Source organism: Sinohyriopsis cumingii, chromosome 2 (genome assembly GCF_028554795.1).
Source record: "Sinohyriopsis cumingii isolate HCF-2022 chromosome 2, ASM2855479v2, whole genome shotgun sequence".
Lineage (NCBI taxonomy): Eukaryota > Metazoa > Mollusca > Bivalvia > Unionida > Unionidae > Sinohyriopsis > Sinohyriopsis cumingii.
In genome coordinates, this window is record NC_142962.1 from 2,645,954 (window position 1) to 2,769,724 (window position 123,771).

At 35.5% G+C, this 123,771-nt stretch overlaps 1 protein-coding gene and 14 pseudogenes across 1 annotated transcript; all 15 read left to right on the forward strand.

The window, feature by feature from the left end:
- The first annotated feature begins 1,480 nt into the window (after positions 1-1,480).
- LOC149804212 (MAP kinase-interacting serine/threonine-protein kinase 1 pseudogene) lies at positions 1,481-2,827 on the forward strand (annotated as a pseudogene).
- Positions 2,828-9,218: 6,391 nt separating this feature from the next.
- On the forward strand, positions 9,219-10,565 carry LOC149804213 (MAP kinase-interacting serine/threonine-protein kinase 1 pseudogene; annotated as a pseudogene).
- Positions 10,566-17,332: 6,767 nt separating this feature from the next.
- LOC149804214 (MAP kinase-interacting serine/threonine-protein kinase 1 pseudogene) lies at positions 17,333-18,301 on the forward strand (annotated as a pseudogene).
- A 6,389-nt stretch (positions 18,302-24,690) lies between these two features.
- On the forward strand, positions 24,691-26,037 carry LOC149804215 (MAP kinase-interacting serine/threonine-protein kinase 1 pseudogene; annotated as a pseudogene).
- A 6,391-nt stretch (positions 26,038-32,428) lies between these two features.
- LOC149804216 (MAP kinase-interacting serine/threonine-protein kinase 1 pseudogene) lies at positions 32,429-33,775 on the forward strand (annotated as a pseudogene).
- A 6,769-nt stretch (positions 33,776-40,544) lies between these two features.
- LOC149804217 (MAP kinase-interacting serine/threonine-protein kinase 1 pseudogene) lies at positions 40,545-41,513 on the forward strand (annotated as a pseudogene).
- Positions 41,514-47,903: 6,390 nt separating this feature from the next.
- On the forward strand, positions 47,904-49,250 carry LOC149804218 (MAP kinase-interacting serine/threonine-protein kinase 1 pseudogene; annotated as a pseudogene).
- A 6,720-nt stretch (positions 49,251-55,970) lies between these two features.
- LOC149804219 (MAP kinase-interacting serine/threonine-protein kinase 1 pseudogene) lies at positions 55,971-56,939 on the forward strand (annotated as a pseudogene).
- Positions 56,940-63,329: 6,390 nt separating this feature from the next.
- LOC149804220 (MAP kinase-interacting serine/threonine-protein kinase 1 pseudogene) lies at positions 63,330-64,676 on the forward strand (annotated as a pseudogene).
- Positions 64,677-71,755: 7,079 nt separating this feature from the next.
- On the forward strand, positions 71,756-72,358 carry LOC149804221 (MAP kinase-interacting serine/threonine-protein kinase 1 pseudogene; annotated as a pseudogene).
- Positions 72,359-79,120: 6,762 nt separating this feature from the next.
- On the forward strand, positions 79,121-80,089 carry LOC149804222 (MAP kinase-interacting serine/threonine-protein kinase 1 pseudogene; annotated as a pseudogene).
- Positions 80,090-86,859: 6,770 nt separating this feature from the next.
- LOC149804223 (MAP kinase-interacting serine/threonine-protein kinase 1 pseudogene) lies at positions 86,860-87,828 on the forward strand (annotated as a pseudogene).
- A 6,769-nt stretch (positions 87,829-94,597) lies between these two features.
- LOC149804224 (ribosomal protein S6 kinase alpha-5-like) lies at positions 94,598-103,259 on the forward strand. The gene is made up of 2 exons (XM_089951262.1): positions 94,598-95,546; positions 101,911-103,259. Exons 1-2 carry the CDS (start codon positions 94,598-94,600, stop codon positions 103,257-103,259), a joined length of 2,298 nt encoding a protein of 765 aa, XP_089807388.1.
- A 4,895-nt stretch (positions 103,260-108,154) lies between these two features.
- LOC149804225 (MAP kinase-interacting serine/threonine-protein kinase 1 pseudogene) lies at positions 108,155-110,950 on the forward strand (annotated as a pseudogene).
- A 5,136-nt stretch (positions 110,951-116,086) lies between these two features.
- Positions 116,087-118,882, forward strand: LOC149804226 (MAP kinase-interacting serine/threonine-protein kinase 1 pseudogene; annotated as a pseudogene).
- The last annotated feature ends 4,889 nt before the right edge of the window (positions 118,883-123,771 follow it).

The following is a 123,771-nucleotide window of genomic DNA, read 5'->3' on the forward strand; positions in this document are numbered from 1 at the left end:
TCACCTACATGACGTTTGGATCACTGGCGAGATGGCCTTTAAAAAACATAGTATACGTATGATTCCGCCTTGCCATTTGTATGGTCAATACACTGATTCTAAATCCACACAATACTGCGTTGTCCGCAAACAGCAACTGACCGTTATAGAATTACTGGTGCAATAAGGGATACATTTTTGGGCATCGACGCAAAATAACCTCTAAATTACAAATGAGATTAATGACAGCAATATATATAAATAAAGTTTTAGTTGATTATGTAACATCAATAATGAAAGCCAAACGATTAGATATGTTTTAAGGTGCACAAGAGTACTTCATTTATATAGTTTTTATCATACCATGAAACAAATTGATCATCTTTGGACCGCGTGCTTTGTCTGACGAAACAGGGTTAATGGGAGCGTTAAATAAAAAAGAAAGACCTCTAATTCATACGATCATCGAAATTATATCAAGCGCATGTGAAATTGTTTGTTCTCATATACTTGTATAAAAAGTTTTCATTTATCTTGAATAAGTTTTTGTTTATTATTAAAATAAAAATCGTATGGCTATAAGCTAGATACATAGTATTATTCAGTGAAAGACAACTCCTGGACACTGCTGGAGTCCCGACAATACTTAAGTATGAAAGCCTTGAATTTGCAATGGTTGCAAGGAAGAAAAAAAGGACGTTATAAATATATGGAAGCCCGTGCATATCAATTATCTTGAACCATTTTTCAAGTTGTTTGCAGAAATGCATTTTAGATACCACATCGGTTACCATTAACGATGCCATTTGAAAATAACTATAGTCTACTTTCAATAATATTTATTGAAGGAAAATAAACATCTTCATATATAACTTAAAGACTGCGATGTTTTCGGATTTTGTACAACCAAAAAGCTTGTTAAAAGTTGTTTTGAATTTGACAAAGAGAGAGAAAGAAAGAGATTTTAGAAGTATTTTTGAAATTGAATATTAGACAGAAACATTATTTCATTGCATAGACTAGCCAGGCGATCATCTATGTTGAATCAATGATAGATGGTACATGTTACTAACAGAAATATAAGATTTAAAAGAATTTCTTTATGAAAATATTTTCTCATAAAATAAGAAAACATCGATCAATTATGTTTTTGGCAAATGACTATTCGTGATAGCACTGTAAAGAAATAAATATCAACTAAAAGCTTGTTAAACAAATTTCTTGTTTTCGTTTGTTCTAGTAATTGTTTCCACTTTATAACTGTGATATGTACTCTTCCATTCCAAGGTGTGAATCAATCATCACAGCGAGGCCAGAGGAACTGCCGTGAGTGCCTAATTAAGTGCTTACTCAGTGTCAGTAGGGGATTTATTTGAATACTGTTGAATTTTAGTCGTATCGACAGGATGACACGAGCCAATCAGGAAGCTAATTGTCATCAACCGATCACATATATAAAAGGTGCTGACATTACGGTACTTTAAACGGACTGAATATAGAGATGGATAACGATTTTAAGGACATGGAAAGCCATAATTTACGGGATGCAGAGAAAAACGCAAGTTTAAATCGTAATACACCAAGACTCCTAAAGAAGACAAAAAGGGCAGCTGATATTCCTGTTACAAAATTTCATGATTTGTACAGACCAACAGGAGAAATCTTAGGAAATGGTACTATTGATTCAGTGCAGACATTTATAAATATTTCCAACAGCAAAGAATATGCTGTAAAGATCATTAAAAACAACACGATCCGATCCAGCAGCAAAGTCTTCAAAGAAATAGAAATATACAACTTATGTCAAGGTCAGGAGAACATCTTACAGCTTTATGAATACTTTGAAGAAGAAGGTCGATTTTATTTGGTCTTTGACAAGATGTTGGGAGGAACCTTGTTTGACAATATTGAGAGAAGGGGTCATCTGACTGAGACAGAAGCCAGTTTAATAGTGAAATGCATCACACGAGCCTTGGATTTCCTCCACAATAAAGGAATAGTCCACAGGGATCTAAAGCTAGAAAACATATTGTGTGAAAAGAAAGAAATATTCCCGATACGAATATGTGATTTTGACTTGGCAAGTGGTGTGCCTGTTGAAAGTCAGAAGGATATGTGTTCCACGCCAGATCTCCTGACGCCAGTCGGCACAGCAGATTATATGGCTCCTGAAGTTGTTAAAGTTTGGCTTGGTGAATCCTTATCCTATGACAAGAAATGTGATCTCTGGAGCCTGGGAATAATCATGTACATCATGCTGTGCGGTTACCATCCATTTTATGGCGACTGTGGAGGTGGTTGTGGGTGGAACAGTGATGTGATGTGTCGGGACTGCCAGGACATGCTTTTCAGCAGCATCAAAAATGATGTTTATGAGTTTCCAGAAAACGATTGGAGTGTAATCTCAGACAGTGCCAAAGACCTCATTCGTCACTTGCTGGTGCGAGATCCACGCAAGCGTTATTCTACCGAGCAGGTCTTGAACCACCCCTGGGTATCTTGCCCACCGGCTGCTACTTCTCTTGCTACACCAACAATGCTTTCTAGGAATAGCAGTACCAAGGATTTGGAGCCATTTGCTGAGACTGCTATTTCAATCAACCGCATGCTGCAGCAGCATCTAATTATTCACAAGCCGCCAAGTTATCCTTATAATGACGAAAATGAGGGAAATGAAAACGATGAAATCAATTTTGAAGAAATTGTAGTACCACCATTAAAATTGTCCCCATCTGCTTCCAGCTTGACAAAACATCAGTCAAGTTTGGTGCCCGGAACCAATGTTCGTTCAACAGAATTCGATAGTGGCTGTACACTGCCGGGCATCAGTCATTCACAGGACGAATAGTTATTTAGTGATATTTTCATCTGAATAACTTTTATTTTGAAAATAATTACAAACACGTGACTAACTTTGCTACATCAAGTTTACGATAAGGACTGATTATTCAAAATATGCTGCCTTTGATGAAAAGTTTAGGATTTGTTCTGATTTTCATCAATCCAGATTGTCTTGTTTCGAAGAGTACATTTTAAGAGTGGGTGGGTGGGATTATACAACCTAAAGAGTTTTCATCTCTTATAATGTAGATGAAACAAATTGTCCGGAGTATATATGTGCATATATCACTTTCGTTGAATTGTTGCTAAATTGTAATTGACTTTTATTCTGTAAAATGCTGATTGTTGTAATAAAATACGACTGAATTTTATATGATCGTTAATACCAATTCATGGTTCTGAATGTCTTTGAAAGGAGAGATTATTCAGTATTTGTGTTAATAATCAACGAGTGCTTTGATTTTATAATTGTGCTGTTATTCATGAATGAGGTTGGTGGAATGTAAAATGTTCTCTGATGCTTAAAATGACGTGTCAAAATAGTGATATTTTATATCTAAAGTGCCAGTATATCACCAGGTGTTAATATGTAAATCTTACTCAGTTTGATTTCTAATATTTCTTCATTAACTAAATTCATACTAGCATCTTGATTTTTTTTCTTCAGTGTATTTCGCAATTATATTTCATTCTCATTTATCGGACACTTGTAAGTTATAACAAATAGATATATTGGAGAATTGCATTTTTTTAATAAAAAGTCCCATTTCTATGAAATATTGTTTTCCTTTGTGAAATTAAATTTTGTATTAGATGTGATTTGTAATTTTCAATAATCTCTCTCTCTGTCTATCTATCTATCAGAAAAATTATATTAGAAGAAACGAAACAACTCAGCTATGTACACATGTACAAATTTCTACCCCAAATTTCAATTTTTAGTTTTAACATACCCAATAAATCGAAACTCATTTGATACTTGGGAAATATATGTAGCTACTAAATTTCTGACTCACGCTTAAACAGATTTGTTCCGTTTAATTGGTAGTGTTGTGGTTTGAGCTGTGAAATAAGGATTCGGAAAATGTCCCCAAGGCATACGTGCTTAAAACAACACTTGACACAAGCGGCGACATGGATTAAGTCTGACAATAGGATAATCTGAAATGTTTGCACGATTCAAATGAACTAACTGTTATGGCTAATTACATTGAATAAATAATTACATGTTTATTGGTGAGCCATTTACTAAATACCGTGCTTATGTGTTGATTATCTACTTGTGATTGATGCTATTCTTTTGTAGACATGATGAACAGAATATTGTTTACTTGTTCTTTTAAAAACTAAACTATCAGAGCTTTATTAAACAGACATGATATCGCTTTTGATGCTTTGAGGATGCAGACCGACAAAGAAGTTTTCTAAAACTCAGATTCACTCAAATGATTTTCGGCAGATAATTATCATTGCATACATATATTTAAGTATAGTTTGTCTTTCCACACAACAATGTTTGCATGCAGTGCTACGGGTGAGATATAGAAACCACCTGTAATTGGTAATTCTCACAAGCTCCGCTGCTTTAAGGACATTATACTTTTAATCAAGGGGTCTTGGGGAAAACTAACTGAAATTCACTTTTCTGGTCTTCCCTTAGAGATCCCAAACTGAGAGTTAAGGCTCAAAGTAGAACAAAAGTTTGGAGCAAAAGTTTTGAAGGAAAGGATGACCACCGTCTGGGGCTTTCCTTCAGTATTTACATGAGTTAGGCTGCTGTACATGTCGGAGGACGCCAGGAGGGTGCCTCTTTTTACATACATTATGGGATTTGGTATCAAATCATGGTATAGATGATGCCATCAGTTTCGTAACTGTAGCAGGTGTGGTACCACGGGCCTCCCACCAACGGATTGTCCATAACCGGTACAACAACAAGAAAACATGCCTCAAAACTCAGTAATGATTGATGAAATGGCCTATGATCGTCAGAGGGTTCCAGATCCTGGGGGAGAGATGGAACAGATCTCAGGAAACCCACCCCACTGAAATGCCGCAACATCGAACCAGGTCATACTGGGTATGCAGTGCGAAATTGAGGTTGGAAGCTCAAACGGTCCTAAAACTTCTCAATCCACGTCCACATAATGGACTAGTTATACAAATACGAGTGCACGTGAGAAGAAGGGGGCAAAGGGTAAAAAAGGAAAACAACAAAGCAAACGAAACACAAAAACCTACCACCCCATATTTATTTATGGAAGAACCAAGTTTCTAGCATAAAACAAATCCGCTCATCGAGTCTAAAATAATAGTGAACGAGAGTGAGGAGGTTGAGAGCCCTCAACACACAAATTTTCCACTGTCAATTTTACTATATGTTATTGCAATTGAAACATTATATAAGAATATTGAAAATAATAGCAATTAATTGGAAATTGGCGGGCAAATGACCCAGGAGCTCCCCCAAATTGAATCAAACAACAAGTGAAGGCTTTAGGAATATTTTATGGAAAGAATTTAGACGAACTTAATTACAACCAAATATTAAAGAAAGTTGAGGAACAGATAGAAATTTGGTCATAGGTTCTCTAAACCTAATGGAATTCTTACAAGCCTATAAGACCTACATTTATTGCCAAATTGATTATGTAACACAAAAATAGATTTGATAGAACCAATGATAAACATTCTTTTCTTTTCATGAAATCCTTATTTAATATGTACATGTTGAAATGTGCAAGTGACACAGATACTCCTATATGCACCCATATTAGACATATCCGCTCACCCGTACCCTCATATACACACACATACTTACACACACACACACACACTTACTGCTCATACATACGTTGTAAAACGCTTATACTAATTTTACATAATACGTAAGTTTCTAGCTAACGTATAGGCGAGGAATTTATAATAATAAATTATTTTACGTCTACTTATCAATTAACATAATAACTTTACATAGAATTTAAAACAAATGAAATTACTATTCAAGTTTTAAATTTAGAGATATAGTATTGATTGAAATACAAAGTGTATACAAAATTGTATAAGCGTGAAAGGTCATGTTAAAAGGATAGACAAGGTAAAGTACAGAAAAAGCTCGTGCGAAAAGAAGAGATAGTGTTAACACGTGCGGCTTGGGGTATTCTTGAATTAACGTGTTGACCGGTAAACGTGGGTTGAAACATGCAGGCAAAAAGACGGTGTACTAAAGAATCAGGAGATTAGAAAAGGATACATAATTGGATATATTTAAAGAAAAAGGTAAGTAGTGAGTATTATTCTAGACTTATGCCACTTACTATTTAACAAATTTAAAGAGAACATAATAACCCAGCTAGACACCATTTGTCAATAAAGTGAAGAAGGTTAAGTCTGGAAATGTCAGCTCTGATTCTACATTTTAGGCAAGAGAGAAAGAAGAATAGCAAGGTGTTACTGGTTACCACTTCTTTATGATAATATGCATGGATACATTTAATCCATATAGCATATTTGTATCCAGCGCATAATAAAAGCCACAAGTCCGCGATTTCAGGTTCCGGAAACAAGGCCCCATAGAAGAAACTTAGGATAAGACCAAATTTAAGGAATGTAAAAAGTACCGAAGGAGTTTCGAGAGTTTTTTTCAGCCATTTAATTATGAGCTGTTGTAAAGCGAGTATTAAATTGCATTCGAAAATTAAATGGTCAGTGATTTCAGTCCCACCGCAAAAAAAAGTGCATAACTTGAATTAGGGAATATTTTTAAAAAATATGTGTTTTACAGGTAAAATGTCGTGTATGATTTTAAAACACACATATCTAGTGATGGTGTATAGGAATTTATTTTGCAGGTGTTTTTTGTTGTTGAAATATTGGGGGAGTTTAAGTCATATAATTTGGTTATTTTGGGTTCAAGAAGGTGACTTTGTAGTTGTCGTTGATATAATATTTTTGTAGGGTCTTAACCAAAACTGAGACCAGGATTATTTTATGAATTGAGATTGAAATATAAATTATTCTGTTTATATGGATCCGTAGAATACGTTATATCCAACGGGATCTTCTTATATAAACCGCAAAATGAATTGGGACTGGGACTATGCTATTTGCATCACAAACACACAATATATATTTTAAGTAGAATAAGGCACAGTTGTTCGTTACGAAGAAAACTTAGGAGTATCCGCCATTGAATCAGGGTATGAATGTTCAATCCTGTAACAATATAATACAAGAAAAAGACACGAGTTCGCACCTATCGGTAGTTCCAACCATGCTAGTTTATCCTAATTGCGTCTGCTAATTTCCACCTTCAGCCAGTGGTAATCAAGAATAGTTCAATTTTCAAAACTGCTCGACACACTTCGTTCAGTATGAGACATCTTGGAGAAAATTCAATAATTGTTCGCCGATTTTGACGTTTGGACAACTAATGGCAGGCAGTGCCGTTTGCATTCGAATAGTCTTGGATTTCACCAGTGAACGAAAGGTAAGATCCGAACAACATCGAGTGCGCAGTTTTTCGGATCTTACCTTTCGGTCAATCGTGAAAAATGAACTCTTCTTGATTACGACTGGCTTACGTTGGAGATTAGCAGACGCTATTAGGATAAACTAACAGAGTCGGACCTACCGAGCGGTGGGGACTCGTGTCTTCCCTTGTGTTATATTGTTACAGGTTAGAAGCGTCATCCTTTGATTCATGGACGAATACTCCTAATTTTCACTGTAACGAACCCCTTTTAGAATAAGGCACTTTACAGATAATACCCAATATACCTGGGAGGCCGTATACATTTATTTGTACCGATACCTATGTAAGCACAATCGGAGACTAGTAATCGGAATCTATATTGGGATGGAATACGGAAGAGATGGGAAGCTATCTCGTCTGCTTTTAACAAAGCGTGATGTTTATTCACCTACATGACGTTTGGATCACTGGCGAGATGGCCTTTAAAAAACATAGTATACGTATGATTCCGCCTTGCCATTTGTATGGTCAATACACTGATTCTAAATCCACACAATACTGCGTTGTCCGCAAACAGCAACTGACCGTTATAGAATTACTGGTGCAATAAGGGATACATTTTTGGGCATCGACGCAAAATAACCTCTAAATTACAAATGAGATTAATGACAGCAATATATATAAATAAAGTTTTAGTTGATTATGTAACATCAATAATGAAAGCCAAACGATTAGATATGTTTTAAGGTGCACAAGAGTACTTCATTTATATAGTTTTTATCATACCATGAAACAAATTGATCATCTTTGGACCGCGTGCTTTGTCTGACGAAACAGGGTTAATGGGAGCGTTAAATAAAAAAGAAAGACCTCTAATTCATACGATCATCGAAATTATATCAAGCGCATGTGAAATTGTTTGTTCTCATATACTTGTATAAAAAGTTTTCATTTATCTTGAATAAGTTTTTGTTTATTATTAAAATAAAAATCGTATGGCTATAAGCTAGATACATAGTATTATTCAGTGAAAGACAACTCCTGGACACTGCTGGAGTCCCGACAATACTTAAGTATGAAAGCCTTGAATTTGCAATGGTTGCAAGGAAGAAAAAAAGGACGTTATAAATATATGGAAGCCCGTGCATATCAATTATCTTGAACCATTTTTCAAGTTGTTTGCAGAAATGCATTTTAGATACCACATCGGTTACCATTAACGATGCCATTTGAAAATAACTATAGTCTACTTTCAATAATATTTATTGAAGGAAAATAAACATCTTCATATATAACTTAAAGACTGCGATGTTTTCGGATTTTGTACAACCAAAAAGCTTGTTAAAAGTTGTTTTGAATTTGACAAAGAGAGAGAAAGAAAGAGATTTTAGAAGTATTTTTGAAATTGAATATTAGACAGAAACATTATTTCATTGCATAGACTAGCCAGGCGATCATCTATGTTGAATCAATGATAGATGGTACATGTTACTAACAGAAATATAAGATTTAAAAGAATTTCTTTATGAAAATATTTTCTCATAAAATAAGAAAACATCGATCAATTATGTTTTTGGCAAATGACTATTCGTGATAGCACTGTAAAGAAATAAATATCAACTAAAAGCTTGTTAAACAAATTTCTTGTTTTCGTTTGTTCTAGTAATTGTTTCCACTTTATAACTGTGATATGTACTCTTCCATTCCAAGGTGTGAATCAATCATCACAGCGAGGCCAGAGGAACTGCCGTGAGTGCCTAATTAAGTGCTTACTCAGTGTCAGTAGGGGATTTATTTGAATACTGTTGAATTTTAGTCGTATCGACAGGATGACACGAGCCAATCAGGAAGCTAATTGTCATCAACCGATCACATATATAAAAGGTGCTGACATTACGGTACTTTAAACGGACTGAATATAGAGATGGATAACGATTTTAAGGACATGGAAAGCCATAATTTACGGGATGCAGAGAAAAACGCAAGTTTAAATCGTAATACACCAAGACTCCTAAAGAAGACAAAAAGGGCAGCTGATATTCCTGTTACAAAATTTCATGATTTGTACAGACCAACAGGAGAAATCTTAGGAAATGGTACTATTGATTCAGTGCAGACATTTATAAATATTTCCAACAGCAAAGAATATGCTGTAAAGATCATTAAAAACAACACGATCCGATCCAGCAGCAAAGTCTTCAAAGAAATAGAAATATACAACTTATGTCAAGGTCAGGAGAACATCTTACAGCTTTATGAATACTTTGAAGAAGAAGGTCGATTTTATTTGGTCTTTGACAAGATGTTGGGAGGAACCTTGTTTGACAATATTGAGAGAAGGGGTCATCTGACTGAGACAGAAGCCAGTTTAATAGTGAAATGCATCACACGAGCCTTGGATTTCCTCCACAATAAAGGAATAGTCCACAGGGATCTAAAGCTAGAAAACATATTGTGTGAAAAGAAAGAAATATTCCCGATACGAATATGTGATTTTGACTTGGCAAGTGGTGTGCCTGTTGAAAGTCAGAAGGATATGTGTTCCACGCCAGATCTCCTGACGCCAGTCGGCACAGCAGATTATATGGCTCCTGAAGTTGTTAAAGTTTGGCTTGGTGAATCCTTATCCTATGACAAGAAATGTGATCTCTGGAGCCTGGGAATAATCATGTACATCATGCTGTGCGGTTACCATCCATTTTATGGCGACTGTGGAGGTGGTTGTGGGTGGAACAGTGATGTGATGTGTCGGGACTGCCAGGACATGCTTTTCAGCAGCATCAAAAATGATGTTTATGAGTTTCCAGAAAACGATTGGAGTGTAATCTCAGACAGTGCCAAAGACCTCATTCGTCACTTGCTGGTGCGAGATCCACGCAAGCGTTATTCTACCGAGCAGGTCTTGAACCACCCCTGGGTATCTTGCCCACCGGCTGCTACTTCTCTTGCTACACCAACAATGCTTTCTAGGAATAGCAGTACCAAGGATTTGGAGCCATTTGCTGAGACTGCTATTTCAATCAACCGCATGCTGCAGCAGCATCTAATTATTCACAAGCCGCCAAGTTATCCTTATAATGACGAAAATGAGGGAAATGAAAACGATGAAATCAATTTTGAAGAAATTGTAGTACCACCATTAAAATTGTCCCCATCTGCTTCCAGCTTGACAAAACATCAGTCAAGTTTGGTGCCCGGAACCAATGTTCGTTCAACAGAATTCGATAGTGGCTGTACACTGCCGGGCATCAGTCATTCACAGGACGAATAGTTATTTAGTGATATTTTCATCTGAATAACTTTTATTTTGAAAATAATTACAAACACGTGACTAACTTTGCTACATCAAGTTTACGATAAGGACTGATTATTCAAAATATGCTGCCTTTGATGAAAAGTTTAGGATTTGTTCTGATTTTCATCAATCCAGATTGTCTTGTTTCGAAGAGTACATTTTAAGAGTGGGTGGGTGGGATTATACAACCTAAAGAGTTTTCATCTCTTATAATGTAGATGAAACAAATTGTCCGGAGTATATATGTGCATATATCACTTTCGTTGAATTGTTGCTAAATTGTAATTGACTTTTATTCTGTAAAATGCTGATTGTTGTAATAAAATACGACTGAATTTTATATGATCGTTAATACCAATTCATGGTTCTGAATGTCTTTGAAAGGAGAGATTATTCAGTATTTGTGTTAATAATCAACGAGTGCTTTGATTTTATAATTGTGCTGTTATTCATGAATGAGGTTGGTGGAATGTAAAATGTTCTCTGATGCTTAAAATGACGTGTCAAAATAGTGATATTTTATATCTAAAGTGCCAGTATATCACCAGGTGTTAATATGTAAATCTTACTCAGTTTGATTTCTAATATTTCTTCATTAACTAAATTCATACTAGCATCTTGATTTTTTTCTTCAGTGTATTTCGCAATTATATTTCATTCTCATTTATCGGACACTTGTAAGTTATAACAAATAGATATATTGGAGAATTGCATTTTTTAATAAAAAGTCCCATTTCTATGAAATATTGTTTTCCTTTGTGAAATTAAATTTTGTATTAGATGTGATTTGTAATTTTCAATAATCTCTCTCTCTGTCTATCTATCTATCAGAAAAATTATATTAGAAGAAACGAAACAACTCAGCTATGTACACATGTACAAATTTCTACCCCAAATTTCAATTTTTAGTTTTAACATACCCAATAAATCGAAACTCATTTGATACTTGGGAAATATATGTAGCTACTAAATTTCTGACTCACGCTTAAACAGATTTGTTCCGTTTAATTGGTAGTGTTGTGGTTTGAGCTGTGAAATAAGGATTCGGAAAATGTCCCCAAGGCATACGTGCTTAAAACAACACTTGACACAAGCGGCGACATGGATTAAGTCTGACAATAGGATAATCTGAAATGTTTGCACGATTCAAAGGAACTAACTGTTATGGCTAATTACATTGAATAAATAATTACATGTTTATTGGTGAGCCATTTACTAAATACCGTGCTTATGTGTTGATTATCTACTTGTGATTGATGCTATTCTTTTGTAGACATGATGAACAGAATATTGTTTACTTGTTCTTTTAAAAACTAAACTATCAGAGCTTTATTAAACAGACATGATATCGCTTTTGATGCTTTGAGGATGCAGACCGACAAAGAAGTTTTCTAAAACTCAGATTCACTCAAATGATTTTCGGCAGATAATTATCATTGCATACATATATTTAAGTATAGTTTGTCTTTCCACACAACAATGTTTGCATGCAGTGCTACGGGTGAGATATAGAAACCACCTGTAATTGGTAATTCTCACAAGCTCCGCTGCTTTAAGGACATTATACTTTTAATCAAGGGGTCTTGGGGAAAACTAACTGAAATTCACTTTTCTGGTCTTCCCTTAGAGATCCCAAACTGAGAGTTAAGGCTCAAAGTAGAACAAAAGTTTGGAGCAAAAGTTTTGAAGGAAAGGATGACCACCGTCTGGGGCTTTCCTTCAGTATTTACATGAGTTAGGCTGCTGTACATGTCGGAGGACGCCAGGAGGGTGCCTCTTTTTACATACATTATGGGATTTGGTATCAAATCATGGTATAGATGATGCCATCAGTTTCGTAACTGTAGCAGGTGTGGTACCACGGGCCTCCCACCAACGGATTGTCCATAACCGGTACAACAACAAGAAAACATGCCTCAAAACTCAGTAATGATTGATGAAATGGCCTATGATCGTCAGAGGGTTCCAGATCCTGGGGGAGAGATGGAACAGATCTCAGGAAACCCACCCCACTGAAATGCCGCAACATCGAACCAGGTCATACTGGGTATGCAGTGCGAAATTGAGGTTGGAAGCTCAAACGGTCCTAAAACTTCTCAATCCACGTCCACATAATGGACTAGTTATACAAATACGAGTGCACGTGAGAAGAAGGGGGCAAAGGGTAAAAAAAGAAAACAACAAAGCAAACGAAACACAAAAACCTACCACCCCATATTTATTTATGGAAGAACCAAGTTTCTAGCATAAAACAAATCCGCTCATCGAGTCTAAAATAATAGTGAACGAGAGTGAGGAGGTTGAGAGCCCTCAACACACAAATTTTCCACTGTCAATTTTACTATATGTTATTGCAATTGAAACATTATATAAGAATATTGAAAATAATAGCAATTAATTGGAAATTGGCGGGCAAATGACCCAGGAGCTCCCCCAAATTGAATCAAACAACAAGTGAAGGCTTTAGGAATATTTTATGGAAAGAATTTAGACGAACTTAATTACAACCAAATATTAAAGAAAGTTGAGGAACAGATAGAAATTTGGTCATAGGTTCTCTAAACCTAATGGAATTCTTACAAGCCTATAAGACCTACATTTATTGCCAAATTGATTATGTAACACAAAAATAGATTTGATAGAACCAATGATAAACATTCTTTTCTTTTCATGAAATCCTTATTTAATATGTACATGTTGAAATGTGCAAGTGACACAGATACTCCTATATGCACCCATATTAGACATATCCGCTCACCCGTACCCTCATATACACACACATACTTACACACACACACACACACTTACTGCTCATACATACGTTGTAAAACGCTTATACTAATTTTACATAATACGTAAGTTTCTAGCTAACGTATAGGCGAGGAATTTATAATAATAAATTATTTTACGTCTACTTATCAATTAACATAATAACTTTACATAGAATTTAAAACAAATGAAATTACTATTCAAGTTTTAAATTTAGAGATATAGTATTGATTGAAATACAAAGTGTATACAAAATTGTATAAGCGTGAAAGGTCATGTTAAAAGGATAGACAAGGTAAAGTACAGAAAAAGCTCGTGCGAAAAGAAGAGATAGTGTTAACACGTGCGGCTTGGGGTATTCTTGAATTAACGTGTTGACCGGTAAACGTGGGTTGAAACATGCAGGCAAAAAGACGGTGTACTAAAGAATCAGGAGATTAGAAAAGGATACATAATTGGATATATTTAAAGAAAAAGGTAAGTAGTGAGTATTATTCTAGACTTATGCCACTTACTATTTAACAAATTTAAAGAGAACATAATAACCCAGCTAGACACCATTTGTCAATAAAGTGAAGAAGGTTAAGTCTGGAAATGTCAGCTCTGATTCTACATTTTAGGCAAGAGAGAAAGAAGAATAGCAAGGTGTTACTGGTTACCACTTCTTTATGATAATATGCATGGATACATTTAATCCATATAGCATATTTGTATCCAGCGCATAATAAAAGCCACAAGTCCGCGATTTCAGGTTCCGGAAACAAGGCCCCATAGAAGAAACTTAGGATAAGACCAAATTTAAGGAATGTAAAAAGTACCGAAGGAGTTTCGAGAGTTTTTTTCAGCCATTTAATTATGAGCTGTTGTAAAGCGAGTATTAAATTGCATTCGAAAATTAAATGGTCAGTGATTTCAGTCCCACCGCAAAAAAAAGTGCATAACTTGAATTAGGGAATATTTTTAAAAAATATGTGTTTTACAGGTAAAATGTCGTGTATGATTTTAAAACACACATATCTAGTGATGGTGTATAGGAATTTATTTTGCAGGTGTTTTTTGTTGTTGAAATATTGGGGGAGTTTAAGTCATATAATTTGGTTATTTTGGGTTCAAGAAGGTGACTTTGTAGTTGTCGTTGATATAATATTTTTGTAGGGTCTTAACCAAAACTGAGACCAGGATTATTTTATGAATTGAGATTGAAATATAAATTATTCTGTTTATATGGATCCGTAGAATACGTTATATCCAACGGGATCTTCTTATATAAACCGCAAAATGAATTGGGACTGGGACTATGCTATTTGCATAACAAACACACAATATATATTTTAAGTAGAATAAGGCACAGTTGTTCGTTACGAAGAAAACTTAGGAGTATCCGCCATTGAATCAGGGTATGAATGTTCAATCCTGTAACAATATAATACAAGAAAAAGACACGAGTTCGCACCTATCGGTAGTTCCAACCATGCTAGTTTATCCTAATTGCGTCTGCTAATTTCCACCTTCAGCCAGTGGTAATCAAGAATAGTTCAATTTTCAAAACTGCTCGACACACTTCGTTCAGTATGAGACATCTTGGAGAAAATTCAATAATTGTTCGCCGATTTTGACGTTTGGACAACTAATGGCAGGCAGTGCCGTTTGCATTCGAATAGTCTTGGATTTCACCAGTGAACGAAAGGTAAGATCCGAACAACATCGAGTGCGCAGTTTTTCGGATCTTACCTTTCGGTCAATCGTGAAAAATGAACTCTTCTTGATTACGACTGGCTTACGTTGGAGATTAGCAGACGCTATTAGGATAAACTAACAGAGTCGGACCTACCGAGCGGTGGGGACTCGTGTCTTCCCTTGTGTTATATTGTTACAGGTTAGAAGCGTCATCCTTTGATTCATGGACGAATACTCCTAATTTTCACTGTAACGAACCCCTTTTAGAATAAGGCACTTTACAGATAATACCCAATATACCTGGGAGGCCGTATACATTTATTTGTACCGATACCTATGTAAGCACAATCGGAGACTAGTAATCGGAATCTATATTGGGATGGAATACGGAAGAGATGGGAAGCTATCTCGTCTGCTTTTAACAAAGCGTGATGTTTATTCACCTACATGACGTTTGGATCACTGGCGAGATGGCCTTTAAAAAACATAGTATACGTATGATTCCGCCTTGCCATTTGTATGGTCAATACACTGATTCTAAATCCACACAATACTGCGTTGTCCGCAAACAGCAACTGACCGTTATAGAATTACTGGTGCAATAAGGGATACATTTTTGGGCATCGACGCAAAATAACCTCTAAATTACAAATGAGATTAATGACAGCAATATATATAAATAAAGTTTTAGTTGATTATGTAACATCAATAATGAAAGCCAAACGATTAGATATGTTTTAAGGTGCACAAGAGTACTTCATTTATATAGTTTTTATCATACCATGAAACAAATTGATCATCTTTGGACCGCGTGCTTTGTCTGACGAAACAGGGTTAATGGGAGCGTTAAATAAAAAAGAAAGACCTCTAATTCATACGATCATCGAAATTATATCAAGCGCATGTGAAATTGTTTGTTCTCATATACTTGTATAAAAAGTTTTCATTTATCTTGAATAAGTTTTTGTTTATTATTAAAATAAAAATCGTATGGCTATAAGCTAGATACATAGTATTATTCAGTGAAAGACAACTCCTGGACACTGCTGGAGTCCCGACAATACTTAAGTATGAAAGCCTTGAATTTGCAATGGTTGCAAGGAAGAAAAAAAGGACGTTATAAATATATGGAAGCCCGTGCATATCAATTATCTTGAACCATTTTTCAAGTTGTTTGCAGAAATGCATTTTAGATACCACATCGGTTACCATTAACGATGCCATTTGAAAATAACTATAGTCTACTTTCAATAATATTTATTGAAGGAAAATAAACATCTTCATATATAACTTAAAGACTGCGATGTTTTCGGATTTTGTACAACCAAAAAGCTTGTTAAAAGTTGTTTTGAATTTGACAAAGAGAGAGAAAGAAAGAGATTTTAGAAGTATTTTTGAAATTGAATATTAGACAGAAACATTATTTCATTGCATAGACTAGCCAGGCGATCATCTATGTTGAATCAATGATAGATGGTACATGTTACTAACAGAAATATAAGATTTAAAAGAATTTCTTTATGAAAATATTTTCTCATAAAATAAGAAAACATCGATCAATTATGTTTTTGGCAAATGACTATTCGTGATAGCACTGTAAAGAAATAAATATCAACTAAAAGCTTGTTAAACAAATTTCTTGTTTTCGTTTGTTCTAGTAATTGTTTCCACTTTATAACTGTGATATGTACTCTTCCATTCCAAGGTGTGAATCAATCATCACAGCGAGGCCAGAGGAACTTCCGTGAGTGCCTAATTAAGTGCTTACTCAGTGTCAGTAGGGGATTTATTTGAATACTGTTGAATTTTAGTCGTATCGACAGGATGACACGAGCCAATCAGGAAGCTAATTGTCATCAACCGATCACATATATAAAAGGTGCTGACATTACGGTACTTTAAACGGACTGAATATAGAGATGGATAACGATTTTAAGGACATGGAAAGCCATAATTTACGGGATGCAGAGAAAAACGCAAGTTTAAATCGTAATACACCAAGACTCCTAAAGAAGACAAAAAGGGCAGCTGATATTCCTGTTACAAAATTTCATGATTTGTACAGACCAACAGGAGAAATCTTAGGAAATGGTACTATTGATTCAGTGCAGACATTTATAAATATTTCCAACAGCAAAGAATATGCTGTAAAGATCATTAAAAACAACACGATCCGATCCAGCAGCAAAGTCTTCAAAGAAATAGAAATATACAACTTATGTCAAGGTCAGGAGAACATCTTACAGCTTTATGAATACTTTGAAGAAGAAGGTCGATTTTATTTGGTCTTTGACAAGATGTTGGGAGGAACCTTGTTTGACAATATTGAGAGAAGGGGTCATCTGACTGAGACAGAAGCCAGTTTAATAGTGAAATGCATCACACGAGCCTTGGATTTCCTCCACAATAAAGGAATAGTCCACAGGGATCTAAAGCTAGAAGACATATTGTGTGAAAAGAAAGAAATATTCCCGATACGAATATGTGATTTTGACTTGGCAAGTGGTGTGCCTGTTGAAAGTCAGAAGGATATGTGTTCCACGCCAGATCTCCTGACGCCAGTCGGCACAGCAGATTATATGGCTCCTGAAGTTGTTAAAGTTTGGCTTGGTGAATCCTTATCCTATGACAAGAAATGTGATCTCTGGAGCCTGGGAATAATCATGTACATCATGCTGTGCGGTTACCATCCATTTTATGGCGACTGTGGAGGTGGTTGTGGGTGGAACAGTGATGTGATGTGTCGGGACTGCCAGGACATGCTTTTCAGCAGCATCAAAAATGATGTTTATGAGTTTCCAGAAAACGATTGGAGTGTAATCTCAGACAGTGCCAAAGACCTCATTCGTCACTTGCTGGTGCGAGATCCACGCAAGCGTTATTCTACCGAGCAGGTCTTGAACCACCCCTGGGTATCTTGCCCACCGGCTGCTACTTCTCTTGCTACACCAACAATGCTTTCTAGGAATAGCAGTACCAAGGATTTGGAGCCATTTGCTGAGACTGCTATTTCAATCAACCGCATGCTGCAGCAGCATCTAATTATTCACAAGCCGCCAAGTTATCCTTATAATGACGAAAATGAGGGAAATGAAAACGATGAAATCAATTTTGAAGAAATTGTAGTACCACCATTAAAATTGTCCCCATCTGCTTCCAGCTTGACAAAACATCAGTCAAGTTTGGTGCCCGGAACCAATGTTCGTTCAACAGAATTCGATAGTGGCTGTACACTGCCGGGCATCAGTCATTCACAGGACGAATAGTTATTTAGTGATATTTTCATCTGAATAACTTTTATTTTGAAAATAATTACAAACACGTGACTAACTTTGCTACATCAAGTTTACGATAAGGACTGATTATTCAAAATATGCTGCCTTTGATGAAAAGTTTAGGATTTGTTCTGATTTTCATCAATCCAGATTGTCTTGTTTCGAAGAGTACATTTTAAGAGTGGGTGGGTGGGATTATACAACCTAAAGAGTTTTCATCTCTTATAATGTAGATGAAACAAATTGTCCGGAGTATATATGTGCATATATCACTTTCGTTGAATTGTTGCTAAATTGTAATTGACTTTTATTCTGTAAAATGCTGATTGTTGTAATAAAATACGACTGAATTTTATATGATCGTTAATACCAATTCATGGTTCTGAATGTCTTTGAAAGGAGAGATTATTCAGTATTTGTGTTAATAATCAACGAGTGCTTTGATTTTATAATTGTGCTGTTATTCATGAATGAGGTTGGTGGAATGTAAAATGTTCTCTGATGCTTAAAATGACGTGTCAAAATAGTGATATTTTATATCTAAAGTGCCAGTATATCACCAGGTGTTAATATGTAAATCTTACTCAGTTTGATTTCTAATATTTCTTCATTAACTAAATTCATACTAGCATCTTGATTTTTTTCTTCAGTGTATTTCGCAATTATATTTCATTCTCATTTATCGGACACTTGTAAGTTATAACAAATAGATATATTGGAGAATTGCATTTTTTAATAAAAAGTCCCATTTCTATGAAATATTGTTTTCCTTTGTGAAATTAAATTTTGTATTAGATGTGATTTGTAATTTTCAATAATCTCTCTCTCTGTCTATCTATCTATCAGAAAAATTATATTAGAAGAAACGAAACAACTCAGCTATGTACACATGTACAAATTTCTACCCCAAATTTCAATTTTTAGTTTTAACATACCCAATAAATCGAAACTCATTTGATACTTGGGAAATATATGTAGCTACTAAATTTCTGACTCACGCTTAAACAGATTTGTTCCGTTTAATTGGTAGTGTTGTGGTTTGAGCTGTGAAATAAGGATTCGGAAAATGTCCCCAAGGCATACGTGCTTAAAACAACACTTGACACAAGCGGCGACATGGATTAAGTCTGACAATAGGATAATCTGAAATGTTTGCACGATTCAAAGGAACTAACTGTTATGGCTAATTACATTGAATAAATAATTACATGTTTATTGGTGAGCCATTTACTAAATACCGTGCTTATGTGCTGATTATCTACTTGTGATTGATGCTATTCTTTTGTAGACATGATGAACAGAATATTGTTTACTTGTTCTTTTAAAAACTAAACTATCAGAGCTTTATTAAACAGACATGATATCGCTTTTGATGCTTTGAGGATGCAGACCGACAAAGAAGTTTTCTAAAAATCAGATTCACTCAAATGATTTTCGGCAGATAATTATCATTGCATACATATATTTAAGTATAGTTTGTCTTTCCACACAACAATGTTTGCATGCAGTGCTACGGGTGAGATATAGAAACCACCTGTAATTGGTAATTCTCACAAGCTCCGCTGCTTTAAGGACATTATACTTTTAATCAAGGGGTCTTGGGGAAAACTAACTGAAATTCACTTTTCTGGTCTTCCCTTAGAGATCCCAAACTGAGAGTTAAGGCTCAAAGTAGAACAAAAGTTTGGAGCAAAAGTTTTGAAGGAAAGGATGACCACCGTCTGGGGCTTTCCTTCAGTATTTACATGAGTTAGGCTGCTGTACATGTCGGAGGACGCCAGGAGGGTGCCTCTTTTTACATACATTATGGGATTTGGTATCAAATCATGGTATAGATGATGCCATCAGTTTCGTAACTGTAGCAGGTGTGGTACCACGGGCCTCCCACCAACGGATTGTCCATAACCGGTACAACAACAAGAAAACATGCCTCAAAACTCAGTAATGATTGATGAAATGGCCTATGATCGTCAGAGGGTTCCAGATCCTGGGGGAGAGATGGAACAGATCTCAGGAAACCCACCCCACTGAAATGCCGCAACATCGAACCAGGTCATACTGGGTATGCAGTGCGAAATTGAGGTTGGAAGCTCAAACGGTCCTAAAACTTCTCAATCCACGTCCACATAATGGACTAGTTATACAAATACGAGTGCACGTGAGAAGAAGGGGGCAAAGGGTAAAAAAGGAAAACAACAAAGCAAACGAAACACAAAAACCTACCACCCCATATTTATTTATGGAAGAACCAAGTTTCTAGCATAAAACAAATCCGCTCATCGAGTCTAAAATAATAGTGAACGAGAGTGAGGAGGTTGAGAGCCCTCAACACACAAATTTTCCACTGTCAATTTTACTATATGTTATTGCAATTGAAACATTATATAAGAATATTGAAAATAATAGCAATTAATTGGAAATTGGCGGGCAAATGACCCAGGAGCTCCCCCAAATTGAATCAAACAACAAGTGAAGGCTTTAGGAATATTTTATGGAAAGAATTTAGACGAACTTAATTACAACCAAATATTAAAGAAAGTTGAGGAACAGATAGAAATTTGGTCATAGGTTCTCTAAACCTAATGGAATTCTTACAAGCCTATAAGACCTACATTTATTGCCAAATTGATTATGTAACACAAAAATAGATTTGATAGAACCAATGATAAACATTCTTTTCTTTTCATGAAATCCTTATTTAATATGTACATGTTGAAATGTGCAAGTGACACAGATACTCCTATATGCACCCATATTAGACATATCCGCTCACCCGTACCCTCATATACACACACATACTTACACACACACACACACACTTACTGCTCATACATACGTTGTAAAACGCTTATACTAATTTTACATAATACGTAAGTTTCTAGCTAACGTATAGGCGAGGAATTTATAATAATAAATTATTTTACGTCTACTTATCAATTAACATAATAACTTTACATAGAATTTAAAACAAATGAAATTACTATTCAAGTTTTAAATTTAGAGATATAGTATTGATTGAAATACAAAGTGTATACAAAATTGTATAAGCGTGAAAGGTCATGTTAAAAGGATAGACAAGGTAAAGTACAGAAAAAGCTCGTGCGAAAAGAAGAGATAGTGTTAACACGTGCGGCTTGGGGTATTCTTGAATTAACGTGTTGACCGGTAAACGTGGGTTGAAACATGCAGGCAAAAAGACGGTGTACTAAAGAATCAGGAGATTAGAAAAGGATACATAATTGGATATATTTAAAGAAAAAGGTAAGTAGTGAGTATTATTCTAGACTTATGCCACTTACTATTTAACAAATTTAAAGAGAACATAATAACCCAGCTAGACACCATTTGTCAATAAAGTGAAGAAGGTTAAGTCTGGAAATGTCAGCTCTGATTCTACATTTTAGGCAAGAGAGAAAGAAGAATAGCAAGGTGTTACTGGTTACCACTTCTTTATGATAATATGCATGGATACATTTAATCCATATAGCATATTTGTATCCAGCGCATAATAAAAGCCACAAGTCCGCGATTTCAGGTTCCGGAAACAAGGCCCCATAGAAGAAACTTAGGATAAGACCAAATTTAAGGAATGTAAAAAGTACCGAAGGAGTTTCGAGAGTTTTTTTCAGCCATTTAATTATGAGCTGTTGTAAAGCGAGTATTAAATTGCATTCGAAAATTAAATGGTCAGTGATTTCAGTCCCATCGCAAAAAAAAGTGCATAACTTGAATTAGGGAATATTTTTAAAAAATATGTGTTTTACAGGTAAAATGTCGTGTATGATTTTAAAACACACATATCTAGTGATGGTGTATAGGAATTTATTTTGCAGGTGTTTTTTGTTGTTGAAATATTGGGGGAGTTTAAGTCATATAATTTGGTTATTTTGGGTTCAAGAAGGTGACTTTGTAGTTGTCGTTGATATAATATTTTTGTAGGGTCTTAACCAAAACTGAGACCAGGATTATTTTATGAATTGAGATTGAAATATAAATTATTCTGTTTATATGGATCCGTAGAATACGTTATATCCAACGGGATCTTCTTATATAAACCGCAAAATGAATTGGGACTGGGACTATGCTATTTGCATCACAAACACACAATATATATTTTAAGTAGAATAAGGCACAGTTGTTCGTTACGAAGAAAACTTAGGAGTATCCGCCATTGAATCAGGGTATGAATGTTCAATCCTGTAACAATATAATACAAGAAAAAGACACGAGTTCGCACCTATCGGTAGTTCCAACCATGCTAGTTTATCCTAATTGCGTCTGCTAATTTCCACCTTCAGCCAGTGGTAATCAAGAATAGTTCAATTTTCAAAACTGCTCGACACACTTCGTTCAGTATGAGACATCTTGGAGAAAATTCAATAATTGTTCGCCGATTTTGACGTTTGGACAACTAATGGCAGGCAGTGCCGTTTGCATTCGAATAGTCTTGGATTTCACCAGTGAACGAAAGGTAAGATCCGAACAACATCGAGTGCGCAGTTTTTCGGATCTTACCTTTCGGTCAATCGTGAAAAATGAACTCTTCTTGATTACGACTGGCTTACGTTGGAGATTAGCAGACGCTATTAGGATAAACTAACAGAGTCGGACCTACCGAGCGGTGGGGACTCGTGTCTTCCCTTGTGTTATATTGTTACAGGTTAGAAGCGTCATCCTTTGATTCATGGACGAATACTCCTAATTTTCACTGTAACGAACCCCTTTTAGAATAAGGCACTTTACAGATAATACCCAATATACCTGGGAGGCCGTATACATTTATTTGTACCGATACCTATGTAAGCACAATCGGAGACTAGTAATCGGAATCTATATTGGGATGGAATACGGAAGAGATGGGAAGCTATCTCGTCTGCTTTTAACAAAGCGTGATGTTTATTCACCTACATGACGTTTGGATCACTGGCGAGATGGCCTTTAAAAAACATAGTATACGTATGATTCCGCCTTGCCATTTGTATGGTCAATACACTGATTCTAAATCCACACAATACTGCGTTGTCCGCAAACAGCAACTGACCGTTATAGAATTACTGGTGCAATAAGGGATACATTTTTGGGCATCGACGCAAAATAACCTCTAAATTACAAATGAGATTAATGACAGCAATATATATAAATAAAGTTTTAGTTGATTATGTAACATCAATAATGAAAGCCAAACGATTAGATATGTTTTAAGGTGCACAAGAGTACTTCATTTATATAGTTTTTATCATACCATGAAACAAATTGATCATCTTTGGACCGCGTGCTTTGTCTGACGAAACAGGGTTAATGGGAGCGTTAAATAAAAAAGAAAGACCTCTAATTCATACGATCATCGAAATTATATCAAGCGCATGTGAAATTGTTTGTTCTCATATACTTGTATAAAAAGTTTTCATTTATCTTGAATAAGTTTTTGTTTATTATTAAAATAAAAATCGTATGGCTATAAGCTAGATACATAGTATTATTCAGTGAAAGACAACTCCTGGACACTGCTGGAGTCCCGACAATACTTAAGTATGAAAGCCTTGAATTTGCAATGGTTGCAAGGAAGAAAAAAAGGACGTTATAAATATATGGAAGCCCGTGCATATCAATTATCTTGAACCATTTTTCAAGTTGTTTGCAGAAATGCATTTTAGATACCACATCGGTTACCATTAACGATGCCATTTGAAAATAACTATAGTCTACTTTCAATAATATTTATTGAAGGAAAATAAACATCTTCATATATAACTTAAAGACTGCGATGTTTTCGGATTTTGTACAACCAAAAAGCTTGTTAAAAGTTGTTTTGAATTTGACAAAGAGAGAGAAAGAAAGAGATTTTAGAAGTATTTTTGAAATTGAATATTAGACAGAAACATTATTTCATTGCATAGACTAGCCAGGCGATCATCTATGTTGAATCAATGATAGATGGTACATGTTACTAACAGAAATATAAGATTTAAAAGAATTTCTTTATGAAAATATTTTCTCATAAAATAAGAAAACATCGATCAATTATGTTTTTGGCAAATGACTATTCGTGATAGCACTGTAAAGAAATAAATATCAACTAAAAGCTTGTTAAACAAATTTCTTGTTTTCGTTTGTTCTAGTAATTGTTTCCACTTTATAACTGTGATATGTACTCTTCCATTCCAAGGTGTGAATCAATCATCACAGCGAGGCCAGAGGAACTGCCGTGAGTGCCTAATTAAGTGCTTACTCAGTGTCAGTAGGGGATTTATTTGAATACTGTTGAATTTTAGTCGTATCGACAGGATGACACGAGCCAATCAGGAAGCTAATTGTCATCAACCGATCACATATATAAAAGGTGCTGACATTACGGTACTTTAAACGGACTGAATATAGAGATGGATAACGATTTTAAGGACATGGAAAGCCATAATTTACGGGATGCAGAGAAAAACGCAAGTTTAAATCGTAATACACCAAGACTCCTAAAGAAGACAAAAAGGGCAGCTGATATTCCTGTTACAAAATTTCATGATTTGTACAGACCAACAGGAGAAATCTTAGGAAATGGTACTATTGATTCAGTGCAGACATTTATAAATATTTCCAACAGCAAAGAATATGCTGTAAAGATCATTAAAAACAACACGATCCGATCCAGCAGCAAAGTCTTCAAAGAAATAGAAATATACAACTTATGTCAAGGTCAGGAGAACATCTTACAGCTTTATGAATACTTTGAAGAAGAAGGTCGATTTTATTTGGTCTTTGACAAGATGTTGGGAGGAACCTTGTTTGACAATATTGAGAGAAGGGGTCATCTGACTGAGACAGAAGCCAGTTTAATAGTGAAATGCATCACACGAGCCTTGGATTTCCTCCACAATAAAGGAATAGTCCACAGGGATCTAAAGCTAGAAAACATATTGTGTGAAAAGAAAGAAATATTCCCGATACGAATATGTGATTTTGACTTGGCAAGTGGTGTGCCTGTTGAAAGTCAGAAGGATATGTGTTCCACGCCAGATCTCCTGACGCCAGTCGGCACAGCAGATTATATGGCTCCTGAAGTTGTTAAAGTTTGGCTTGGTGAATCCTTATCCTATGACAAGAAATGTGATCTCTGGAGCCTGGGAATAATCATGTACATCATGCTGTGCGGTTACCATCCATTTTATGGCGACTGTGGAGGTGGTTGTGGGTGGAACAGTGATGTGATGTGTCGGGACTGCCAGGACATGCTTTTCAGCAGCATCAAAAATGATGTTTATGAGTTTCCAGAAAACGATTGGAGTGTAATCTCAGACAGTGCCAAAGACCTCATTCGTCACTTGCTGGTGCGAGATCCACGCAAGCGTTATTCTACCGAGCAGGTCTTGAACCACCCCTGGGTATCTTGCCCACCGGCTGCTACTTCTCTTGCTACACCAACAATGCTTTCTAGGAATAGCAGTACCAAGGATTTGGAGCCATTTGCTGAGACTGCTATTTCAATCAACCGCATGCTGCAGCAGCATCTAATTATTCACAAGCCGCCAAGTTATCCTTATAATGACGAAAATGAGGGAAATGAAAACGATGAAATCAATTTTGAAGAAATTGTAGTACCACCATTAAAATTGTCCCCATCTGCTTCCAGCTTGACAAAACATCAGTCAAGTTTGGTGCCCGGAACCAATGTTCGTTCAACAGAATTCGATAGTGGCTGTACACTGCCGGGCATCAGTCATTCACAGGACGAATAGTTATTTAGTGATATTTTCATCTGAATAACTTTTATTTTGAAAATAATTACAAACACGTGACTAACTTTGCTACATCAAGTTTACGATAAGGACTGATTATTCAAAATATGCTGCCTTTGATGAAAAGTTTAGGATTTGTTCTGATTTTCATCAATCCAGATTGTCTTGTTTCGAAGAGTACATTTTAAGAGTGGGTGGGTGGGATTATACAACCTAAAGAGTTTTCATCTCTTATAATGTAGATGAAACAAATTGTCCGGAGTATATATGTGCATATATCACTTTCGTTGAATTGTTGCTAAATTGTAATTGACTTTTATTCTGTAAAATGCTGATTGTTGTAATAAAATACGACTGAATTTTATATGATCGTTAATACCAATTCATGGTTCTGAATGTCTTTGAAAGGAGAGATTATTCAGTATTTGTGTTAATAATCAACGAGTGCTTTGATTTTATAATTGTGCTGTTATTCATGAATGAGGTTGGTGGAATGTAAAATGTTCTCTGATGCTTAAAATGACGTGTCAAAATAGTGATATTTTATATCTAAAGTGCCAGTATATCACCAGGTGTTAATATGTAAATCTTACTCAGTTTGATTTCTAATATTTCTTCATTAACTAAATTCATACTAGCATCTTGATTTTTTTTCTTCAGTGTATTTCGCAATTATATTTCATTCTCATTTATCGGACACTTGTAAGTTATAACAAATAGATATATTGGAGAATTGCATTTTTTTAATAAAAAGTCCCATTTCTATGAAATATTGTTTTCCTTTGTGAAATTAAATTTTGTATTAGATGTGATTTGTAATTTTCAATAATCTCTCTCTCTGTCTATCTATCTATCAGAAAAATTATATTAGAAGAAACGAAACAACTCAGCTATGTACACATGTACAAATTTCTACCCCAAATTTCAATTTTTAGTTTTAACATACCCAATAAATCGAAACTCATTTGATACTTGGGAAATATATGTAGCTACTAAATTTCTGACTCACGCTTAAACAGATTTGTTCCGTTTAATTGGTAGTGTTGTGGTTTGAGCTGTGAAATAAGGATTCGGAAAATGTCCCCAAGGCATACGTGCTTAAAACAACACTTGACACAAGCGGCGACATGGATTAAGTCTGACAATAGGATAATCTGAAATGTTTGCACGATTCAAATGAACTAACTGTTATGGCTAATTACATTGAATAAATAATTACATGTTTATTGGTGAGCCATTTACTAAATACCGTGCTTATGTGTTGATTATCTACTTGTGATTGATGCTATTCTTTTGTAGACATGATGAACAGAATATTGTTTACTTGTTCTTTTAAAAACTAAACTATCAGAGCTTTATTAAACAGACATGATATCGCTTTTGATGCTTTGAGGATGCAGACCGACAAAGAAGTTTTCTAAAACTCAGATTCACTCAAATGATTTTCGGCAGATAATTATCATTGCATACATATATTTAAGTATAGTTTGTCTTTCCACACAACAATGTTTGCATGCAGTGCTACGGGTGAGATATAGAAACCACCTGTAATTGGTAATTCTCACAAGCTCCGCTGCTTTAAGGACATTATACTTTTAATCAAGGGGTCTTGGGGAAAACTAACTGAAATTCACTTTTCTGGTCTTCCCTTAGAGATCCCAAACTGAGAGTTAAGGCTCAAAGTAGAACAAAAGTTTGGAGCAAAAGTTTTGAAGGAAAGGATGACCACCGTCTGGGGCTTTCCTTCAGTATTTACATGAGTTAGGCTGCTGTACATGTCGGAGGACGCCAGGAGGGTGCCTCTTTTTACATACATTATGGGATTTGGTATCAAATCATGGTATAGATGATGCCATCAGTTTCGTAACTGTAGCAGGTGTGGTACCACGGGCCTCCCACCAACGGATTGTCCATAACCGGTACAACAACAAGAAAACATGCCTCAAAACTCAGTAATGATTGATGAAATGGCCTATGATCGTCAGAGGGTTCCAGATCCTGGGGGAGAGATGGAACAGATCTCAGGAAACCCACCCCACTGAAATGCCGCAACATCGAACCAGGTCATACTGGGTATGCAGTGCGAAATTGAGGTTGGAAGCTCAAACGGTCCTAAAACTTCTCAATCCACGTCCACATAATGGACTAGTTATACAAATACGAGTGCACGTGAGAAGAAGGGGGCAAAGGGTAAAAAAGGAAAACAACAAAGCAAACGAAACACAAAAACCTACCACCCCATATTTATTTATGGAAGAACCAAGTTTCTAGCATAAAACAAATCCGCTCATCGAGTCTAAAATAATAGTGAACGAGAGTGAGGAGGTTGAGAGCCCTCAACACACAAATTTTCCACTGTCAATTTTACTATATGTTATTGCAATTGAAACATTATATAAGAATATTGAAAATAATAGCAATTAATTGGAAATTGGCGGGCAAATGACCCAGGAGCTCCCCCAAATTGAATCAAACAACAAGTGAAGGCTTTAGGAATATTTTATGGAAAGAATTTAGACGAACTTAATTACAACCAAATATTAAAGAAAGTTGAGGAACAGATAGAAATTTGGTCATAGGTTCTCTAAACCTAATGGAATTCTTACAAGCCTATAAGACCTACATTTATTGCCAAATTGATTATGTAACACAAAAATAGATTTGATAGAACCAATGATAAACATTCTTTTCTTTTCATGAAATCCTTATTTAATATGTACATGTTGAAATGTGCAAGTGACACAGATACTCCTATATGCACCCATATTAGACATATCCGCTCACCCGTACCCTCATATACACACACATACTTACACACACACACACACACTTACTGCTCATACATACGTTGTAAAACGCTTATACTAATTTTACATAATACGTAAGTTTCTAGCTAACGTATAGGCGAGGAATTTATAATAATAAATTATTTTACGTCTACTTATCAATTAACATAATAACTTTACATAGAATTTAAAACAAATGAAATTACTATTCAAGTTTTAAATTTAGAGATATAGTATTGATTGAAATACAAAGTGTATACAAAATTGTATAAGCGTGAAAGGTCATGTTAAAAGGATAGACAAGGTAAAGTACAGAAAAAGCTCGTGCGAAAAGAAGAGATAGTGTTAACACGTGCGGCTTGGGGTATTCTTGAATTAACGTGTTGACCGGTAAACGTGGGTTGAAACATGCAGGCAAAAAGACGGTGTACTAAAGAATCAGGAGATTAGAAAAGGATACATAATTGGATATATTTAAAGAAAAAGGTAAGTAGTGAGTATTATTCTAGACTTATGCCACTTACTATTTAACAAATTTAAAGAGAACATAATAACCCAGCTAGACACCATTTGTCAATAAAGTGAAGAAGGTTAAGTCTGGAAATGTCAGCTCTGATTCTACATTTTAGGCAAGAGAGAAAGAAGAATAGCAAGGTGTTACTGGTTACCACTTCTTTATGATAATATGCATGGATACATTTAATCCATATAGCATATTTGTATCCAGCGCATAATAAAAGCCACAAGTCCGCGATTTCAGGTTCCGGAAACAAGGCCCCATAGAAGAAACTTAGGATAAGACCAAATTTAAGGAATGTAAAAAGTACCGAAGGAGTTTCGAGAGTTTTTTTCAGCCATTTAATTATGAGCTGTTGTAAAGCGAGTATTAAATTGCATTCGAAAATTAAATGGTCAGTGATTTCAGTCCCACCGCAAAAAAAAGTGCATAACTTGAATTAGGGAATATTTTTAAAAAATATGTGTTTTACAGGTAAAATGTCGTGTATGATTTTAAAACACACATATCTAGTGATGGTGTATAGGAATTTATTTTGCAGGTGTTTTTTGTTGTTGAAATATTGGGGGAGTTTAAGTCATATAATTTGGTTATTTTGGGTTCAAGAAGGTGACTTTGTAGTTGTCGTTGATATAATATTTTTGTAGGGTCTTAACCAAAACTGAGACCAGGATTATTTTATGAATTGAGATTGAAATATAAATTATTCTGTTTATATGGATCCGTAGAATACGTTATATCCAACGGGATCTTCTTATATAAACCGCAAAATGAATTGGGACTGGGACTATGCTATTTGCATCACAAACACACAATATATATTTTAAGTAGAATAAGGCACAGTTGTTCGTTACGAAGAAAACTTAGGAGTATCCGCCATTGAATCAGGGTATGAATGTTCAATCCTGTAACAATATAATACAAGAAAAAGACACGAGTTCGCACCTATCGGTAGTTCCAACCATGCTAGTTTATCCTAATTGCGTCTGCTAATTTCCACCTTCAGCCAGTGGTAATCAAGAATAGTTCAATTTTCAAAACTGCTCGACACACTTCGTTCAGTATGAGACATCTTGGAGAAAATTCAATAATTGTTCGCCGATTTTGACGTTTGGACAACTAATGGCAGGCAGTGCCGTTTGCATTCGAATAGTCTTGGATTTCACCAGTGAACGAAAGGTAAGATCCGAACAACATCGAGTGCGCAGTTTTTCGGATCTTACCTTTCGGTCAATCGTGAAAAATGAACTCTTCTTGATTACGACTGGCTTACGTTGGAGATTAGCAGACGCTATTAGGATAAACTAACAGAGTCGGACCTACCGAGCGGTGGGGACTCGTGTCTTCCCTTGTGTTATATTGTTACAGGTTAGAAGCGTCATCCTTTGATTCATGGACGAATACTCCTAATTTTCACTGTAACGAACCCCTTTTAGAATAAGGCACTTTACAGATAATACCCAATATACCTGGGAGGCCGTATACATTTATTTGTACCGATACCTATGTAAGCACAATCGGAGACTAGTAATCGGAATCTATATTGGGATGGAATACGGAAGAGATGGGAAGCTATCTCGTCTGCTTTTAACAAAGCGTGATGTTTATTCACCTACATGACGTTTGGATCACTGGCGAGATGGCCTTTAAAAAACATAGTATACGTATGATTCCGCCTTGCCATTTGTATGGTCAATACACTGATTCTAAATCCACACAATACTGCGTTGTCCGCAAACAGCAACTGACCGTTATAGAATTACTGGTGCAATAAGGGATACATTTTTGGGCATCGACGCAAAATAACCTCTAAATTACAAATGAGATTAATGACAGCAATATATATAAATAAAGTTTTAGTTGATTATGTAACATCAATAATGAAAGCCAAACGATTAGATATGTTTTAAGGTGCACAAGAGTACTTCATTTATATAGTTTTTATCATACCATGAAACAAATTGATCATCTTTGGACCGCGTGCTTTGTCTGACGAAACAGGGTTAATGGGAGCGTTAAATAAAAAAGAAAGACCTCTAATTCATACGATCATCGAAATTATATCAAGCGCATGTGAAATTGTTTGTTCTCATATACTTGTATAAAAAGTTTTCATTTATCTTGAATAAGTTTTTGTTTATTATTAAAATAAAAATCGTATGGCTATAAGCTAGATACATAGTATTATTCAGTGAAAGACAACTCCTGGACACTGCTGGAGTCCCGACAATACTTAAGTATGAAAGCCTTGAATTTGCAATGGTTGCAAGGAAGAAAAAAAGGACGTTATAAATATATGGAAGCCCGTGCATATCAATTATCTTGAACCATTTTTCAAGTTGTTTGCAGAAATGCATTTTAGATACCACATCGGTTACCATTAACGATGCCATTTGAAAATAACTATAGTCTACTTTCAATAATATTTATTGAAGGAAAATAAACATCTTCATATATAACTTAAAGACTGCGATGTTTTCGGATTTTGTACAACCAAAAAGCTTGTTAAAAGTTGTTTTGAATTTGACAAAGAGAGAGAAAGAAAGAGATTTTAGAAGTATTTTTGAAATTGAATATTAGACAGAAACATTATTTCATTGCATAGACTAGCCAGGCGATCATCTATGTTGAATCAATGATAGATGGTACATGTTACTAACAGAAATATAAGATTTAAAAGAATTTCTTTATGAAAATATTTTCTCATAAAATAAGAAAACATCGATCAATTATGTTTTTGGCAAATGACTATTCGTGATAGCACTGTAAAGAAATAAATATCAACTAAAAGCTTGTTAAATAAATTTCTTGTTTTCGTTTGTTCTAGTAATTGTTTCCACTTTATAACTGTGATATGTACTCTTCCATTCCAAGGTGTGAATCAATCATCACAGCGAGGCCAGAGGAACTGCCGTGAGTGCCTAATTAAGTGCTTACTCAGTGTCAGTAGGGGATTTATTTGAATACTGTTGAATTTTAGTCGTATCGACAGGATGACACGAGCCAATCAGGAAGCTAATTGTCATCAACCGATCACATATATAAAAGGTGCTGACATTACGGTACTTTAAACGGACTGAATATAGAGATGGATAACGATTTTAAGGACATGGAAAGCCATAATTTACGGGATGCAGAGAAAAACGCAAGTTTAAATCGTAATACACCAAGACTCCTAAAGAAGACAAAAAGGGCAGCTGATATTCCTGTTACAAAATTTCATGATTTGTACAGACCAACAGGAGAAATCTTAGGAAATGGTACTATTGATTCAGTGCAGACATTTATAAATATTTCCAACAGCAAAGAATATGCTGTAAAGATCATTAAAAACAACACGATCCGATCCAGCAGCAAAGTCTTCAAAGAAATAGAAATATACAACTTATGTCAAGGTCAGGAGAACATCTTACAGCTTTATGAATACTTTGAAGAAGAAGGTCGATTTTATTTGGTCTTTGACAAGATGTTGGGAGGAACCTTGTTTGACAATATTGAGAGAAGGGGTCATCTGACTGAGACAGAAGCCAGTTTAATAGTGAAATGCATCACACGAGCCTTGGATTTCCTCCACAATAAAGGAATAGTCCACAGGGATCTAAAGCTAGAAAACATATTGTGTGAAAAGAAAGAAATATTCCCGATACGAATATGTGATTTTGACTTGGCAAGTGGTGTGCCTGTTGAAAGTCAGAAGGATATGTGTTCCACGCCAGATCTCCTGACGCCAGTCGGCACAGCAGATTATATGGCTCCTGAAGTTGTTAAAGTTTGGCTTGGTGAATCCTTATCCTATGACAAGAAATGTGATCTCTGGAGCCTGGGAATAATCATGTACATCATGCTGTGCGGTTACCATCCATTTTATGGCGACTGTGGAGGTGGTTGTGGGTGGAACAGTGATGTGATGTGTCGGGACTGCCAGGACATGCTTTTCAGCAGCATCAAAAATGATGTTTATGAGTTTCCAGAAAACGATTGGAGTGTAATCTCAGACAGTGCCAAAGACCTCATTCGTCACTTGCTGGTGCGAGATCCACGCAAGCGTTATTCTACCGAGCAGGTCTTGAACCACCCCTGGGTATCTTGCCCACCGGCTGCTACTTCTCTTGCTACACCAACAATGCTTTCTAGGAATAGCAGTACCAAGGATTTGGAGCCATTTGCTGAGACTGCTATTTCAATCAACCGCATGCTGCAGCAGCATCTAATTATTCACAAGCCGCCAAGTTATCCTTATAATGACGAAAATGAGGGAAATGAAAACGATGAAATCAATTTTGAAGAAATTGTAGTACCACCATTAAAATTGTCCCCATCTGCTTCCAGCTTGACAAAACATCAGTCAAGTTTGGTGCCCGGAACCAATGTTCGTTCAACAGAATTCGATAGTGGCTGTACACTGCCGGGCATCAGTCATTCACAGGACGAATAGTTATTTAGTGATATTTTCATCTGAATAACTTTTATTTTGAAAATAATTACAAACACGTGACTAACTTTGCTACATCAAGTTTACGATAAGGACTGATTATTCAAAATATGCTGCCTTTGATGAAAAGTTTAGGATTTGTTCTGATTTTCATCAATCCAGATTGTCTTGTTTCGAAGAGTACATTTTAAGAGTGGGTGGGTGGGATTATACAACCTAAAGAGTTTTCATCTCTTATAATGTAGATGAAACAAATTGTCCGGAGTATATATGTGCATATATCACTTTCGTTGAATTGTTGCTAAATTGTAATTGACTTTTATTCTGTAAAATGCTGATTGTTGTAATAAAATACGACTGAATTTTATATGATCGTTAATACCAATTCATGGTTCTGAATGTCTTTGAAAGGAGAGATTATTCAGTATTTGTGTTAATAATCAACGAGTGCTTTGATTTTATAATTGTGCTGTTATTCATGAATGAGGTTGGTGGAATGTAAAATGTTCTCTGATGCTTAAAATGACGTGTCAAAATAGTGATATTTTATATCTAAAGTGCCAGTATATCACCAGGTGTTAATATGTAAATCTTACTCAGTTTGATTTCTAATATTTCTTCATTAACTAAATTCATACTAGCATCTTGATTTTTTTTCTTCAGTGTATTTCGCAATTATATTTCATTCTCATTTATCGGACACTTGTAAGTTATAACAAATAGATATATTGGAGAATTGCATTTTTTTAATAAAAAGTCCCATTTCTATGAAATATTGTTTTCCTTTGTGAAATTAAATTTTGTATTAGATGTGATTTGTAATTTTCAATAATCTCTCTCTCTGTCTATCTATCTATCAGAAAAATTATATTAGAAGAAACGAAACAACTCAGCTATGTACACATGTACAAATTTCTACCCCAAATTTCAATTTTTAGTTTTAACATACCCAATAAATCGAAACTCATTTGATACTTGGGAAATATATGTAGCTACTAAATTTCTGACTCACGCTTAAACAGATTTGTTCCGTTTAATTGGTAGTGTTGTGGTTTGAGCTGTGAAATAAGGATTCGGAAAATGTCCCCAAGGCATACGTGCTTAAAACAACACTTGACACAAGCGGCGACATGGATTAAGTCTGACAATAGGATAATCTGAAATGTTTGCACGATTCAAATGAACTAACTGTTATGGCTAATTACATTGAATAAATAATTACATGTTTATTGGTGAGCCATTTACTAAATACCGTGCTTATGTGTTGATTATCTACTTGTGATTGATGCTATTCTTTTGTAGACATGATGAACAGAATATTGTTTACTTGTTCTTTTAAAAACTAAACTATCAGAGCTTTATTAAACAGACATGATATCGCTTTTGATGCTTTGAGGATGCAGACCGACAAAGAAGTTTTCTAAAACTCAGATTCACTCAAATGATTTTCGGCAGATAATTATCATTGCATACATATATTTAAGTATAGTTTGTCTTTCCACACAACAATGTTTGCATGCAGTGCTACGGGTGAGATATAGAAACCACCTGTAATTGGTAATTCTCACAAGCTCCGCTGCTTTAAGGACATTATACTTTTAATCAAGGGGTCTTGGGGAAAACTAACTGAAATTCACTTTTCTGGTCTTCCCTTAGAGATCCCAAACTGAGAGTTAAGGCTCAAAGTAGAACAAAAGTTTGGAGCAAAAGTTTTGAAGGAAAGGATGACCACCGTCTGGGGCTTTCCTTCAGTATTTACATGAGTTAGGCTGCTGTACATGTCGGAGGACGCCAGGAGGGTGCCTCTTTTTACATACATTATGGGATTTGGTATCAAATCATGGTATAGATGATGCCATCAGTTTCGTAACTGTAGCAGGTGTGGTACCACGGGCCTCCCACCAACGGATTGTCCATAACCGGTACAACAACAAGAAAACATGCCTCAAAACTCAGTAATGATTGATGAAATGGCCTATGATCGTCAGAGGGTTCCAGATCCTGGGGGAGAGATGGAACAGATCTCAGGAAACCCACCCCACTGAAATGCCGCAACATCGAACCAGGTCATACTGGGTATGCAGTGCGAAATTGAGGTTGGAAGCTCAAACGGTCCTAAAACTTCTCAATCCACGTCCACATAATGGACTAGTTATACAAATACGAGTGCACGTGAGAAGAAGGGGGCAAAGGGTAAAAAAGGAAAACAACAAAGCAAACGAAACACAAAAACCTACCACCCCATATTTATTTATGGAAGAACCAAGTTTCTAGCATAAAACAAATCCGCTCATCGAGTCTAAAATAATAGTGAACGAGAGTGAGGAGGTTGAGAGCCCTCAACACACAAATTTTCCACTGTCAATTTTACTATATGTTATTGCAATTGAAACATTATATAAGAATATTGAAAATAATAGCAATTAATTGGAAATTGGCGGGCAAATGACCCAGGAGCTCCCCCAAATTGAATCAAACAACAAGTGAAGGCTTTAGGAATATTTTATGGAAAGAATTTAGACGAACTTAATTACAACCAAATATTAAAGAAAGTTGAGGAACAGATAGAAATTTGGTCATAGGTTCTCTAAACCTAATGGAATTCTTACAAGCCTATAAGACCTACATTTATTGCCAAATTGATTATGTAACACAAAAATAGATTTGATAGAACCAATGATAAACATTCTTTTCTTTTCATGAAATCCTTATTTAATATGTACATGTTGAAATGTGCAAGTGACACAGATACTCCTATATGCACCCATATTAGACATATCCGCTCACCCGTACCCTCATATACACACACATACTTACACACACACACACACACTTACTGCTCATACATACGTTGTAAAACGCTTATACTAATTTTACATAATACGTAAGTTTCTAGCTAACGTATAGGCGAGGAATTTATAATAATAAATTATTTTACGTCTACTTATCAATTAACATAATAACTTTACATAGAATTTAAAACAAATGAAATTACTATTCAAGTTTTAAATTTAGAGATATAGTATTGATTGAAATACAAAGTGTATACAAAATTGTATAAGCGTGAAAGGTCATGTTAAAAGGATAGACAAGGTAAAGTACAGAAAAAGCTCGTGCGAAAAGAAGAGATAGTGTTAACACGTGCGGCTTGGGGTATTCTTGAATTAACGTGTTGACCGGTAAACGTGGGTTGAAACATGCAGGCAAAAAGACGGTGTACTAAAGAATCAGGAGATTAGAAAAGGATACATAATTGGATATATTTAAAGAAAAAGGTAAGTAGTGAGTATTATTCTAGACTTATGCCACTTACTATTTAACAAATTTAAAGAGAACATAATAACCCAGCTAGACACCATTTGTCAATAAAGTGAAGAAGGTTAAGTCTGGAAATGTCAGCTCTGATTCTACATTTTAGGCAAGAGAGAAAGAAGAATAGCAAGGTGTTACTGGTTACCACTTCTTTATGATAATATGCATGGATACATTTAATCCATATAGCATATTTGTATCCAGCGCATAATAAAAGCCACAAGTCCGCGATTTCAGGTTCCGGAAACAAGGCCCCATAGAAGAAACTTAGGATAAGACCAAATTTAAGGAATGTAAAAAGTACCGAAGGAGTTTCGAGAGTTTTTTTCAGCCATTTAATTATGAGCTGTTGTAAAGCGAGTATTAAATTGCATTCGAAAATTAAATGGTCAGTGATTTCAGTCCCACCGCAAAAAAAAGTGCATAACTTGAATTAGGGAATATTTTTAAAAAATATGTGTTTTACAGGTAAAATGTCGTGTATGATTTTAAAACACACATATCTAGTGATGGTGTATAGGAATTTATTTTGCAGGTGTTTTTTGTTGTTGAAATATTGGGGGAGTTTAAGTCATATAATTTGGTTATTTTGGGTTCAAGAAGGTGACTTTGTAGTTGTCGTTGATATAATATTTTTGTAGGGTCTTAACCAAAACTGAGACCAGGATTATTTTATGAATTGAGATTGAAATATAAATTATTCTGTTTATATGGATCCGTAGAATACGTTATATCCAACGGGATCTTCTTATATAAACCGCAAAATGAATTGGGACTGGGACTATGCTATTTGCATCACAAACACACAATATATATTTTAAGTAGAATAAGGCACAGTTGTTCGTTACGAAGAAAACTTAGGAGTATCCGCCATTGAATCAGGGTATGAATGTTCAATCCTGTAACAATATAATACAAGAAAAAGACACGAGTTCGCACCTATCGGTAGTTCCAACCATGCTAGTTTATCCTAATTGCGTCTGCTAATTTCCACCTTCAGCCAGTGGTAATCAAGAATAGTTCAATTTTCAAAACTGCTCGACACACTTCGTTCAGTATGAGACATCTTGGAGAAAATTCAATAATTGTTCGCCGATTTTGACGTTTGGACAACTAATGGCAGGCAGTGCCGTTTGCATTCGAATAGTCTTGGATTTCACCAGTGAACGAAAGGTAAGATCCGAACAACATCGAGTGCGCAGTTTTTCGGATCTTACCTTTCGGTCAATCGTGAAAAATGAACTCTTCTTGATTACGACTGGCTTACGTTGGAGATTAGCAGACGCTATTAGGATAAACTAACAGAGTCGGACCTACCGAGCGGTGGGGACTCGTGTCTTCCCTTGTGTTATATTGTTACAGGTTAGAAGCGTCATCCTTTGATTCATGGACGAATACTCCTAATTTTCACTGTAACGAACCCCTTTTAGAATAAGGCACTTTACAGATAATACCCAATATACCTGGGAGGCCGTATACATTTATTTGTACCGATACCTATGTAAGCACAATCGGAGACTAGTAATCGGAATCTATATTGGGATGGAATACGGAAGAGATGGGAAGCTATCTCGTCTGCTTTTAACAAAGCGTGATGTTTATTCACCTACATGACGTTTGGATCACTGGCGAGATGGCCTTTAAAAAACATAGTATACGTATGATTCCGCCTTGCCATTTGTATGGTCAATACACTGATTCTAAATCCACACAATACTGCGTTGTCCGCAAACAGCAACTGACCGTTATAGAATTACTGGTGCAATAAGGGATACATTTTTGGGCATCGACGCAAAATAACCTCTAAATTACAAATGAGATTAATGACAGCAATATATATAAATAAAGTTTTAGTTGATTATGTAACATCAATAATGAAAGCCAAACGATTAGATATGTTTTAAGGTGCACAAGAGTACTTCATTTATATAGTTTTTATCATACCATGAAACAAATTGATCATCTTTGGACCGCGTGCTTTGTCTGACGAAACAGGGTTAATGGGAGCGTTAAATAAAAAAGAAAGACCTCTAATTCATACGATCATCGAAATTATATCAAGCGCATGTGAAATTGTTTGTTCTCATATACTTGTATAAAAAGTTTTCATTTATCTTGAATAAGTTTTTGTTTATTATTAAAATAAAAATCGTATGGCTATAAGCTAGATACATAGTATTATTCAGTGAAAGACAACTCCTGGACACTGCTGGAGTCCCGACAATACTTAAGTATGAAAGCCTTGAATTTGCAATGGTTGCAAGGAAGAAAAAAAGGACGTTATAAATATATGGAAGCCCGTGCATATCAATTATCTTGAACCATTTTTCAAGTTGTTTGCAGAAATGCATTTTAGATACCACATCGGTTACCATTAACGATGCCATTTGAAAATAACTATAGTCTACTTTCAATAATATTTATTGAAGGAAAATAAACATCTTCATATATAACTTAAAGACTGCGATGTTTTCGGATTTTGTACAACCAAAAAGCTTGTTAAAAGTTGTTTTGAATTTGACAAAGAGAGAGAAAGAAAGAGATTTTAGAAGTATTTTTGAAATTGAATATTAGACAGAAACATTATTTCATTGCATAGACTAGCCAGGCGATCATCTATGTTGAATCAATGATAGATGGTACATGTTACTAACAGAAATATAAGATTTAAAAGAATTTCTTTATGAAAATATTTTCTCATAAAATAAGAAAACATCGATCAATTATGTTTTTGGCAAATGACTATTCGTGATAGCACTGTAAAGAAATAAATATCAACTAAAAGCTTGTTAAACAAATTTCTTGTTTTCGTTTGTTCTAGTAATTGTTTCCACTTTATAACTGTGATATGTACTCTTCCATTCCAAGGTGTGAATCAATCATCACAGCGAGGCCAGAGGAACTTCCGTGAGTGCCTAATTAAGTGCTTACTCAGTGTCAGTAGGGGATTTATTTGAATACTGTTGAATTTTAGTCGTATCGACAGGATGACACGAGCCAATCAGGAAGCTAATTGTCATCAACCGATCACATATATAAAAGGTGCTGACATTACGGTACTTTAAACGGACTGAATATAGAGATGGATAACGATTTTAAGGACATGGAAAGCCATAATTTACGGGATGCAGAGAAAAACGCAAGTTTAAATCGTAATACACCAAGACTCCTAAAGAAGACAAAAAGGGCAGCTGATATTCCTGTTACAAAATTTCATGATTTGTACAGACCAACAGGAGAAATCTTAGGAAATGGTACTATTGATTCAGTGCAGACATTTATAAATATTTCCAACAGCAAAGAATATGCTGTAAAGATCATTAAAAACAACACGATCCGATCCAGCAGCAAAGTCTTCAAAGAAATAGAAATATACAACTTATGTCAAGGTCAGGAGAACATCTTACAGCTTTATGAATACTTTGAAGAAGAAGGTCGATTTTATTTGGTCTTTGACAAGATGTTGGGAGGAACCTTGTTTGACAATATTGAGAGAAGGGGTCATCTGACTGAGACAGAAGCCAGTTTAATAGTGAAATGCATCACACGAGCCTTGGATTTCCTCCACAATAAAGGAATAGTCCACAGGGATCTAAAGCTAGAAGACATATTGTGTGAAAAGAAAGAAATATTCCCGATACGAATATGTGATTTTGACTTGGCAAGTGGTGTGCCTGTTGAAAGTCAGAAGGATATGTGTTCCACGCCAGATCTCCTGACGCCAGTCGGCACAGCAGATTATATGGCTCCTGAAGTTGTTAAAGTTTGGCTTGGTGAATCCTTATCCTATGACAAGAAATGTGATCTCTGGAGCCTGGGAATAATCATGTACATCATGCTGTGCGGTTACCATCCATTTTATGGCGACTGTGGAGGTGGTTGTGGGTGGAACAGTGATGTGATGTGTCGGGACTGCCAGGACATGCTTTTCAGCAGCATCAAAAATGATGTTTATGAGTTTCCAGAAAACGATTGGAGTGTAATCTCAGACAGTGCCAAAGACCTCATTCGTCACTTGCTGGTGCGAGATCCACGCAAGCGTTATTCTACCGAGCAGGTCTTGAACCACCCCTGGGTATCTTGCCCACCGGCTGCTACTTCTCTTGCTACACCAACAATGCTTTCTAGGAATAGCAGTACCAAGGATTTGGAGCCATTTGCTGAGACTGCTATTTCAATCAACCGCATGCTGCAGCAGCATCTAATTATTCACAAGCCGCCAAGTTATCCTTATAATGACGAAAATGAGGGAAATGAAAACGATGAAATCAATTTTGAAGAAATTGTAGTACCACCATTAAAATTGTCCCCATCTGCTTCCAGCTTGACAAAACATCAGTCAAGTTTGGTGCCCGGAACCAATGTTCGTTCAACAGAATTCGATAGTGGCTGTACACTGCCGGGCATCAGTCATTCACAGGACGAATAGTTATTTAGTGATATTTTCATCTGAATAACTTTTATTTTGAAAATAATTACAAACACGTGACTAACTTTGCTACATCAAGTTTACGATAAGGACTGATTATTCAAAATATGCTGCCTTTGATGAAAAGTTTAGGATTTGTTCTGATTTTCATCAATCCAGATTGTCTTGTTTCGAAGAGTACATTTTAAGAGTGGGTGGGTGGGATTATACAACCTAAAGAGTTTTCATCTCTTATAATGTAGATGAAACAAATTGTCCGGAGTATATATGTGCATATATCACTTTCGTTGAATTGTTGCTAAATTGTAATTGACTTTTATTCTGTAAAATGCTGATTGTTGTAATAAAATACGACTGAATTTTATATGATCGTTAATACCAATTCATGGTTCTGAATGTCTTTGAAAGGAGAGATTATTCAGTATTTGTGTTAATAATCAACGAGTGCTTTGATTTTATAATTGTGCTGTTATTCATGAATGAGGTTGGTGGAATGTAAAATGTTCTCTGATGCTTAAAATGACGTGTCAAAATAGTGATATTTTATATCTAAAGTGCCAGTATATCACCAGGTGTTAATATGTAAATCTTACTCAGTTTGATTTCTAATATTTCTTCATTAACTAAATTCATACTAGCATCTTGATTTTTTTCTTCAGTGTATTTCGCAATTATATTTCATTCTCATTTATCGGACACTTGTAAGTTATAACAAATAGATATATTGGAGAATTGCATTTTTTAATAAAAAGTCCCATTTCTATGAAATATTGTTTTCCTTTGTGAAATTAAATTTTGTATTAGATGTGATTTGTAATTTTCAATAATCTCTCTCTCTGTCTATCTATCTATCAGAAAAATTATATTAGAAGAAACGAAACAACTCAGCTATGTACACATGTACAAATTTCTACCCCAAATTTCAATTTTTAGTTTTAACATACCCAATAAATCGAAACTCATTTGATACTTGGGAAATATATGTAGCTACTAAATTTCTGACTCACGCTTAAACAGATTTGTTCCGTTTAATTGGTAGTGTTGTGGTTTGAGCTGTGAAATAAGGATTCGGAAAATGTCCCCAAGGCATACGTGCTTAAAACAACACTTGACACAAGCGGCGACATGGATTAAGTCTGACAATAGGATAATCTGAAATGTTTGCACGATTCAAAGGAACTAACTGTTATGGCTAATTACATTGAATAAATAATTACATGTTTATTGGTGAGCCATTTACTAAATACCGTGCTTATGTGCTGATTATCTACTTGTGATTGATGCTATTCTTTTGTAGACATGATGAACAGAATATTGTTTACTTGTTCTTTTAAAAACTAAACTATCAGAGCTTTATTAAACAGACATGATATCGCTTTTGATGCTTTGAGGATGCAGACCGACAAAGAAGTTTTCTAAAAATCAGATTCACTCAAATGATTTTCGGCAGATAATTATCATTGCATACATATATTTAAGTATAGTTTGTCTTTCCACACAACAATGTTTGCATGCAGTGCTACGGGTGAGATATAGAAACCACCTGTAATTGGTAATTCTCACAAGCTCCGCTGCTTTAAGGACATTATACTTTTAATCAAGGGGTCTTGGGGAAAACTAACTGAAATTCACTTTTCTGGTCTTCCCTTAGAGATCCCAAACTGAGAGTTAAGGCTCAAAGTAGAACAAAAGTTTGGAGCAAAAGTTTTGAAGGAAAGGATGACCACCGTCTGGGGCTTTCCTTCAGTATTTACATGATTTAGGCTGCTGTACATGTCGGAGGACGCCAGGAGGGTGCCTCTTTTTACATACATTATGGGATTTGGTATCAAATCATGGTATAGATGATGCCATCAGTTTCGTAACTGTAGCAGGTGTGGTACCACGGGCCTTCCACCAACGGATTGTCCATAACCGGTACAACAACAAGAAAACATGCCTCAAAACTCAGTAATGATTGATGAAATGGCCTATGATCGTCAGAGGGTTCCAGATCCTGGGGGAGAGATGGAACAGATCTCAGGAAACCCACCCCACTGAAATGCCGCAACATCGAACCAGGTCATACTGGGTATGCAGTGCGAAATTGAGGTTGGAAGCTCAAACGGTCCTAAAACTTCTCAATCCACGTCCACATAATGGACTAGTTATACAAATACGAGTGCACGTGAGAAGAAGGGGGCAAAGGGTAAAAAAGGAAAACAACAAAGCAAACGAAACACAAAAACCTACCACCCCATATTTATTTATGGAAGAACCAAGTTTCTAGCATAAAACAAATCCGCTCATCGAGTCTAAAATAATAGTGAACGAGAGTGAGGAGGTTGAGAGCCCTCAACACACAAATTTTCCACTGTCAATTTTACTATATGTTATTGCAATTGAAACATTATATAAGAATATTGAAAATAATAGCAATTAATTGGAAATTGGCGGGCAAATGACCCAGGAGCTCCCCCAAATTGAATCAAACAACAAGTGAAGGCTTTAGGAATATTTTATGGAAAGAATTTAGACGAACTTAATTACAACCAAATATTAAAGAAAGTTGAGGAACAGATAGAAATTTGGTCATAGGTTCTCTAAACCTAATGGAATTCTTACAAGCCTATAAGACCTACATTTATTGCCAAATTGATTATGTAACACAAAAATAGATTTGATAGAACCAATGATAAACATTCTTTTCTTTTCATGAAATCCTTATTTAATATGTACATGTTGAAATGTGCAAGTGACACAGATACTCCTATATGCACCCATATTAGACATATCCGCTCACCCGTACCCTCATATACACACACATACTTACACACACACACACACACTTACTGCTCATACATACGTTGTAAAACGCTTATACTAATTTTACATAATACGTAAGTTTCTAGCTAACGTATAGGCGAGGAATTTATAATAATAAATTATTTTACGTCTACTTATCAATTAACATAATAACTTTACATAGAATTTAAAACAAATGAAATTACTATTCAAGTTTTAAATTTAGAGATATAGTATTGATTGAAATACAAAGTGTATACAAAATTGTATAAGCGTGAAAGGTCATGTTAAAAGGATAGACAAGGTAAAGTACAGAAAAAGCTCGTGCGAAAAGAAGAGATAGTGTTAACACGTGCGGCTTGGGGTATTCTTGAATTAACGTGTTGACCGGTAAACGTGGGTTGAAACATGCAGGCAAAAAGACGGTGTACTAAAGAATCAGGAGATTAGAAAAGGATACATAATTGGATATATTTAAAGAAAAAGGTAAGTAGTGAGTATTATTCTAGACTTATGCCACTTACTATTTAACAAATTTAAAGAGAACATAATAACCCAGCTAGACACCATTTGTCAATAAAGTGAAGAAGGTTAAGTCTGGAAATGTCAGCTCTGATTCTACATTTTAGGCAAGAGAGAAAGAAGAATAGCAAGGTGTTACTGGTTACCACTTCTTTATGATAATATGCATGGATACATTTAATCCATATAGCATATTTGTATCCAGCGCATAATAAAAGCCACAAGTCCGCGATTTCAGGTTCCGGAAACAAGGCCCCATAGAAGAAACTTAGGATAAGACCAAATTTAAGGAATGTAAAAAGTACCGAAGGAGTTTCGAGAGTTTTTTTTCAGCCATTTAATTATGAGCTGTTGTAAAGCGAGTATTAAATTGCATTCGAAAATTAAATGGTCAGTGATTTCAGTCCCACCGCAAAAAAAAGTGCATAACTTGAATTAGGGAATATTTTTAAAAAATATGTGTTTTACAGGTAAAATGTCGTGTATGATTTTAAAACACACATATCTAGTGATGGTGTATAGGAATTTATTTTGCAGGTGTTTTTTGTTGTTGAAATATTGGGGGAGTTTAAGTCATATAATTTGGTTATTTTGGGTTCAAGAAGGTGACTTTGTAGTTGTCGTTGATATAATATTTTTGTAGGGTCTTAACCAAAACTGAGACCAGGATTATTTTATGAATTGAGATTGAAATATAAATTATTCTGTTTATATGGATCCGTAGAATACGTTATATCCAACGGGATCTTCTTATATAAACCGCAAAATGAATTGGGACTGGGACTATGCTATTTGCATCACAAACACACAATATATATTTTAAGTAGAATAAGGCACAGTTGTTCGTTACGAAGAAAACTTAGGAGTATCCGCCATTGAATCAGGGTATGAATGTTCAATCCTGTAACAATATAATACAAGAAAAAGACACGAGTTCGCACCTATCGGTAGTTCCAACCATGCTAGTTTATCCTAATTGCGTCTGCTAATTTCCACCTTCAGCCAGTGGTAATCAAGAATAGTTCAATTTTCAAAACTGCTCGACACACTTCGTTCAGTATGAGACATCTTGGAGAAAATTCAATAATTGTTCGCCGATTTTGACGTTTGGACAACTAATGGCAGGCAGTGCCGTTTGCATTCGAATAGTCTTGGATTTCACCAGTGAACGAAAGGTAAGATCCGAACAACATCGAGTGCGCAGTTTTTCGGATCTTACCTTTCGGTCAATCGTGAAAAATGAACTCTTCTTGATTACGACTGGCTTACGTTGGAGATTAGCAGACGCTATTAGGATAAACTAACAGAGTCGGACCTACCGAGCGGTGGGGACTCGTGTCTTCCCTTGTGTTATATTGTTACAGGTTAGAAGCGTCATCCTTTGATTCATGGACGAATACTCCTAATTTTCACTGTAACGAACCCCTTTTAGAATAAGGCACTTTACAGATAATACCCAATATACCTGGGAGGCCGTATACATTTATTTGTACCGATACCTATGTAAGCACAATCGGAGACTAGTAATCGGAATCTATATTGGGATGGAATACGGAAGAGATGGGAAGCTATCTCGTCTGCTTTTAACAAAGCGTGATGTTTATTCACCTACATGACGTTTGGATCACTGGCGAGATGGCCTTTAAAAAACATAGTATACGTATGATTCCGCCTTGCCATTTGTATGGTCAATACACTGATTCTAAATCCACACAATACTGCGTTGTCCGCAAACAGCAACTGACCGTTATAGAATTACTGGTGCAATAAGGGATACATTTTTGGGCATCGACGCAAAATAACCTCTAAATTACAAATGAGATTAATGACAGCAATATATATAAATAAAGTTTTAGTTGATTATGTAACATCAATAATGAAAGCCAAACGATTAGATATGTTTTAAGGTGCACAAGAGTACTTCATTTATATAGTTTTTATCATACCATGAAACAAATTGATCATCTTTGGACCGCGTGCTTTGTCTGACGAAACAGGGTTAATGGGAGCGTTAAATAAAAAAGAAAGACCTCTAATTCATACGATCATCGAAATTATATCAAGCGCATGTGAAATTGTTTGTTCTCATATACTTGTATAAAAAGTTTTCATTTATCTTGAATAAGTTTTTGTTTATTATTAAAATAAAAATCGTATGGCTATAAGCTAGATACATAGTATTATTCAGTGAAAGACAACTCCTGGACACTGCTGGAGTCCCGACAATACTTAAGTATGAAAGCCTTGAATTTGCAATGGTTGCAAGGAAGAAAAAAAGGACGTTATAAATATATGGAAGCCCGTGCATATCAATTATCTTGAACCATTTTTCAAGTTGTTTGCAGAAATGCATTTTAGATACCACATCGGTTACCATTAACGATGCCATTTGAAAATAACTATAGTCTACTTTCAATAATATTTATTGAAGGAAAATAAACATCTTCATATATAACTTAAAGACTGCGATGTTTTCGGATTTTGTACAACCAAAAAGCTTGTTAAAAGTTGTTTTGAATTTGACAAAGAGAGAGAAAGAAAGAGATTTTAGAAGTATTTTTGAAATTGAATATTAGACAGAAACATTATTTCATTGCATAGACTAGCCAGGCGATCATCTATGTTGAATCAATGATAGATGGTACATGTTACTAACAGAAATATAAGATTTAAAAGAATTTCTTTATGAAAATATTTTCTCATAAAATAAGAAAACATCGATCAATTATGTTTTTGGCAAATGACTATTCGTGATAGCACTGTAAAGAAATAAATATCAACTAAAAGCTTGTTAAACAAATTTCTTGTTTTCGTTTGTTCTAGTAATTGTTTCCACTTTATAACTGTGATATGTACTCTTCCATTCCAAGGTGTGAATCAATCATCACAGCGAGGCCAGAGGAACTTCCGTGAGTGCCTAATTAAGTGCTTACTCAGTGTCAGTAGGGGATTTATTTGAATACTGTTGAATTTTAGTCGTATCGACAGGATGACACGAGCCAATCAGGAAGCTAATTGTCATCAACCGATCACATATATAAAAGGTGCTGACATTACGGTACTTTAAACGGACTGAATATAGAGATGGATAACGATTTTAAGGACATGGAAAGCCATAATTTACGGGATGCAGAGAAAAACGCAAGTTTAAATCGTAATACACCAAGACTCCTAAAGAAGACAAAAAGGGCAGCTGATATTCCTGTTACAAAATTTCATGATTTGTACAGACCAACAGGAGAAATCTTAGGAAATGGTACTATTGATTCAGTGCAGACATTTATAAATATTTCCAACAGCAAAGAATATGCTGTAAAGATCATTAAAAACAACACGATCCGATCCAGCAGCAAAGTCTTCAAAGAAATAGAAATATACAACTTATGTCAAGGTCAGGAGAACATCTTACAGCTTTATGAATACTTTGAAGAAGAAGGTCGATTTTATTTGGTCTTTGACAAGATGTTGGGAGGAACCTTGTTTGACAATATTGAGAGAAGGGGTCATCTGACTGAGACAGAAGCCAGTTTAATAGTGAAATGCATCACACGAGCCTTGGATTTCCTCCACAATAAAGGAATAGTCCACAGGGATCTAAAGCTAGAAAACATATTGTGTGAAAAGAAAGAAATATTCCCGATACGAATATGTGATTTTGACTTGGCAAGTGGTGTGCCTGTTGAAAGTCAGAAGGATATGTGTTCCACGCCAGATCTCCTGACGCCAGTCGGCACAGCAGATTATATGGCTCCTGAAGTTGTTAAAGTTTGGCTTGGTGAATCCTTATCCTATGACAAGAAATGTGATCTCTGGAGCCTGGGAATAATCATGTACATCATGCTGTGCGGTTACCATCCATTTTATGGCGACTGTGGAGGTGGTTGTGGGTGGAACAGTGATGTGATGTGTCGGGACTGCCAGGACATGCTTTTCAGCAGCATCAAAAATGATGTTTATGAGTTTCCAGAAAACGATTGGAGTGTAATCTCAGACAGTGCCAAAGACCTCATTCGTCACTTGCTGGTGCGAGATCCACGCAAGCGTTATTCTACCGAGCAGGTCTTGAACCACCCCTGGGTATCTTGCCCACCGGCTGCTACTTCTCTTGCTACACCAACAATGCTTTCTAGGAATAGCAGTACCAAGGATTTGGAGCCATTTGCTGAGACTGCTATTTCAATCAACCGCATGCTGCAGCAGCATCTAATTATTCACAAGCCGCCAAGTTATCCTTATAATGACGAAAATGAGGGAAATGAAAACGATGAAATCAATTTTGAAGAAATTGTAGTACCACCATTAAAATTGTCCCCATCTGCTTCCAGCTTGACAAAACATCAGTCAAGTTTGGTGCCCGGAACCAATGTTCGTTCAACAGAATTCGATAGTGGCTGTACACTGCCGGGCATCAGTCATTCACAGGACGAATAGTTATTTAGTGATATTTTCATCTGAATAACTTTTATTTTGAAAATAATTACAAACACGTGACTAACTTTGCTACATCAAGTTTACGATAAGGACTGATTATTCAAAATATGCTGCCTTTGATGAAAAGTTTAGGATTTGTTCTGATTTTCATCAATCCAGATTGTCTTGTTTCGAAGAGTACATTTTAAGAGTGGGTGGGTGGGATTATACAACCTAAAGAGTTTTCATCTCTTATAATGTAGATGAAACAAATTGTCCGGAGTATATATGTGCATATATCACTTTCGTTGAATTGTTGCTAAATTGTAATTGACTTTTATTCTGTAAAATGCTGATTGTTGTAATAAAATACGACTGAATTTTATATGATCGTTAATACCAATTCATGGTTCTGAATGTCTTTGAAAGGAGAGATTATTCAGTATTTGTGTTAATAATCAACGAGTGCTTTGATTTTATAATTGTGCTGTTATTCATGAATGAGGTTGGTGGAATGTAAAATGTTCTCTGATGCTTAAAATGACGTGTCAAAATAGTGATATTTTATATCTAAAGTGCCAGTATATCACCAGGTGTTAATATGTAAATCTTACTCAGTTTGATTTCTAATATTTCTTCATTAACTAAATTCATACTAGCATCTTGATTTTTTTCTTCAGTGTATTTCGCAATTATATTTCATTCTCATTTATCGGACACTTGTAAGTTATAACAAATAGATATATTGGAGAATTGCATTTTTTAATAAAAAGTCCCATTTCTATGAAATATTGTTTTCCTTTGTGAAATTAAATTTTGTATTAGATGTGATTTGTAATTTTCAATAATCTCTCTCTCTGTCTATCTATCTATCAGAAAAATTATATTAGAAGAAACGAAACAACTCAGCTATGTACACATGTACAAATTTCTACCCCAAATTTCAATTTTTAGTTTTAACATACCCAATAAATCGAAACTCATTTGATACTTGGGAAATATATGTAGCTACTAAATTTCTGACTCACGCTTAAACAGATTTGTTCCGTTTAATTGGTAGTGTTGTGGTTTGAGCTGTGAAATAAGGATTCGGAAAATGTCCCCAAGGCATACGTGCTTAAAACAACACTTGACACAAGCGGCGACATGGATTAAGTCTGACAATAGGATAATCTGAAATGTTTGCACGATTCAAAGGAACTAACTGTTATGGCTAATTACATTGAATAAATAATTACATGTTTATTGGTGAGCCATTTACTAAATACCGTGCTTATGTGCTGATTATCTACTTGTGATTGATGCTATTCTTTTGTAGACATGATGAACAGAATATTGTTTACTTGTTCTTTTAAAAACTAAACTATCAGAGCTTTATTAAACAGACATGATATCGCTTTTGATGCTTTGAGGATGCAGACCGACAAAGAAGTTTTCTAAAAATCAGATTCACTCAAATGATTTTCGGCAGATAATTATCATTGCATACATATATTTAAGTATAGTTTGTCTTTCCACACAACAATGTTTGCATGCAGTGCTACGGGTGAGATATAGAAACCACCTGTAATTGGTAATTCTCACAAGCTCCGCTGCTTTAAGGACATTACACTTTTCATAAAGGGGTCCCAAACTGAGAGTTAAGGCTCAAAGTAGAACAAAAGTTTGGAGTAAAAGTTTTGAAGGAAAGGATGACCACAGTCTGGGGCTTTCCTTCAGTATTCACATGAGTTAGGCTGCTGTACATGTCGGAGGACGCCAGGAGGGTGCCTCTTTTTACATACATTATGGGATTTGGTATCAAATCATGGTATAGATGATGCCATCAGTTTCGTAACTGTAGCAGGTGTGGTACCACGGGCCTCCCACCAACGGATTGTCCATAACCGGTACAACAACAAGAAAACATGCCTCAAAACTCAGTAATGATTGATGAAATGGCCTATGATCGTCAGAGGGTTCCAGATCCTGGGGGAGAGATGGAACAGATCTCAGGAAACCCACCCCACTGAAATGCCGCAACATCGAACCAGGTCATACTGGGTATGCAGTGCGAAATTGAGGTTGGAAGCTCAAACGGTCCTAAAACTTCTCAATCCACGTCCACATAATGGACTAGTTATACAAATACGAGTGCACGTGAGAAGAAGGGGGCAAAGGGTAAAAAAGGAAAACAACAAAGCAAACGAAACACAAAAACCTACCACCCCATATTTATTTATGGAAGAACCAAGTTTCTAGCATAAAACAAATCCGCTCATTGAGTCTAAAATAATAGTGAGCGAGAGTGAGGAGGTTGAGAGCCCTCAACACACAAATTTTCCACTGTCAATTTTACTATATGTTATTGCAATTGAAACATTATATAAGAATATTGAAAATAATAGCAATTAATTGGAAATTGGCGGGCAAATGACCCAGGAGCTCCCCCAAATTGAATCAAACAACAAGTGAAGGCTTTAGGAATATTTTATGGAAAGAATTTAGACGAACTTAATTACAACCAAATATTAAAGAAAGTTGAGGAACAGATAGAAATTTGGTCATAGGTTCTCTAAACCTAATGGAATTCTTACAAGCCTATAAGACCTACATTTATTGCCAAATTGATTATGTAACACAAAAATAGATTTGATAGAACCAATGATAAACATTCTTTTCTTTTCATGAAATCCTTATTTAATATGTACATGTTGAAATGTGCAAGTGACACAGATACTCCTATATGCACCCATATTAGACATATCCGCTCACCCGTACCCTCATATACACACACACATACTTACACACACACACACACACTTACTGCTCATACATACGTTGTAAAACGCTTATACTAATTTTACATAATACGTAAGTTTCTAGCTAACGTATAGGCGAGGAATTTATAATAATAAATTATTTTACGTCTACTTATCAATTAACATAATAACTTTACATAGAATTTAAAACAAATGAAATTACTATTCAAGTTTTAAATTTAGAGATATAGTATTGATTGAAATACAAAGTGTATACAAAATTGTATAAGCGTGAAAGGTCATGTTAAAAGGATAGACAAGGTAAAGTACAGAAAAAGCTCGTGCGAAAAGAAGAGATAGTGTTAACACGTGCGGCTTGGGGTATTCTTGAATTAACGTGTTGACCGGTAAACGTGGGTTGAAACATGCAGGCAAAAAGACGGTGTACTAAAGAATCAGGAGATTAGAAAAGGATACATAATTGGATATATTTAAAGAAAAAGGTAAGTAGTGAGTATTATTCTAGACTTATGCCACTTACTATTTAACAAATTTAAAGAGAACATAATAACCCAGCTAGACACCATTTGTCAATAAAGTGAAGAAGGTTAAGTCTGGAAATGTCAGCTCTGATTCTACATTTTAGGCAAGAGAGAAAGAAGAATAGCAAGGTGTTACTGGTTACCACTTCTTTATGATAATATGCATGGATACATTTAATCCATATAGCATATTTGTATCCAGCGCATAATAAAAGCCACAAGTCCGCGATTTCAGGTTCCGGAAACAAGGCCCCATAGAAGAAACTTAGGATAAGACCAAATTTAAGGAATGTAAAAAGTACCGAAGGAGTTTCGAGAGTTTTTTTCAGCCATTTAATTATGAGCTGTTGTAAAGCGAGTATTAAATTGCATTCGAAAATTAAATGGTCAGTGATTTCAGTCCCACCGCAAAAAAAAGTGCATAACTTGAATTAGGGAATATTTTTAAAAAATATGTGTTTTACAGGTAAAATGTCGTGTATGATTTTAAAACACACATATCTAGTGATGGTGTATAGGAATTTATTTTGCAGGTGTTTTTTGTTGTTGAAATATTGGGGGAGTTTAAGTCATATAATTTGGTTATTTTGGGTTCAAGAAGGTGACTTTGTAGTTGTCGTTGATATAATATTTTTGTAGGGTCTTAACCAAAACTGAGACCAGGATTATTTTATGAATTGAGATTGAAATATAAATTATTCTGTTTATATGGATCCGTAGAATACGTTATATCCAACGGGATCTTCTTATATAAACCGCAAAATGAATTGGGACTGGGACTATGCTATTTGCATCACAAACACACAATATATATTTTAAGTAGAATAAGGCACAGTTGTTCGTTACGAAGAAAACTTAGGAGTATCCGCCATTGAATCAGGGTATGAATGTTCAATCCTGTAACAATATAATACAAGAAAAAGACACGAGTTCGCACCTATCGGTAGTTCCAACCATGCTAGTTTATCCTAATTGCGTCTGCTAATTTCCACCTTCAGCCAGTGGTAATCAAGAATAGTTCAATTTTCAAAACTGCTCGACACACTTCGTTCAGTATGAGACATCTTGGAGAAAATTCAATAATTGTTCGCCGATTTTGACGTTTGGACAACTAATGGCAGGCAGTGCCGTTTGCATTCGAATAGTCTTGGATTTCACCAGTGAACGAAAGGTAAGATCCGAACAACATCGAGTGCGCAGTTTTTCGGATCTTACCTTTCGGTCAATCGTGAAAAATGAACTCTTCTTGATTACGACTGGCTTACGTTGGAGATTAGCAGACGCTATTAGGATAAACTAACAGAGTCGGACCTACCGAGCGGTGGGGACTCGTGTCTTCCCTTGTGTTATATTGTTACAGGTTAGAAGCGTCATCCTTTGATTCATGGACGAATACTCCTAATTTTCACTGTAACGAACCCCTTTTAGAATAAGGCACTTTACAGATAATACCCAATATACCTGGGAGGCCGTATACATTTATTTGTACCGATACCTATGTAAGCACAATCGGAGACTAGTAATCGGAATCTATATTGGGATGGAATACGGAAGAGATGGGAAGCTATCTCGTCTGCTTTTAACAAAGCGTGATGTTTATTCACCTACATGACGTTTGGATCACTGGCGAGATGGCCTTTAAAAAACATAGTATACGTATGATTCCGCCTTGCCATTTGTATGGTCAATACACTGATTCTAAATCCACACAATACTGCGTTGTCCGCAAACAGCAACTGACCGTTATAGAATTACTGGTGCAATAAGGGATACATTTTTGGGCATCGACGCAAAATAACCTCTAAATTACAAATGAGATTAATGACAGCAATATATATAAATAAAGTTTTAGTTGATTATGTAACATCAATAATGAAAGCCAAACGATTAGATATGTTTTAAGGTGCACAAGAGTACTTCATTTATATAGTTTTTATCATACCATGAAACAAATTGATCATCTTTGGACCGCGTGCTTTGTCTGACGAAACAGGGTTAATGGGAGCGTTAAATAAAAAAGAAAGACCTCTAATTCATACGATCATCGAAATTATATCAAGCGCATGTGAAATTGTTTGTTCTCATATACTTGTATAAAAAGTTTTCATTTATCTTGAATAAGTTTTTGTTTATTATTAAAATAAAAATCGTATGGCTATAAGCTAGATACATAGTATTATTCAGTGAAAGACAACTCCTGGACACTGCTGGAGTCCCGACAATACTTAAGTATGAAAGCCTTGAATTTGCAATGGTTGCAAGGAAGAAAAAAAGGACGTTATAAATATATGGAAGCCCGTGCATATCAATTATCTTGAACCATTTTTCAAGTTGTTTGCAGAAATGCATTTTAGATACCACATCGGTTACCATTAACGATGCCATTTGAAAATAACTATAGTCTACTTTCAATAATATTTATTGAAGGAAAATAAACATCTTCATATATAACTTAAAGACTGCGATGTTTTCGGATTTTGTACAACCAAAAAGCTTGTTAAAAGTTGTTTTGAATTTGACAAAGAGAGAGAAAGAAAGAGATTTTAGAAGTATTTTTGAAATTGAATATTAGACAGAAACATTATTTCATTGCATAGACTAGCCAGGCGATCATCTATGTTGAATCAATGATAGATGGTACATGTTACTAACAGAAATATAAGATTTAAAAGAATTTCTTTATGAAAATATTTTCTCATAAAATAAGAAAACATCGATCAATTATGTTTTTGGCAAATGACTATTCGTGATAGCACTGTAAAGAAATAAATATCAACTAAAAGCTTGTTAAACAAATTTCTTGTTTTCGTTTGTTCTAGTAATTGTTTCCACTTTATAACTGTGATATGTACTCTTCCATTCCAAGGTGTGAATCAATCATCACAGCGAGGCCAGAGGAACTTCCGTGAGTGCCTAATTAAGTGCTTACTCAGTGTCAGTAGGGGATTTATTTGAATACTGTTGAATTTTAGTCGTATCGACAGGATGACACGAGCCAATCAGGAAGCTAATTGTCATCAACCGATCACATATATAAAAGGTGCTGACATTACGGTACTTTAAACGGACTGAATATAGAGATGGATAACGATTTTAAGGACATGGAAAGCCATAATTTACGGGATGCAGAGAAAAACGCAAGTTTAAATCGTAATACACCAAGACTCCTAAAGAAGACAAAAAGGGCAGCTGATATTCCTGTTACAAAATTTCATGATTTGTACAGACCAACAGGAGAAATCTTAGGAAATGGTACTATTGATTCAGTGCAGACATTTATAAATATTTCCAACAGCAAAGAATATGCTGTAAAGATCATTAAAAACAACACGATCCGATCCAGCAGCAAAGTCTTCAAAGAAATAGAAATATACAACTTATGTCAAGGTCAGGAGAACATCTTACAGCTTTATGAATACTTTGAAGAAGAAGGTCGATTTTATTTGGTCTTTGACAAGATGTTGGGAGGAACCTTGTTTGACAATATTGAGAGAAGGGGTCATCTGACTGAGACAGAAGCCAGTTTAATAGTGAAATGCATCACACGAGCCTTGGATTTCCTCCACAATAAAGGAATAGTCCACAGGGATCTAAAGCTAGAAGACATATTGTGTGAAAAGAAAGAAATATTCCCGATACGAATATGTGATTTTGACTTGGCAAGTGGTGTGCCTGTTGAAAGTCAGAAGGATATGTGTTCCACGCCAGATCTCCTGACGCCAGTCGGCACAGCAGATTATATGGCTCCTGAAGTTGTTAAAGTTTGGCTTGGTGAATCCTTATCCTATGACAAGAAATGTGATCTCTGGAGCCTGGGAATAATCATGTACATCATGCTGTGCGGTTACCATCCATTTTATGGCGACTGTGGAGGTGGTTGTGGGTGGAACAGTGATGTGATGTGTCGGGACTGCCAGGACATGCTTTTCAGCAGCATCAAAAATGATGTTTATGAGTTTCCAGAAAACGATTGGAGTGTAATCTCAGACAGTGCCAAAGACCTCATTCGTCACTTGCTGGTGCGAGATCCACGCAAGCGTTATTCTACCGAGCAGGTCTTGAACCACCCCTGGGTATCTTGCCCACCGGCTGCTACTTCTCTTGCTACACCAACAATGCTTTCTAGGAATAGCAGTACCAAGGATTTGGAGCCATTTGCTGAGACTGCTATTTCAATCAACCGCATGCTGCAGCAGCATCTAATTATTCACAAGCCGCCAAGTTATCCTTATAATGACGAAAATGAGGGAAATGAAAACGATGAAATCAATTTTGAAGAAATTGTAGTACCACCATTAAAATTGTCCCCATCTGCTTCCAGCTTGACAAAACATCAGTCAAGTTTGGTGCCCGGAACCAATGTTCGTTCAACAGAATTCGATAGTGGCTGTACACTGCCGGGCATCAGTCATTCACAGGACGAATAGTTATTTAGTGATATTTTCATCTGAATAACTTTTATTTTGAAAATAATTACAAACACGTGACTAACTTTGCTACATCAAGTTTACGATAAGGACTGATTATTCAAAATATGCTGCCTTTGATGAAAAGTTTAGGATTTGTTCTGATTTTCATCAATCCAGATTGTCTTGTTTCGAAGAGTACATTTTAAGAGTGGGTGGGTGGGATTATACAACCTAAAGAGTTTTCATCTCTTATAATGTAGATGAAACAAATTGTCCGGAGTATATATGTGCATATATCACTTTCGTTGAATTGTTGCTAAATTGTAATTGACTTTTATTCTGTAAAATGCTGATTGTTGTAATAAAATACGACTGAATTTTATATGATCGTTAATACCAATTCATGGTTCTGAATGTCTTTGAAAGGAGAGATTATTCAGTATTTGTGTTAATAATCAACGAGTGCTTTGATTTTATAATTGTGCTGTTATTCATGAATGAGGTTGGTGGAATGTAAAATGTTCTCTGATGCTTAAAATGACGTGTCAAAATAGTGATATTTTATATCTAAAGTGCCAGTATATCACCAGGTGTTAATATGTAAATCTTACTCAGTTTGATTTCTAATATTTCTTCATTAACTAAATTCATACTAGCATCTTGATTTTTTTCTTCAGTGTATTTCGCAATTATATTTCATTCTCATTTATCGGACACTTGTAAGTTATAACAAATAGATATATTGGAGAATTGCATTTTTTAATAAAAAGTCCCATTTCTATGAAATATTGTTTTCCTTTGTGAAATTAAATTTTGTATTAGATGTGATTTGTAATTTTCAATAATCTCTCTCTCTGTCTATCTATCTATCAGAAAAATTATATTAGAAGAAACGAAACAACTCAGCTATGTACACATGTACAAATTTCTACCCCAAATTTCAATTTTTAGTTTTAACATACCCAATAAATCGAAACTCATTTGATACTTGGGAAATATATGTAGCTACTAAATTTCTGACTCACGCTTAAACAGATTTGTTCCGTTTAATTGGTAGTGTTGTGGTTTGAGCTGTGAAATAAGGATTCGGAAAATGTCCCCAAGGCATACGTGCTTAAAACAACACTTGACACAAGCGGCGACATGGATTAAGTCTGACAATAGGATAATCTGAAATGTTTGCACGATTCAAAGGAACTAACTGTTATGGCTAATTACATTGAATAAATAATTACATGTTTATTGGTGAGCCATTTACTAAATACCGTGCTTATGTGTTGATTATCTACTTGTGATTGATGCTATTCTTTTGTAGACATGATGAACAGAATATTGTTTACTTGTTCTTTTAAAAACTAAACTATCAGAGCTTTATTAAACAGACATGATATCGCTTTTGATGCTTTGAGGATGCAGACCGACAAAGAAGTTTTCTAAAACTCAGATTCACTCAAATGATTTTCGGCAGATAATTATCATTGCATACATATATTTAAGTATAGTTTGTCTTTCCACACAACAATGTTTGCATGCAGTGCTACGGGTGAGATATAGAAACCACCTGTAATTGGTAATTCTCACAAGCTCCGCTGCTTTAAGGACATTATACTTTTAATCAAGGGGTCTTGGGGAAAACTAACTGAAATTCACTTTTCTGGTCTTCCCTTAGAGATCCCAAACTGAGAGTTAAGGCTCAAAGTAGAACAAAAGTTTGGAGCAAAAGTTTTGAAGGAAAGGATGACCACCGTCTGGGGCTTTCCTTCAGTATTTACATGAGTTAGGCTGCTGTACATGTCGGAGGACGCCAGGAGGGTGCCTCTTTTTACATACATTATGGGATTTGGTATCAAATCATGGTATAGATGATGCCATCAGTTTCGTAACTGTAGCAGGTGTGGTACCACGGGCCTCCCACCAACGGATTGTCCATAACCGGTACAACAACAAGAAAACATGCCTCAAAACTCAGTAATGATTGATGAAATGGCCTATGATCGTCAGAGGGTTCCAGATCCTGGGGGAGAGATGGAACAGATCTCAGGAAACCCACCCCACTGAAATGCCGCAACATCGAACCAGGTCATACTGGGTATGCAGTGCGAAATTGAGGTTGGAAGCTCAAACGGTCCTAAAACTTCTCAATCCACGTCCACATAATGGACTAGTTATACAAATACGAGTGCACGTGAGAAGAAGGGGGCAAAGGGTAAAAAAAGAAAACAACAAAGCAAACGAAACACAAAAACCTACCACCCCATATTTATTTATGGAAGAACCAAGTTTCTAGCATAAAACAAATCCGCTCATCGAGTCTAAAATAATAGTGAGCGAGAGTGAGGAGGTTGAGAGCCCTCAACACACAAATTTTCCACTGTCAATTTTACTATATGTTATTGCAATTGAAACATTATATAAGAATATTGAAAATAATAGCAATTAATTGGAAATTGGCGGGCAAATGACCCAGGAGCTCCCCCAAATTGAATCAAACAACAAGTGAAGGCTTTAGGAATATTTTATGGAAAGAATTTAGACGAACTTAATTACAACCAAATATTAAAGAAAGTTGAGGAACAGATAGAAATTTGGTCATAGGTTCTCTAAACCTAATGGAATTCTTACAAGCCTATAAGACCTACATTTATTGCCAAATTGATTATGTAACACAAAAATAGATTTGATAGAACCAATGATAAACATTCTTTTCTTTTCATGAAATCCTTATTTAATATGTACATGTTGAAATGTGCAAGTGACACAGATACTCCTATATGCACCCATATTAGACATATCCGCTCACCCGTACCCTCATATACACACACATACTTACACACACACACACACACTTACTGCTCATACATACGTTGTAAAACGCTTATACTAATTTTACATAATACGTAAGTTTCTAGCTAACGTATAGGCGAGGAATTTATAATAATAAATTATTTTACGTCTACTTATCAATTAACATAATAACTTTACATAGAATTTAAAACAAATGAAATTACTATTCAAGTTTTAAATTTAGAGATATAGTATTGATTGAAATACAAAGTGTATACAAAATTGTATAAGCGTGAAAGGTCATGTTAAAAGGATAGACAAGGTAAAGTACAGAAAAAGCTCGTGCGAAAAGAAGAGATAGTGTTAACACGTGCGGCTTGGGGTATTCTTGAATTAACGTGTTGACCGGTAAACGTGGGTTGAAACATGCAGGCAAAAAGACGGTGTACTAAAGAATCAGGAGATTAGAAAAGGATACATAATTGGATATATTTAAAGAAAAAGGTAAGTAGTGAGTATTATTCTAGACTTATGCCACTTACTATTTAACAAATTTAAAGAGAACATAATAACCCAGCTAGACACCATTTGTCAATAAAGTGAAGAAGGTTAAGTCTGGAAATGTCAGCTCTGATTCTACATTTTAGGCAAGAGAGAAAGAAGAATAGCAAGGTGTTACTGGTTACCACTTCTTTATGATAATATGCATGGATACATTTAATCCATATAGCATATTTGTATCCAGCGCATAATAAAAGCCACAAGTCCGCGATTTCAGGTTCCGGAAACAAGGCCCCATAGAAGAAACTTAGGATAAGACCAAATTTAAGGAATGTAAAAAGTACCGAAGGAGTTTCGAGAGTTTTTTTTCAGCCATTTAATTATGAGCTGTTGTAAAGCGAGTATTAAATTGCATTCGAAAATTAAATGGTCAGTGATTTCAGTCCCACCGCAAAAAAAAGTGCATAACTTGAATTAGGGAATATTTTTAAAAAATATGTGTTTTACAGGTAAAATGTCGTGTATGATTTTAAAACACACATATCTAGTGATGGTGTATAGGAATTTATTTTGCAGGTGTTTTTTGTTGTTGAAATATTGGGGGAGTTTAAGTCATATAATTTGGTTATTTTGGGTTCAAGAAGGTGACTTTGTAGTTGTCGTTGATATAATATTTTTGTAGGGTCTTAACCAAAACTGAGACCAGGATTATTTTATGAATTGAGATTGAAATATAAATTATTCTGTTTATATGGATCCGTAGAATACGTTATATCCAACGGGATCTTCTTATATAAACCGCAAAATGAATTGGGACTGGGACTATGCTATTTGCATCACAAACACACAATATATATTTTAAGTAGAATAAGGCACAGTTGTTCGTTACGAAGAAAACTTAGGAGTATCCGCCATTGAATCAGGGTATGAATGTTCAATCCTGTAACAATATAATACAAGAAAAAGACACGAGTTCGCACCTATCGGTAGTTCCAACCATGCTAGTTTATCCTAATTGCGTCTGCTAATTTCCACCTTCAGCCAGTGGTAATCAAGAATAGTTCAATTTTCAAAACTGCTCGACACACTTCGTTCAGTATGAGACATCTTGGAGAAAATTCAATAATTGTTCGCCGATTTTGACGTTTGGACAACTAATGGCAGGCAGTGCCGTTTGCATTCGAATAGTCTTGGATTTCACCAGTGAACGAAAGGTAAGATCCGAACAACATCGAGTGCGCAGTTTTTCGGATCTTACCTTTCGGTCAATCGTGAAAAATGAACTCTTCTTGATTACGACTGGCTTACGTTGGAGATTAGCAGACGCTATTAGGATAAACTAACAGAGTCGGACCTACCGAGCGGTGGGGACTCGTGTCTTCCCTTGTGTTATATTGTTACAGGTTAGAAGCGTCATCCTTTGATTCATGGACGAATACTCCTAATTTTCACTGTAACGAACCCCTTTTAGAATAAGGCACTTTACAGATAATACCCAATATACCTGGGAGGCCGCATACATTTATTTGTACCGATACCTATGTAAGCACAATCGGAGACTAGTAATCGGAATCTATATTGGGATGGAATACGGAAGAGATGGGAAGCTATCTCGTCTGCTTTTAACAAAGCGTGATGTTTATTCACCTACATGACGTTTGGATCACTGGCGAGATGGCCTTTAAAAAACATAGTATACGTATGATTCCGCCTTGCCATTTGTATGGTCAATACACTGATTCTAAATCCACACAATACTGCGTTGTCCGCAAACAGCAACTGACCGTTATAGAATTACTGGTGCAATAAGGGATACATTTTTGGGCATCGACGCAAAATAACCTCTAAATTACAAATGAGATTAATGACAGCAATATATATAAATAAAGTTTTAGTTGATTATGTAACATCAATAATGAAAGCCAAACGATTAGATATGTTTTAAGGTGCACAAGAGTACTTCATTTATATAGTTTTTATCATACCATGAAACAAATTGATCATCTTTGGACCGCGTGCTTTGTCTGACGAAACAGGGTTAATGGGAGCGTTAAATAAAAAAGAAAGACCTCTAATTCATACGATCATCGAAATTATATCAAGCGCATGTGAAATTGTTTGTTCTCATATACTTGTATAAAAAGTTTTCATTTATCTTGAATAAGTTTTTGTTTATTATTAAAATAAAAATCGTATGGCTATAAGCTAGATACATAGTATTATTCAGTGAAAGACAACTCCTGGACACTGCTGGAGTCCCGACAATACTTAAGTATGAAAGCCTTGAATTTGCAATGGTTGCAAGGAAGAAAAAAAGGACGTTATAAATATATGGAAGCCCGTGCATATCAATTATCTTGAACCATTTTTCAAGTTGTTTGCAGAAATGCATTTTAGATACCACATCGGTTACCATTAACGATGCCATTTGAAAATAACTATAGTCTACTTTCAATAATATTTATTGAAGGAAAATAAACATCTTCATATATAACTTAAAGACTGCGATGTTTTCGGATTTTGTACAACCAAAAAGCTTGTTAAAAGTTGTTTTGAATTTGACAAAGAGAGAGAAAGAAAGAGATTTTAGAAGTATTTTTGAAATTGAATATTAGACAGAAACATTATTTCATTGCATAGACTAGCCAGGCGATCATCTATGTTGAATCAATGATAGATGGTACATGTTACTAACAGAAATATAAGATTTAAAAGAATTTCTTTATGAAAATATTTTCTCATAAAATAAGAAAACATCGATCAATTATGTTTTTGGCAAATGACTATTCGTGATAGCACTGTAAAGAAATAAATATCAACTAAAAGCTTGTTAAACAAATTTCTTGTTTTCGTTTGTTCTAGTAATTGTTTCCACTTTATAACTGTGATATGTACTCTTCCATTCCAAGGTGTGAATCAATCATCACAGCGAGGCCAGAGGAACTGCCGTGAGTGCCTAATTAAGTGCTTACTCAGTGTCAGTAGGGGATTTATTTGAATACTGTTGAATTTTAGTCGTATCGACAGGATGACACGAGCCAATCAGGAAGCTAATTGTCATCAACCGATCACATATATAAAAGGTGCTGACATTACGGTACTTTAAACGGACTGAATATAGAGATGGATAACGATTTTAAGGACATGGAAAGCCATAATTTACGGGATGCAGAGAAAAACGCAAGTTTAAATCGTAATACACCAAGACTCCTAAAGAAGACAAAAAGGGCAGCTGATATTCCTGTTACAAAATTTCATGATTTGTACAGACCAACAGGAGAAATCTTAGGAAATGGTACTATTGATTCAGTGCAGACATTTATAAATATTTCCAACAGCAAAGAATATGCTGTAAAGATCATTAAAAACAACACGATCCGATCCAGCAGCAAAGTCTTCAAAGAAATAGAAATATACAACTTATGTCAAGGTCAGGAGAACATCTTACAGCTTTATGAATACTTTGAAGAAGAAGGTCGATTTTATTTGGTCTTTGACAAGATGTTGGGAGGAACCTTGTTTGACAATATTGAGAGAAGGGGTCATCTGACTGAGACAGAAGCCAGTTTAATAGTGAAATGCATCACACGAGCCTTGGATTTCCTCCACAATAAAGGAATAGTCCACAGGGATCTAAAGCTAGAAAACATATTGTGTGAAAAGAAAGAAATATTCCCGATACGAATATGTGATTTTGACTTGGCAAGTGGTGTGCCTGTTGAAAGTCAGAAGGATATGTGTTCCACGCCAGATCTCCTGACGCCAGTCGGCACAGCAGATTATATGGCTCCTGAAGTTGTTAAAGTTTGGCTTGGTGAATCCTTATCCTATGACAAGAAATGTGATCTCTGGAGCCTGGGAATAATCATGTACATCATGCTGTGCGGTTACCATCCATTTTATGGCGACTGTGGAGGTGGTTGTGGGTGGAACAGTGATGTGATGTGTCGGGACTGCCAGGACATGCTTTTCAGCAGCATCAAAAATGATGTTTATGAGTTTCCAGAAAACGATTGGAGTGTAATCTCAGACAGTGCCAAAGACCTCATTCGTCACTTGCTGGTGCGAGATCCACGCAAGCGTTATTCTACCGAGCAGGTCTTGAACCACCCCTGGGTATCTTGCCCACCGGCTGCTACTTCTCTTGCTACACCAACAATGCTTTCTAGGAATAGCAGTACCAAGGATTTGGAGCCATTTGCTGAGACTGCTATTTCAATCAACCGCATGCTGCAGCAGCATCTAATTATTCACAAGCCGCCAAGTTATCCTTATAATGACGAAAATGAGGGAAATGAAAACGATGAAATCAATTTTGAAGAAATTGTAGTACCACCATTAAAATTGTCCCCATCTGCTTCCAGCTTGACAAAACATCAGTCAAGTTTGGTGCCCGGAACCAATGTTCGTTCAACAGAATTCGATAGTGGCTGTACACTGCCGGGCATCAGTCATTCACAGGACGAATAGTTATTTAGTGATATTTTCATCTGAATAACTTTTATTTTGAAAATAATTACAAACACGTGACTAACTTTGCTACATCAAGTTTACGATAAGGACTGATTATTCAAAATATGCTGCCTTTGATGAAAAGTTTAGGATTTGTTCTGATTTTCATCAATCCAGATTGTCTTGTTTCGAAGAGTACATTTTAAGAGTGGGTGGGTGGGATTATACAACCTAAAGAGTTTTCATCTCTTATAATGTAGATGAAACAAATTGTCCGGAGTATATATGTGCATATATCACTTTCGTTGAATTGTTGCTAAATTGTAATTGACTTTTATTCTGTAAAATGCTGATTGTTGTAATAAAATACGACTGAATTTTATATGATCGTTAATACCAATTCATGGTTCTGAATGTCTTTGAAAGGAGAGATTATTCAGTATTTGTGTTAATAATCAACGAGTGCTTTGATTTTATAATTGTGCTGTTATTCATGAATGAGGTTGGTGGAATGTAAAATGTTCTCTGATGCTTAAAATGACGTGTCAAAATAGTGATATTTTATATCTAAAGTGCCAGTATATCACCAGGTGTTAATATGTAAATCTTACTCAGTTTGATTTCTAATATTTCTTCATTAACTAAATTCATACTAGCATCTTGATTTTTTTCTTCAGTGTATTTCGCAATTATATTTCATTCTCATTTATCGGACACTTGTAAGTTATAACAAATAGATATATTGGAGAATTGCATTTTTTAATAAAAAGTCCCATTTCTATGAAATATTGTTTTCCTTTGTGAAATTAAATTTTGTATTAGATGTGATTTGTAATTTTCAATAATCTCTCTCTCTGTCTATCTATCTATCAGAAAAATTATATTAGAAGAAACGAAACAACTCAGCTATGTACACATGTACAAATTTCTACCCCAAATTTCAATTTTTAGTTTTAACATACCCAATAAATCGAAACTCATTTGATACTTGGGAAATATATGTAGCTACTAAATTTCTGACTCACGCTTAAACAGATTTGTTCCGTTTAATTGGTAGTGTTGTGGTTTGAGCTGTGAAATAAGGATTCGGAAAATGTCCCCAAGGCATACGTGCTTAAAACAACACTTGACACAAGCGGCGACATGGATTAAGTCTGACAATAGGATAATCTGAAATGTTTGCACGATTCAAAGGAACTAACTGTTATGGCTAATTACATTGAATAAATAATTACATGTTTATTGGTGAGCCATTTACTAAATACCGTGCTTATGTGCTGATTATCTACTTGTGATTGATGCTATTCTTTTGTAGACATGATGAACAGAATATTGTTTACTTGTTCTTTTAAAAACTAAACTATCAGAGCTTTATTAAACAGACATGATATCGCTTTTGATGCTTTGAGGATGCAGACCGACAAAGAAGTTTTCTAAAAATCAGATTCACTCAAATGATTTTCGGCAGATAATTATCATTGCATACATATATTTAAGTATAGTTTGTCTTTCCACACAACAATGTTTGCATGCAGTGCTACGGGTGAGATATAGAAACCACCTGTAATTGGTAATTCTCACAAGCTCCGCTGCTTTAAGGACATTACACTTTTCATAAAGGGGTCCCAAACTGAGAGTTAAGGCTCAAAGTAGAACAAAAGTTTGGAGTAAAAGTTTTGAAGGAAAGGATGACCACAGTCTGGGGCTTTCCTTCAGTATTCACATGAGTTAGGCTGCTGTACATGTCGGAGGACGCCAGGAGGGTGCCTCTTTTTACATACATTATGGGATTTGGTATCAAATCATGGTATAGATGATGCCATCAGTTTCGTAACTGTAGCAGGTGTGGTACCACGGGCCTCCCACCAACGGATTGTCCATAACCGGTACAACAACAAGAAAACATGCCTCAAAACTCAGTAATGATTGATGAAATGGCCTATGATCGTCAGAGGGTTCCAGATCCTGGGGGAGAGATGGAACAGATCTCAGGAAACCCACCCCACTGAAATGCCGCAACATCGAACCAGGTCATACTGGGTATGCAGTGCGAAATTGAGGTTGGAAGCTCAAACGGTCCTAAAACTTCTCAATCCACGTCCACATAATGGACTAGTTATACAAATACGAGTGCACGTGAGAAGAAGGGGGCAAAGGGTAAAAAAGGAAAACAACAAAGCAAACGAAACACAAAAACCTACCACCCCATATTTATTTATGGAAGAACCAAGTTTCTAGCATAAAACAAATCCGCTCATTGAGTCTAAAATAATAGTGAGCGAGAGTGAGGAGGTTGAGAGCCCTCAACACACAAATTTTCCACTGTCAATTTTACTATATGTTATTGCAATTGAAACATTATATAAGAATATTGAAAATAATAGCAATTAATTGGAAATTGGCGGGCAAATGACCCAGGAGCTCCCCCAAATTGAATCAAACAACAAGTGAAGGCTTTAGGAATATTTTATGGAAAGAATTTAGACGAACTTAATTACAACCAAATATTAAAGAAAGTTGAGGAACAGATAGAAATTTGGTCATAGGTTCTCTAAACCTAATGGAATTCTTACAAGCCTATAAGACCTACATTTATTGCCAAATTGATTATGTAACACAAAAATAGATTTGATAGAACCAATGATAAACATTCTTTTCTTTTCATGAAATCCTTATTTAATATGTACATGTTGAAATGTGCAAGTGACACAGATACTCCTATATGCACCCATATTAGACATATCCGCTCACCCGTACCCTCATATACACACACACATACTTACACACACACACACACACTTACTGCTCATACATACGTTGTAAAACGCTTATACTAATTTTACATAATACGTAAGTTTCTAGCTAACGTATAGGCGAGGAATTTATAATAATAAATTATTTTACGTCTACTTATCAATTAACATAATAACTTTACATAGAATTTAAAACAAATGAAATTACTATTCAAGTTTTAAATTTAGAGATATAGTATTGATTGAAATACAAAGTGTATACAAAATTGTATAAGCGTGAAAGGTCATGTTAAAAGGATAGACAAGGTAAAGTACAGAAAAAGCTCGTGCGAAAAGAAGAGATAGTGTTAACACGTGCGGCTTGGGGTATTCTTGAATTAACGTGTTGACCGGTAAACGTGGGTTGAAACATGCAGGCAAAAAGACGGTGTACTAAAGAATCAGGAGATTAGAAAAGGATACATAATTGGATATATTTAAAGAAAAAGGTAAGTAGTGAGTATTATTCTAGACTTATGCCACTTACTATTTAACAAATTTAAAGAGAACATAATAACCCAGCTAGACACCATTTGTCAATAAAGTGAAGAAGGTTAAGTCTGGAAATGTCAGCTCTGATTCTACATTTTAGGCAAGAGAGAAAGAAAAATAGCAAGGTGTTACTGGTTACCACTTCTTTATGATAATATGCATGGATACATTTAATCCATATAGCATATTTGTATCCAGCGCATAATAAAAGCCACAAGTCCGCGATTTCAGGTTCCGGAAACAAGGCCCCATAGAAGAAACTTAGGATAAGACCAAATTTAAGGAATGTAAAAAGTACCGAAGGAGTTTCGAGAGTTTTTTTCAGCCATTTAATTATGAGCTGTTGTAAAGCGAGTATTAAATTGCATTCGAAAATTAAATGGTCAGTGATTTCAGTCCCACCGCAAAAAAAAGTGCATAACTTGAATTAGGGAATATTTTTAAAAAATATGTGTTTTACAGGTAAAATGTCGTGTATGATTTTAAAACACACATATCTAGTGATGGTGTATAGGAATTTATTTTGCAGGTGTTTTTTGTTGTTGAAATATTGGGGGAGTTTAAGTCATATAATTTGGTTATTTTGGGTTCAAGAAGGTGACTTTGTAGTTGTCGTTGATATAATATTTTTGTAGGGTCTTAACCAAAACTGAGACCAGGATTATTTTATGAATTGAGATTGAAATATAAATTATTCTGTTTATATGGATCCGTAGAATACGTTATATCCAACGGGATCTTCTTATATAAACCGCAAAATGAAGTGGGACTGGGACTATGCTATTTGCATCACAAACACACAATATATATTTTAAGTAGAATAAGGCACAGTTGTTCGTTACGAAGAAAACTTAGGAGTATCCGCCATTGAATCAGGGTATGAATGTTCAATCCTGTAACAATATAATACAAGAAAAAGACACGAGTTCGCACCTATCGGTAGTTCCAACCATGCTAGTTTATCCTAATTGCGTCTGCTAATTTCCACCTTCAGCCAGTGGTAATCAAGAATAGTTCAATTTTCAAAACTGCTCGACACACTTCGTTCAGTATGAGACATCTTGGAGAAAATTCAATAATTGTTCGCCGATTTTGACGTTTGGACAACTAATGGCAGGCAGTGCCGTTTGCATTCGAATAGTCTTGGATTTCACCAGTGAACGAAAGGTAAGATCCGAACAACATCGAGTGCGCAGTTTTTCGGATCTTACCTTTCGGTCAATCGTGAAAAATGAACTCTTCTTGATTACGACTGGCTTACGTTGGAGATTAGCAGACGCTATTAGGATAAACTAACAGAGTCGGACCTACCGAGCGGTGGGGACTCGTGTCTTCCCTTGTGTTATATTGTTACAGGTTAGAAGCGTCATCCTTTGATTCATGGACGAATACTCCTAATTTTCACTGTAACGAACCCCTTTTAGAATAAGGCACTTTACAGATAATACCCAATATACCTGGGAGGCCGTATACATTTATTTGTACCGATACCTATGTAAGCACAATCGGAGACTAGTAATCGGAATCTATATTGGGATGGAATACGGAAGAGATGGGAAGCTATCTCGTCTGCTTTTAACAAAGCGTGATGTTTATTCACCTACATGACGTTTGGATCACTGGCGAGATGGCCTTTAAAAAACATAGTATACGTATGATTCCGCCTTGCCATTTGTATGGTCAATACACTGATTCTAAATCCACACAATACTGCGTTGTCCGCAAACAGCAACTGACCGTTATAGAATTACTGGTGCAATAAGGGATACATTTTTGGGCATCGACGCAAAATAACCTCTAAATTACAAATGAGATTAATGACAGCAATATATATAAATAAAGTTTTAGTTGATTATGTAACATCAATAATGAAAGCCAAACGATTAGATATGTTTTAAGGTGCACAAGAGTACTTCATTTATATAGTTTTTATCATACCATGAAACAAATTGATCATCTTTGGACCGCGTGCTTTGTCTGACGAAACAGGGTTAATGGGAGCGTTAAATAAAAAAGAAAGACCTCTAATTCATACGATCATCGAAATTATATCAAGCGCATGTGAAATTGTTTGTTCTCATATACTTGTATAAAAAGTTTTCATTTATCTTGAATAAGTTTTTGTTTATTATTAAAATAAAAATCGTATGGCTATAAGCTAGATACATAGTATTATTCAGTGAAAGACAACTCCTGGACACTGCTGGAGTCCCGACAATACTTAAGTATGAAAGCCTTGAATTTGCAATGGTTGCAAGGAAGAAAAAAAGGACGTTATAAATATATGGAAGCCCGTGCATATCAATTATCTTGAACCATTTTTCAAGTTGTTTGCAGAAATGCATTTTAGATACCACATCGGTTACCATTAACGATGCCATTTGAAAATAACTATAGTCTACTTTCAATAATATTTATTGAAGGAAAATAAACATCTTCATATATAACTTAAAGACTGCGATGTTTTCGGATTTTGTACAACCAAAAAGCTTGTTAAAAGTTGTTTTGAATTTGACAAAGAGAGAGAAAGAAAGAGATTTTAGAAGTATTTTTGAAATTGAATATTAGACAGAAACATTATTTCATTGCATAGACTAGCCAGGCGATCATCTATGTTGAATCAATGATAGATGGTACATGTTACTAACAGAAATATAAGATTTAAAAGAATTTCTTTATGAAAATATTTTCTCATAAAATAAGAAAACATCGATCAATTATGTTTTTGGCAAATGACTATTCGTGATAGCACTGTAAAGAAATAAATATCAACTAAAAGCTTGTTAAACAAATTTCTTGTTTTCGTTTGTTCTAGTAATTGTTTCCACTTTATAACTGTACTCTTCCATTCCAAGGTGTGAATCAATCATCACAGCGAGGCCAGAGGAACTTCCGTGAGTGCCTAATTAAGTGCTTACTCAGTGTCAGTAGGGGATTTATTTGAATACTGTTGAATTTTAGTCGTATCGACAGGATGACACGAGCCAATCAGGAAGCTAATTGTCATCAACCGATCACATATATAAAAGGTGCTGACATTACGGTACTTTAAACGGACTGAATATAGAGATGGATAACGATTTTAGGGACATGGAAAGCCATAATTTACGGGATGCAGAGAAAAACGCAAGTTTAAATTGTAATACACCAAGACTCCTAAAGAAGACAAAAAGGGCAGCTGATATTCCTGTTACAAAATTTCATGATTTGTACAGACCAACAGGAGAAATCTTAGGAAATGGTACTATTGATTCAGTGCAGACATTTATAAATATTTCCAACAGCAAAGAATATGCTGTAAAGATCATTAAAAACAACACGATCCGATCCAGCAGCAAAGTCTTCAAAGAAATAGAAATATACAACTTATGTCAAGGTCAGGAGAACATCTTACAGCTTTATGAATACTTTGAAGAAGAAGGTCGATTTTATTTGGTCTTTGACAAGATGTTGGGAGGAACCTTGTTTGACAATATTGAGAGAAGGGGTCATCTGACTGAGACAGAAGCCAGTTTAATAGTGAAATGCATCACACGAGCCTTGGATTTCCTCCACAATAAAGGAATAGTCCACAGGGATCTAAAGCTAGAAAACATATTGTGTGAAAAGAAAGAAATATTCCCGATACGAATATGTGATTTTGACTTGGCAAGTGGTGTGCCTGTTGAAAGTCAGAAGGATATGTGTTCCACGCCAGATCTCCTGACGCCAGTCGGCACAGCAGATTATATGGCTCCTGAAGTTGTTGAAGTTTGGCTTGGTGAATCCTTATCCTATGACAAGAAATGTGATCTCTAGAGCCTGGGAATAATCATGTACATCATGCTGTGCGGTTACCATCCATTTTATGGCGACTGTGGAGGTGGTTGTGGGTGGAACAGTGATGTGATGTGTCGGGACTGCCAGGACTTGCTTTTCAGCAGCATCAAAAATGATGTTTATGAGTTTCCAGAAAACGATTGGAGTGTAATCTCAGACAGTGCCAAAGACCTCATTCGTCACTTGCTGGTGCGAGATCCACGCAAGCGTTATTCTACCGAGCAGGTCTTGAACCACCCCTGGGTATCTTGCCCACCGGCTGCTACTTCTCTTGCTACACCAACAATGCTTTCTAGGAATAGCAGTACCAAGGATTTGGAGCCATTTGCTGAGACTGCTATTTCAATCAACCGCATGCTGCAGCAGCATCTAATTATTCACAAGCCGCCAAGTTATCCTTATAATGACGAAAATGAGGGAAAAGAAAACGATGAAATCAATTTTGAAGAAATTGTAGTACCACCATTGAAAATGTCCCCATCTGCTTCCAGCTTGACAAAACATCAGTCAAGTTTGGTGCCCGGAACCAATGTTCGTTCAACAGAATTCGATAGTGGCTGTACACTGCCGGGCATCAGTCATTCACAGGACAAATAGTTATTTAGTGATATTTTCATCTGAATAACTTTTATTTTGAAAATAATTACAAACACGTGACTAACTTTGCTACATCAAGTTTACGATAAGGACTGTTTGTTCAAAATATGCTGCCTTTGATGAAAAGTTTAGGATTTGTTCTGATTTTCATCAATCCAGATTGTCTTGTTTCGAAGAGTACATTTTAAGAGTGGGTGGGTGGGATTATACAACCTAAAGAGTTTTCATCTCTTATAATGTAGATGAAACAAATTGTCCGGAGTATATATGTGCATATATCACTTTCGTTGAATTGTTGCTAAAATGTAATTGACTTTTATTCTGTAAAATGCTGATTGTTGTAATAAAATACGACTGAATTTTATATGATCGTTAATACCAATTCATGGTTCTGAATGTCTTTGAAAGGAGAGATTATTCAGTATTTGTGTTAATAATCAACGAGTGCTTTGATTTTATAATTGTGCTGTTATTCATGAATGAGGTTGGTGGAATGTAAAATGTTCTCTGATGCTTAAAATGACGTGTCAAAATAGTGATATTTTATATCTAAAGTGCCAGTATATCACCAGGTGTTAATATGTAAATCTTACTCAGTTTGATTTCTAATATTTCTTCATTAACTAAATTCATACTAGCATCTTGATTTTTTCTTCAGTGTATTTCGCAATTATATTTCATTCTCATTTATCGGACACTTGTAAGTTATAACAAATAGATATATTGGAGAATTGCAATTTTTTTTAATAAAAAGTCCCATTTCTATGAAATATTGTTTTCCTTTGTGAAATTAAATTTTGTATTAGATGTGATTTGTAATTTTCAATAATCTCTCTCACTGTCTATCTATCTATCAGAAAAATTATATTAGAAGAAACGAAACAACTCAGCTATGTACACATGTACAAATTTCTACCCCAAATTTCAATTTTTAGTTTTAACATACCCAATAAATCGAAACTCATTTGATACTTGGGAAATATATGTAGCTACTAAATTTCTGACTCACGCTTAAACAGATTTGTTCCGTTTAATTGGTAGTGTTGTGGTTTGAGCTGTGAAATAAGGATTCGGAAAATGTCCCCAAGGCATACGTGCTTAAAACAACACTTGACACAAGCGGCGACATGGATTAAGTCTGACAATAGGATAATCTGAAATGTTTGCACGATTCAAAGGAACTAACTGTTATGGCTAATTACATTGAATAAATAATTACATGTTTATTGGTGAGCCATTTACTAAATACCGTGCTTATGTGTTGATTATCTACTTGTGATTGATGCTATTCTTTTGTAGACATGATGAACAGAATATTGTTTACTTGTTCTTTTAAAAACTAAACTATCAGAGCTTTATTAAACAGACATGATATCGCTTTTGATGCTTTGAGGATGCAGACCGACAAAGAAGTTTTCTAAAACTCAGATTCACTCAAATGATTTTCGGCAGATAATTATCATTGCATACATATATTTAAGTATAGTTTGTCTTTCCACACAACAATGTTTGCATGCAGTGCTACGGGTGAGATATAGAAACCACCTGTAATTGGTAATTCTCACAAGCTCCGCTGCTTTAAGGACATTATACTTTTAATCAAGGGGTCTTGGGGAAAACTAACTGAAATTCACTTTTCTGGTCTTCCCTTAGAGATCCCAAACTGAGAGTTAAGGCTCAAAGTAGAACAAAAGTTTGGAGCAAAAGTTTTGAAGGAAAGGATGACCACCGTCTGGGGCTTTCCTTCAGTATTTACATGAGTTAGGCTGCTGTACATGTCGGAGGACGCCAGGAGGGTGCCTCTTTTTACATACATTATGGGATTTGGTATCAAATCATGGTATAGATGATGCCATCAGTTTCGTAACTGTAGCAGGTGTGGTACCACGGGCCTCCCACCAACGGATTGTCCATAACCGGTACAACAACAAGAAAACATGCCTCAAAACTCAGTAATGATTGATGAAATGGCCTATGATCGTCAGAGGGTTCCAGATCCTGGGGGAGAGATGGAACAGATCTCAGGAAACCCACCCCACTGAAATGCCGCAACATCGAACCAGGTCATACTGGGTATGCAGTGCGAAATTGAGGTTGGAAGCTCAAACGGTCCTAAAGCTTCTCAATCCACGTCCACATAATGGACTAGTTATACAAATACGAGTGCACGTGAGAAGAAGGGGGCAAAGGGTAAAAAAGGAAAACAACAAAGCAAACGAAACACAAAAACCTACCACCCCATATTTATTTATGGAAGAACCAAGTTTCTAGCATAAAACAAATCCGCTCATCGAGTCTAAAATAATAGTGAGCGAGAGTGAGGAGGTTGAGAGCCCTCAACACACAAATTTTCCACTGTCAATTTTACTATATGTTATTGCAATTGAAACATTATATAAGAATATTGAAAATAATAGCAATTAATTGGAAATTGGCGGGCAAATGACCCAGGAGCTCCCCCAAATTGAATCAAACAACAAGTGAAGGCTTTAGGAATATTTTATGGAAAGAATTTAGACGAACTTAATTACAACCAAATATTAAAGAAAGTTGAGGAACAGATAGAAATTTGGTCATAGGTTCTCTAAACCTAATGGAATTCTTACAAGCCTATAAGACCTACATTTATTGCCAAATTGATTATGTAACACAAAAATAGATTTGATAGAACCAATGATAAACATTCTTTTCTTTTCATGAAATCCTTATTTAATATGTACATGTTGAAATGTGCAAGTGACACAGATACTCCTATATGCACCCATATTAGACATATCCGCTCACCCGTACCCTCATATACACACACATACTTACACACACACACACACACTTACTGCTCATACATACGTTGTAAAACGCTTATACTAATTTTACATAATACGTAAGTTTCTAGCTAACGTATAGGCGAGGAATTTATAATAATAAATTATTTTACGTCTACTTATCAATTAACATAATAACTTTACATAGAATTTAAAACAAATGAAATTACTATTCAAGTTTTAAATTTAGAGATATAGTATTGATTGAAATACAAAGTGTATACAAAATTGTATAAGCGTGAAAGGTCATGTTAAAAGGATAGACAAGGTAAAGTACAGAAAAAGCTTGTGCGAAAAGAAGAGATAGTGTTAACACGTGCGGCTTGGGGTATTCTTGAATTAACGTGTTGACCGGTAAACGTGGGTTGAAACATGCAGGCAAAAAGACGGTGTACTAAAGAATCAGGAGATTAGAAAAGGATACATAATTGGATATATTTAAAGAAAAAGGTAAGTAGTGAGTATTATTCTAGACTTATGCCACTTACTATTTAACAAATTTAAAGAGAACATAATAACCCAGCTAGACACCATTTGTCAATAAAGTGAAGAAGGTTAAGTCTGGAAATGTCAGCTCTGATTCTACATTTTAGGCAAGAGAGAAAGAAGAATAGCAAGGTGTTACTGGTTACCACTTCTTTATGATAATATGCATGGATACATTTAATCCATATAGCATATTTGTATCCAGCGCATAATAAAAGCCACAAGTCCGCGATTTCAGGTTCCGGAAACAAGGCCCCATAGAAGAAACTTAGGATAAGACCAAATTTAAGGAATGTAAAAAGTACCGAAGGAGTTTCGAGAGTTTTTTTCAGCCATTTAATTATGAGCTGTTGTAAAGCGAGTATTAAATTGCATTCGAAAATTAAATGGTCAGTGATTTCAGTCCCACCGCAAAAAAAAGTGCATAACTTGAATTAGGGAATATTTTTAAAAAATATGTGTTTTACAGGTAAAATGTCGTGTATGATTTTAAAACACACATATCTAGTGATGGTGTATAGGAATTTATTTTGCAGGTGTTTTTTGTTGTTGAAATATTGGGGGAGTTTAAGTCATATAATTTGGTTATTTTGGGTTCAAGAAGGTGACTTTGTAGTTGTCGTTGATATAATATTTTTGTAGGGTCTTAACCAAAACTGAGACCAGGATTATTTTATGAATTGAGATTGAAATATAAATTATTCTGTTTATATGGATCCGTAGAATACGTTATATCCAACGGGATCTTCTTATATAAACCGCAAAATGAAGTGGGACTGGGACTATGCTATTTGCATCACAAACACACAATATATATTTTAAGTAGAATAAGGCACAGTTGTTCGTTACGAAGAAAACTTAGGAGTATCCGTCATTGAATCAGGGTATGAATGTTCAATCCTGGAACAATATAATACAAGAAAAAGACACGAGTTCGCACCCATCGGTAGTTCCAACCATGCTAGTTTATCTTAATTGCGTCTGCTAATTTCCACCTTCAGCCAGTGGTAATCAAGAATAGTTCAATTTTCAAAACTGCTCGGCACACTTCGTTCAGTATGAGACATCTTGGAGAAAATTCAATAATTGTTCGCCGATTTTGACGTTTGGACAACTAATGGCAGGCAGTGCCGTTTGCATTCGAATAGTCTTGGATTTCACCAGTGAACGAAAGGTAAGATCCGAACAACATCGAGTGCGCAGTTTTTCGGATCTTACCTTTCGGTCAATCGTGAAAAATGAACTCTTCTTGATTACGACTGGCTTACGTTGGAGATTAGCAGACGCTATTAGGATAAACTAACAGAGTCGGACCTACCGAGCGGTGGGGACTCGTGTCTTCCCTTGTGTTATATTGTTACAGGTTAGAAGCGTCATCCTTTGATTCATGGACGAATACTCCTTATTTTCACTGTAACGAACCCCTTTTAGAATAAGGCACTTTACAGATAATACCCAGTATACCTGGGAGGCCGTATACATTTATTTGTACCGATACCTATGTAAGCACAATCGGAGACTAGTAATCGGAATCTATATTGGGATGGAATACGGAAGAGATGGGAAGCTATCTCGTCTGCTTTTAACAAAGCGTGATGTTTATTCACCTACATGACGTTTGGATCACTGGCGAGATGGCCTTTAAAAAACATAGTATACGTATGATTCCGCCTTGCCATTTGTATGGTCAATACACTGATTCTAAATCCACACAATACTGCGTTGTCCACAAACAGCAACTGACCGTTATAGAATTACTGGTGCAATAAGGGATACATTTTTGGGCATTGACGCTAAATAACCTCTAAATTACAAATGAGATTAATGACAGCAATATATATAAATAAAGTTTTAGTTGATTATGTAACATCAATAATGAAAGCCAAACGATTAGATATGTTTTAAGGTGCACAAGAGTACTTCATTTATATAGTTTTTATCATACCATGAAACAAATTGATCATCTTTGGACCGCGTGCTTTGTCTGACGAAACAGGGTTAATGGGAGCGTTAAATAAAAAAGAAAGACCTCTAATTCATACGATCATCGAAATTATATCAAGCGCATGTGAAATTGTTTGTTCTCATATACTTGTATAAAAAGTTTTCATTTATCTTGAATAAGTTTTTGTTTATTATTAAAATAAAAATCGTATGGCTATAAGCTAGATACATAGGATTATTCAGTGAAAGACAACTCCTGGACACTGCTGGAGTCCCGACAATACTTAAGTATGAAAGCCTTGAATTTGCAATGGTTACAAGGAAGAAAAAAAGGACGTTATAAATTTATGGAAGCCCGTGCATATCAATTATCTTGAACCATTTTTCAAGTTGTTTGCAGAAATGCATTTTAGATACCACATCGGTTACCATTAACGATGCCATTTGAAAATAACTATAGTCTACTTTCAATAATATTTATTGAAGGAAAATAAACATCTTCATATATAACTTAAAGACTGCGATGTTTTCGGATTTTGTACAACCAAAAAGCTTGTTAAAAGTTGTTTTGAATTTGACAAAGAGAGAGAAAGAAAGAGATTTTAGAAGTATTTTTGAAATTGAATATTAGACAGAAACATTATTTCATTGCATAGACTAGCCAGGCGATCATCTATGTTGAATCAATGATAGATGGTACATGTTACTAACAGAAATATAAGATTTAAAAGAATTTCTTTATGAAAATATTTTCTCATAAAATAAGAAAACATCGATCAATTATGTTTTTGGCAAATGACTATTCGTGATAGCACTGTAAAGAAATAAATATCAACTAAAAGCTTGTTAAACAAATTTCTTGTTTTCGTTTGTTCTAGTAATTGTTTCCACTTTATAACTGTACTCTTCCATTCCAAGGTGTGAATCAATCATCACAGCGAGGCCAGAGGAACTTCCGTGAGTGCCTAATTAAGTGCTTACTCAGTGTCAGTAGGGGATTTATTTGAATACTGTTGAATTTTAGTCGTATCGACAGGATGACACGAGCCAATCAGGAAGCTAATTGTCATCAACCGATCACATATATAAAAGGTGCTGACATTACGGTACTTTAAACGGACTGAATATAGAGATGGATAACGATTTTAAGGACATGGAAAGCCATAATTTACGGGATGCAGAGAAAAACGCAAGTTTAAATCGTAATACACCAAGACTCCTAAAGAAGACAAAAAGGGCAGCTGATATTCCTGTTACAAAATTTCATGATTTGTACAGACCAACAGGAGAAATCTTAGGAAATGGTACTATTGATTCAGTGCAGACATTTATAAATATTTCCAACAGCAAAGAATATGCTGTAAAGATCATTAAAAACAACACGATCCGATCCAGCAGCAAAGTCTTCAAAGAAATAGAAATATACAACTTATGTCAAGGTCAGGAGAACATCTTACAGCTTTATGAATACTTTGAAGAAGAAGGTCGATTTTATTTGGTCTTTGACAAGATGTTGGGAGGAACCTTGTTTGACAATATTGAGAGAAGGGGTCATCTGACTGAGACAGAAGCCAGTTTAATAGTGAAATGCATCACACGAGCCTTGGATTTCCTCCACAATAAAGGAATAGTCCACAGGGATCTAAAGCTAGAAAACATATTGTGTGAAAAGAAAGAAATATTCCCGATACGAATATGTGATTTTGACTTGGCAAGTGGTGTGCCTGTTGAAAGTCAGAAGGATATGTGTTCCACGCCAGATCTCCTGACGCCAGTCGGCACAGCAGATTATATGGCTCCTGAAGTTGTTAAAGTTTGGCTTGGTGAATCCTTATCCTATGACAAGAAATGTGATCTCTGGAGCCTGGGAATAATCATGTACATCATGCTGTGCGGTTACCATCCATTTTATGGCGACTGTGGAGGTGGTTGTGGGTGGAACAGTGATGTGATGTGTCGGGACTGCCAGGACATGCTTTTCAGCAGCATCAAAAATGATGTTTATGAGTTTCCAGAAAACGATTGGAGTGTAATCTCAGACAGTGCCAAAGACCTCATTCGTCACTTGCTGGTGCGAGATCCACGCAAGCGTTATTCTACCGAGCAGGTCTTGAACCACCCCTGGGTATCTTGCCCACCGGCTGCTACTTCTCTTGCTACACCAACAATGCTTTCTAGGAATAGCAGTACCAAGGATTTGGAGCCATTTGCTGAGACTGCTATTTCAATCAACCGCATGCTGCAGCAGCATCTAATTATTCACAAGCCGCCAAGTTATCCTTATAATGACGAAAATGAGGGAAATGAAAACGATGAAATCAATTTTGAAGAAATTGTAGTACCACCATTGAAATTGTCCCCATCTGCTTCCAGCTTGACAAAACATCAGTCAAGTTTGGTGCCCGGAACCAATGTTCGTTCAACAGAATTCGATAGTGGCTGTACACTGCCGGGCATCAGTCATTCACAGGACAAATAGTTATTTAGTGATATTTTCATCTGAATAACTTTTATTTTGAAAATAATTACAAACACGTGACTAACTTTGCTACATCAAGTTTACGATAAGGACTGTTTGTTCAAAATATGCTGCCTTTGATGAAAAGTTTAGGATTTGTTCTGATTTTCATCAATCCAGATTGTCTTGTTTCGAAGAGTACATTTTAAGAGTGGGTGGGTGGGATTATACAACCTAAAGAGTTTTCATCTCTTATAATGTAGATGAAACAAATTGTCCGGAGTATATATGTGCATATATCACTTTCGTTGAATTGTTGCTAAAATGTAATTGACTTTTATTCTGTAAAATGCTGATTGTTGTAATAAAATACGACTGAATTTTATATGATCGTTAATACCAATTCATGGTTCTGAATGTCTTTGAAAGAAGAGATTATTCAGTATTTGTGTTAATAATCAACGAGTGCTTTGATTTTATAATTGTGCTGTTATTCATGAATGAGGTTGGTGGAATGTAAAATGTTCTCTGATGCTTAAAATGACGTGTCAAAATAGTGATATTTTATATCTAAAGTGCCAGTATATCACCAGGTGTTAATATGTAAATCTTACTCAGTTTGATTTCTAATATTTCTTCATTAACTAAATTCATACTAGCATCTTGATTTTTTCTTCAGTGTATTTCGCAATTATATTTCATTCTCATTTATCGGACACTTGTAAGTTATAACAAATAGATATATTGGAGAATTGCAATTTTTTTTAATAAAAAGTCCCATTTCTATGAAATATTGTTTTCCTTTGTGAAATTAAATTTTGTATTAGATGTGATTTGTAATTTTCAATAATCTCTCTCACTGTCTATCTATCTATCATAAAAATTATATTAGAAGAAACGAAACAACTCAGCTATGTACACATGTACAAATTTCTACCCCAAATTTCAATTTTTAGTTTTAACATACCCAATAAATCGAAACTCATTTGATAATTGGGAAATATATGTAGCTACTAAATTTCTGACTCACGCTTAAACAGATTTGTTCCGTTTAATTGGTAGTGTTGTGGTTTGAGCTGTGAAATAAGGATTCGGAAAATGTCCCCAAGGCATACGTGCTTAAAACAACACTTGACACAAGCGGCGACATGGATTAAGTCTGACAATAGGATAATCTGAAATGTTTGCACGATTCAAAGGAACTAACTGTTATGGCTAATTACATTGAATAAATAATTACATGTTTATTGGTGAGCCATTTACTAAATACCGTGCTTATGTGTTGATTATCTACTTGTGATTGATGCTATTCTTTTGTAGACATGATGAACAGAATATTGTTTACTTGTTCTTTTAAAAACTAAACTATCAGAGCTTTATTAAACAGACATGATATCGCTTTTGATGCTTTGAGGATGCAGACCGACAAAGAAGTTTTCTAAAACTCAGATTCACTCAAATGATTTTCGGCAGATAATTATCATTGCATACATATATTTAAGTATAGTTTGTCTTTCCACACAACAATGTTTGCATGCAGTGCTACGGGTGAGATATAGAAACCACCTGTAATTGGTAATTCTCACAAGCTCCGCTGCTTTAAGGACATTATACTTTTAATCAAGGGGTCTTGGGGAAAACTAACTGAAATTCACTTTTCTGGTCTTCCCTTAGAGATCCCAAACTGAGAGTTAAGGCTCAAAGTAGAACAAAAGTTTGGAGCAAAAGTTTTGAAGGAAAGGATGACCACCGTCTGGGGCTTTCCTTCAGTATTTACATGAGTTAGGCTGCTGTACATGTCGGAGGACGCCAGGAGGGTGCCTCTTTTTACATACATTATGGGATTTGGTATCAAATCATGGTATAGATGATGCCATCAGTTTCGTAACTGTAGCAGGTGTGGTACCACGGGCCTTCCACCAACGGATTGTCCATAACCGGTACAACAACAAGAAAACATGCCTCAAAACTCAGTAATGATTGATGAAATGGCCTATGATCGTCAGAGGGTTCCAGATCCTGGGGGAGAGATGGAACAGATCTCAGGAAACCCACCCCACTGAAATGCCGCAACATCGAACCAGGTCATACTGGGTATGCAGTGCGAAATTGAGGTTGGAAGCTCAAACGGTCCTAAAACTTCTCAATCCACGTCCACATAATGGACTAGTTATACAAATACGAGTGCACGTGAGAAGAAGGGGGCAAAGGGTAAAAAAGGAAAACAACAAAGCAAACGAAACACAAAAACCTACCACCCCATATTTATTTATGGAAGAACCAAGTTTCTAGCATAAAACAAATCCGCTCATCGAGTCTAAAATAATAGTGAGCGAGAGTGAGGAGGTTGAGAGCCCTCAACACACAAATTTTCCACTGTCAATTTTACTATATGTTATTGCAATTGAAACATTATATAAGAATATTGAAAATAATAGCAATTAATTGGAAATTGGCGGGCAAATGACCCAGGAGCTCCCCCAAATTGAATCAAACAACAAGTGAAGGCTTTAGGAATATTTTATGGAAAGAATTTAGACGAACTTAATTACAACCAAATATTAAAGAAAGTTGAGGAACAGATAGAAATTTGGTCATAGGTTCTCTAAACCTAATGGAATTCTTACAAGCCTATAAGACCTACATTTATTGCCAAATTGATTATGTAACACAAAAATAGATTTGATAGAACCAATGATAAACATTCTTTTCTTTTCATGAAATCCTTATTTAATATGTACATGTTGAAATGTGCAAGTGACACAGATACTCCTATATGCACCCATATTAGACATATCCGCTCACCCGTACCCTCATATACACACACATACTTACACACACACACACACACTTACTGCTCATACATACGTTGTAAAACGCTTATACTAATTTTACATAATACGTAAGTTTCTAGCTAACGTATAGGCGAGGAATTTATAATAATAAATTATTTTACGTCTACTTATCAATTAACATAATAACTTTACATAGAATTTAAAACAAATGAAATTACTATTCAAGTTTTAAATTTAGAGATATAGTATTGATTGAAATACAAAGTGTATACAAAATTGTATAAGCGTGAAAGGTCATGTTAAAAGGATAGACAAGGTAAAGTACAGAAAAAGCTCGTGCGAAAAGAAGAGATAGTGTTAACACGTGCGGCTTGGGGTATTCTTGAATTAACGTGTTGACCGGTAAACGTGGGTTGAAACATGCAGGCAAAAAGACGGTGTACTAAAGAATCAGGAGATTAGAAAAGGATACATAATTGGATATATTTAAAGAAAAAGGTAAGTAGTGAGTATTATTCTAGACTTATGCCACTTACTATTTAACAAATTTAAAGAGAACATAATAACCCAACTAGACACCATTTGTCAATAAAGTGAAGAAGGTTAAGTCTGGAAATGTCAGCTCTGATTCTACATTTTAGGCAAGAGAGAAAGAAGAATAGCAAGGTGTTACTGGTTACCACTTCTTTATGATAATATGCATGGATACATTTAATCCATATAGCATATTTGTATCCAGCGCATAATAAAAGCCACAAGTCCGCGATTTCAGGTTCCGGAAACAAGGCCCCATAGAAGAAACTTAGGATAAGACCAAATTTAAGGAATGTAAAAAGTACCGAAGGAGTTTCGAGAGTTTTTTTCAGCCATTTAATTATGAGCTGTTGTAAAGCGAATATTAAATTGCATTCGAAAATTAAATGGTCAGTGATTTCAGTCCCACCGCAAAAAAAAAGTGCATAACTTGAATTAGGGAATATTTTTAAAAAATATGTGTTTTACAGGTAAAATGTCGTGTATGATTTTAAAACACACATATCTAGTGATGGTGTATAGGAATTTATTTTGCAGGTGTTTTTTGTTGTTGAAATATTGGGGGAGTTTAAGTCATATAATTTGGTTATTTTGGGTTCAAGAAGGTGACTTTGTAGTTGTCGTTGATATAATATTTTTGTAGGGTCTTAACCAAAACTGAGACCAGGATTATTTTATGAATTGAGATTGAAATATAAATTATTCTGTTTATATGGATCCGTAGAATACGTTATATCCAACGGGATCTTCTTATATAAACCGCAAAATGAAGTGGGACTGGGACTATGCTATTTGCATCACAAACACACAATATATATTTTAAGTAGAATAAGGCACAGTTGTTCGTTACGAAGAAAACTTAGGAGTATCCGTCATTGAATCAGGGTATGAATGTTCAATCCTGTAACAATATAATACAAGAAAAAGACACGAGTTCGCACCTATCGGTAGTTCCAACCATGCTAGTTTATCCTAATTGCGTCTGCTAATTTCCACCTTCAGCCAGTGGTAATCAAGAATAGTTCAATTTTCAAAACTGCTCGACACACTTCGTTCAGTATGAGACATCTTGGAGAAAATTCAATAATTGTTCGCCGATTTTGACGTTTGGACAACTAATGGCAGGCAGTGCCGTTTGCATTCGAATAGTCTTGGATTTCACCAGTGAACGAAAGGTAAGATCCGAACAACATCGAGTGCGCAGTTTTTCGGATCTTACCTTTCGGTCAATCGTGAAAAATGAACTCTTCTTGATTACGACTGGCTTACGTTGGAGATTAGCAGACGCTATTAGGATAAACTAACAGAGTCGGACCTACCGAGCGGTGGGGACTCGTGTCTTCCCTTGTGTTATATTGTTACAGGTTAGAAGCGTCATCCTTTGATTCATGGACGAATACTCCTAATTTTCACTGTAACGAACCCCTTTTAGAATAAGGCACTTTACAGATAATACCCAATATACCTGGGAGGCCGTATACATTTATTTGTACCGATACCTATGTAAGCACAATCGGAGACTAGTAATCGGAATCTATATTGGGATGGAATACGGAAGAGATGGGAAGCTATCTCGTCTGCTTTTAACAAAGCGTGATGTTTATTCACCTACATGACGTTTGGATCACTGGCGAGATGGCCTTTAAAAAACATAGTATACGTATGATTCCGCCTTGCCATTTGTATGGTCAATACACTGATTCTAAATCCACACAATACTGCGTTGTCCGCAAACAGCAACTGACCGTTATAGAATTACTGGTGCAATAAGGGATACATTTTTGGGCATCGACGCAAAATAACCTCTAAATTACAAATGAGATTAATGACAGCAATATATATAAATAAAGTTTTAGTTGATTATGTAACATCAATAATGAAAGCCAAACGATTAGATATGTTTTAAGGTGCACAAGAGTACTTCATTTATATAGTTTTTATCATACCATGAAACAAATTGATCATCTTTGGACCGCGTGCTTTGTCTGACGAAACAGGGTTAATGGGAGCGTTAAATAAAAAAGAAAGACCTCTAATTCATACGATCATCGAAATTATATCAAGCGCATGTGAAATTGTTTGTTCTCATATACTTGTATAAAAAGTTTTCATTTATCTTGAATAAGTTTTTGTTTATTATTAAAATAAAAATCGTATGGCTATAAGCTAGATACATAGTATTATTCAGTGAAAGACAACTCCTGGACACTGCTGGAGTCCCGACAATACTTAAGTATGAAAGCCTTGAATTTGCAATGGTTGCAAGGAAGAAAAAAAGGACGTTATAAATATATGGAAGCCCGTGCATATCAATTATCTTGAACCATTTTTCAAGTTGTTTGCAGAAATGCATTTTAGATACCACATCGGTTACCATTAACGATGCCATTTGAAAATAACTATAGTCTACTTTCAATAATATTTATTGAAGGAAAATAAACATCTTCATATATAACTTAAAGACTGCGATGTTTTCGGATTTTGTACAACCAAAAAGCTTGTTAAAAGTTGTTTTGAATTTGACAAAGAGAGAGAAAGAAAGAGATTTTAGAAGTATTTTTGAAATTGAATATTAGACAGAAACATTATTTCATTGCATAGACTAGCCAGGCGATCATCTATGTTGAATCAATGATAGATGGTACATGTTACTAACAGAAATATAAGATTTAAAAGAATTTCTTTATGAAAATATTTTCTCATAAAATAAGAAAACATCGATCAATTATGTTTTTGGCAAATGACTATTCGTGATAGCACTGTAAAGAAATAAATATCAACTAAAAGCTTGTTAAACAAATTTCTTGTTTTCGTTTGTTCTAGTAATTGTTTCCACTTTATAACTGTGATATGTACTCTTCCATTCCAAGGTGTGAATCAATCATCACAGCGAGGCCAGAGGAACTTCCGTGAGTGCCTAATTAAGTGCTTACTCAGTGTCAGTAGGGGATTTATTTGAATACTGTTGAATTTTAGTCGTATCGACAGGATGACACGAGCCAATCAGGAAGCTAATTGTCATCAACCGATCACATATATAAAAGGTGCTGACATTACGGTACTTTAAACGGACTGAATATAGAGATGGATAACGATTTTAAGGACATGGAAAGCCATAATTTACGGGATGCAGAGAAAAACGCAAGTTTAAATCGTAATACACCAAGACTCCTAAAGAAGACAAAAAGGGCAGCTGATATTCCTGTTACAAAATTTCATGATTTGTACAGACCAACAGGAGAAATCTTAGGAAATGGTACTATTGATTCAGTGCAGACATTTATAAATATTTCCAACAGCAAAGAATATGCTGTAAAGATCATTAAAAACAACACGATCCGATCCAGCAGCAAAGTCTTCAAAGAAATAGAAATATACAACTTATGTCAAGGTCAGGAGAACATCTTACAGCTTTATGAATACTTTGAAGAAGAAGGTCGATTTTATTTGGTCTTTGACAAGATGTTGGGAGGAACCTTGTTTGACAATATTGAGAGAAGGGGTCATCTGACTGAGACAGAAGCCAGTTTAATAGTGAAATGCATCACACGAGCCTTGGATTTCCTCCACAATAAAGGAATAGTCCACAGGGATCTAAAGCTAGAAAACATATTGTGTGAAAAGAAAGAAATATTCCCGATACGAATATGTGATTTTGACTTGGCAAGTGGTGTGCCTGTTGAAAGTCAGAAGGATATGTGTTCCACGCCAGATCTCCTGACGCCAGTCGGCACAGCAGATTATATGGCTCCTGAAGTTGTTAAAGTTTGGCTTGGTGAATCCTTATCCTATGACAAGAAATGTGATCTCTGGAGCCTGGGAATAATCATGTACATCATGCTGTGCGGTTACCATCCATTTTATGGCGACTGTGGAGGTGGTTGTGGGTGGAACAGTGATGTGATGTGTCGGGACTGCCAGGACATGCTTTTCAGCAGCATCAAAAATGATGTTTATGAGTTTCCAGAAAACGATTGGAGTGTAATCTCAGACAGTGCCAAAGACCTCATTCGTCACTTGCTGGTGCGAGATCCACGCAAGCGTTATTCTACCGAGCAGGTCTTCAACCACCCCTGGGTATCTTGCCCACCGGCTGCTACTTCTCTTGCTACACCAACAATGCTTTCTAGGAATAGCAGTACCAAGGATTTGGAGCCATTTGCTGAGACTGCTATTTCAATCAACCGCATGCTGCAGCAGCATCTAATTATTCACAAGCCGCCAAGTTATCCTTATAATGACGAAAATGAGGGAAATGAAAACGATGAAATCAATTTTGAAGAAATTGTAGTACCACCATTAAAATTGTCCCCATCTGCTTCCAGCTTGACAAAACATCAGTCAAGTTTGGTGCCCGGAACCAATGTTCGTTCAACAGAATTCGATAGTGGCTGTACACTGCCGGGCATCAGTCATTCACAGGACGAATAGTTATTTAGTGATATTTTCATCTGAATAACTTTTATTTTGAAAATAATTACAAACACGTGACTAACTTTGCTACATCAAGTTTACGATAAGGACTGATTATTCAAAATATGCTGCCTTTGATGAAAAGTTTAGGATTTGTTCTGATTTTCATCAATCCAGATTGTCTTGTTTCGAAGAGTACATTTTAAGAGTGGGTGGGTGGGATTATACAACCTAAAGAGTTTTCATCTCTTATAATGTAGATGAAACAAATTGTCCGGAGTATATATGTGCATATATCACTTTCGTTGAATTGTTGCTAAATTGTAATTGACTTTTATTCTGTAAAATGCTGATTGTTGTAATAAAATACGACTGAATTTTATATGATCGTTAATACCAATTCATGGTTCTGAATGTCTTTGAAAGGAGAGATTATTCAGTATTTGTGTTAATAATCAACGAGTGCTTTGATTTTATAATTGTGCTGTTATTCATGAATGAGGTTGGTGGAATGTAAAATGTTCTCTGATGCTTAAAATGACGTGTCAAAATAGTGATATTTTATATCTAAAGTGCCAGTATATCACCAGGTGTTAATATGTAAATCTTACTCAGTTTGATTTCTAATATTTCTTCATTAACTAAATTCATACTAGCATCTTGATTTTTTTCTTCAGTGTATTTCGCAATTATATTTCATTCTCATTTATCGGACACTTGTAAGTTATAACAAATAGATATATTGGAGAATTGCATTTTTTAATAAAAAGTCCCATTTCTATGAAATATTGTTTTCCTTTGTGAAATTAAATTTTGTATTAGATGTGATTTGTAATTTTCAATAATCTCTCTCTCTGTCTATCTATCTATCAGAAAAATTATATTAGAAGAAACGAAACAACTCAGCTATGTACACATGTACAAATTTCTACCCCAAATTTCAATTTTTAGTTTTAACATACCCAATAAATCGAAACTCATTTGATACTTGGGAAATATATGTAGCTACTAAATTTCTGACTCACGCTTAAACAGATTTGTTCCGTTTAATTGGTAGTGTTGTGGTTTGAGCTGTGAAATAAGGATTCGGAAAATGTCCCCAAGGCATACGTGCTTAAAACAACACTTGACACAAGCGGCGACATGGATTAAGTCTGACAATAGGATAATCTGAAATGTTTGCACGATTCAAAGGAACTAACTGTTATGGCTAATTACATTGAATAAATAATTACATGTTTATTGGTGAGCCATTTACTAAATACCGTGCTTATGTGTTGATTATCTACTTGTGATTGATGCTATTCTTTTGTAGACATGATGAACAGAATATTGTTTACTTGTTCTTTTAAAAACTAAACTATCAGAGCTTTATTAAACAGACATGATATCGCTTTTGATGCTTTGAGGATGCAGACCGACAAAGAAGTTTTCTAAAACTCAGATTCACTCAAATGATTTTCGGCAGATAATTATCATTGCATACATATATTTAAGTATAGTTTGTCTTTCCACACAACAATGTTTGCATGCAGTGCTACGGGTGAGATATAGAAACCACCTGTAATTGGTAATTCTCACAAGCTCCGCTGCTTTAAGGACATTATACTTTTAATCAAGGGGTCTTGGGGAAAACTAACTGAAATTCACTTTTCTGGTCTTCCCTTAGAGATCCCAAACTGAGAGTTAAGGCTCAAAGTAGAACAAAAGTTTGGAGCAAAAGTTTTGAAGGAAAGGATGACCACCGTCTGGGGCTTTCCTTCAGTATTTACATGAGTTAGGCTGCTGTACATGTCGGAGGACGCCAGGAGGGTGCCTCTTTTAACATACATTATGGGATTTGGTATCAAATCATGGTATAGATGATGCCATCAGTTTCGTAACTGTAGCAGGTGTGGTACCACGGGCCTCCCACCAACGGATTGTCCATAACCGGTACAACAACAAGAAAACATGCCTCAAAACTCAGTAATGATTGATGAAATGGCCTATGATCGTCAGAGGGTTCCAGATCCTGGGGGAGAGATGGAACAGATCTCAGGAAACCCACCCCACTGAAATGCCGCAACATCGAACCAGGTCATACTGGGTATGCAGTGCGAAATTGAGGTTGGAAGCTCAAACGGTCCTAAAACTTCTCAATCCACGTCCACATAATGGACTAGTTATACAAATACGAGTGCACGTGAGAAGAAGGGGGCAAAGGGTAAAAAAGGAAAACAACAAAGCAAACGAAACACAAAAACCTACCACCCCATATTTATTTATGGAAGAACCAAGTTTCTAGCATAAAACAAATCCGCTCATCGAGTCTAAAATAATAGTGAACGAGAGTGAGGAGGTTGAGAGCCCTCAACACACAAATTTTCCACTGTCAATTTTACTATATGTTATTGCAATTGAAACATTATATAAGAATATTGAAAATAATAGCAATTAATTGGAAATTGGCGGGCAAATGACCCAGGAGCTCCCCCAAATTGAATCAAACAACAAGTGAAGGCTTTAGGAATATTTTATGGAAAGAATTTAGACGAACTTAATTACAACCAAATATTAAAGAAAGTTGAGGAACAGATAGAAATTTGGTCATAGGTTCTCTAAACCTAATGGAATTCTTACAAGCCTATAAGACCTACATTTATTGCCAAATTGATTATGTAACACAAAAATAGATTTGATAGAACCAATGATAAACATTCTTTTCTTTTCATGAAATCCTTATTTAATATGTACATGTTGAAATGTGCAAGTGACACAGATACTCCTATATGCACCCATATTAGACATATCCGCTCACCCGTACCCTCATATACACACACATACTTACACACACACACACACACACTTACTGCTCATACATACGTTGTAAAACGCTTATACTAATTTTACATAATACGTAAGTTTCTAGCTAACGTATAGGCGAGGAATTTATAATAATAAATTATTTTACGTCTACTTATCAATTAACATAATAACTTTACATAGAATTTAAAACAAATGAAATTACTATTCAAGTTTTAAATTTAGAGATATAGTATTGATTGAAATACAAAGTGTATACAAAATTGTATAAGCGTGAAAGGTCATGTTAAAAGGATAGACAAGGTAAAGTACAGAAAAAGCTCGTGCGAAAAGAAGAGATAGTGTTAACACGTGCGGCTTGGGGTATTCTTGAATTAACGTGTTGACCGGTAAACGTGGGTTGAAACATGCAGGCAAAAAGACGGTGTACTAAAGAATCAGGAGATTAGAAAAGGATACATAATTGGATATATTTAAAGAAAAAGGTAAGTAGTGAGTATTATTCTAGACTTATGCCACTTACTATTTAACAAATTTAAAGAGAACATAATAACCCAGCTAGACACCATTTGTCAATAAAGTGAAGAAGGTTAAGTCTGGAAATGTCAGCTCTGATTCTACATTTTAGGCAAGAGAGAAAGAAGAATAGCAAGGTGTTACTGGTTACCACTTCTTTATGATAATATGCATGGATACATTTAATCCATATAGCATATTTGTATCCAGCGCATAATAAAAGCCACAAGTCCGCGATTTCAGGTTCCGGAAACAAGGCCCCATAGAAGAAACTTAGGATAAGACCAAATTTAAGGAATGTAAAAAGTACCGAAGGAGTTTCGAGAGTTTTTTTCAGCCATTTAATTATGAGCTGTTGTAAAGCGAGTATTAAATTGCATTCGAAAATTAAATGGTCAGTGATTTCAGTCCCACCGCAAAAAAAAGTGCATAACTTGAATTAGGGAATATTTTTAAAAAATATGTGTTGTACAGGTAAAATGTCGTGTATGATTTTAAAACACACATATCTAGTGATGGTGTATAGGAATTTATTTTGCAGGTGTTTTTTGTTGTTGAAATATTGGGGGAGTTTAAGTCATATAATTTGGTTATTTTGGGTTCAAGAAGGTGACTTTGTAGTTGTCGTTGATATAATATTTTTGTAGGGTCTTAACCAAAACTGAGACCAGGATTATTTTATGAATTGAGATTGAAATATAAATTATTCTGTTTATATGGATCCGTAGAATACGTTATATCCAACGGGATCTTCTTATATAAACCGCAAAATGAAGTGGGACTGGGACTATGCTATTTGCATCACAAACACACAATATATATTTTAAGTAGAATAAGGCACAGTTGTTCGTTACGAAGAAAACTTAGGAGTATCCGCCATTGAATCAGGGTATGAATGTTCAATCCTGTAACAATATAATACAAGAAAAAGACACGAGTTCGCACCTATCGGTAGTTCCAACCATGCTAGTTTATCCTAATTGCGTCTGCTAATTTCCACCTTCAGCCAGTGGTAATCAAGAATAGTTCAATTTTCAAAACTGCTCGACACACTTCGTTCAGTATGAGACATCTTGGAGAAAATTCAATAATTGTTCGCCGATTTTGACGTTTGGACAACTAATGGCAGGCAGTGCCGTTTGCATTCGAATAGTCTTGGATTTCACCAGTGAACGAAAGGTAAGATCCGAACAACATCGAGTGCGCAGTTTTTCGGATCTTACCTTTCGGTCAATCGTGAAAAATGAACTCTTCTTGATTACGACTGGCTTACGTTGGAGATTAGCAGACGCTATTAGGATAAACTAACAGAGTCGGACCTACCGAGCGGTGGGGACTCGTGTCTTCCCTTGTGTTATATTGTTACAGGTTAGAAGCGTCATCCTTTGATTCATGGACGAATACTCCTAATTTTCACTGTAACGAACCCCTTTTAGAATAAGGCACTTTACAGATAATACCCAATATACCTGGGAGGCCGTATACATTTATTTGTACCGATACCTATGTAAGCACAATCGGAGACTAGTAATCGGAATCTATATTGGGATGGAATACGGAAGAGATGGGAAGCTATCTCGTCTGCTTTTAACAAAGCGTGATGTTTATTCACCTACATGACGTTTGGATCACTGGCGAGATGGCCTTTAAAAAACATAGTATACGTATGATTCCGCCTTGCCATTTGTATGGTCAATACACTGATTCTAAATCCACACAATACTGCGTTGTCCACAAACAGCAACTGACCGTTATAGAATTACTGGTGCAATAAGGGATACATTTTTGGGCATCGACGCAAAATAACCTCTAAATTACAAATGAGATTAATGACAGCAATATATATAAATAAAGTTTTAGTTGATTATGTAACATCAATAATGAAAGCCAAACGATTAGATATGTTTTAAGGTGCACAAGAGTACTTCATTTATATAGTTTTTATCATACCATGAAACAAATTGATCATCTTTGGACCGCGTGCTTTGTCTGACGAAACAGGGTTAATGGGAGCGTTAAATAAAAAAGAAAGACCTCTAATTCATACGATCATCGAAATTATATCAAGCGCATGTGAAATTGTTTGTTCTCATATACTTGTATAAAAAGTTTTCATTTATCTTGAATAAGTTTTTGTTTATTATTAAAATAAAAATCGTATGGCTATAAGCTAGATACATAGTATTATTCAGTGAAAGACAACTCCTGGACACTGCTGGAGTCCCGACAATACTTAAGTATGAAAGCCTTGAATTTGCAATGGTTGCAAGGAAGAAAAAAAGGACGTTATAAATATATGGAAGCCCGTGCATATCAATTATCTTGAACCATTTTTCAAGTTGTTTGCAGAAATGCATTTTAGATACCACATCGGTTACCATTAACGATGCCATTTGAAAATAACTATAGTCTACTTTCAATAATATTTATTGAAGGAAAATAAACATCTTCATATATAACTTAAAGACTGCGATGTTTTCGGATTTTGTACAACCAAAAAGCTTGTTAAAAGTTGTTTTGAATTTGACAAAGAGAGAGAAAGAAAGAGATTTTAGAAGTATTTTTGAAATTGAATATTAGACAGAAACATTATTTCATTGCATAGACTAGCCAGGCGATCATCTATGTTGAATCAATGATAGATGGTACATGTTACTAACAGAAATATAAGATTTAAAAGAATTTCTTTATGAAAATATTTTCTCATAAAATAAGAAAACATCGATCAATTATGTTTTTGGCAAATGACTATTCGTGATAGCACTGTAAAGAAATAAATATCAACTAAAAGCTTGTTAAACAAATTTCTTGTTTTCGTTTGTTCTAGTAATTGTTTCCACTTTATAACTGTGATATGTACTCTTCCATTCCAAGGTGTGAATCAATCATCACAGCGAGGCCAGAGGAACTTCCGTGAGTGCCTAATTAAGTGCTTACTCAGTGTCAGTAGGGGATTTATTTGAATACTGTTGAATTTTAGTCGTATCGACAGGATGACACGAGCCAATCAGGAAGCTAATTGTCATCAACCGATCACATATATAAAAGGTGCTGACATTACGGTACTTTAAACGGACTGAATATAGAGATGGATAACGATTTTAAGGACATGGAAAGCCATAATTTACGGGATGCAGAGAAAAACGCAAGTTTAAATCGTAATACACCAAGACTCCTAAAGAAGACAAAAAGGGCAGCTGATATTCCTGTTACAAAATTTCATGATTTGTACAGACCAACAGGAGAAATCTTAGGAAATGGTACTATTGATTCAGTGCAGACATTTATAAATATTTCCAACAGCAAAGAATATGCTGTAAAGATCATTAAAAACAACACGATCCGATCCAGCAGCAAAGTCTTCAAAGAAATAGAAATATACAACTTATGTCAAGGTCAGGAGAACATCTTACAGCTTTATGAATACTTTGAAGAAGAAGGTCGATTTTATTTGGTCTTTGACAAGATGTTGGGAGGAACCTTGTTTGACAATATTGAGAGAAGGGGTCATCTGACTGAGACAGAAGCCAGTTTAATAGTGAAATGCATCACACGAGCCTTGGATTTCCTCCACAATAAAGGAATAGTCCACAGGGATCTAAAGCTAGAAAACATATTGTGTGAAAAGAAAGAAATATTCCCGATACGAATATGTGATTTTGACTTGGCAAGTGGTGTGCCTGTTGAAAGTCAGAAGGATATGTGTTCCACGCCAGATCTCCTGACGCCAGTCGGCACAGCAGATTATATGGCTCCTGAAGTTGTTAAAGTTTGGCTTGGTGAATCCTTATCCTATGACAAGAAATGTGATCTCTGGAGCCTGGGAATAATCATGTACATCATGCTGTGCGGTTACCATCCATTTTATGGCGACTGTGGAGGTGGTTGTGGGTGGAACAGTGATGTGATGTGTCGGGACTGCCAGGACATGCTTTTCAGCAGCATCAAAAATGATGTTTATGAGTTTCCAGAAAACGATTGGAGTGTAATCTCAGACAGTGCCAAAGACCTCATTCGTCACTTGCTGGTGCGAGATCCACGCAAGCGTTATTCTACCGAGCAGGTCTTGAACCACCCCTGGGTATCTTGCCCACCGGCTGCTACTTCTCTTGCTACACCAACAATGCTTTCTAGGAATAGCAGTACCAAGGATTTGGAGCCATTTGCTGAGACTGCTATTTCAATCAACCGCATGCTGCAGCAGCATCTAATTATTCACAAGCCGCCAAGTTATCCTTATAATGACGAAAATGAGGGAAATGAAAACGATGAAATCAATTTTGAAGAAATTGTAGTACCACCATTAAAATTGTCCCCATCTGCTTCCAGCTTGACAAAACATCAGTCAAGTTTGGTGCCCGGAACCAATGTTCGTTCAACAGAATTCGATAGTGGCTGTACACTGCCGGGCATCAGTCATTCACAGGACGAATAGTTATTTAGTGATATTTTCATCTGAATAACTTTTATTTTGAAAATAATTACAAACACGTGACTAACTTTGCTACATCAAGTTTACGATAAGGACTGATTATTCAAAATATGCTGCCTTTGATGAAAAGTTTAGGATTTGTTCTGATTTTCATCAATCCAGATTGTCTTGTTTCGAAGAGTACATTTTAAGAGTGGGTGGGTGGGATTATACAACCTAAAGAGTTTTCATCTCTTATAATGTAGATGAAACAAATTGTCCGGAGTATATATGTGCATATATCACTTTCGTTGAATTGTTGCTAAAATGTAATTGACTTTTATTCTGTAAAATGCTGATTGTTGTAATAAAATACGACTGAATTTTATATGATCGTTAATACCAATTCATGGTTCTGAATGTCTTTGAAAGAAGAGATTATTCAGTATTTGTGTTAATAATCAACGAGTGCTTTGATTTTATAATTGTGCTGTTATTCATGAATGAGGTTGGTGGAATGTAAAATGTTCTCTGATGCTTAAAATGACGTGTCAAAATAGTGATATTTTATATCTAAAGTGCCAGTATATCACCAGGTGTTAATATGTAAATCTTACTCAGTTTGATTTCTAATATTTCTTCATTAACTAAATTCATACTAGCATCTTGATTTTTTCTTCAGTGTATTTCGGAATTATATTTCATTCTCATTTATCGGACACTTGTAAGTTATAACAAATAGATATATTGGAGAATTGCAATTTTTTTTAATAAAAAGTCCCATTTCTATGAAATATTGTTTTCCTTTGTGAAATTAAATTTTGTATTAGATGTGATTTGTAATTTTCAATAATCTCTCTCACTGTCTATCTATCTATCATAAAAATTATATTAGAAGAAACGAAACAACTCAGCTATGTACACATGTACAAATTTCTACCCCAAATTTCAATTTTTAGTTTTAACATACCCAATAAATCGAAACTCATTTGATAATTGGGAAATATATGTAGCTACTAAATTTCTGACTCACGCTTAAACAGATTTGTTCCGTTTAATTGGTAGTGTTGTGGTTTGAGCTGTGAAATAAGGATTCGGAAAATGTCCCCAAGGCATACGTGCTTAAAACAACACTTGACACAAGCGGCGACATGGATTAAGTCTGACAATAGGATAATCTGAAATGTTTGCACGATTCAAAGGAACTAACTGTTATGGCTAATTACATTGAATAAATAATTACATGTTTATTGGTGAGCCATTTACTAAATACCGTGCTTATGTGTTGATTATCTACTTGTGATTGATGCTATTCTTTTGTAGACATGATGAACAGAATATTGTTTACTTGTTCTTTTAAAAACTAAACTATCAGAGCTTTATTAAACAGACATGATATCGCTTTTGATGCTTTGAGGATGCAGACCGACAAAGAAGTTTTCTAAAACTCAGATTCACTCAAATGATTTTCGGCAGATAATTATCATTGCATACATATATTTAAGTATAGTTTGTCTTTCCACACAACAATGTTTGCATGCAGTGCTACGGGTGAGATATAGAAACCACCTGTAATTGGTAATTCTCACAAGCTCCGCTGCTTTAAGGACATTACACTTTTCATAAAGGGGTCCCAAACTGAGAGTTAAGGCTCAAAGTAGAACAAAAGTTTGGAGTAAAAGTTTTGAAGGAAAGGATGACCACAGTCTGGGGCTTTCCTTCAGTATTTACATGAGTTAGGCTGCTGTACATGTCGGAGGACGCCAGGAGGGTGCCTCTTTTTACATACATTATGGGATTTGGTATCAAATCATGGTATAGATGATGCCATCAGTTTCGTAACTGTAGCAGGTGTGGTACCACGGGCCTCCCACCAACGGATTGTCCATAACCGGTACAACAACAAGAAAACATGCCTCAAAACTCAGTAATGATTGATGAAATGGCCTATGATCGTCAGAGGGTTCCAGATCCTGGGGGAGAGATGGAACAGATCTCAGGAAACCCACCCCACTGAAATGCCGCAACATCGAACCAGGTCATACTGGGTATGCAGTGCGAAATTGAGGTTGGAAGCTCAAACGGTCCTAAAACTTCTCAATCCACGTCCACATAATGGACTAGTTATACAAATACGAGTGCACGTGAGAAGAAGGGGGCAAAGGGTAAAAAAGGAAAACAACAAAGCAAACGAAACACAAAAACCTACCACCCCATATTTATTTATGGAAGAACCAAGTTTCTAGCATAAAACAAATCCGCTCATTGAGTCTAAAATAATAGTGAGCGAGAGTGAGGAGGTTGAGAGCCCTCAACACACAAATTTTCCACTGTCAATTTTACTATATGTTATTGCAATTGAAACATTATATAAGAATATTGAAAATAATAGCAATTAATTGGAAATTGGCGGGCAAATGACCCAGGAGCTCCCCCAAATTGAATCAAACAACAAGTGAAGGCTTTAGGAATATTTTATGGAAAGAATTTAGACGAACTTAATTACAACCAAATATTAAAGAAAGTTGAGGAACAGATAGAAATTTGGTCATAGGTTCTCTAAACCTAATGGAATTCTTACAAGCCTATAAGACCTACATTTATTGCCAAATTGATTATGTAACACAAAAATAGATTTGATAGAACCAATGATAAACATTCTTTTCTTTTCATGAAATCCTTATTTAATATGTACATGTTGAAATGTGCAAGTGACACAGATACTCCTATATGCACCCATATTAGACATATCCGCTCACCCGTACCCTCATATACACACACACATACTTACACACACACACACACACACTTACTGCTCATACATACGTTGTAAAACGCTTATACTAATTTTACATAATACGTAAGTTTCTAGCTAACGTATAGGCGAGGAATTTATAATAATAAATTATTTTACGTCTACTTATCAATTAACATAATAACTTTACATAGAATTTAAAACAAATGAAATTACTATTCAAGTTTTAAATTTAGAGATATAGTATTGATTGAAATACAAAGTGTATACAAAATTGTATAAGCGTGAAAGGTCATGTTAAAAGGATAGACAAGGTAAAGTACAGAAAAAGCTCGTGCGAAAAGAAGAGATAGTGTTAACACGTGCGGCTTGGGGTATTCTTGAATTAACGTGTTGACCGGTAAACGTGGGTTGAAACATGCAGGCAAAAAGACGGTGTACTAAAGAATCAGGAGATTAGAAAAGGATACATAATTGGATATATTTAAAGAAAAAGGTAAGTAGTGAGTATTATTCTAGACTTATGCCACTTACTATTTAACAAATTTAAAGAGAACATAATAACCCAGCTAGACACCATTTGTCAATAAAGTGAAGAAGGTTAAGTCTGGAAATGTCAGCTCTGATTCTACATTTTAGGCAAGAGAGAAAGAAGAATAGCAAGGTGTTACTGGTTACCACTTCTTTATGATAATATGCATGGATACATTTAATCCATATAGCATATTTGTATCCAGCGCATAATAAAAGCCACAAGTCCGCGATTTCAGGTTCCGGAAACAAGGCCCCATAGAAGAAACTTAGGATAAGACCAAATTTAAGGAATGTAAAAAGTACCGAAGGAGTTTCGAGAGTTTTTTTCAGCCATTTAATTATGAGCTGTTGTAAAGCGAGTATTAAATTGCATTCGAAAATTAAATGGTCAGTGATTTCAGTCCCACCGCAAAAAAAAGTGCATAACTTGAATTAGGGAATATTTTTAAAAAATATGTGTTGTACAGGTAAAATGTCGTGTATGATTTTAAAACACACATATCTAGTGATGGTGTATAGGAATTTATTTTGCAGGTGTTTTTTGTTGTTGAAATATTGGGGGAGTTTAAGTCATATAATTTGGTTATTTTGGGTTCAAGAAGGTGACTTTGTAGTTGTCGTTGATATAATATTTTTGTAGGGTCTTAACCAAAACTGAGACCAGGATTATTTTATGAATTGAGATTGAAATATAAATTATTCTGTTTATATGGATCCGTAGAATACGTTATATCCAACGGGATCTTCTTATATAAACCGCAAAATGAAGTGGGACTGGGACTATGCTATTTGCATCACAAACACACAATATATATTTTAAGTAGAATAAGGCACAGTTGTTCGTTACGAAGAAAACTTAGGAGTATCCGCCATTGAATCAGGGTATGAATGTTCAATCCTGTAACAATATAATACAAGAAAAAGACACGAGTTCGCACCTATCGGTAGTTCCAACCATGCTAGTTTATCCTAATTGCGTCTGCTAATTTCCACCTTCAGCCAGTGGTAATCAAGAATAGTTCAATTTTCAAAACTGCTCGACACACTTCGTTCAGTATGAGACATCTTGGAGAAAATTCAATAATTGTTCGCCGATTTTGACGTTTGGACAACTAATGGCAGGCAGTGCCGTTTGCATTCGAATAGTCTTGGATTTCACCAGTGAACGAAAGGTAAGATCCGAACAACATCGAGTGCGCAGTTTTTCGGATCTTACCTTTCGGTCAATCGTGAAAAATGAACTCTTCTTGATTACGACTGGCTTACGTTGGAGATTAGCAGACGCTATTAGGATAAACTAACAGAGTCGGACCTACCGAGCGGTGGGGACTCGTGTCTTCCCTTGTGTTATATTGTTACAGGTTAGAAGCGTCATCCTTTGATTCATGGACGAATACTCCTAATTTTCACTGTAACGAACCCCTTTTAGAATAAGGCACTTTACAGATAATACCCAATATACCTGGGAGGCCGTATACATTTATTTGTACCGATACCTATGTAAGCACAATCGGAGACTAGTAATCGGAATCTATATTGGGATGGAATACGGAAGAGATGGGAAGCTATCTCGTCTGCTTTTAACAAAGCGTGATGTTTATTCACCTACATGACGTTTGGATCACTGGCGAGATGGCCTTTAAAAAACATAGTATACGTATGATTCCGCCTTGCCATTTGTATGGTCAATACACTGATTCTAAATCCACACAATACTGCGTTGTCCACAAACAGCAACTGACCGTTATAGAATTACTGGTGCAATAAGGGATACATTTTTGGGCATCGACGCAAAATAACCTCTAAATTACAAATGAGATTAATGACAGCAATATATATAAATAAAGTTTTAGTTGATTATGTAACATCAATAATGAAAGCCAAACGATTAGATATGTTTTAAGGTGCACAAGAGTACTTCATTTATATAGTTTTTATCATACCATGAAACAAATTGATCATCTTTGGACCGCGTGCTTTGTCTGACGAAACAGGGTTAATGGGAGCGTTAAATAAAAAAGAAAGACCTCTAATTCATACGATCATCGAAATTATATCAAGCGCATGTGAAATTGTTTGTTCTCATATACTTGTATAAAAAGTTTTCATTTATCTTGAATAAGTTTTTGTTTATTATTAAAATAAAAATCGTATGGCTATAAGCTAGATACATAGTATTATTCAGTGAAAGACAACTCCTGGACACTGCTGGAGTCCCGACAATACTTAAGTATGAAAGCCTTGAATTTGCAATGGTTGCAAGGAAGAAAAAAAGGACGTTATAAATATATGGAAGCCCGTGCATATCAATTATCTTGAACCATTTTTCAAGTTGTTTGCAGAAATGCATTTTAGATACCACATCGGTTACCATTAACGATGCCATTTGAAAATAACTATAGTCTACTTTCAATAATATTTATTGAAGGAAAATAAACATCTTCATATATAACTTAAAGACTGCGATGTTTTCGGATTTTGTACAACCAAAAAGCTTGTTAAAAGTTGTTTTGAATTTGACAAAGAGAGAGAAAGAAAGAGATTTTAGAAGTATTTTTGAAATTGAATATTAGACAGAAACATTATTTCATTGCATAGACTAGCCAGGCGATCATCTATGTTGAATCAATGATAGATGGTACATGTTACTAACAGAAATATAAGATTTAAAAGAATTTCTTTATGAAAATATTTTCTCATAAAATAAGAAAACATCGATCAATTATGTTTTTGGCAAATGACTATTCGTGATAGCACTGTAAAGAAATAAATATCAACTAAAAGCTTGTTAAACAAATTTCTTGTTTTCGTTTGTTCTAGTAATTGTTTCCACTTTATAACTGTGATATGTACTCTTCCATTCCAAGGTGTGAATCAATCATCACAGCGAGGCCAGAGGAACTTCCGTGAGTGCCTAATTAAGTGCTTACTCAGTGTCAGTAGGGGATTTATTTGAATACTGTTGAATTTTAGTCGTATCGACAGGATGACACGAGCCAATCAGGAAGCTAATTGTCATCAACCGATCACATATATAAAAGGTGCTGACATTACGGTACTTTAAACGGACTGAATATAGAGATGGATAACGATTTTAAGGACATGGAAAGCCATAATTTACGGGATGCAGAGAAAAACGCAAGTTTAAATCGTAATACACCAAGACTCCGAAAGAAGACAAAAAGGGCAGCTGATATTCCTGTTACAAAATTTCATGATTTGTACAGACCAACAGGAGAAATCTTAGGAAATGGTACTATTGATTCAGTGCAGACATTTATAAATATTTCCAACAGCAAAGAATATGCTGTAAAGATCATTAAAAACAACACGATCCGATCCAGCAGCAAAGTCTTCAAAGAAATAGAAATATACAACTTATGTCAAGGTCAGGAGAACATCTTACAGCTTTATGAATACTTTGAAGAAGAAGGTCGATTTTATTTGGTCTTTGACAAGATGTTGGGAGGAACCTTGTTTGACAATATTGAGAGAAGGGGTCATCTGACTGAGACAGAAGCCAGTTTAATAGTGAAATGCATCACACGAGCCTTGGATTTCCTCCACAATAAAGGAATAGTCCACAGGGATCTAAAGCTAGAAAACATATTGTGTGAAAAGAAAGAAATATTCCCGATACGAATATGTGATTTTGACTTGGCAAGTGGTGTGCCTGTTGAAAGTCAGAAGGATATGTGTTCCACGCCAGATCTCCTGACGCCAGTCGGCACAGCAGATTATATGGCTCCTGAAGTTGTTAAAGTTTGGCTTGGTGAATCCTTATCCTATGACAAGAAATGTGATCTCTGGAGCCTGGGAATAATCATGTACATCATGCTGTGCGGTTACCATCCATTTTATGGCGACTGTGGAGGTGGTTGTGGGTGGAACAGTGATGTGATGTGTCGGGACTGCCAGGACATGCTTTTCAGCAGCATCAAAAATGATGTTTATGAGTTTCCAGAAAACGATTGGAGTGTAATCTCAGACAGTGCCAAAGACCTCATTCGTCACTTGCTGGTGCGAGATCCACGCAAGCGTTATTCTACCGAGCAGGTCTTGAACCACCCCTGGGTATCTTGCCCACCGGCTGCTACTTCTCTTGCTACACCAACAATGCTTTCTAGGAATAGCAGTACCAAGGATTTGGAGCCATTTGCTGAGACTGCTATTTCAATCAACCGCATGCTGCAGCAGCATCTAATTATTCACAAGCCGCCAAGTTATCCTTATAATGACGAAAATGAGGGAAATGAAAACGATGAAATCAATTTTGAAGAAATTGTAGTACCACCATTAAAATTGTCCCCATCTGCTTCCAGCTTGACAAAACATCAGTCAAGTTTGGTGCCCGGAACCAATGTTCGTTCAACAGAATTCGATAGTGGCTGTACACTGCCGGGCATCAGTCATTCACAGGACGAATAGTTATTTAGTGATATTTTCATCTGAATAACTTTTATTTTGAAAATAATTACAAACACGTGACTAACTTTGCTACATCAAGTTTACGATAAGGACTGATTATTCAAAATATGCTGCCTTTGATGAAAAGTTTAGGATTTGTTCTGATTTTCATCAATCCAGATTGTCTTGTTTCGAAGAGTACATTTTAAGAGTGGGTGGGTGGGATTATACAACCTAAAGAGTTTTCATCTCTTATAATGTAGATGAAACAAATTGTCCGGAGTATATATGTGCATATATCACTTTCGTTGAATTGTTGCTAAAATGTAATTGACTTTTATTCTGTAAAATGCTGATTGTTGTAATAAAATACGACTGAATTTTATATGATCGTTAATACCAATTCATGGTTCTGAATGTCTTTGAAAGAAGAGATTATTCAGTATTTGTGTTAATAATCAACGAGTGCTTTGATTTTATAATTGTGCTGTTATTCATGAATGAGGTTGGTGGAATGTAAAATGTTCTCTGATGCTTAAAATGACGTGTCAAAATAGTGATATTTTATATCTAAAGTGCCAGTATATCACCAGGTGTTAATATGTAAATCTTACTCAGTTTGATTTCTAATATTTCTTCATTAACTAAATTCATACTAGCATCTTGATTTTTTCTTCAGTGTATTTCGGAATTATATTTCATTCTCATTTATCGGACACTTGTAAGTTATAACAAATAGATATATTGGAGAATTGCAATTTTTTTTAATAAAAAGTCCCATTTCTATGAAATATTGTTTTCCTTTGTGAAATTAAATTTTGTATTAGATGTGATTTGTAATTTTCAATAATCTCTCTCACTGTCTATCTATCTATCATAAAAATTATATTAGAAGAAACGAAACAACTCAGCTATGTACACATGTACAAATTTCTACCCCAAATTTCAATTTTTAGTTTTAACATACCCAATAAATCGAAACTCATTTGATAATTGGGAAATATATGTAGCTACTAAATTTCTGACTCACGCTTAAACAGATTTGTTCCGTTTAATTGGTAGTGTTGTGGTTTGAGCTGTGAAATAAGGATTCGGAAAATGTCCCCAAGGCATACGTGCTTAAAACAACACTTGACACAAGCGGCGACATGGATTAAGTCTGACAATAGGATAATCTGAAATGTTTGCACGATTCAAAGGAACTAACTGTTATGGCTAATTACATTGAATAAATAATTACATGTTTATTGGTGAGCCATTTACTAAATACCGTGCTTATGTGTTGATTATCTACTTGTGATTGATGCTATTCTTTTGTAGACATGATGAACAGAATATTGTTTACTTGTTCTTTTAAAAACTAAACTATCAGAGCTTTATTAAACAGACATGATATCGCTTTTGATGCTTTGAGGATGCAGACCGACAAAGAAGTTTTCTAAAACTCAGATTCACTCAAATGATTTTCGGCAGATAATTATCATTGCATACATATATTTAAGTATAGTTTGTCTTTCCACACAACAATGTTTGCATGCAGTGCTACGGGTGAGATATAGAAACCACCTGTAATTGGTAATTCTCACAAGCTCCGCTGCTTTAAGGACATTACACTTTTCATAAAGGGGTCCCAAACTGAGAGTTAAGGCTCAAAGTAGAACAAAAGTTTGGAGTAAAAGTTTTGAAGGAAAGGATGACCACAGTCTGGGGCTTTCCTTCAGTATTTACATGAGTTAGGCTGCTGTACATGTCGGAGGACGCCAGGAGGGTGCCTCTTTTTACATACATTATGGGATTTGGTATCAAATCATGGTATAGATGATGCCATCAGTTTCGTAACTGTAGCAGGTGTGGTACCACGGGCCTCCCACCAACGGATTGTCCATAACCGGTACAACAACAAGAAAACATGCCTCAAAACTCAGTAATGATTGATGAAATGGCCTATGATCGTCAGAGGGTTCCAGATCCTGGGGGAGAGATGGAACAGATCTCAGGAAACCCACCCCACTGAAATGCCGCAACATCGAACCAGGTCATACTGGGTATGCAGTGCGAAATTGAGGTTGGAAGCTCAAACGGTCCTAAAACTTCTCAATCCACGTCCACATAATGGACTAGTTATACAAATACGAGTGCACGTGAGAAGAAGGGGGCAAAGGGTAAAAAAGGAAAACAACAAAGCAAACGAAACACAAAAACCTACCACCCCATATTTATTTATGGAAGAACCAAGTTTCTAGCATAAAACAAATCCGCTCATTGAGTCTAAAATAATAGTGAGCGAGAGTGAGGAGGTTGAGAGCCCTCAACACACAAATTTTCCACTGTCAATTTTACTATATGTTATTGCAATTGAAACATTATATAAGAATATTGAAAATAATAGCAATTAATTGGAAATTGGCGGGCAAATGACCCAGGAGCTCCCCCAAATTGAATCAAACAACAAGTGAAGGCTTTAGGAATATTTTATGGAAAGAATTTAGACGAACTTAATTACAACCAAATATTAAAGAAAGTTGAGGAACAGATAGAAATTTGGTCATAGGTTCTCTAAACCTAATGGAATTCTTACAAGCCTATAAGACCTACATTTATTGCCAAATTGATTATGTAACACAAAAATAGATTTGATAGAACCAATGATAAACATTCTTTTCTTTTCATGAAATCCTTATTTAATATGTACATGTTGAAATGTGCAAGTGACACAGATACTCCTATATGCACCCATATTAGACATATCCGCTCACCCGTACCCTCATATACACACACACATACTTACACACACACACACACACACTTACTGCTCATACATACGTTGTAAAACGCTTATACTAATTTTACATAATACGTAAGTTTCTAGCTAACGTATAGGCGAGGAATTTATAATAATAAATTATTTTACGTCTACTTATCAATTAACATAATAACTTTACATAGAATTTAAAACAAATGAAATTACTATTCAAGTTTTAAATTTAGAGATATAGTATTGATTGAAATACAAAGTGTATACAAAATTGTATAAGCGTGAAAGGTCATGTTAAAAGGATAGACAAGGTAAAGTACAGAAAAAGCTCGTGCGAAAAGAAGAGATAGTGTTAACACGTGCGGCTTGGGGTATTCTTGAATTAACGTGTTGACCGGTAAACGTGGGTTGAAACATGCAGGCAAAAAGACGGTGTACTAAAGAATCAGGAGATTAGAAAAGGATACATAATTGGATATATTTAAAGAAAAAGGTAAGTAGTGAGTATTATTCTAGACTTATGCCACTTACTATTTAACAAATTTAAAGAGAACATAATAACCCAGCTAGACACCATTTGTCAATAAAGTGAAGAAGGTTAAGTCTGGAAATGTCAGCTCTGATTCTACATTTTAGGCAAGAGAGAAAGAAGAATAGCAAGGTGTTACTGGTTACCACTTCTTTATGATAATATGCATGGATACATTTAATCCATATAGCATATTTGTATCCAGCGCATAATAAAAGCCACAAGTCCGCGATTTCAGGTTCCGGAAACAAGGCCCCATAGAAGAAACTTAGGATAAGACCAAATTTAAGGAATGTAAAAAGTACCGAAGGAGTTTCGAGAGTTTTTTTCAGCCATTTAATTATGAGCTGTTGTAAAGCGAGTATTAAATTGCATTCGAAAATTAAATGGTCAGTGATTTCAGTCCCACCGCAAAAAAAAGTGCATAACTTGAATTAGGGAATATTTTTAAAAAATGTGTTTTACAGGTAAAATGTCGTGTATGATTTTAAAACACACATATCTAGTGATGGTGTATAGGAATTTATTTTGCAGGTGTTTTTTGTTGTTGAAATATTGGGGGAGTTTAAGTCATATAATTTGGTTATTTTGGGTTCAAGAAGGTGACTTTGTAGTTGTCGTTGATATAATATTTTTGTAGGGTCTTAACCAAAACTGAGACCAGGATTATTTTATGAATTGAGATTGAAATATAAATTATTCTGTTTATATGGATCCGTAGAATACGTTATATCCAACGGGATCTTCTTATATAAACCGCAAAATGAATTGGGACTGGGACTATGCTATTTGCATAACAAACACACAATATATATTTTAAGTAGAATAAGGCACAGTTGTTCGTTACGAAGAAAACTTAGGAGTATCCGCCATTGAATCAGGGTATGAATGTTCAATCCTGTAACAATATAATACAAGAAAAAGACACGAGTTCGCACCTATCGGTAGTTCCAACCATGCTAGTTTATCCTAATTGCGTCTGCTAATTTCCACCTTCAGCCAGTGGTAATCAAGAATAGTTCAATTTTCAAAACTGCTCGACACACTTCGTTCAGTATGAGACATCTTGGAGAAAATTCAATAATTGTTCGCCGATTTTGACGTTTGGACAACTAATGGCAGGCAGTGCCGTTTGCATTCGAATAGTCTTGGATTTCACCAGTGAACGAAAGGTAAGATCCGAACAACATCGAGTGCGCAGTTTTTCGGATCTTACCTTTCGGTCAATCGTGAAAAATGAACTCTTCTTGATTACGACTGGCTTACGTTGGAGATTAGCAGACGCTATTAGGATAAACTAACAGAGTCGGACCTACCGAGCGGTGGGGACTCGTGTCTTCCCTTGTGTTATATTGTTACAGGTTAGAAGCGTCATCCTTTGATTCATGGACGAATACTCCTAATTTTCACTGTAACGAACCCCTTTTAGAATAAGGCACTTTACAGATAATACCCAATATACCTGGGAGGCCGTATACATTTATTTGTACCGATACCTATGTAAGCACAATCGGAGACTAGTAATCGGAATCTATATTGGGATGGAATACGGAAGAGATGGGAAGCTATCTCGTCTGCTTTTAACAAAGCGTGATGTTTATTCACCTACATGACGTTTGGATCACTGGCGAGATGGCCTTTAAAAAACATAGTATACGTATGATTCCGCCTTGCCATTTGTATGGTCAATACACTGATTCTAAATCCACACAATACTGCGTTGTCCGCAAACAGCAACTGACCGTTATAGAATTACTGGTGCAATAAGGGATACATTTTTGGGCATCGACGCAAAATAACCTCTAAATTACAAATGAGATTAATGACAGCAATATATATAAATAAAGTTTTAGTTGATTATGTAACATCAATAATGAAAGCCAAACGATTAGATATGTTTTAAGGTGCACAAGAGTACTTCATTTATATAGTTTTTATCATACCATGAAACAAATTGATCATCTTTGGACCGCGTGCTTTGTCTGACGAAACAGGGTTAATGGGAGCGTTAAATAAAAAAGAAAGACCTCTAATTCATACGATCATCGAAATTATATCAAGCGCATGTGAAATTGTTTGTTCTCATATACTTGTATAAAAAGTTTTCATTTATCTTGAATAAGTTTTTGTTTATTATTAAAATAAAAATCGTATGGCTATAAGCTAGATACATAGTATTATTCAGTGAAAGACAACTCCTGGACACTGCTGGAGTCCCGACAATACTTAAGTATGAAAGCCTTGAATTTGCAATGGTTGCAAGGAAGAAAAAAAGGACGTTATAAATATATGGAAGCCCGTGCATATCAATTATCTTGAACCATTTTTCAAGTTGTTTGCAGAAATGCATTTTAGATACCACATCGGTTACCATTAACGATGCCATTTGAAAATAACTATAGTCTACTTTCAATAATATTTATTGAAGGAAAATAAACATCTTCATATATAACTTAAAGACTGCGATGTTTTCGGATTTTGTACAACCAAAAAGCTTGTTAAAAGTTGTTTTGAATTTGACAAAGAGAGAGAAAGAAAGAGATTTTAGAAGTATTTTTGAAATTGAATATTAGACAGAAACATTATTTCATTGCATAGACTAGCCAGGCGATCATCTATGTTGAATCAATGATAGATGGTACATGTTACTAACAGAAATATAAGATTTAAAAGAATTTCTTTATGAAAATATTTTCTCATAAAATAAGAAAACATCGATCAATTATGTTTTTGGCAAATGACTATTCGTGATAGCACTGTAAAGAAATAAATATCAACTAAAAGCTTGTTAAACAAATTTCTTGTTTTCGTTTGTTCTAGTAATTGTTTCCACTTTATAACTGTGATATGTACTCTTCCATTCCAAGGTGTGAATCAATCATCACAGCGAGGCCAGAGGAACTTCCGTGAGTGCCTAATTAAGTGCTTACTCAGTGTCAGTAGGGGATTTATTTGAATACTGTTGAATTTTAGTCGTATCGACAGGATGACACGAGCCAATCAGGAAGCTAATTGTCATCAACCGATCACATATATAAAAGGTGCTGACATTACGGTACTTTAAACGGACTGAATATAGAGATGGATAACGATTTTAAGGACATGGAAAGCCATAATTTACGGGATGCAGAGAAAAACGCAAGTTTAAATCGTAATACACCAAGACTCCGAAAGAAGACAAAAAGGGCAGCTGATATTCCTGTTACAAAATTTCATGATTTGTACAGACCAACAGGAGAAATCTTAGGAAATGGTACTATTGATTCAGTGCAGACATTTATAAATATTTCCAACAGCAAAGAATATGCTGTAAAGATCATTAAAAACAACACGATCCGATCCAGCAGCAAAGTCTTCAAAGAAATAGAAATATACAACTTATGTCAAGGTCAGGAGAACATCTTACAGCTTTATGAATACTTTGAAGAAGAAGGTCGATTTTATTTGGTCTTTGACAAGATGTTGGGAGGAACCTTGTTTGACAATATTGAGAGAAGGGGTCATCTGACTGAGACAGAAGCCAGTTTAATAGTGAAATGCATCACACGAGCCTTGGATTTCCTCCACAATAAAGGAATAGTCCACAGGGATCTAAAGCTAGAAAACATATTGTGTGAAAAGAAAGAAATATTCCCGATACGAATATGTGATTTTGACTTGGCAAGTGGTGTGCCTGTTGAAAGTCAGAAGGATATGTGTTCCACGCCAGATCTCCTGACGCCAGTCGGCACAGCAGATTATATGGCTCCTGAAGTTGTTAAAGTTTGGCTTGGTGAATCCTTATCCTATGACAAGAAATGTGATCTCTGGAGCCTGGGAATAATCATGTACATCATGCTGTGCGGTTACCATCCATTTTATGGCGACTGTGGAGGTGGTTGTGGGTGGAACAGTGATGTGATGTGTCGGGACTGCCAGGACATGCTTTTCAGCAGCATCAAAAATGATGTTTATGAGTTTCCAGAAAACGATTGGAGTGTAATCTCAGACAGTGCCAAAGACCTCATTCGTCACTTGCTGGTGCGAGATCCACGCAAGCGTTATTCTACCGAGCAGGTCTTCAACCACCCCTGGGTATCTTGCCCACCGGCTGCTACTTCTCTTGCTACACCAACAATGCTTTCTAGGAATAGCAGTACCAAGGATTTGGAGCCATTTGCTGAGACTGCTATTTCAATCAACCGCATGCTGCAGCAGCATCTAATTATTCACAAGCCGCCAAGTTATCCTTATAATGACGAAAATGAGGGAAATGAAAACGATGAAATCAATTTTGAAGAAATTGTAGTACCACCATTAAAATTGTCCCCATCTGCTTCCAGCTTGACAAAACATCAGTCAAGTTTGGTGCCCGGAACCAATGTTCGTTCAACAGAATTCGGTAGTGGCTGTACACTGCCGGGCATCAGTCATTCACAGGACGAATAGTTATTTAGTGATATTTTCATCTGAATAACTTTTATTTTGAAAATAATTACAAACACGTGACTAACTTTGCTACATCAAGTTTACGATAAGGACTGATTATTCAAAATATGCTGCCTTTGATGAAAAGTTTAGGATTTGTTCTGATTTTCATCAATCCAGATTGTCTTGTTTCGAAGAGTACATTTTAAGAGTGGGTGGGTGGGATTATACAACCTAAAGAGTTTTCATCTCTTATAATGTAGATGAAACAAATTGTCCGGAGTATATATGTGCATATATCACTTTCGTTGAATTGTTGCTAAATTGTAATTGACTTTTATTCTGTAAAATGCTGATTGTTGTAATAAAATACGACTGAATTTTATATGATCGTTAATACCAATTCATGGTTCTGAATGTCTTTGAAAGGAGAGATTATTCAGTATTTGTGTTAATAATCAACGAGTGCTTTGATTTTATAATTGTGCTGTTATTCATGAATGAGGTTGGTGGAATGTAAAATGTTCTCTGATGCTTAAAATGACGTGTCAAAATAGTGATATTTTATATCTAAAGTGCCAGTATATCACCAGGTGTTAATATGTAAATCTTACTCAGTTTGATTTCTAATATTTCTTCATTAACTAAATTCATACTAGCATCTTGATTTTTTTCTTCAGTGTATTTCGCAATTATATTTCATTCTCATTTATCGGACACTTGTAAGTTATAACAAATAGATATATTGGAGAATTGCATTTTTTAATAAAAAGTCCCATTTCTATGAAATATTGTTTTCCTTTGTGAAATTAAATTTTGTATTAGATGTGATTTGTAATTTTCAATAATCTCTCTCTCTGTCTATCTATCTATCAGAAAAATTATATTAGAAGAAACGAAACAACTCAGCTATGTACACATGTACAAATTTCTACCCCAAATTTCAATTTTTAGTTTTAACATACCCAATAAATCGAAACTCATTTGATACTTGGGAAATATATGTAGCTACTAAATTTCTGACTCACGCTTAAACAGATTTGTTCCGTTTAATTGGTAGTGTTGTGGTTTGAGCTGTGAAATAAGGATTCGGAAAATGTCCCCAAGGCATACGTGCTTAAAACAACACTTGACACAAGCGGCGACATGGATTAAGTCTGACAATAGGATAATCTGAAATGTTTGCATGATTCAAAGGAACTAACTGTTATGGCTAATTACATTGAATAAATAATTACATGTTTATTGGTGAGCCATTTACTAAATACCGTGCTTATGTGCTGATTATCTACTTGTGATTGATGCTATTCTTTTGTAGACATGATGAACAGAATATTGTTTACTTGTTCTTTTAAAAACTAAACTATCAGAGCTTTATTAAACAGACATGATATCGCTTTTGATGCTTTGAGGATGCAGACCGACAAAGAAGTTTTCTAAAAATCAGATTCACTCAAATGATTTTCGGCAGATAATTATCATTGCATACATATATTTAAGTATAGTTTGTCTTTCCACACAACAATGTTTGCATGCAGTGCTACGGGTGAGATATAGAAACCACCTGTAATTGGTAATTCTCACAAGCTCCGCTGCTTTAAGGACATTACACTTTTCATAAAGGGGTCCCAAACTGAGAGTTAAGGCTCAAAGTAGAACAAAAGTTTGGAGTAAAAGTTTTGAAGGAAAGGATGACCACAGTCTGGGGCTTTCCTTCAGTATTTACATGAGTTAGGCTGCTGTACATGTCGGAGGACGCCAGGAGGGTGCCTCTTTTTACATACATTATGGGATTTGGTATCAAATCATGGTATAGATGATGCCATCAGTTTCGTAACTGTAGCAGGTGTGGTACCACGGGCCTCCCACCAACGGATTGTCCATAACCGGTACAACAACAAGAAAACATGCCTCAAAACTCAGTAATGATTGATGAAATGGCCTATGATCGTCAGAGGGTTCCAGATCCTGGGGGAGAGATGGAACAGATCTCAGGAAACCCACCCCACTGAAATGCCGCAACATCGAACCAGGTCATACTGGGTATGCAGTGCGAAATTGAGGTTGGAAGCTCAAACGGTCCTAAAACTTCTCAATCCACGTCCACATAATGGACTAGTTATACAAATACGAGTGCACGTGAGAAGAAGGGGGCAAAGGGTAAAAAAGGAAAACAACAAAGCAAACGAAACACAAAAACCTACCACCCCATATTTATTTATGGAAGAACCAAGTTTCTAGCATAAAACAAATCCGCTCATTGAGTCTAAAATAATAGTGAGCGAGAGTGAGGAGGTTGAGAGCCCTCAACACACAAATTTTCCACTGTCAATTTTACTATATGTTATTGCAATTGAAACATTATATAAGAATATTGAAAATAATAGCAATTAATTGGAAATTGGCGGGCAAATGACCCAGGAGCTCCCCCAAATTGAATCAAACAACAAGTGAAGGCTTTAGGAATATTTTATGGAAAGAATTTAGACGAACTTAATTACAACCAAATATTAAAGAAAGTTGAGGAACAGATAGAAATTTGGTCATAGGTTCTCTAAACCTAATGGAATTCTTACAAGCCTATAAGACCTACATTTATTGCCAAATTGATTATGTAACACAAAAATAGATTTGATAGAACCAATGATAAACATTCTTTTCTTTTCATGAAATCCTTATTTAATATGTACATGTTGAAATGTGCAAGTGACACAGATACTCCTATATGCACCCATATTAGACATATCCGCTCACCCGTACCCTCATATACACACACACACACTTACACACACACACACACACTTACTGCTCATACATACGTTGTAAAACGCTTATACTAATTTTACATGATACGTAAGTTTCTAGCTAACGTATAGGCGAGGAATTTATAATAATAAATTATTTTACGTCTACTTATCAATTAACATAATAACTTTACATAGAATTTAAAACAAATGAAATTACTATTCAAGTTTTAAATTTAGAGATATAGTATTGATTGAAATACAAAGTGTATACAAAGGTCATGTTAAAAGGATAGACAAGGTAAAGTACAGAAAAAGCTCGTGCGAAAAGAAGAGATAGTGTTAACACGTGCGGCTTGGGATATTCTTGAATTAACGTGTTGACCGGTAAACGTGGGTTGAAACATGCAGGCAAAAAGACGGTGTACTAAAGAATCAGGAGATTAGAAAAGGATACATAATTGGATATATTTAAAGAAAAAGGTAAGTAGTGAGTATTATTCTAGACTTATGCCACTTACTATTTAACAAATTTAAAGAGAACATAATAACCCAGCTAGACACCATTTGTCAATAAAGTGAAGAAGGTTAAGTCTGGAAATGTCAGCTCTGATTCTACATTTTAGGCAAGAGAGAAAGAAGAATAGCAAGGTGTTACTGGTTACCACTTCTTTATGATAATATGCATGGATACATTTAATCCATATAGCATATTTGTATCCAGCGCATAATAAAAGCCACAAGTCCGCGATTTCAGGTTCCGGAAACAAGGCCCCATAGAAGAAACTTAGGATAAGACCAAATTTAAGGAATGTAAAAAGTACCGAAGGAGTTTCGAGAGTTTTTTTCAGCCATTTAATTATGAGCTGTTGTAAAGCGAGTATTAAATTGCATTCGAAAATTAAATGATCAGTGATTTCAGTCCCACCGCAAAAAAAAAGTGCATAACTTGAATTAGGGAATATTTTTTAAAAATATGTTGTTGTTGTTGTAGGGTTTAACGCCATTTTTCAGCACGCAATAGGCTATACATGGCGGCCAGTATTAATGGTGGAGGAAGAAACCGGGAAATCCCCGGAAAGAACCACCGACCCTCGAGAAGCTACTGGCAAGCTTTCTCACATATCCACATTGGCCGAATCCGAGACTCGAACCCACGCAGACAGAGGTGAGATGGCAGTGATCCGTAACGGTGAGCGCTTTAGACCACTCGGCCACTCGGGGCCCCTTAAAAATATGTGTTTTACAGGTAAAATGTCGTGTATGATTTTAAAACACACATATCTAGTGATGGTGTATAGGATTTTATTTTGCAGGTGTTTCTTGTTGTTGAAATATTGGGGGAGTTTAAGTCATATAATTTGGTTATTTTGGGTTCAAGAAGGTGACTTTGTAGTTGTCGTTGATATAATATTTTTGTAGGGTCTTAACCAAAACTGAGACCAGGATTATTTTATGAATTGAGATTGAAATATAAATTATTCTGTTTATATGGATCCGTAGAATACGTTATATCCAACGGGATCTTCTTATATAAACCGCAAAATGAAGTGGGACTGGGACTATGCTATTTGCATCACAAACACACAATATATATTTTAAGTAGAATAAGGCACAGTTGTTCGTTACGAAAAAACTTAGGAGTATCCGTCATTGAATCAGGGTATGAATGTTCAATCCTGTAACAATATAATACAAGAAAAAGACACGAGTTCGCACCCATCGGTAGTTCCAACCATGCTAGTTTATCCTAATTGCGTCTGCTAATTTCCACCTTCAGCCAGTGGTAATCAAGAATAGTTCAATTTTCAAAACTGCTCGACACACTTCGTTCAGTATGAGACATCTTGGAGAAAATTCAATAATTGTTCGCCGATTTTGACGTTTGGACAACTAATGGCAGGCAGTGCCGTTTGCATTCGAATAGTCTTGGATTTCACCAGTGAACGAAAGGTAAGATCCGAACAACATCGAGTGCGCAGTTTTTCGGATCTTACCTTTCGGTCAATCGTGAAAAATGAACTCTTCTTGATTACGACTGGCTTACGTTGGAGATTAGCAGACGCTATTAGGATAAACTAACAGAGTCGGACCTACCGAGCGGTGGGGACTCGTGTCTTCCCTTGTGTTATATTGTTACAGGTTAGAAGCGTCATCCTTTGATTCATGGACGAATACTCCTAATTTTCACTGTAACGAACCCCTTTTAGAATAAGGCACTTTACAGATAATACCCAATATACCTGGGAGGCCGTATACATTTATTTGTACCGATACCTATGTAAGCACAATCGGAGACTAGTAATCGGAATCTATATTGGGATGGAATACGGAAGAGATGGGAAGCTATCTCGTCTGCTTTTAACAAAGCGTGATGTTTATTCACCTACATGACGTTTGGATCACTGGCGAGATGGCCTTTAAAAAACATAGTATACGTATGATTCCGCCTTGCCATTTGTATGGTCAATACACTGATTCTAAATCCACACAATACTGCGTTGTCCGCAAACAGCAACTGACCGTTATAGAATTACTGGTGCAATAAGGGATACATTTTTGGGCATCGACGCAAAATAACCTCTAAATTACAAATGAGATTAATGACAGCAATATATATAAATAAAGTTTTAGTTGATTATGTAACATCAATAATGAAAGCCAAACGATTAGATATGTTTTAAGGTGCACAAGAGTACTTCATTTATATAGTTTTTATCATACCATGAAACAAATTGATCATCTTTGGACCGCGTGCTTTGTCTGACGAAACAGGGTTAATGGGAGCGTTAAATAAAAAAGAAAGACCTCTAATTCATACGATCATCGAAATTATATCAAGCGCATGTGAAATTGTTTGTTCTCATATACTTGTCTAAAAAGTTTTCATTTATCTTGAATAAATTTTTCTTTATTATTAAAATAAAAATCGTATGGCTATAAGCTAGATACATAGTATTATTCAGTGAAAGACAACTCCTGGACACTGCTGGAGTCCCGACAATACTTAAGTATGAAAGCCTTGAATTTGCAATGGTTGCAAGGAAGAAAAAAAGGACGTTATAAATATATGGAAGCCCGTGCATATCAATTATCTTGAACCATTTTTCAAGTTGTTTGCAGAAATGCATTTTAGATACCACATCGGTTACCATTAACGATGCCATTTGAAAATAACTATAGTCTACTTTCAATAATATTTATTGAAGGAAAATAAACATCTTCATATATAACTTAAAGACTGCGATGTTTTCGGATTTTGTACAACCAAAAAGCTTGTTAAAAGTTGTTTTGAATTTGACAAAGAGAGAGAAAGAAAGAGATTTTAGAAGTATTTTTGAAATTGAATATTAGACAGAAACATTATTTCATTGCATAGACTAGCCAGGCGATCATCTATGTTGAATCAATGATAGATGGTACATGTTACTAACAGAAATATAAGATTTAAAAGAATTTCTTTATGAAAATATTTTCTCATAAAATAAGAAAACATCGATCAATTATGTTTTTGGCAAATGACTATTCGTGATAGCACTGTAAAGAAATAAATATCAACTAAAAGCTTGTTAAACAAATTTCTTGTTTTCGTTTGTTCTAGTAATTGTTTCCACTTTATAACTGTGATATGTACTCTTCCATTCCAAGGTGTGAATCAATCATCACAGCGAGGCCAGAGGAACTTCCGTGAGTGCCTAATTAAGTGCTTACTCAGTGTCAGTAGGGGATTTATTTGAATACTGTTGAATTTTAGTCGTATCGACAGGATGACACGAGCCAATCAGGAAGCTAATTGTCATCAACCGATCACATATATAAAAGGTGCTGACATTACGGTACTTTAAACGGACTGAATATAGAGATGGATAACGATTTTAAGGACATGGAAAGCCATAATTTACGGGATGCAGAGAAAAACGCAAGTTTAAATCGTAATACACCAAGACTCCGAAAGAAGACAAAAAGGGCAGCTGATATTCCTGTTACAAAATTTCATGATTTGTACAGACCAACAGGAGAAATCTTAGGAAATGGTACTATTGATTCAGTGCAGACATTTATAAATATTTCCAACAGCAAAGAATATGCTGTAAAGATCATTAAAAACAACACGATCCGATCCAGCAGCAAAGTCTTCAAAGAAATAGAAATATACAACTTATGTCAAGGTCAGGAGAACATCTTACAGCTTTATGAATACTTTGAAGAAGAAGGTCGATTTTATTTGGTCTTTGACAAGATGTTGGGAGGAACCTTGTTTGACAATATTGAGAGAAGGGGTCATCTGACTGAGACAGAAGCCAGTTTAATAGTGAAATGCATCACACGAGCCTTGGATTTCCTCCACAATAAAGGAATAGTCCACAGGGATCTAAAGCTAGAAAACATATTGTGTGAAAAGAAAGAAATATTCCCGATACGAATATGTGATTTTGACTTGGCAAGTGGTGTGCCTGTTGAAAGTCAGAAGGATATGTGTTCCACGCCAGATCTCCTGACGCCAGTCGGCACAGCAGATTATATGGCTCCTGAAGTTGTTAAAGTTTGGCTTGGTGAATCCTTATCCTATGACAAGAAATGTGATCTCTGGAGCCTGGGAATAATCATGTACATCATGCTGTGCGGTTACCATCCATTTTATGGCGACTGTGGAGGTGGTTGTGGGTGGAACAGTGATGTGATGTGTCGGGACTGCCAGGACATGCTTTTCAGCAGCATCAAAAATGATGTTTATGAGTTTCCAGAAAACGATTGGAGTGTAATCTCAGACAGTGCCAAAGACCTCATTCGTCACTTGCTGGTGCGAGATCCACGCAAGCGTTATTCTACCGAGCAGGTCTTCAACCACCCCTGGGTATCTTGCCCACCGGCTGCTACTTCTCTTGCTACACCAACAATGCTTTCTAGGAATAGCAGTACCAAGGATTTGGAGCCATTTGCTGAGACTGCTATTTCAATCAACCGCATGCTGCAGCAGCATCTAATTATTCACAAGCCGCCAAGTTATCCTTATAATGACGAAAATGAGGGAAATGAAAACGATGAAATCAATTTTGAAGAAATTGTAGTACCACCATTAAAATTGTCCCCATCTGCTTCCAGCTTGACAAAACATCAGTCAAGTTTGGTGCCCGGAACCAATGTTCGTTCAACAGAATTCGGTAGTGGCTGTACACTGCCGGGCATCAGTCATTCACAGGACGAATAGTTATTTAGTGATATTTTCATCTGAATAACTTTTATTTTGAAAATAATTACAAACACGTGACTAACTTTGCTACATCAAGTTTACGATAAGGACTGATTATTCAAAATATGCTGCCTTTGATGAAAAGTTTAGGATTTGTTCTGATTTTCATCAATCCAGATTGTCTTGTTTCGAAGAGTACATTTTAAGAGTGGGTGGGTGGGATTATACAACCTAAAGAGTTTTCATCTCTTATAATGTAGATGAAACAAATTGTCCGGAGTATATATGTGCATATATCACTTTCGTTGAATTGTTGCTAAATTGTAATTGACTTTTATTCTGTAAAATGCTGATTGTTGTAATAAAATACGACTGAATTTTATATGATCGTTAATACCAATTCATGGTTCTGAATGTCTTTGAAAGGAGAGATTATTCAGTATTTGTGTTAATAATCAACAAGTGCTTTGATTTTATAATTGTGCTGTTATTCATGAATGAGGTTGGTGGAATGTAAAATGTTCTCTGATGCTTAAAATGACGTGTCAAAATAGTGATATTTTATATCTAAAGTGCCAGTATATCACCAGGTGTTAATATGTAAATCTTACTCAGTTTGATTTCTAATATTTCTTCATTAACTAAATTCATACTAGCATCTTGATTTTTTTCTTCAGTGTATTTCGCAATTATATTTCATTCTCATTTATCGGACACTTGTAAGTTATAACAAATAGATATATTGGAGAATTGCATTTTTTAATAAAAAGTCCCATTTCTATGAAATATTGTTTTCCTTTGTGAAATTAAATTTTGTATTAGATGTGATTTGTAATTTTCAATAATCTCTCTCTCTGTCTATCTATCTATCAGAAAAATTATATTAGAAGAAACGAAACAACTCAGCTATGTACACATGTACAAATTTCTACCCCAAATTTCAATTTTTAGTTTTAACATACCCAATAAATCGAAACTCATTTGATACTTGGGAAATATATGTAGCTACTAAATTTCTGACTCACGCTTAAACAGATTTGTTCCGTTTAATTGGTAGTGTTGTGGTTTGAGCTGTGAAATAAGGATTCGGAAAATGTCCCCAAGGCATACGTGCTTAAAACAACACTTGACACAAGCGGCGACATGGATTAAGTCTGACAATAGGATAATCTGAAATGTTTGCACGATTCAAAGGAACTAACTGTTATGGCTAATTACATTGAATAAATAATTACATGTTTATTGGTGAGCCATTTACTAAATACCGTGCTTATGTGCTGATTATCTACTTGTGATTGATGCTATTCTTTTGTAGACATGATGAACAGAATATTGTTTACTTGTTCTTTTAAAAACTAAACTATCAGAGCTTTATTAAACAGACATGATATCGCTTTTGATGCTTTGAGGATGCAGACCGACAAAGAAGTTTTCTAAAAATCAGATTCACTCAAATGATTTTCGGCAGATAATTATCATTGCATACATATATTTAAGTATAGTTTGTCTTTCCACACAACAATGTTTGCATGCAGTGCTACGGGTGAGATATAGAAACCACCTGTAATTGGTAATTCTCACAAGCTCCGCTGCTTTAAGGACATTACACTTTTCATAAAGGGGTCCCAAACTGAGAGTTAAGGCTCAAAGTAGAACAAAAGTTTGGAGTAAAAGTTTTGAAGGAAAGGATGACCACAGTCTGGGGCTTTCCTTCAGTATTTACATGAGTTAGGCTGCTGTACATGTCGGAGGACGCCAGGAGGGTGCCTCTTTTTACATACATTATGGGATTTGGTATCAAATCATGGTATAGATGATGCCATCAGTTTCGTAACTGTAGCAGGTGTGGTACCACGGGCCTCCCACCAACGGATTGTCCATAACCGGTACAACAACAAGAAAACATGCCTCAAAACTCAGTAATGATTGATGAAATGGCCTATGATCGTCAGAGGGTTCCAGATCCTGGGGGAGAGATGGAACAGATCTCAGGAAACCCACCCCACTGAAATGCCGCAACATCGAACCAGGTCATACTGGGTATGCAGTGCGAAATTGAGGTTGGAAGCTCAAACGGTCCTAAAACTTCTCAATCCACGTCCACATAATGGACTAGTTATACAAATACGAGTGCACGTGAGAAGAAGGGGGCAAAGGGTAAAAAAGGAAAACAACAAAGCAAACGAAACACAAAAACCTACCACCCCATATTTATTTATGGAAGAACCAAGTTTCTAGCATAAAACAAATCCGCTCATTGAGTCTAAAATAATAGTGAGCGAGAGTGAGGAGGTTGAGAGCCCTCAACACACAAATTTTCCACTGTCAATTTTACTATATGTTATTGCAATTGAAACATTATATAAGAATATTGAAAATAATAGCAATTAATTGGAAATTGGCGGGCAAATGACCCAGGAGCTCCCCCAAATTGAATCAAACAACAAGTGAAGGCTTTAGGAATATTTTATGGAAAGAATTTAGACGAACTTAATTACAACCAAATATTAAAGAAAGTTGAGGAACAGATAGAAATTTGGTCATAGGTTCTCTAAACCTAATGGAATTCTTACAAGCCTATAAGACCTACATTTATTGCCAAATTGATTATGTAACACAAAAATAGATTTGATAGAACCAATGATAAACATTCTTTTCTTTTCATGAAATCCTTATTTAATATGTACATGTTGAAATGTGCAAGTGACACAGATACTCCTATATGCACCCATATTAGACATATCCGCTCACCCGTACCCTCATATACACACACACACACTTACACACACACACACACACTTACTGCTCATACATACGTTGTAAAACGCTTATACTAATTTTACATGATACGTAAGTTTCTAGCTAACGTATAGGCGAGGAATTTATAATAATAAATTATTTTACGTCTACTTATCAATTAACATAATAACTTTACATAGAATTTAAAACAAATGAAATTACTATTCAAGTTTTAAATTTAGAGATATAGTATTGATTGAAATACAAAGTGTATACAAAGGTCATGTTAAAAGGATAGACAAGGTAAAGTACAGAAAAAGCTCGTGCGAAAAGAAGAGATAGTGTTAACACGTGCGGCTTGGGATATTCTTGAATTAACGTGTTGACCGGTAAACGTGGGTTGAAACATGCAGGCAAAAAGACGGTGTACTAAAGAATCAGGAGATTAGAAAAGGATACATAATTGGATATATTTAAAGAAAAAGGTAAGTAGTGAGTATTATTCTAGACTTATGCCACTTACTATTTAACAAATTTAAAGAGAACATAATAACCCAGCTAGACACCATTTGTCAATAAAGTGAAGAAGGTTAAGTCTGGAAATGTCAGCTCTGATTCTACATTTTAGGCAAGAGAGAAAGAAGAATAGCAAGGTGTTACTGGTTACCACTTCTTTATGATAATATGCATGGATACATTTAATCCATATAGCATATTTGTATCCAGCGCATAATAAAAGCCACAAGTCCGCGATTTCAGGTTCCGGAAACAAGGCCCCATAGAAGAAACTTAGGATAAGACCAAATTTAAGGAATGTAAAAAGTACCGAAGGAGTTTCGAGAGTTTTTTTCAGCCATTTAATTATGAGCTGTTGTAAAGCGAGTATTAAATTGCATTCGAAAATTAAATGATCAGTGATTTCAGTCCCACCGCAAAAAAAAAGTGCATAACTTGAATTAGGGAATATTTTTTAAAAATATGTTGTTGTTGTTGTAGGGTTTAACGCCATTTTTCAGCACGCAATAGGCTATACATGGCGGCCAGTATTAATGGTGGAGGAAGAAACCGGGAAATCCCCGGAAAGAACCACCGACCCTCGAGAAGCTACTGGCAAGCTTTCTCACATATCCACATTGGCCGAATCCGAGACTCGAACCCACGCAGACAGAGGTGAGATGGCAGTGATCCGTAACGGTGAGCGCTTTAGACCACTCGGCCACTCGGGGCCCCTTAAAAATATGTGTTTTACAGGTAAAATGTCGTGTATGATTTTAAAACACACATATCTAGTGATGGTGTATAGGATTTTATTTTGCAGGTGTTTCTTGTTGTTGAAATATTGGGGGAGTTTAAGTCATATAATTTGGTTATTTTGGGTTCAAGAAGGTGACTTTGTAGTTGTCGTTGATATAATATTTTTGTAGGGTCTTAACCAAAACTGAGACCAGGATTATTTTATGAATTGAGATTGAAATATAAATTATTCTGTTTATATGGATCCGTAGAATACGTTATATCCAACGGGATCTTCTTATATAAACCGCAAAATGAAGTGGGACTGGGACTATGCTATTTGCATCACAAACACACAATATATATTTTAAGTAGAATAAGGCACAGTTGTTCGTTACGAAAAAACTTAGGAGTATCCGTCATTGAATCAGGGTATGAATGTTCAATCCTGTAACAATATAATACAAGAAAAAGACACGAGTTCGCACCCATCGGTAGTTCCAACCATGCTAGTTTATCCTAATTGCGTCTGCTAATTTCCACCTTCAGCCAGTGGTAATCAAGAATAGTTCAATTTTCAAAACTGCTCGACACACTTCGTTCAGTATGAGACATCTTGGAGAAAATTCAATAATTGTTCGCCGATTTTGACGTTTGGACAACTAATGGCAGGCAGTGCCGTTTGCATTCGAATAGTCTTGGATTTCACCAGTGAACGAAAGGTAAGATCCGAACAACATCGAGTGCGCAGTTTTTCGGATCTTACCTTTCGGTCAATCGTGAAAAATGAACTCTTCTTGATTACGACTGGCTTACGTTGGAGATTAGCAGACGCTATTAGGATAAACTAACAGAGTCGGACCTACCGAGCGGTGGGGACTCGTGTCTTCCCTTGTGTTATATTGTTACAGGTTAGAAGCGTCATCCTTTGATTC

What these genes read in the sequence shown, in the direction of transcription:
- LOC149804224 (XM_089951262.1), top strand. Translation starts at nt 94,598, where the DNA reads ATGTTGGGAGGAACCTTGTTTGACAATATTGAGAGAAGGGGTCATCTG. An exon ending in CTGTACACTGCCGGGCATCA is followed by an intron (nt 95,547 to 101,910) that starts GTCATTCACAGG and finishes GACTGAATATAG; the next exon opens with AGATGGATAACGATTTTAAG.